General features: G+C 44.7%; 4 protein-coding genes and 1 long non-coding RNA gene across 13 annotated transcripts; 4 read left to right on the top strand and 1 right to left on the bottom strand.

Moving 5' to 3' along the window:
- Positions 1-10,976: 10,976 nt before the first annotated feature.
- On the top strand, positions 10,977-15,555 carry LOC144723530 (uncharacterized). The gene is made up of 2 exons (XR_013586210.1): positions 10,977-11,030; positions 15,193-15,555. It is a non-coding gene; the product is annotated as an uncharacterized LOC144723530 (long non-coding RNA).
- A 24,401-nt stretch (positions 15,556-39,956) lies between these two features.
- Positions 39,957-81,654, top strand: LOC144723529 (phosphofurin acidic cluster sorting protein 2-like). 4 transcript variants are annotated; one of them, XM_078602352.1, is made up of 25 exons: positions 39,958-40,511; positions 55,143-55,230; positions 56,962-57,042; positions 58,390-58,515; positions 59,265-59,427; positions 60,211-60,296; positions 60,797-60,871; positions 61,468-61,527; positions 62,112-62,260; positions 63,836-63,920; positions 64,738-64,812; positions 65,502-65,623; positions 66,420-66,494; positions 68,718-68,841; positions 71,139-71,243; positions 72,704-72,810; positions 74,053-74,207; positions 74,921-75,031; positions 75,471-75,573; positions 75,878-75,920; positions 76,072-76,114; positions 76,482-76,662; positions 77,257-77,516; positions 78,783-78,896; positions 79,610-81,654. In XM_078602352.1, exons 1-25 carry the CDS (start codon positions 40,393-40,395, stop codon positions 79,726-79,728), a joined length of 2,769 nt encoding a protein of 922 aa, XP_078458478.1. In that variant the 5' UTR covers positions 39,958-40,392; the 3' UTR covers positions 79,729-81,654. The 4 variants fall into 4 exon arrangements, with proteins under 4 accessions (XP_078458480.1, XP_078458478.1, XP_078458477.1 ...); XM_078602351.1 differs by having other exon boundaries at positions 63,836-63,929; XM_078602353.1 differs by lacking the exon at positions 66,420-66,494 and having other exon boundaries at positions 63,836-63,929.
- Positions 81,655-85,256: 3,602 nt separating this feature from the next.
- LOC144723526 (kinesin light chain 1-like) lies at positions 85,257-107,135 on the top strand. Of its 5 annotated transcripts, none has more exons than XM_078602346.1 (16): positions 85,257-85,477; positions 88,601-88,868; positions 91,328-91,558; positions 92,776-92,854; positions 95,242-95,470; positions 96,047-96,134; positions 96,701-96,802; positions 97,692-97,865; positions 98,416-98,515; positions 99,996-100,057; positions 100,160-100,227; positions 101,312-101,420; positions 102,013-102,168; positions 102,795-102,928; positions 104,305-104,371; positions 104,652-107,135. In XM_078602346.1, the coding sequence occupies exons 2-16, from the start codon at positions 88,620-88,622 to the stop codon at positions 104,730-104,732; spliced, it is 1,929 nt and encodes a 642-aa protein (XP_078458472.1). In that variant the 5' UTR covers positions 85,257-85,477; positions 88,601-88,619; the 3' UTR covers positions 104,733-107,135. The 5 variants fall into 5 exon arrangements, with proteins under 5 accessions (XP_078458472.1, XP_078458475.1, XP_078458471.1 ...); XM_078602349.1 differs by having other exon boundaries at positions 85,257-85,487; positions 100,008-100,057; XM_078602345.1 differs by having other exon boundaries at positions 85,257-85,487.
- Positions 107,136-107,428: 293 nt separating this feature from the next.
- On the bottom strand, positions 107,429-113,121 carry PDCD2 (programmed cell death 2). The gene is made up of 5 exons (XM_078602350.1): positions 112,891-113,121; positions 111,431-111,983; positions 110,793-110,896; positions 110,074-110,187; positions 107,429-108,069 (listed from the first exon to the last, which is right to left on the bottom strand). The coding sequence occupies exons 1-5, from the start codon at positions 113,086-113,088 to the stop codon at positions 107,878-107,880; spliced, it is 1,161 nt and encodes a 386-aa protein (XP_078458476.1). The 5' UTR covers positions 113,089-113,121; the 3' UTR covers positions 107,429-107,877.
- A 3,080-nt stretch (positions 113,122-116,201) lies between these two features.
- LOC144723525 (cdc42 homolog) lies at positions 116,202-126,911 on the top strand. Of its 2 annotated transcripts, none has more exons than XM_078602343.1 (4): positions 116,202-117,256; positions 120,233-120,291; positions 121,968-122,156; positions 124,487-126,911. In XM_078602343.1, exons 1-4 carry the CDS (start codon positions 116,863-116,865, stop codon positions 124,799-124,801), a joined length of 957 nt encoding a protein of 318 aa, XP_078458469.1. In that variant the 5' UTR covers positions 116,202-116,862; the 3' UTR covers positions 124,802-126,911. The 2 variants fall into 2 exon arrangements, with proteins under 2 accessions (XP_078458469.1, XP_078458470.1); XM_078602344.1 differs by having other exon boundaries at positions 116,203-117,238.
- Positions 126,912-134,463: the final 7,552 nt, after the last annotated feature.

The raw sequence follows: 134,463 nt of genomic DNA, 5'->3' as shown, positions 1-134,463 counted from the left end.
AGGAGGATTTCTCCACAAATCTGGCTGTCGCCTGATGATGCCGGTTGTAATTACTGGCGAAGCGCCGAACTCAGATTGCAAATGTTGTGGCTTGGCTCTCCAACACACCGGTGTGCTGTACTAGTAACGAATTGGCGTGTGCTGTTTACGTGACAAACCTTACTAATTGGCTGTGTCGGGTGGTGGCGAATTTAACGACACATTTATATATTTATGCGATTTAACAAAAAAAACTGTATTATGTATTGTGAGTGTGTGGGGGTTACGGTGTCGCTACAGGTGTCGCGAACAGGTGTCACGAACAGGTGTCGCGAACAGGTGTCGTTCCAGTCTAACTCGTTTCCCAACTCAGGTGCAGCCATCGCAACCCCACCCAGGCGACAACTTTCCGTGATTTTACCAACCATCGGGTGCGTGCGGTGTGTGTATGGTGGCTAAAAATTGTCACCCAATAGAAGCGGAAACAAATGGGCAAATGTGCAGTGGACATGCCTACGGGTTATCTGCCCGCGTGGATCGTGATGACGATGATGATGGTGAGAAGAGATTGGAGACCAGACACGGGAATTGTGTTGAGACCCACTGCTCGCGAAGGGTACTTAAGACATGTATGATATGAGCATGCGAATTGTCGGAGCGTCGTGTGTTGATTGTTGTCGTGAATGTGCCAAAATTTGACGGTGGCAACCACTCAAGCGTCAGACAATCGCCCCACGCACTGAAATCCTGGCCCCGAGAGATCCATTCATCTGCCTGTGACATCGCAACCATTCACTCGGGAAGCCGTTGAATTGATTGCCAACCTCAACATCAAACTAGAACCGCTTCCCCCAGCCATACGAAGAGAAGACGAAGCAGCAGCAGCTCCGCAATTAATTGCCCCATAGACCCCCCCCCCCCCCTTCTAAAAAAGAGTGATTCTGGCCAAATCTTTCATGCTGGTCAGACCAATCCGATACGCGAGCGATCATCAGTCCGATTAACGCGACTAATCTGAAGACAGAAAGTACGCGGGAAAAAAAAAATCTCACATCTGTTTCCACTTGTGCCGCTGGACGGCAGGTGATGGGCGGAGCTTGGTGACGTAATCGGTATAGGCAACGTCACGCTGGGCGTGGCTTGCAGGGGGTTTCTCGCCTTCGCGAGGGCGGGGGGGGCAGCCATCCCTTTTTCAAGCCCCCCCCCCGCGTAATTTATCAAATAAATCGGTTGTTTACGATTACTTTGTCAATTGTTTGACATAATTTGACTCATTGTACTGCCTGGAATTCTAAGTCGTGGGCTATAAACACTGAACACAAGGAGGGGGTGATTCGTATTTAAATTTAAACTATTCCCAAAAAGTCAGAGGTAGAACTCATGACACATTGAATTTCCCATTGTATTTGTTTATTTACTGAAGTAAGTGTAAGGACGCGTTAAATTATTTGACAAATAAAGGTTTAACAAACATTCTAATAAACGACCGGATAATGTTTAAGCGTCCTTATAGAAAAAATAAAAAAGCATTAAAATAATTACATATTATAATGAGGAAAATTAAAATCAGGGGAAATATTTTACTAAAGTATATTGAAGAATGTTGAAAATATTCCAATAAAAGACCAGATGTTTTACGTGTTCTTATAGAATGAAGAAAACATACATTCAAATCGTAACATTTAGAATGATGAAAATTAACATGAGGATAAATATTTTACTAAAATAAATGGAGCAATGTTGCTGTACTAGTACAGTACTGTAATGACTCACCAACACACCCGTTCAAACCTTCAATCAACATTGAACTGCATACCTTTAATTTTAACACTTGTGTTATTTATAAACTCTTGCTAATGACTGGATACAGAGGCTGAATGTTAGTGTGTGTACTGTATAGGAATAATTACTTACAGTGCTTGGTGAATCTTCTTTTGCGAGAAGACCTCATCGCACCATGTCAGTTTGTGGGGGTTGTTTGGCCATACTTCCCCACATTGGTCAGTGCGGGTTGGTTGAAGGCTGATTGGTTGGTTCACATATCCGAGAGGTTCACACATCGTTTGTGACGTTGTGGGTTTACCCTCCAACACACAACCGGTGTGCTGAACAATTAACTCATTGGCACGTTCTGTTTACCAATTATCTGTGTCGGCTGGTGGCGGGTTTAACGACGCATTTATCTTTACGCGATCTAACCTCCCAAAATAAACCTCGATGATGGTCGGGGAATCCAACATAGCAAAATGGGCTAATCACTGCACCATCCTCTCCCGAAAGTTTATGATAATTGAATCCAAATACAGGCATGTAAGTCAACTCTGAAACGCTCTTAATACATCTTAATCAAATTTCGATTTAAAGCTTTCGTGACTGCAGGGATTCATCTTCTTGGTTCTTTCGGTAAAGTCACGTAGAAGGGAAATAATAAAACAATAAAAAATAAAACATAATAAAATAATTCTCACGACGTTTCGGCCACAACGCAAGCAGCCGTCCTCAGGTGAAGACCAGGTCTGTCGGGGAGACAGCGTCTGACAGACCTGGTCTTCACCCGAGGACGGCCGCTTGCGTTGTGGCCGAAACGTCGTGAGAATTATTTTATTATGTTTTTTTTTATTGTTTTATTATTTCCCTTTTACGTGACTTTATCGAAAGAACCAAGAAGACATCTTAATCAGCTCAATCCTGTGAGCCACGTGACTGATATCTGCCCCCCCCCACTCCGCATCCCCCCCTCTTCCCACCCCCTGTGAGAACAGACGCTGCTCCGTGCAGCTCAATGTTGCCCTGGCGCAGCCGTCCTCTGCAGTCACTGCCAACATCGTCAATCGTGTGGCGTGGCACGGGTGAAAAGGTTTCATGCGCTGATAATTTCCTACACGCGCCTGCACTGTTCCGCGAACACGTGGGGCTGCAAGGGCAGGTGTGAGTGATGATGATTATACGCGTACCAACCGATCCAGTTTAATAGGCGGTGGCTTCTTTATCTTGACTTATGCTACACAAAGTAAAAACAAAATCACCCGTATAGCCTCAACAGACGGTTGGGACAAGTGCTGTTAGCGAGCCTTTGTATCCGTATTGGCGATGTGTACTCATGTGAGGCTGGATCGACATAGGCGAGGCCCATGGCAGATTCTGAACATCGTTACTGGTATTGGCTGTGAGCGGGAATTGATCTCGGGTCACCGGGTTCGTAGCACAGCGCGCTCCCCACGACACACACACACACGTGTATATATACATGAACAATTATGCGTGATGGGGAAAGCCGTGTCTCACAGTCACGTTAATCCAGACAAATCCAAATTAATCCGCGTTCGCTTTCATTTCATTCATCCAACACACTCGCAAGCGGGTATTGTAATACGCATGAACGGTCGTGAGTGGTTCGTGTAAATTATAATGTTGGGTTTATACGTGCTCGAAAGCTGATATTCGGCACATGTAGCCGGGCGTTTTCTTCGCTTATAATCCGCCCACTCACAAGGCAGACTCGGCCTAAACCTCTGCATTGCTAAGAATCTCGTGCTCAAAATTTAAACGAAATAAACGCGTCGTTGTGGAGTATGTAATTAACAAAATGAGATTACAAAAAAAACCTAAATATATCAACATGTCTCTTAAAAATACAGTTTACATTTATTCTATTTTATGTACAAATATACGATCGGCATAATCAGTAAATCGTTTCTCTTGGAGCGTATAAGCACAAACACAGTGAACAGTTGAACTTCCATCTATTCATCCAATATGCAGTCATTCACTATTGATCCGTTCATCATTATTTTGATTATGATCAGCCGTTGCTTGCGTAACCCGTGCGTGTGAAGCATTTGTGTAATCACACAAAGGGCCAACTTTGGCCAAATCCAATTTCGTGGCCACAGCCGGAAAAGTGGGGGCCCTCCCCCCAGTGAGATAGCGCCGCTCTATCAGGCCCTTGATGTTGCCACTCGGGCAGGAGTTTGGCATGCGTGCCACGTGGATTAATTAACAAACACAATGGAAATTACCATCGCCAATTACGCACGTGGAATACTCGCCGGTTATATCGTCGCGGAACAACAAAAAACCGCTCTGCACCGTCTCCCGAATGTTGGACGGAGTCACGGCGAAGGACACTCGCCTGCGGGTTTAATTTGGGAAATTCTGCATGGGGCCAGAATTTTGAAAGGTCGTAACAAAACCACCCACGGATAACAGCGGAGCGGTATGGACTCGGCGTCTTTATCTCGATGTCCTTTTATCAAGGGGCCTCGCACGCATGTCACAAGTGCTCGTTTGTGAAAAATCCGATCTCGATCTGACCGGACCTCGGCAAGAGCTGGATCGAGACGGGCCCAGCCCATACCAGGACGGATCAAAGCTGGCGCCAAGTCCTCAGCTCTCGAGTTCACCTGTGGGAGGGGTTCTCTGCGCCAGGTGTGTGTTTTGTGTATATCAGCACCGGGGATACGAAGGCGGCCGATGCGTGGTGTGCGTTAGAACGCGAGCCGCGTGGAGGGGTTACGCATTTTTCTGTCCTTGGGCTCGTATCTATTAGCACAACAAGATGAATATTTTTAAGAATGCGGAGAGGCTCCCTTGTTGTTGTTAGACTGGCGTGGCAGGTTGTAATAATTATGCGTAATGTTGAACGAATGAGCTGTGCGCTGGCTAATGCAGTCGTCGTAAGGCCTGAGCGTGATGAATAACCTTCCAGATTGTATGTAAATGTGTGGTGAATTCGGGGGTCGGAGATGTGGGTGGAGAGCTCTCGTATCTCCCAAGCGAACGGGCCTCGACACGCAGTGTGGCGAACTGACATTGCTTCCACACACCCCCTCGTGTGTAAACATTCTGTGGTGAGCGTGAGTTTTTTTTTTTACGTTTATGGCCCTCGCTCAATAAGTTGTCCTCCTGGATTTATAGAAATGGGGTTCAAACGACGTGGCAGCAAGCTCACTGTGGACTTGCAATCCAGAGGACGCTAGTTTGATATGACCCCGCTCCCCCTCCCCCACGTGCTCCGAGCATATTAAATCATCCTTCCCTCTCCAAGTATATTAAATTTCCCCCCCGCCCCCAACTTCCACACTCCCGTTTGAAGCTCTACACCGGGAGCAGTGTTTGTTGTTGGGTTTTCCGGAAATGATTAGCTTATCTCTGCAACACGCGGGCCGAGCAGCAAGTGTCACGCGCCGTGTGGTGATACTGGGGTAAAGTGCCTCCCTGATCAGCGTGAAAGAGTTGGCCAGAATCCCTTTTTAAAATCCTTTATATTAAGTTCACTTGCTTGCTTTCTTGCACGCTTACGACCGTGCAAATCTTTCGGTCGTTTTTTAACCCACTTCCCGTGATCCAATCGAGCTGACATTTTGCACACAGAACTCGTTGTGCGTGACAATTTATTTTCGTGAAAATTTTTTTCCAAAATGTTACACTTTTTAGGAAAAAATAAATTATATTTAATTACCAATTGCTTAATGGTGGCAGGCAATCATCTGACCCATAGGTGGCAGCCATCTCAAGCCAGAGGACGAGAGGACTCTAGCCGCCACGCATATAAAGGATTTATAGTGAAAAACTTTGTTTTTACGGGTTAATTTTTTAGAGAGCGAGAGAAGGGGGAGGGGTATCTATGGGGCAATTAATTGCGGAGCTGCTGCTGATTCTTCGTCTTCTCCTTCGTATGGTTGGGAGAAGCAGTTCTAGTTTGATGTTGAGGTTGCCAATCAATTTAACGGCTTCCCGAGTGAATGGTTGCGATGTCACAGACAGAGGAATGGATTTCTCGGGACCAGGACTTAAGTGCGTGGGGCGATTGTCTGACATTTGAGCGGTTGCCACCGTCACAATGTTGGCGAACATTCCCTGGCCTGTCCTCAAGCGGTCGAGGGGTTGTCCCAAAGTTTTCTGTAGCTGTTCCTTTTTTTACATACCAAGAAGGCGATCCCCAATGTAGCAGGTGTCAAAAAAAATCTCGACACGCTAAGGCGTTCCTTGATGTATAATTGGTTTACATAATGCAGAGATGGTTGGTAACTGTAAAAATATAATCCTAGAATGGATGACAACCTGAAAATTGACTAAATTCGCGTATATACTTTATTGCTAATTCTACACAGCCTGAAACATGTGGAACCTTTTATTATTATTGGGCCCTCACAAATCATGACCGAAATTGCGTCGGCAGTCCTTCAATCTGCCAGTGGATTGATCAAACAGCCGTGGTTTTTTTATGATTAAATAAGACCTTTTTTGAGTACTTTTTTTTTTACAAAACCTGTAGACACTGATGAATCTAGACTGTGCAAAGTATGCATCTTTTGTCAATCATTACTCGGCCACTCTGGTTAGAATGAGACTGGACACGACCCTATCAAGATCTTACATGCTTGGAAATTTCTTGTCTTGTCAAAAAGAGGAACCACCGAGGTGCATGCTTTACATAAGGTGCTGATGGTTCGCGATAAAAAAAAAGATTTTTACCGAGGATTATGCTGCACGGAATGTGGTTTTTGGGTCATGTCCCACCCACATGGCTCTCTGGCCCGTCAGCTCATGGTCAATCCAGTGCCGAATGGAAGTCCCTCTCCGTGCCATCGTCGCCACCGCTCTCGCACGCCAGAGATTTGTGGCAATCCACCAAGCGCCTGCACGCGAACGCGACTGCATCGCTCCATCCCCTTCGGGAGATTACCTCTCGAATCAATTCCGTTCCTTGGCTGTCACTCCTGCAGTTATACTTGACGGTTTTTGTCAATTTTAATCGGCGGTGTGAATGTTTCTTACATCTTTGTCTCTTTTATATTGTCTTTTTTTTGTTTGTTATTCAATCAATACCTCGATGTCTTGGGCCAATGTCGTTGATATGCTGCAATATCTCGCCATTACTTAACGTAATATTCTGCAGTTGTCTGGATTTAGGTGTTCACCTTCGTCACCAACCTCGAGTTGGCACACAAAATTGATGTAATTTGTGTTGCCTTGAATCGTTACATCTTAACCCGACATTGGTTTATCAGTAAAAATGGGATTTTAAAACATCTTCATACTTGTGCCCCATGCACATCTACACACAATTAACTTAAATTCAACCCAACCTTTTGTCTTACGCAAGAAACAGGTTCCTTTTGCATAGCGGTGTCCCTTAGCTGAAATAAACTCACTGTAGTTTACAGCTATAAAGTTCGCTAATTCATCGCTGGATGGTGTACATGGGACAGGAGCAGTGGCGCAGTAGGTAACGTACTAAACTATGAACCAGATGGGCCGAGTTCAATTCCCAGCTATGGCTAACAGTGCCGAGTCATATCAGATATGTGGTGTGGCCAACGCAACGCCCTGCCGCCTTTATCTCTCCCTCGTTCTGATGTCTACACACCACACCGGGTACTTCTTTTTAACGCCCAGTAAACCTCGGAGGGGGAAGGAGGCTTGGGAACCGGTTCGGGGACAATCATTGGATATATGATGTTGAACTTCTTTCGCATCGTACGTAGCCAACCGTGCTAATCGGAAGCGCTGTGACCTGGGACATTTACCGATGTTGGCCGTGGCCTGGAATGTAATTGAGGTTGCCGTGTTCATAGCGCAGTGCGCTAGCCCACCAGCGGGCGAGCGATATCATAACCAGTCCTGCGGCGTCGTCTTCTACGCCGACCCGGCATTACATTAGTACATGGCAAAGTGGTATAACAAACATCGGCATTGGACATTCGGAAAGGTGGCTGGTGGATGGAGGAGGAGGGGGAGATGGGGGGGGGGCGCTTTGTCTCTGCCGTGTGGGAGGAGGGGGAAACCCCTCCCTCGCCCCCCACACAAAAACGCCACGTATCCAAATTCCACGGCACGGGGCGAGACTTCGACTCGCCTCCACCCAGAGCTCGCACGGCGCAAACGCGCGCGTCATTGTTGCCGTGCGCGCGTCTCTGTGCGTGTCCTCGTCAGCGCGTTCACGTGTCCCTTCCATCCAGCCAGAGGCGCGCGCGCACACACACACACACGCGCGCGCGCGTGCACGCACGCAAATAACTCCTCCCGCGTACACTTACACAGACCGTGCTCTTGCAAGAGTAAAGGCGCAGTTGTGAAATTGGCGGAAGGGTTTCCTTGAAAGAGCTGGAGAGTTCCGTATTTAGATAGAGGCCTGTTTTGGCATACTCGTCCTACCCTGGGCAGACGTGTTTTATGAATAGGAGGAAGTAACCCACACTTTGCCACAGGCCGCCTTTGTATCCACGAAGATGTCCATATCACAGCACCCAAGCCTTATCAAGTTGACGGGGCCAGAGCCAAAATTGGTACTGCCGAAGGTAACAAAACCTTGGTCGCACCAATTTATTTTAGTGTGGCCCGGCTGGATATATACTAATCGGTGAATGAATCGGTTATGACATAATTCACTGTACCGTATTTGCCGCAGAAGGCAATTAGAACCGGTAACGTAACAATCTATGTCAGGTGGTACCGACAAGTGAAATATCTGGTCTTTTGCTCATGGACTCGAAGTTCATGTAAGGCTGAGTCGGACCTCGGAGAGAGCCCCCCAGGACAAGTTCTGATACTTGAACTCGGGCGGCTGGGTTCGAAGCGTGGTGTGCTAACCACTCTCGCCAACGCTTGCCCCACGTTGTGTGAAAAATGCATGCGGCTTTGAAAGAGGTGCGCTCGCATTGTTAAAGGAGGACCATGCATGCACATTATCATCCACTATACACAAACGTGTGTGTGTGTTGCATGTTAATTATACGAACGTACATACCGTGCAAATGTGTGCCCATTTCCAATGTATGTATCAGAATCGGAAGAAATCGGTATTAATACTGGAGAATTCCGATGAGCTTGTAAATACATTTTTCACAGATGTCCAGCAAATACTCTCATACAAACAGGAATATTTGTCAAGCTCATAATTGGATATAATCAATTTTCTCTTGTAGCAATGTTGTCCTGCCCAAGAGCACATTGCCTTTCTTTTAACAGTGGAATCAACACCGTGTTGAACCTGGCGTATGTTCTCTAATCCACGTGTTCCTCCTGTTACCCTTGAAATATATACACGGGCGAAATACCTACACGCGTTACATGAACACATGACAATACTACATGCTATATATATTCACACATACACACTGAATAATGTACGGGAAGTGTGAACTATTTAAAGAAGATGGGTTCTAAAGGGGGAAACGTTAAAATGTTTCAAGTAAACCTACTCAAAGGTAAAATCCCCCAGTTTATTTGTGTCGGGCTGGAATGAGTTTTTTTGTTTGTTAGCGAGCATCTATTATTCTGGCCAGTGTGTGCGTGCGACCAACGCCACAATCCACCTTTATCTCCCCAGCGCGCATGTTCTAAACACTGCAGCAACGAGGTTTACGCCTTTCTTTTGATGATCCAGTCCATTGAGGGGGGGGGGGGGGTCTCCCAAGGTCGGATTCAATTATCGCTCACGACTATTGGCCGTGACCCCGGAATCCAACTTGGGTTTGCTGGGTTCGTAGCGGCAGCGGCAAGTAGGGCTGTCGACCACGCATGCACATACAGCAAACGCGCACAGTGATCCAGCTTTAGAGTTTGGCGACTAGCTAATAATTTGAGGTCGACACGATGCACGAGAGGGTGATGTGGCCAGCACCGCACCCGGCCGCCTTTGTCTCCCCAGTGCTGAAGATGATATGCCGCACCCCCACAGCAGGGTCGAACAAATGCAAGGACTTGTATAATGGTTGAAAGTCAATAGTGTACCACCTTGGGGTACATCGTATGGTTAATTTTGCAATTAAAACCACAGCATGACGATGTGCCTGAGTGCCGAAGTTAAAATAATTTTGATTAATGTTGACTTTGATTAAAATTTTACAATGTTTGTACGGCACTTTAAAAAAAAATAGAACTGCAATAATCAAGCTATATTTTGATGGCGATGCAGTCGTTGATGTTTGACGGGAGTGTCCAATTTTAGCAGCATCGATTCAGTAAGACTCCTGGGACCGGTTTTGATCCACACCGTCTCATCAGCAGAGTCAGACTTGAAAACTATAACAGCCCTGGGCCTTAACCAATCCAACTGATTTCAAACCCTGCCTGCCAGGTCCTCGCATACGTACAAAGATAAAGATCCCCCGTGTAGTGCCTTTGACACTGGGACAAGTGCCGCTAGCGAGCACCGAATGAAGGCCGGCAAGGCACGCGAGAAGGGGTGGGTGGGTGGCTCGCACAACTCCCTTTGTCTTCCCCAAGTGCTGATGTTTACACACCGCACCAAGTACTTATTTTGAGGCCACCGGTGCGGGAGGCTTGGGACCGGTTCGGATATTCGTCACTGTTATTGGTCGTGACCGGGAATCGGTCTCGGGTGGTTGGCTTCGTCGCACAGTGCGCTCGCTAACCTCTTGCACGATCGCTCCACAAAGACAAAGTCCCCCCCCTCCCCCCGTGTAGCCTTAACAGACTGTTGGGGCAAGTGCTGTTAGCGAGCACCTAATGAAGGCAGGCACGGGGGTGTGAGGTGGCCAACACCACGCCCGGCCACCTTTGTCTCCCCAGTGGCAGATGTTTACACACCGCACTCGGTACTCATTTGAGGCCGAGTCGACCTAGGGGAGGCCCCGGGATCGGTTCTCAAATAATCGTCACTGGTGTTGGCCGTGAGCGGGAATCGAACTCGGGTGGTCTCGCAGTGCGCTAAACCTGTTGCGCTCCCCACCCACACACGGGCGCAGTACTCGAAGTCGCCCACTTCCACCCCAACCACCCGCTCTCGTTCCACCCTCCTCCCCACTCCTGCCCCGGGCGTCTTCCCAAGCCCGAAGCATCGCGGGACGCGCGCACGCACACGCACCTCCACTCCCATTGTAACCCCCCCCCCCCCTGAGCCCCCATCTCCACCATGACTCTTACATCATACACGACTGCCCCACGTGTTCACGCGAGAGGGGCTTGTTGCGTGAGATACCTGCATGTGTGTGCGCGCGTATAAATAGCCGTGTACTCAGGTAGAGTTTAAAGAGCGCCGGGCCGGATCGGCCAACAGGTGATCGGGTCGTGGCGGCAACGAGGTATTGATGCACTCTGTGTGTCACTGTGTCACTGTGTGTGTGTGCCAGTGTGTGTCACTCCCCACGTGTGTGTGTCACTGTGTGTGTCACTGTGCGTGTGTGTCACTGTCCACGTGTGTGTGCCAGTGTGCGCGTGTGTGTGCGCACATCGGTAGTGTGAGCGTTCTGCGCTACGAACCTGGTGACCCGAGTTCGATCCCCGCTCACGGCCAAACACCAGTGACGAATTATATCTGAACTGGTCCTGGGCCTCCCCGAGGTCGACTCGGACTCATGAGTACCTGGGGCGGTGTGTAAACCTCGCCACTGGGGAGGCAAAGGCGGCCGGGCGTGGTGTTGGCAAACCAACCCCCTCGTGTGCCGTGTCAGCCTTGAATAGGTGCTCGCTAACAGCACTTACCCCAACAGTCTGTTAACTCTATACGGGGGGGATCTTTGTGTTGTGGGTACCCGTGGTTGACTCTGCCTGACAAACGAGTAGTACCTGGCGCGGTGTGTAAACATCGCCACTGTGGAGACATGTGGCCGGGTCTGGTGCTGGACAGCCACCATCTCGTGTGCTGTGCGGGACATTCAGAGATGCTACTCCTAATCGCACTTAGGTCGGCGTGTGCTGGTGTGTGTCTGTGTGCATCCGTGCGTGTGCTGGTGTGTGTCTGTGTGTCTGCGTGATGCCGTTTTATACAACGGCCTGAGCTCAAGTTCAACTTGTTTAGGCAAACGGCCTTCGGTTTCAAACAGGGACATTTGGCATAAATATCACGTCCTAAAGTTTATTTTTCCTGTAATAGCACAACATTACTTGTTGTGTAAAGTTACTCAATGGCAGTGGCATTACACACGGTAACCTCGTATGCCTTAACTCTGCGTACTTCAGCTCTGCTGTGTGAATACTTGTCCATATTTTCACGCAAATTTGTACTCTTGTTTTTACTTATTCATTGTCCTGTGTGGCGTTTAAACCACCCCGTCTACCTGCTGAGTGTGTGTATCGTTCCTGTGTGCGCACAGGCGGCAGACGTGACTCAGAATCATTCCGATCCGATGAAGTATTACCATATTCCAAGACCGCGTGTGTGTGCGTGCAACCCATAGCTTCTGCATAGCATTTTAGTTCGTTGTTAAATAGTAAGCGTCTTCTTTAATTATCTGAGCAATAAGGCCAACGGTATAGAAGGGTCTTAACTGATTTATAAGCGGAGAATATATTCAGGAAAACCTCTTTCTCTCTAGATGGCGAGTCCCCGAAACGTTTATGCCTCCGGGTACTGACCATGTTGTAACTTGTCCGGTACGCTTTGAATCAGCCAAACTTTAGTGGCAGCGATGGGTTTTTAAAAAAATATATATTTTTTTCTACTTGGTTCATAACGTTTAATTCCGTGATGACCATTTTAAAATGACCGCCACGATCCATTTTTATCGATCGACTAAATAAATCCGAGCGTGAACGTTTTGTCACTTTTTATTTTGTATCGTGGCACGGTACGGATGATGTCCGCTCGCTGTGCCACGCACGTGGCTCTGCCTCCCCCCCCCGTAAACGCGCTCATGGTGACGGAGCGTTATCGGCCAAGTGCTCGCGCGTGCCACGGCTAAAGCGCGGGGCCTGTTGGCTTTCATTTTTAAATCCTTTATATTAAGTTCGCTTGCTTGCTTAGGACCGTGCAAATCTTTCAGTCGTTTTTTAACCCACTTCCCGTGATCCAATCGAGCTGACATTTTCCACACAGACTCGTTGTGCGTGACAATTAATGTTCGTGAAAAACATTTTCCAAAATTTTACACTTTTTAGGACAAAAATATTATATTTAATTACCAATTGCTTAATGGTGCAATGCAATCATCTGACCCATAGGTGTGGCAGCCATCTCAAGCCAAAGGACGAGAGGACTCTAGCCGCCACGCATATAAAGGATTTATAGTGAAAAACTTTGTTTTTACGGTTTATACTTATTAAATGACGAGAAACCAGGGCCAACAATGGGTTTTTTTCTTCTATAGCCCTTTAATGCCTTGGCCGTGAACCTGACAGCAATCGGGGAGCCGTGCGACAATTCGCCGAAATTGTCAGGAGGTCCCCCCTCAGGGCGCACACGACACGGCCATTGTTCTTAACTTTAATTTATTTTTATTTTTAACCCTCATGCCCCCCCCCACCTCCCCCAAGGCTTGACAGCGTGAGAGCGAGACGGGGAGAGCACTTTGCGAGAAGGTCACGGATTGGCCAATTATGACCGAACCCAAATTGGTGATGCATCTAAACGGGCGGTCAACTACATTTGCAGAAGGCGATTTTGTAAAAGTTGGACTCTGGCAAGACTGGTTCCACAGTCTTTTTTTGTGACGTGTTACCAACAGTAATCCAAACTACACGAGCAACGTTATCTAGCATAAATGGCCTATCCGCGCAGAAAGTAAATAATGCAGTAGCAATATTGTTTAACTTAATTGCCCAAGCCATTACTGGATGAAGGCAGCGTCTGTCATGGAGGGTTGTTAAGATCTTCCTTCACCGCGATGCTCGGTGTAGGTTGGTACGAAAGGAGGGCTAGTGCCAGTACTAAATACGGCTTGGGTGTTAAAGTTCCACTGTTAGCCCGTGCCCTGGGAATCAAACGTAGGTCTCATTCATAAGCGGAGTGTGTGAACCACAATGCCCACCACAGCGCATTACCTGCGCGAATTGCATAATGCTATTCCACCTCCACCGGTTGCTAAGACTTTGTCACATTTCGCGTTTGACATTTGTTGTTGTTATGCCGTGCGCATTGTTACTCCCCCGTGGTGTTTGCGCAGTCTCTGAGAGGTCGGCAACTGAATAGGGAAATTACTTTTCTGCACACACGAAGGAAGGTGCCCCCCCCCCCACCCCCCCCCCCCCAAAAAAGATGAAGCTTGAACTAATATTGGCACCGTGCAATGTATTGTCCGGCATGGTTTTTTGGTTAAGTCTAAACAATGCAGAGTGGTGCAGTTGAACCGATGTGGGATATATATTTTTTTCTGCAGAAGGTGAAACCTCATTCAATGGATATGCTTTCTTCATTTGTTTAAAAATTTTTTATAAATATCTTGACAACCCGTACTTACCGTACGTGTACACTTCTGTCAGGATTGTGGTTTGTCTGCGTACACGGTAATCTATATATATAAAGTGTGTGTGTGAGAGAGAGAGATATGGACGTTTGTAGAGCAACGATGACACCTGTTTTTTTCAAGCTCAAAAGGCTGGGCGGTGTTTGGTGATGAATTGCCTTTTCAAATATTTGTTTCTGTTTGCTCAGCAGTCTTTTTGTAGAAAGAGAAATATTTTCTCCAGCACCCCCCCCACACGCTGTCAGGCACACAAGGCACACCCTCGCGCCTTATTATAGGCACCCGAGTGATTTGCGCCGGGACTTTTTTTTTGTGAACACTCCCCCCCCCCCCCCAGGGGCACTGTAGCGAACAGACTCTCTCCTTGAAGATTGGGGGGCTACACTTAACTATAAATATATCCTCGCCCCTAGGTTGGGTGCGTCATCCCCACCACCCCCAGGTCTGAAATGGCGATGTTGGTGGTGACACGATGAAAGCAATCGCCGAAACAAATGCGAGGGTGAACGCTGTTCGAGTCATGTTGTTGTTGTACGCCACGTGGTTGAGTTTCTTTTTTTTCGAGCTTGACAGTGGCCGCGATACGACGATCATCGGCACAGCAATGTGGAATTTAAATTGCTGGCTCAGAAAATTACCACGAAATAAAATCATGTTGGCATTCTTTTAAAGCTCTGTATTAAGCAGTTGAATGTGTGTGTGTGCATAATTGTGGGGAGCGGTATTGTCGCGGTTAGCACGCTGCGCTACAAACCCGGCGATCCGATTTCGAATCCCACTCACGGCCAACACCAGTGACTATATTATCTGAACAGACCCAGGACCTGTTCAGATAACCTAATGCGATGTGTAAAATCATTGCCAATAGGGAGACAAAGGCGGCCGGGCCTGGTGCTGGCCACCCACACCCCTTCGTGTGCCGCTCCTGCATTCATAGGTGCTGCTCGCTAACAGCACTTGTCCCATCAGTCTATTAAGGCTACACGGATGATCTTTGTCCTTGTGCATAATTGCAGTCTCTAGCCGGTGTAAGTCACCCACTTAAATTGTTTTGCATTTCCAGGCTGGAACTGCCTTCATCCGAGGAGCAGCGGGAGACGACCGGATTTGCCATGGTTACCGAGTGCAGTGGTTCTAACCAGTTCAACAGTTCTCTACTGAAATTGTGAAATGTTTAGGACCACTTGACTCGATAGCTCCAGTTCTGCCCCCACCACCACCACCACCATCGCCTGCCCACCCACAAGCCGGAACATCCCAGCCCTCGGCTGTCGCGGGCTGCTGCCTCTCGTTCGCAACATCCACTCGGCTGCCCTGCCAGCCATTTTTTGTTGGGACCTTATTTAAAGTGTGCGGGGGGAGGGAGGTGGGTATGGTAGGTCAATGTTAAACAAACTTTAAATAAATGTGAAAACGCTAAAGAGAATGAGGTGGGTAACAATACGATCTGCTTTTCTGTCGTGCGTTCTGCTCCAGCGCCCTCCGTGTGTGTTGAAGGTTGGCCAATGAAAGACCGCCACCGTTAAATATTGTACCAGCATATTTTTGAGATCCCCTATGAAAATTTTTGAAGTGGAGGAGGAGATGGGGGGGGGGGCTCAGCCCCCCTCTAGCCCCGCCCGACGTTACAGGCGTGATGAGTGGCTCTGTTTAAGCGGATAGGCGTGTGACCAAATCTGGCCTCGTCACTTTTGTACATGAAGGGGTAAAAAAAAAATGTTTTGTTAATTTACACGCGGTGTGGGAGTGTCAATCCAGGTTTTAAATTAGTCGGACACGTGGCTTTTGGGTTGTGTGACCGCGTGTCGTTCGGCACGGTGGCAGTTTTTCTTCAGGGAATGAATGGAGCAGTCTGTTCGGAGGTCAAACTATTTATACAGGAGGAGGAATCCGATGGGCTATAAAGCTCTTTCACAGATGTTCAGGTTCACTTCTTGCCTACCTACCTCAATGTCATATGAACTATAATTTATTTATTTTTATAAGAGAAGGCCCACTGAACTACATTGCTCTCTTTTTTTTTTTCCCGGAAGTGACCCGGACACATGATAGCTCAATAAAGTGGCTTATGTGAAAATTGAGAATAGCAAAATAATATAAATAATATCGATGCATGTTTCTAAATTTGGAGGAAAAGCTACTTGAAGAAAGACATGCGAACTCCAAATATACAGCAGCAGGCGTCGGGGCCGAGATCGAAACCCCCACAACCTCCTGTACACCAGGCGAGATGGTTAACATCTCGCCACCATGGCGCGGCTATAAAGCTGATGGTCGCAGCTCATGTTCGGGGCAGGTCAGCAACGTTGGACGTTGCGCCGGACATCGTTACGGTCCGGCCTGCAAATTCATCGGAGAGCCGGGCAGCACGACCGCGAATCTACGACCGTAGTCTTAATCGTACTTAATATTGTCTTTGCTTTTTTATTAAACCTACGGTGGCAGCTATGGGACATTTATTGTGTGTACAATAGTTGTGGACAACAACGCTCAAGGCAATTTTGTTTTTATGAATTTGCTTTTGTGGTAAAGGTGCAGCCCTGCAATGTATTGCTCGTGCCACTGCTCATGGACGGACCTCCTGGAGGGAGCTGTAGAGAGCCCCCTCCCAGGGTATTTGTGACCCAATGTTAATTTCACTGGAAGCAAATCCAATGCAAACAAGATTAACTGTTTTAAATGATGTGCTTGGGTTAATTGAGGGAATGCACTCGTATGTTGAACAACAGGAGAATCCTACGTGGAAAAACCGCTTTTAGAAATAAATGAAGCCACATTACAAATTCGTTCTGCATGCCTTTTCATGTTGAGCTTACAAACATTTATGTACGTGAAATATGTGTACTATTGGAATGCCACATTTACAAATGTACACTTTACTGATGGGGGCTTTTTACGCAAGAGATTTCAACCACTCGCTTGGAGGCAGCCAAGTATACTAAGCATTACATCACTACATCGCCCCAGTTAGTCGCTGAATTTAATTTCGTTGTTATTGTGTTGCATTGGGAATTAAACCAAATAAAACTATGAAATGCGCGACACGAGCACATTTTTAAATTATGTTGACTTTGAACTCCGTGGGTTTCGGCAGGTGCAACGCATCAAATCGTGGGAGGGCTTCTACACAACCAAACAATGTGCTTGGTCAGGAGCAATAAACCCTGGGCCATCTCCTGAGATGTGACAATGCACCACAATGCTACTTAAGATTTGGCAATGCCAACACCAGACGCAGTGGCCTGTGCAGAATATTGGGAAAAGATCCGTGTAGAGGTTGGACGGGAGACACGACAAAGAAGACCACATGGCAAAATTCAAATAAAAAAGAATTCCTAATCTGGAGCTACGACCATATTTCCCACCATGTGGCTGACCATGTCATATGGCAAACCTAAGCAGGGCTTGATCCTGGATAATGCAGTACTTGGATGCGTGACCGGCATGCACAACAAATTGTTACAGGCTTGGGGGATGGCGGAGGAGGGCTGCTGCTGTGCGGGCAGTTGAGCAAAATCCATTGTTGTACTCTACTTCTGTGCTACCCATCTCCTTCAGCAACCCGCACCAACCCAGCGTTGGTAAAGTGTTGTTGAAATAACCCCTCGTGATCTGCACAGCATAGATCAGGCCCGCATGTCCTCGTCGGTGAAATGACTCAACAGCTGGACGTGGCACGGTGATTGCCATCGACTGAAGTGATAAAAAAGAACTCTTCTTGTGGGCAGATGCAGGTGTGCAAGAGTTCTTGAACTCCTGCCCCCAGAGGGGGATTTCTTCTTCTTGAAGGTCTTGACCAGGAACTCTCACTACTTAACCCGTCTATCATCCCCACCCCCTACCCACCCTCATCCACAACCCACCCAGCCGTTCCTCCCCCCCCAACCGCACCTCTCTCGCGCGCCAGCAACGGCGCGCGTGAAATGCTCCTCGCACATCGCCTTTGTATTTTTTTGGGAAACGCAAGCGACGGCGCAGATGGAACTTAGACGGAGATGCCACGTGACAGATTTCCAATAGGCATTGAGAAGTGCGACTCCTGCAAAGATGCAGAACCTTCAAACGCAGCCGTATTAATTATTTTCTCCGTATTAATAATTCTTTTCATCAAACGTGCAACGTGCGTGCAATTGCACTCGGCATTTCGATCTCTCGCAGCAGCGGTGGCTATGATGGTGCACGTCGTGCCCGTGTGCAGAAGATCGCTGCCCTGTCTGTCCGAGGCCTTTCCTCCGAACGTAGGTTTTTTAAATCCTTTATTAAGTTCACTTGCTTTCTTGCTTGCTTGCTTACGACCGTGCAAATCTTTCGGTCGTTTTTTAACCCACTTCCCTTGATCCAATCGAGCTGACATTTTGCACACAGACTCGTTGTGCGTGACAATGTATTTTCGTGAAAAATATTTTTCAAAATTTTACACCTTTTTAGGAAAATGTTTTTATATTTAATTACCAATTGCTTAATGGTGGCAGACAATCATCTTAACCCATAGGTGGCAGCCATCTCAAGCCAGAGGACGAGAGGACTCTAGCCGCCCGTTTCAAAGACCAATGTGGGCTGGGTTGTGGCCCATTGAACACGCATATAAAGGATTTATAGTGAAAAACTTTGTTTTTACGGGTTAATTTTTTTTCATTTAAATTGTCGGCTTAACCCCACGTTTTTGTTCATCTGTAATGTCATGGCACTGCTGACGCATGCTCTCTGTGTGTGTGTGTGGGTGAGGAGCGGTAGTGTAGCGGTTAGCGCGCTGCGCTATGAATCTGGCGACACGGGTTCGATTCCCGCTCACGGCCAACACCAGTGACGATTATCTGAACCGGTCCTGGGCCTCCCCTAGGTCGACTCAGCCTCAAATGAGTACCCGGTGCGGTGTGTAAACATCGCCACTAGGGAGACAAAGGCGGTCGGGCGTGGTGCTGGTCACCCACCCCCTCGTGTACCGTTCCGGCCTTCATAGGTGCTCGTTAATAGCACTTGCCCCTACAGTCTGTTAAGGCTATATGGGGGATCTTTGTTAACAACCTCTGCCTCTCTTCAAAAGCCTCCACAGTCAATCTATTCTCAATGGGCGGCTGCTCATTTTCTGCACCCCCCACTGGTCTGGTATCATTTTCTCTCGGCATCTGCACAGAACTAACCCCTGCCCATGCCCACGTCTCGGTCGAAGAGCCGCCGCGTCTTCGTGTCGGCGTGTAGATGATAGCCCAGCCCACATCTTGTTGTCTCCCATCCATAAAAAAGCCTAATTGTGGGCAAATAAAACACGTTACTGTACTCGTCAGGACAACGTATAATTTTGGCCAAAGCGTACCTATTTAAATTGTAAAGCGAAGCGCCTACATCGTGTGTACATATATTTTAAATAGGTTGAAGGACTCGAGCCCCCCCCCCCCCCCCCCCCATGATATTTGGCCTACTTCTCCACGCTGGCAGAGACGTCTTGTGGGAGTTGGGAGTACCCACACTTTAGCCCATCGCCTCCGATTAGCACGATTGGCTCCGTGCGGCGCGAAAAACGTTCAACATGCGGACTGCTGCTCGACTAACTGCGATGTGTGATGTTTAAACTGCCCATTGTTTTAACTGCCAAGCCGGGAGATCGAATCAAACCGACCACTACTAGATTTTCAGTCCAGTGCGCTCACCATTGCATAATGAATTACAATACCAATTTAATATCATTTTGCGTATTGCAAATACAACCCCCCATTATGCTTATAAATTAATGGCATGAGCGTGTTTGTCACCTGTGAGCCAGGTAGGATTTGTTGAACCTTGACATTCGCAGAGATATGAAAGGGACTTTCATTTTGCCAGCAATTCAAAGCCAATTTAAGATCTACAGGGGATGAACGTGTTCAAATAATACGTCGCACTGTGATACGTCTGCTAACGTGATTTGAGGGAAAGAGAATGACTTTGATAAAATAAAATAAAATTTGGTTTCTCTCTAGGGAGCTTCTATTAGATTAAACTAAACCCTACACAACTGTTCCTGACGATCAAAGCATTTCATTGCCGCAAATTGCTAAACAAACAATCGCTGCTGACGGGAAACTGCACAAGAAATGAAAAAATGAAGCACTCGAATAACAATTGGATGCAGTGAACATGAATACGTAAATATTCAACCGTTACATCCTGAATTATTGGTGAAATATAATGGGATGTGATAGGTCAAGGACTCCATAGTCGACCTGCATGTCGCATAAGGTGGGGTAGTGCTCAATCAAGACGTCTGGCCCAGCCTGGCAGAGGAGATCAAAATACCCTCGAAGATTATATCTCTTAAGCTTGTTCTTCTGGGGGGGAGCATTTCTTCTGCCAGCAGTGGCGTTAGCGAGCAATTGCAGGGCTGCACCTTTGACTCGCGTTTTTATAGCTCTAACAACCGCGTGTCGGGGCTTGCGCGCTGGTAATTGCACGCACGTGGCTGGGTTTGGAAGGTGCGCTATAAAACCAGGGCCTTTCTTCTCGTCCCTATATTTTTGTTTTACCGAGAGGCATTTTACGACTCCCATTTCCAGCCCGAGCCAGGTCTCGTAACAGATTTCGAGAAGGCTCGAACGCTCCTCTACATGGTTGCTATAACAAACCCCCCAAAAAAGCGGCACATGACAAGACTGCGAGCGTGTAAACAAAACAAAAAAAACCTAACCACTCGCAGCCAAAACAGAGCTTGTGATAAATATACTCGACTTGATGTCTGCAATAATGTTTAAACAGAAACGTGCTTTCTTTTACGATCTACAATGTACACTGTAGCGAGTTGTGCGGTAAATGTTTGCTAAACTCTTGCAATAAACCGTTTTCGGTTCCTTGGCGGTAAATACCACTTCTCCACTTTTACATTACTCCGACGTGGTAATACTTGTTAAACAATGCGCCGTGTGATGCAGTTACCTTATATCATCAACAGCATTCCCTGCTGGATGAAGGCCTTCCCACGCCGGTCCACATCCCACTTGGTTTTGCGACGCCACAATCTGTCGTGCTCCTACGCGTTAGTTTATTTAATTGTTAGTTTATTGAATTGCTAGTTTATTTAATTGCTAGTTTATTTAATTGTTAGTTTATTGAATTGCTAGTTTATTGAATTGCTAGTTTATTTAATTGTTAGTTTATTGAATTGCTAGTTTACTTAATTGCTAGTTTATTTAATTGCTAGTTTACTTAATTGCTAGTTTACTTAATTGCTAGTTTATTTACTGGCCCCGAATCCCTGCTGTGGTGGTCCTCTCGCGAGTGTCTCTTGCCCGACTTACATTCTGTTACCGGCCTCGTTCGTGAGCTTATCAACACTTCTCGCAAATGCTTTCCTGCCCGAGCCCACACTACTTTTATAAACTATAATAATAATCGCGAAGCGTCTAATTGGTGGTCGCGCATCCACGTGCCCATCTTCCCATCTGTCAGTGCGATCCCAGCACGCATCTCTCCGTGCTGCTTTGGACAACCTTTTTAAGCTTTTGTTTCCAATTTCCTTGTTGGTGTCCACATCCGATCCGATGCCAAAGATGGGAAAATGGCACACATTGGGGGGTGCGTATTTATGAATCGACGTCTTTCACTTGGGAAATCCCTTGAGATAGGACATTTTGCTCGCAAATGTGTCCAGTGTGTCAATTAACAATTGCTTTTCATTCATCGATCATCATCGTCGTCAGCCACGATCAATGGGTTGCTGGATGAAGACCCTCACCGAAGCCAGCGTCATCTCTCTCGATCCCTGGGATGCAAAAAGCTTTTTATGATAAAAAAACATTTTCATTTTTTCCACAAGCACCCCCTAACCTGCTCAGGCTCTCGGCTCTCCCACTCGAGCTCTTAACATTTAATAGGTTTGTGAGTTATAGATATTTTTACAGCCATTAAGACCAAAAGAGAATGCCTTCTAAGCATTTCATTTCTCGACGAGTTACTGTCACGCACCCACAGGCACGCTTGTAAGAAAAGAAAAACATCTCATTCGAAATTACTTGTGTTTTTTCCAATGTTTCCCTACCTGCATGCTTCACTGGCGATATGTATTTGCTTCATTCAAACACCCGCTGATAGGATTTTGAATGCGAAATTAAAAACATACAATCCCTTCAATTTCCTGTGCAAGGCTATGTTTAAGCCACTCATCCACTTCTGTGCACCCAGTCACCGGCACGCATACACAAAAAAAACCCCAGCAGTGGTGTCGAATTGCTATTTTACTCCTGGACAAATGTTACAAAGCAATGCTCGTACAAATACATAATTGTCTTCTCTCCCGTCGTTATCTTGGCTCGTATACCTACTATAATCACCCAGGAATGTCTGTCAACGCTCGTGACGTCACTCCACATCGACCAGCTTCCCTCATTAATATTCATGAGCAGGTGACGTCCACTAAATGAACACCCCCCCCACCCCTCATTAATAATCATGAGCGGGAGACGTCACTCCAGTAAATATTTTAGTTGTGGGATGCCAAAGATTCGCTTTGCGATTTTAATGTCGCAGTATGTGCCAGGCGCCCTGATCTGTTGTGTTTTAATGTACAATACTCCACCACCACGGGGAAATTGAAAAAGCCGGATATATCGCCCGTGCCTTTCCCTACCAATGTTGAGATGCATAAGCAGACCATAAAGTAATAGCATACATGTCGTATGTAGACCTCATTAGGCCGCTTCTCATTGTCTTTCTCTCAGAATCTATTTTTCTCTGGAGGTTGAATATATTTTGCTCTGGAAGACTACATCTGGTTTGAATGGGGAAAAAAAAGACAGCAGAAATTATCTTCTTGGTTCTTTCGGTAAAGTCACGTAGAAGGGAAGCAATAAAATAATAAAAATAAAACATAATAAAATAATTCTCACGACGTTTCGGCCACAACGCAAGCAGCCGTCCTCAGGTGGAGAACAGGTCCGTCAAGTAGACACGTCTGTCTACTGTCTGTCTACTTGACGGACCTGTTCTCCACCTGAGGACGGCTGCTTGCGTTGTGGCCGAAACGTCGTGAGAATTATTTTATTATGTTTTATTTTTATTATTGTATTACTTCCCTTCTACGTGACTTTACCGAAAGAACCAAGAAGATAAATCCCTGCAGTCACGAAAGCTTTAAATCGAAAAAGCAGAAATTATGTCCAGAATTTCTAAGTCGGTGCCCAATAGACATCGGAGCTTCCAGTTTACAGTAACTGGAATACACTATCGTCGATTCCACTCATCTCTGATTCTCGCAGATGAGTTCTGCGAGAACATCCTGAAATTCTCAAACAATAACGTAGGTTGTTTGATGTTAGTTTTTTTTGTGAGCATTTCGTCCAGTGGCGGCATTGGGCATCAGCAAACCAAGTAAATCACTCAATGAGAAACTATTGGTGCATCACACGCCAACTTAAATTTAAATCCCCCCAAAAAATGAGCTCGTTAACATAGACAATTCATATGTCATCGCGCTTTTTTTATCCTGTAGTTCCCTTATATATGTAATGTTGAACTTCGTTCACACCGTACGTCACACGACATCAGTATTTATTCTGTCATCTCCCACCAGGAGTGGAAAGAAAGGAGGTTCTAAAAATGTTTCTGCTTAGAGCTCCCCAATGAGCTAGGATAACCACTGATTTGTATCCTATTGATTTGAGCGAGGAGTTCACGTTTTTGTTTTTGCTCAAGATGCCTTCGTGAATGTTTTTAACAAACGGCGATGTGCATGGGAGAGAGCTGGGAGCACTGTGACTAAGCCAATCAGCCCAAGGGAACAAACAATGCGGACCTGTCGGCCTGAAGTCTTTTGGCTGAGTGCCAGCAACAAGCCAAGCCGTGCATCGCGAGCGATTCCGAACGCGAGTCCCGATGCCAGCAGCAGTGGTGGTGGGGGGCAGTATGCAGATGCTGTTTTCTTTTCTGGCAGCCCCCCTTTACATTTATATATATATTTTTTTTAAATATCACAAGCGAGACGACAAAAGGGATGAAGACAAGGGGACATAGATGCATGTATGTTGGACTTCTTTCGCACCGTACGTAGCCAACTGTGGTAATATAATCGGAGTTGCGGGGAAAGGATAAGAGACAAGCGGCGGTGCAGTGAGAAATGAATACAAACGCAGAAGTGTAGTAAGAATGAAAGACGCAGAGATGATAGAGATATGTATCTTATAAGCGATGTGAAAAAAGTAAAAAAACTATTTTTTTTTATTTAACCAGGTAAGGCCCACAGAGGTATTAACTTATTTTTTTTAGAAGCGACCTGGCCACAAACGACAGCTCAACAAAAGTGGCTTATCACTCGGAAAGGGGCCGTCCATAAATGACGTCACGCACCTGGGGGGGGGGCAGACATTTGTGACGATGTGTGACGAGGGGGGGGGGTGAGAAATGTGACGTCACATCAAAATGCGCAACTTTAAATAAATATAGACAACACGTTCTACTTAATTGAATAGACGTTTTAATAAATGTTTTCTCCTACAACATCAGAGTGCAGCGCAACATTAAATACGCACTACAATGACAATAGCTTAAAGCGATTTGAAGCATGTTTTCTTTTTTGGGGGGGGGGGGGCAGAGCTTTGTGACGTCATATTTGAGGGGGGGGGTCTGACTTTTTGTGACGCCGTGTGACGACGGCTCAAATCGTCCAAAATCGTGTGACGTCATTTATGGACGGCCCCAAATGTATAGCAACCAAATACCCTAAACGCGTGTTCTTGATTCTAAATTGTGGAGGGAAACCCGGAGGACTCGGAGAAAAATCCACGCGATGGGGATCGAACCCACGACGACCTCCTGCATACCAGGCGAGGTAGTTAACATCTCGCCATCGCGTTGCCCCTCTAGGGCTGCACATGTGACCTGTTACATGTGATGATGATGCCACCCCCTGTTGTTTTCCCATGAATCCGGGGCACCACCACTCACTCGGAGGCCCTAAGGTTGTTGCATGATTTGCTTATGCCGAGCTGACGCAAGTGATTTGTCATCTCCTTCGCTTTGCTTCCCACCCTGTCCCTCCCCTGGCGTTTGCGGGAGAAATTGTTTACACAGCTGCCCCCCCCCCACCCCGCTCTCCTCCCCCACGTGGTGCCGGTTAACATGCAAGAGGGAGAATTGTGGGTCGGCGCACTTAACGATCGTTTTGGTTAAGCTGATTGATGTTGCGGCTGCACTGCGGATTTCTGCGCGCCCGGGTCTTGGGGAAGCGTGCCCCCGTGGTCTCTTCTCACCTGCACCCTCTGCTCCCCACGTGTGAATAATGATTGCCCGTCGCACCAGCCAGCGAGGCGTCGCATTGAATTACTAAAATGTCACCGCCTCCCCCCCCTGTCTATCTCTCTCTGTGTGTGGTCGGTCTATCAATAGTTACAATGCGTGGGTCATCGCTGCGTTTACGCGCGGACACTCACAGACCCTGGTTGCCAGGCCCCGGTGAGTTGGTGAGCACCACCTGCCGGTTGGTGTTCGCGTGTTAGTGGGAGATCAGTGGCGTCGTCGTGGGTGGTGGCGTAGTCGTGGTTGGCAGCGTGCGCGCCTGGTGCAAAGGAATTGAATTATTGATGTGACCGCTTGTTGTTTACACAGCGAAAGCCTCACTCTGTCTCATTATTCTTTTTTTTACAAGGATTCTGCCAAGTGTTTATTTTTGGCCTGGGGGAGGATGGGTGGGGGGCACTGATTTCCTCTATTCCAGTGGAGTCATTCGCGGATAATTTTTCAAAATTGGCGAATTTGGGCCATGACGTCGGCCCACGATGGCGAATGACGTCATGCGATCTTTAATGTCCGTTGTGAGGCAGACGGGGCGAGTTGTTTGTTTATTTGGTTCCTGCACCTGCAGTATTAATCAGGGCGGCCGCTGGAATCGAACCGCGAATCTCTGCAACAAGTGGCGGACGCGCTTTCCGCTGGGCCACGTCACTGCCGACAACTGCCCCCCCCCACCCCCTGATCAATTTCTCACCCCCCCCCTCTCTTCTCGTCGCCCGAAAGTGGAGACCAAATGTCAAGTTGATCAATAATTTAGAACTCTGAACTGCTTTGTCTGCATTGTCCAAATTCAAGTCCAGACGTAAGACTGTTTTTTTCTCTCTACTTATGCCTGATCAGTTTCCCTCTGTCACGGTGCCTCTAGTTGCACCTTCACGGCACATACATGTTCTCCATCGCCCACACACACTGCTCTCCCTAACCTCCTAGTCCACGTTATATAAATACAAAACTTTACTTGAAATAAAATTCCTCTTTTTCCTGCATTGCATCATGAGATGTCAAATATTTCTTTCATCGTCGTCCTGGACAGCTGGGGGCTCGACTCACCGCTGGACGGAGGCCTGTGAAGCGGACGACGCAGGTCAATGCGATTATTTACAGTCGCGGCATTAACCGGGGTGGCCAATGGGCTCGAACCGCGAGCCTCTGCAACGAGCGGCAAAACTCGCTACCGCTGAGCCACGTGGTGATCATGACGACAGTGAGGGGTCAGGTCACATGACAACTCAGCGGCCCTCCGCAGCAACATCGCTCGCCCACCAGCAGTCGATGAAAGCCACGAGCATCTGGGACGTGATGTCAAACGATACATTCCCACCTGAGGTGGCTTTGTAACGCGTCATTTTTGTTGTTGTAACGTAATGGTTTTGTTCTGCTTTATTTGATCACGATAAAGGTTTAAAAACAAAAATGAAGAAGTTTGCCTCATGGGTTCTGTTCATTGATCTCGCAAATCTGCTATGTCGGCTTTTAATACCGTTTGTATTATCTCAGAAAAAAGTGTGCTTTTGTAAACACTCGGCCACAAATGTCATGAAACTAGTTACTTTGTTCTTCTGTTTGTCGATTTTTCTCTGAAACATCTCGCAGAGTTTTAATTAACCAGAATTCTGAGTTGGTCAGAAGATGGCAATCCAGCAAGGGGATTGAACCAATTAAACACAGTTTTCAAGTGTTCCGTATTAGAGGTTTTTTGGGGAGGTTAGATCACGTAAATATAAATGTGTCGTTAAACCCACCACCACCCGACACAAATTCGTTACTAGTACAGCACACCGGTGTGTCGGAGAGTAAACCCACAACATTTACAATTCGAGTACAACGTTTCGCCAGTAATTAGAACAGGCATCTTCAGTTTTAAGTGTTATCTCCTCGTATTAATGGGTTTTCTCTGGGAACTCTGGTCTCCTCAGTGACGCTTTGCTGGATGAACAAACGGCACTATAGTTATTTATTCGATATCCTAGCACTGTGTTATATGTCACATTGAATAAAACAATATTATTTTCGGTGAGAGATGTTTCCAGTTTCCTCCGTGATTGATATCGGTGTAAATCGAACAGCGAGCCATATGGGACAGTTAGGTAAACCTTATTACTCTAGACGTGTCCTAGCAATATACATTGATTATGCTAATAAACAACAAATCTTATTATCTGGTATCTATTTATTTCCTTCTCGTGGTCCGTTAGCTTATACAAGCGAACATCACTCACTTTGTGCTACCTGATTTCAGCTAAATTTTCTTACTAGCTTGACACAAATTTTACAATTGGTTATAAACAAGATAAGGCATCTTGTAGCAAATAGCAGCAATATTTCACGTGTAACATTTTTTACATTTGTATCGCTGTGTGTTCTCCATAATTGTCCTTTTGTTGGTGTTGTTAATTGCCCTCATTGCATCAGAGGGCGCTTAATGTCCCGGAGAAAGCTGCTGAAAGCTTGCATTGTTATTTTCATTTTCTTTCCTGCCAGGCCATCCCCGCTTTTTTCTTCAAGCTAATTTATGTTTTTTTGCCCACGAGAGAAATTACTCCCGGCATGTTTAGCTTTGTGTTGCACGTTGATTACAGATTTTTGTTGGAGACCTACGATGCTGTTTGGTTCTTTCGGTAAAGTCGCGTAGGTATAAAAATAAAATACAATAATTCACGACGTTTCGGGCGCAACACAAGCGTCCGCTTTCCCACCTGATGATGGACGTTTGTGTTGCGCCCGAAACGTCGTGATTTATTTTAATTTAATTTTTTCTACCTACGTGACTTTACCGAAAGAACCAAAGAGTTTGGATTCCTGCAGTCACGAAAGCTTCAAATCAAGACGTATGATAGAAATGGGTGCGCGCTCTCACCACGTGTCACAAGTGCGCCTTGATTGTGTTTTTAAGCACTCCAAATTCGCGGAGCAACATTTTGTAGCCACCACTTCCCTGACCTCTGACAACATCCCAAATTCATATGCGGTATGTCGTGCATGCCTTTGTCCCTCCCATGGGCCACGTCGGTGCAGGGTTATGTACAATTGGAAGAATAAATGAGCTGCGCTGATGTCAGGCAGGGCCAGAGGAATTGAATCGTGCATGTAAATTACGAATATTAAAAATGTAAAAATGGAACACTGGTAATACCAAATGGTAATGTTTTTAATGTCCCATAGCTTCGTGCCATTTTGCGTATTCCTGCCGAAACATCCCATTTTCATTAAGTAGACACTGGTAATGGCTGTTTTCCTATCTTCGGCCTTGTTCTTACATTTTCAAAAAAAAAATCTGCAAGTGCATTCATCATCATCAGTTGTAGCAACAGCAGCAACAGTGATCGCAGCAACATCAATTTATTTGTAACATTTGTTTCAGTGAAACATATTTAAAAGGGCGTTGTGAACATAAATATACATATTGAAAATGTGCTGTTTAAAGGAAAACATCAAACACATATTTTCCCTCTGACAATATACAACTGCAGTACTGCCTTGAAAATATTTATTTTCCGTAGATAATTAACAATACAAATATTAATTTCTGGGCATGATAATCAAATTCCACATCGAGGTGGCCAGGTGGCTCAGAGGTCAAAAGTCAGTGAGCTAATGGTCTCAGCCCAGTGGCTAATAACTGCACGCACCAAAAATTCCCATTACATTGAATTTGGGGTTACACTCGAATTTGCTACGTTCCTGCTCTATAATTAAAACAAATAAAAACATGCATTTGCGTTTGCCCCATAACGCGACAATCTATTTTCAGAATGCATGGTAAATTGCTACCCCTACTGCATTAGAATTAAAAAAAAGCACATTGATGGACTTTTCAGAAGTCTGGCGAACAATATTTCGTGCGGGCCATTCTGTGTGGCACGTGGGGCGAATGATTTATTGCACACATGGAATAAATAAGGGCAGGTGGAAATTCAAAACAGAGATTTTAAAAAATAGAATCGTGCACAAACCTGCTGATCTGGACGAGTAAGCGTGATATGAAGGCAATTATTTTGATTGTTTGAAAAAAAATCCTGTATTCATTTATTAAGGTGAGACTCCACTGATGTGATTTTTTTGCATTATAAATATTGAGTTTTAATTGCAGAGTAGGTAATTAATCACATTTCCAATTGTCTATCAAACACTTTTTGACAATAAATACAAAACTAAGTATCCATTAAAATTGGTCATACTTGTGCATGTTATATGCCCCTTTAACACGTGAATACCTAAAAGTATTGTTAACGAATTTTAACAAAAATCCACAATCGGTGTTTTCTCAACAAGTTTAGCAAGAAACAAGCATATGATGCGAAGTGCATGGGACTCTAGCGCCCTCTGGTGGAGACGCGTACGTAACCATCATCACATTTAACGACATCATCAGTATGATCTATCTACCGCTAGATTAACGGTTCCACAAGCCGAGCCCGTTCACTCCTTTAGCTGCCATTCCGTGGTCAGTCTCCATCACCAGCCACCATTAATTCTAACGTGTCCTGCTTCAAGCCCACTTCTTAATTTCATTTCATTTTCATTTCATTTATTAGGATTTACCCTGTGAGCCATTCGGCTCTTGACTTGGGTTCAACCGCAACAAACAATAAAATTCAAGATACACCTAAAATTCATTGCACACAAATATAAACATCACGTACGTAATAAACAATAACATCCTACAGAAAAAGCACAACCCGTCCATACTGCGTACACAAAGTGCAAAAAATTCCATTTCGATGTTTGATCCCAATAACAATCATAATACAATACAGATCGAAATTTTAAGTATAAATCTATACTAAATAAACTTAATAGTCAATACGATGTCTCAAGCTTGCACATCTTTGATCCACGTATTCATTTCAATGTCTCTCAGTGTCACACCAAGGATACACCTCTCCACGTTTGTCTGTGCGCTCGTCAGCATTTTCTGCAGTTTCTTTGTCAATGCTCATGTTTCTGATCCGTGTGTTATAATAAATGGCTTTATTATCGCGACGCGTTGGTATCTTTTTTAAATCTGATTTATCAAGTTTAGTTTTCAATAAGTAATATTTTTAAAACTTTTTTTTAAAAACACGCTTTAATGAAATGTACCGTACTAGTAATGCAAGAACTCCACGACTTCAGGAAGTGGGCCCGAAGCTTGCCATAACGTAAGGGACCTTGGTGATTTACAGCCAACGTGAGTTGAGCGTGGACCATTAGACCCAAGCCGAAACATAACATACACAAAATATGTTTTTAAATATGTTCTTTTTTATGATAGAATATAGTATTGTCATCAGTATGACATAAGTATACCAAGTTTGCAGTCGATACCACATTGGGAAGTGGGTTAAAATTGAGTTACAAGATTTGAGGATACAACAACAACGACAACAACAACAGAGTGGGTTAAACAAAAGCGTGTAAACAAAGAAAAAACGCACTCAAACCTGCGCTCGTTTGCCTCTTATCGTTCATATAATGTGGATCTCGGTCTGTCTGTCCTTCCATTGAAGGCGTAAACAGAAATTGAGAAAATATAACATTATTTACATACATAACACATTAAAATATCAATATTAACCATCTCAAAATTCATGACAGCCACTGTCATCTACAATAAATTACTTAAGAACTTAACTACTTTGCAAAATAAAGAAGGCTGCAAATGAATAACGCCGGGGTTAAATCCACGTTTTGTTTCACTTTGTGGTGAATAACGGCCCCTTGTGGCTGGCGTGGTCACGTGAACCCATGACGACCAACATTCGTTTAAAAAAATGCATTCATTCCTACGCAAGTGATTCGACGCATGTACTGTATCACAAACTTAATCATCAATACCAATCGATTAATAATTACACCACTAACAGTCATAACGTTCATCTTCTTGGTTCTTTCGGTAAAGTCACGTAGAAGGGAAATAATAAAATAATAAAAATAAAACATAATCAAATAATTCTCACGACGTTTCGGCCACAACGCAAGCAGCCGCCCTCAGGTGAAGAATAGGTCTGTCGAAACGTCGTGAGAATTGTATTTTATTATGTTTTATTTTTATTATTTCATTAATTCCCTTATACGTGACTTTACCGAAAGAACCAAGAAGATGAATCCCTGCAGTCACGAAAGCTTTAAATCGAAATTACACCACTAATAATGCAATGTTTTTGGGTTGGGAGCGTACTGTTTGCACTGTGTAAGCACGAATGGCTGATGATGATGATGTTGACTGATGATGGTGATCGTGATGCTGAGTGGTAAACAACATAACCCACAAAACAGGTTACGCACAGTGCAAAGTACGGTGACTTCATCACTAACTACCGCGGCAATAAAGGTTTGAGACGACGGCAAATACCACTTCATAGGTCACGCACTCGCTTCGCTCGAGTCATCACGTGCCTTGCCTTTACAATCGCCCCTCATTTGACACCCAGACACGACTCACCTTAGGCCACTTGTTCAATGGGCACTCAAACTCACCACTCACCGGATACTAATCTCCACAACAAACAAAACATGGCCAAGTTTTTAGGTTTGGCCATGCTTTGTTTGTTGTAGTATGGAGTTAGACTGATGGCTTTAATCTAAGTTGTCTTGTGGTTGTTGTTGTTGTTGTTGTTTGACTTGCACCCCACTGGATTTTTGCACAGCGTTGGTGTACGGTGCTTTTTTCTGGAAGACTTTGCAGTTTTTTCCTGGATTTTTCTGTTTGCGCGTAGTCACTTTAAGATGTTTTCTTGTTCATATGTTTTGTTTGTTGCGGTTGCACCCGATTCAAGAGCCGAATGGCTCACAGAGCTATACCTAATAAACTGAACTGAACACTCACCAGACACTGACATTGGCCAGGCACTCACCAGACCGTGCACCACACACTCGGTGGTGATGGGTCGATGCCGGGCAGCATCGAATCAAACATTTCACACTCGGAGTTGTTCGGCCTTCACGTGGATAGGTTCAAAGAAAATAACAAAAAATATAGTTAAAAAAACTACGACGTTTCGATCGCAACACAAGCGTTCGTCATCAGGAGAAAAAAAAGAGGGGGACAGCTGCTGAGGCAGACTGTTTACTTGTTAATGTTATTTCCTCTCACGTGGGCTCATCGGCCGCAAATGCATGGAATCCCCGTTTAATGGCAGCATTTTGGATACATTCGTAACCATGTACTACTTAATGCCACGTTCAGCCTCCGTCTACTTATCAGAGCGATTCGTCCTGATTAAAACAAAGTGTTTGTTTTCAATCTTGTTGTATCTCCTCGGTGAGGACCGCACGAGGCACGGCTAAATGTACTGATAATGAAAATAATTTGTTATCTGCTGTTGGCCGGTGTCAATTTTGCCTAATTGCCATTCGCGTGACCTTCAGCCAGGCTAATGTGAACGTCAAACTCGACACTGTCCTCCTGCCTTTCCGTGGGTTTGCTCGTCGGTACAGACATTTACACAAAAATAAATAAACTCAACACATTCGTCAACAACACTGTGGTTCATAATAGAGGTTTTTTTGGGTTAGATCGCATAAATATATAAATGTATTCATATTCTTAGGTTTTTTTCGGTAAAGTCACGTAGGTAAAAATTTTAAATTTAAATTAATAAAAGTAAAATAAAATAAAAAGTACTTGATACAGCTGTCGGGCTGTGACGGTTCCACCTGAAGACGGAAGCTTGTGTTGCCTCCGAAACGTCGTGAATTTTATTTATATTTTTATTTTACTTTTATTAATTTTAATTTTTTACCTACGTGACTTTACCGAAAAAACCTAAGAATATGAATCCTTGCAGTCACGAAAGCTTCAAATCTAGAATATATAAATGTGTCGTTAAAACCCGCCACCACCCGACACAGCCAACTAGTAAGGGTTGTCATGGAAACAGAACATGCGGGTTTTAACGACACATTTATATATTTACGCTATCTAACCCAAAAACCTCTTATGGATTATATTGGTCGCGAAAGCCTACGTGTTAAACACTTTGGTTTGAAAATAAACAGGCAACGTTTCAGGCAACGACCCTTCATATCGCACGTAAAAGAGTGCCACGAATATGGGCCATTGACATCTTCCTGCATACGCGTTCTTTAGGGATGTGTTGAGGGTTTCTGTTGTTGTCGTGACTGTACACACCACTGCCAACGCAGTGTGAGAGAATAACTCGCCGAGTACAGAGATTCAAATAGCCGACGGCAAGAAGTGAGTACATGACTGGAATTGCACAACGCTAAAGAGGCCAACGAGTTCACAGGACACTTGAACACAACGCTGCACATCATTCACCACCCGAATTCACCGATGGGATATGGGGGAGGGAGTCTTCACGTGAGAATCGTAATGGTTGCATCTCAATGTTTATTTCCCAGAGGGGCATTAGAAATGCCACGTCACTGCTTGCACGCCCGAGACCCGATGGGATAGAAACGACGATGTGAGACGCAAACTTTTGAATTGCAAGCGCAGTCAATGTATCAATTCTTTGTGGCGTCTTGCTGTTCACGGTTCGAACAAATCAGTAATGTGAGGAGCGCCAGACACTTCAGACGCACAATGAGGTTTGTGTCTTGCCGGCAGCTGCCCTGTTTTTTTTTTGGCAGAGGCAGGGCCATGGAAGGAAAAGAACAGGTGGCATTTTAAAATAATATTTATATAAAAAAAAATTAAATCCAATACTTGTACTATATACAAGTTGCGTGGTGAGCAGCAGAGGGCAGTCCTGCAAAATATATTGTTCTTGAGTATGCCGATGCTTTTGCGTATTTTCCCTTTCTCTCTGCATTCGCAAACTTGGCTGGCCAGAGCGCTCATGTACTGGACTGTGTGGGGAAATCATCCACATACGTGGTGGGTAGCCGGGCTCTTAACCAGCAGTGGATTAACAAAGAGCCCTCCACGTACACACGCCGTGTACTTTTCAACAGACAGTACATAAATAAAGTAACGTAATGCGTGTACCAACCCGACTGGGTACGATCAGAAACGACTGTGTGAGGATGATGTTACCTTGGAGAACTTGAGTTTCCCCAACAGTCAACAACAACTAAACGTCGTGAGAATTATTTTATTATGTTTTATTTTTATTATTTTATTACTTCCCTTCTACGTGACTTTACCGAAAGAACCAAGAAGATGAATCCCTGCAGTCACGAAAGCTTTAAATCGAAACTAAATATATATTCCGCGTTTTGTTTGTACGCTGCCCTTCCTGGAATAACCTTCACGGGCAATTAAAATTCTTGGAAGGTAATTATGCTTAGTTTTGAGAGTCAGCTCACAAAACCTTTTTTTTCTTAATGAAGGAAGGAACATGTAATGGCTTGCAATAATCATGCGTCATGTGCCAAACATGAGCAGCACGGAGTGCCTGCTTGCCATTTCACCGCACCTTTCTCGACAATGCGTTGTAATGCGTGCTGTTAATCTGATCAATAGTTGTCATATGATCCTACGATTGAACGAGGGGATGGCGCTCTTACGTTTTTCCAGCTCTTGCCAAAGGGATAGAACATTTAAACCGTTAATTGACCCTTCATAAACAAGGTTAATTATATGTCGCATTAAAGCTGCGGTTCGTGTTTGTTGGGAGACGGGGAGTGTTCAGCTCGCTGTGCTATAAACTCAGGATCCGAGTTCAAATCAAGTTTATTTGTTTGTATGTTGAACTTCTTTCGCATCGTACGTAGCCACCCGTGCAAATCGGAGGTTTCGGGGGAAAGGCAAGAAACTAAACACAAAAAGGAGTTCTGTAGAATTTTAAATCTAGAACACATTCCTGCGTAGGGAGCTGGTAGGAACGTTTGGTTGCTCGGTCAATGGCCAGGGTCAACGGCGGCGTGGTGTATTCCGCAAATATGCCCGACTGTGAGGGCGGGCACAAGCCGGCGTGAGTAGGTTAAACGTTGAGTTTTATAAGGGCACCACGGGGTGACCAGCCCCTCCCCACCCAGCCCCACCCAGCCCCACCCTCCCCACCCAGCCCCACCCTCCCCGCCCAGCCCCTCCCCACCCTCCCCTCCCCATCCAGCCCCTCCCCACCCAGCCCCTCCCTGCACGACGGACGGACACAATAATCACCTGTGGGCTGGTGTAACCAGGAGGTTCCTACCAGTATTATTATTTTTTAAACCCATGCAGTGAACTGGGTCACCAACATGACAACAGCACGATAAAATGAAGTTACTGTACTCTACAGCGATGAAGTAAATGGAATTCATAAGCAACACAAAAAACAACCGTCGCATGAGAATTAAAAGACAATTAATCATTTTGCGTACAGTTCGATTTCAGGAAATTGCTAACAGCAGTTGTGAGTGAGATCAAGCACTTGGCCCCAAGGCAACCGCACCGACTTCACCAACCTGTTTTGCCCATGGTGAAGTATGGCCAGACAGCCTCGATGTCCCACATGGCATGAAGAGGCCCGTCACCCAGCTGTGGATTGACGAAGGGCTGTAAATGATCAATGAATGATATTATATTTCTTCATAAATTGGGTAGACAATATGCGAACAACTGTAATTTTCTGGGAAATTGATCGCGAGGTAAGGCGATCTTAATAATTGCAAGTCAAGTGCTCAAGACACGGAAATGGAGGGATTCATTTCCCACTGAATATTTTTCGGGTCGGAGGTGGTGGCACGTGTCCTCAGCCATCGCGAGAGGTCGACTGGATGGGGTCTACCGGGCACTGATATATTTTTCCGTATCGCCAACCCGAAAAGGCCCGGCGAAGATGAAACCCTGCATTCATATCCATCATCGGTTTTAATGGATTCGTCTTGATTTCTTAAGGGAATAGGATGCCATACACTCGTACAGGGTAACACGCTACCCTGGTAGGCAGTTGCACTGCAAATGTGGAATTTGATCTCTAGGTGGAGTCACAAACCACATCTCTCGAACACTGTCTCCTGCGACTATGCAACCGCATTAGAATTTCAAATTCAACACGAAAGAGCTGATCATCATCATCAGTCGTGATCAATTTGCTGCTGGATGAAGGCTTCCCTAAGCCGCCATCGTCATCTCTCACGGTCTTGTGACACCGTTATCGTCTCGTGAGCAGATTGCATCGCTCCATCTCTATTGTGGACGTTGTTCTCTCGGGAAGTGTTCACTCTTTTGGCTGCCACTCTGACGTGAGCCTTGACTGCCGACGGCCTTAAACAGATTGGCCAGGGTACGTACAACTGCTTACCTTATTGTGAGTGCCATTGGCCTCTGAGAGGCTCATCTGCCTTAAGGGTATAGTTAGTAATACATCAGAGATCCCCTTAGCCATCACTTTCAGAAGACCTGCTCATTATGTTTTCCATCTCCCACGATGATAACAGGGGGTTGGAATTTGGGAGACGTATTAAGTGTATTTAATACTCCTTATAGACCACCTAAATTATCTTGATCTGTGTCTTCATTCAGACTAATTTATTTTATTTCTTCATTAGCCGTACGTTGGTCTTTTGTCGGTAGGCATCATCACGTCCGATGATTTTCATCCGCTCGCAGTCATCATCAAGTCTGATGATTTTCATCCGCTCACAGTCATCATCAAGTCTGATGATTTTCATCCACTCGTAGTCATCATCAACGAATGCATTAAACACTTTGTGGACGAATATTTTCATTCAGGAAAATTAGCACTAGTCTGATGTTGACAAATTGTTTAAGTTTGCACCAATTTCTCTTTAATATTCGTGACATAAGTATTTTGGGGTTTTTTTTGTCTAAAAAAGTGGCTTGGCTGGCACCACATCTCGAAAGCTTACATTTTCGTATTGTCATATCTATAACTCACTTGGAAATTGTTAAACTTTTCACAAAATATTTTTTGATTTAAACGAAATAAAGTACGTTTGCGTTAAGGTTTTGTGATTCTGTCACATGTTCATACCCCACTTCTCCTTAATCGCTCTCATCTCTCTCTATCATAAACGATGTTGCTGTTTTTCAGATGTAGGGAGTTTTACTCTTTTCTTCTCGACAAATGCAGTCCAACTTTGTCCCAATTTATTTCTCTGAATTCTGTCTCCAGTTTGATAAAGTTAGCATTTTCACATTGGATCCACATTTTGTATTTAATATTGGTCAAATTAAGGCGACTTTATTCCCAGTAATGCTTAATACCCATACTCTTTCAGCTATAGTACAGGTGTCATATTTCATGACTGTGTAAACATTTACACAGTAATGACATTTTGTCAATTATAAAATTATGCCTCAAATATTCTGCTGTTAAAAATCGAGATACAACTTTCAAAATTACAGACCCATTAGCCTTTTGTCATACACATGTGATGGTTCTAGAAAACAAATGGACCTTAACATAGAATTAAATATCAGAGAACATTGATTTTGTAGCTATTATTGGTCCATGTTCAGTATAGAGAACGAGCCAGAGAAGAATATTCCAGTTGGGTTTGTACCAAATGTATGCTTCGTCTATTGCAGGGAGATCACTATAGATGCTGAAAATCTGAAAATCAGGCATCGCCCTATCAACAGAATTTTGACGCAAGAGAGCACTGAACTGAAGGACAACCACATCTTGAAAGTGTGTGGGAATAATGCATCATGGGCAACGTTTAAAAGATGTATTGCAGCACCTTATAATTCCAGAAAGTATCCTGGGGTTGAACCCAGGTCAGGGTGGTGTGCGATTGTGGCGGATGAGGACAACATCAAGGTTGTGCAAGACATGTTTTTCAAAGGCCACCACGTTACTATTGCACAGTTAGCCGACACCTTGGGAATTCGTGTAGGGGCAGTGGAAACAATCTTGCATGGCCGTCTGGGAATAAACACGGTGTGTGATCATCATATTGGCTCCCCAAAATGCTGACATTCGACACATAGAGGGAGCTTGTGATAATGTTTCCTGGCAATCTTGGACAGATGAGACCTGGATTCATCACTGCGACCCCAAGCCCAAACGCCAGTCAGTTAATGCCGCGAAAATATCCAACATTTCCAAAACGCAAACAAATTAAAGTCAGAGTACTCACCAGGAAATTTTATATTCACTAATTGTTGGGACGCTAAAGGTATGTTGCATATTGACTTCGTGCCATGCAAGATGGCCAAATGTCAATATTACGCAGACTTGCTCCATCAACAACAAAGTTAATCACGGTGACTTAAAATGTTTTCAATGTAAATTGGATTGGAGAAATAACGGCATCAACATTAATTCAACGATGTACATTCGCAGAATGTCTGATGACCCAGTCATTACACACCAAATGAAAATACATCTTTAAAAAAGATACAGTACTGAATAAGTGCTTATGGAATGTCAGTGCAAAAATAAATCGTGTTTCAAACAACACAATAAAGTGTAAAAGCACTCAGCGTGAACTTGATCTCATTTCATTATGCGAAATCAAAACAATAAGCGGTTCTGAACAAGTGCATTGTGGTCCCATTGCCTTCGGTCGCCATCAAAATTGATTTGAGCAAACGTGAGCGACAGCAGCGAGACATAGATAACTGTGGACCGGTTTGATCCTTATTAGGACTCATCAGCACAGAAGTCACCAATGCCCACAGCTGTCAAGGCTGCCTCTGGGAAATCATTATACGGTATGTAGAGTTTTTACTTCCTTACTGTGGGGCCCATTAGTTTGGCTAATGCCAACACGTATCAAATCTGTAAATGCGAAAAAAACAATACTAGAAAAACCGTGAAGGCCGGAAAAGTTTTACAATCAGATGCAAAAAATGTGTTTAAAATCACACAGCAATTGTGCATTATGCAAAAAGAATGAGCATTTCCTGAAGATCTGCATTGTGTTCGTCTGGCCAGAGGCCACAAATATTTGTGTTGTTTTTAACCCTTTGGTTTTCCGGCCAGCACGAGTATTGTGTTATAATGCGGGGACAGGAGGGGTCTCGTCATTGACAGATCTCATTGTCATTGAATTTCAGTGCGACAGGTGGGAGGCTGTGTGAGCCAGTTGTGTCGGGAGTAGCAGGAGCATAAAGGGGACCGCCCTTCCTGCAGCAGGGGAGTGACCCCTCCCCCGTCCCTCCTGCAACAGGGTGGCCTGGCCTCACTCCTGCAGCAGTGGGGGGGGGGGGGGGGCTGGCCTCCCTCTTGCAGCAGGGGAGTGACCCCTCCCCCGTCCCTCCTCCAACAGGGTGGCCTGGCCTCACTCCTGCAGCAGTGGGGGGGAGGGGGGGCTGGCCTCCCTCCTGCAGCAGGTGGGGGGGGGGGCAGCCCCCCTCCCACTGCTGCAGGAGTGAGGTCAGGCCACCCTGTTGCAGGAGGGACGGGGGAGGGTTCACTCCCCTGCTGCAAGAGGGAGGCCAGCCCCCCCTACTGCTGCAAGAGGGAGGCCAGCCCCCCCCCTGCTGCAAGAGGGAGGCCAGCCCCCCCCCTGCTGCAAGAGGGAGGCCAGCCCCCCCCCCTGCTGCAGGAGTGAGGCCAGCCCCCCCCTACTGCTGCAAGAGGGAGGCCAACCCCCCTACTGCTGCAAGAGTGAGGCCAGCCGCTCCAGCATGGGAGGCCTCATGCCCCTGCTGCAAGCCGCACCCCCACGCCCACACCTCGCGCGCGCAACTTCCGTCCGCGAGTCTCCGTCATTTCCGGTGGGCGTGGTCCAACTCTCGCGGGGGAGGGGCGGGGCTGTGTGCACGAGGCTCCCCCGCGCAGTGACCTCCTCCTCCACCACCACCACCAGCAACAACCACCTCGTCCGCCTCATCACTTGCTGCTGCCGCTGCTGTTGTTGTTGTTGCTGTGCGCGGGAGAGCAGAAGAGAGGGCGGCAGAGAGATACGAGCAAGCAAGCAGCCGCACGCGCTCTGTTGTACTGTGCTCCTAGGAGCCCCGCGGCGCACACACGCGCGCGCACGCTCGGCCACCTCGGGGATTGGGGCGGTGTGGCGGCGTTGGTGGTGGGGGCGGTGGCGGTGGTGGTCAATTCAGGTCAGGGCTAGGTCAGGGCTGGGGTCAGGTGTAAGGGGGTGGTAGGTAAAGCGAGCCAGGCTGGAGGAGGTGAGGGCGACGGCCACGACGGCGGCGGCGGCGGCGATGATGATGATGGCGGACAAGACGCGAAGTGTCACCGCGGGCCCCGGCGCCAAACCCGTGCCCATGAACCTCTACGCGGCGTGGGAGGTGGACCGCGCCTCGCCCAGCTGCGTGCCCCGGTGAGCCTGGGGGTGGTGGGTACAGGGGCGAGGGGTAAGGGAGAGCAGGGGGGTGAATGGAGAGTATCGAGAAATTCGGATGAGTGACCATTGGAACCTCATTTGCCAGCAGCAAAATGTGATAATTGGGTTTTTACCGTTTAATCTGGCAACAAAACTGACACCTTTTTAACAAGGAGTCATGTTTGCATTGACCGCAATACCTGCGGTTGGAATGCAAACAAAACACACAACTCTGATAATAATATGCACTGTCAAAATAAGTTAAAAATAATATAAATAAATGAATTGCTATTATTTTATTATTATTAATTTTACCTACGTGACTTTACCAAAAAAAACTAAGAGTATGAATCCTTGCAGTCACGAAAGCTTCAAATCTAGAATATGCACTGTCCTTGAAATTGATTGGTCCACACCCGAGACAGCTTTCTTTAGAGCCCAGTCTCACATGGTGTTGGACCAGATGACGCCAAAAGGCGCAGTTTTGTTGCCAGATAAAAGGGTAAAAACCCAATTATCATATGTTATTAGGATGAGTGGTTAACGAGAGGGATAACGGGATGAGGAGGATAGGATCAGGGGGTATTCTGTATGGCGAGAGGGGGACGAGGGGATTACGAGAGGGGTGTGAACGATATGAGGAATTGGTGGACAAGGGATGACGTAGACTGTGGAGGGATGAGAGGAACGGTAAAGGGGTTATGATGGGACAGGTGGGAAATTGGAGCGGCGGCACGGTTGGCTACGTACGGCGCGAAAGAAGTTCTACAGACGTCAAGGGATAACGGAGGGACACGGGGACATAAAGGGGAATAGGGGTAAACATGGACAGGGGAGGGGAGTACTTTAGAGGGTTCCTATCGTACCAAAGGGGAATGGTGTGGACAGGAAGATGGAGGAGTGAAGTCCCTGGGATGGACGGACAGGGCATGTAAGCAGAGTAAAGCGATTTGGACATGGATATGACAGGTGTAAGTTGATGGTGCGGGGACAGGTGGGAATAGGGAGATGTGTGGGGATCTCGGGTAGACCTGAGGTTAATTACAATTGTGATTGTGTCGTTCGTAATGAATTTCAAGCACAAATTATAAATGTAAACAAAAGTGCTGCTCTATTTGTCATTATTCTTGACCCCAGTTCTGATATGGGGAAAGAAATTGGGATTCGGGAAATAAGGAACCCTTGGGCTGAGGTTAAGGGATTCTAGGATAAAAGTGAGACGGAGCTCGGGACATAGACCTGGGAAAACTTGTACTCGTGGACGAACACAGAGATACAAGAACGAGGAGATAAAACGGTGGGCCAAGGGGCAGACGTAGATGTGAGAATCTGAGGGGCGAGAGAGAGTTGAGGATTCTGGAAATAATGTTCTCTGGGAAGAATTCGTGGTTGGGTACCCTTGGTGAGTGACATGGAGGGACCCCGGGTACAGAGAGAAGAGGGACAAAGGGGGCCCTGTGGGGCCGAGGCATTCGGTCAGGGGCTCCACAAATCGAGGACTCGTTAAGTTATTGCGCGGCCACTTAATTGATATAGTAAAATGGCTTTTAAAAACATCTGCAAAATTATTATGATGGGCAATGCCTAACCGTTTACACGAACTCACAATTTTTTTACGTGGATTTTAGTGTATTTCCTCTTGACGGGTTATACTGTGCTCATGCAATTGTTCCCTATGTTCTTATTGTGGATGCAGTGTATAGTGTATCTGCATGCCCTCATTGTGTGCATTGTCCTGCCATGGGCAGCGTCTAGAGCTTATATCTTTTGTGTGCTGAATATGAATCAAAAGTGTGCAATGATGCATTGCATGAGGATGGGCCCCATCAATCCATGACTTGTGCTCTTGTTGCAAGGATGAATATCTCGGTGAGCAAGGAGATGAATTTTTATGGATTTTTTGATGTGTTCTTTTGAGATTTTTGTCTTTCAATCGTCAACCTACTGTCGTTTATGCCCGAAGTAAAGTGTGCAGCTTGTTGGTGTGGTCATTGACATTTGGAATGGTTATTAATGTGGTGATGGTGCTTACCTTCGACGGGTATTGCCGGCTTTCGGGGCCACGACTGTGAGCAGAAAGGGGCCCATGCAGGAAATGTTGTACTGTACTTGTATGTTCCCATGTCTGCGGTTCCCTTGTCTTCACCAACCTGCACGCAAGGCGTTGGGGAGAACCTCCTCTTGTAGTGGATTGACAAAAAGGCTGTCAATATACACGATGGTCAGTTTAGCACGGAGGCTTTTGCGACCAATATCATCCATAAATAAGATAGATTTTTGGGGTTAGGTCACGTAAATAGCGAAAATATAAATGCGTCATCACATCTATCCCTCTATTTAAGGAACGAAACAGGAGGATGTCTTCGCAAATCTGGCTGTCGCCTGATGAAGCTGGTTGTAATTATTGGCGAAACGTCGTACTCAGATTGTAAATGTTGTGGATTTGCCCTCCAACACACCGGTGTGCTGTACTAGTAACGAATTGGCATGTTCTGTTTATGTGACAAACCTTACTAATTGGCTGTGTGGGGTGGTGGCGGGTTTAACGACACATGTATATTCATGCGATCCAACCAAAAAAACTATTATGGATACACGATGGTGATAGTGACGTTACGTGGTTGGATTTGGACTTTTTACGGTGAAATAATTGCGGTCTGATTATTTTAATCCAGCAATATAGGGAGTTCCATTATTTTGGGTGTATTCGGTATGAGTCACCTTTGATAAAAAAAAAATTACATTACTATTCCGTATTGGTACGGACATGCTTACTGCGTTTAAGGACATTGTTGACAGCTATCTTGCAAAATAGTATACGTTTAATTTATGTACGTATGCATTCATTTGAATCTTCATTTGTTTTGTACGTGCTGTTAATGTATTAATTTAATAAGTACATTTGACAGTAATGTACCATTACTTCGTGGACATTAGGAATTTGTAATTAGATGTTCTGCTTGCCTACGTTCATTATTTAAAATTTCTACTCGCTGTATATACTTCACGATGTGGCTTGCATATCTAGTACAGCAATGTGGTGTGTGTGTGGGCCCTTTTGTTTTTTTAATATATTTCACATAGGCCCTGCCTTTAACTTGTGACCATACACTTTAAGTACCGTAATTCTGAGAGTGTATTCAAGTGGATACGATTAATAAATTGTGCAATATGTGTGGCTATGCCTCGTGCTTTGTAGTGCATTAGATGGACAGTAACAATGTGATTGCACCCTGGAGCTTGTAATTGCCACATTTCAGAATTTTTCTCTTTGCAGTACTCCGATTTTTTTGTCTGATTACAGTGCTTTATGTAGGCGCATCTATGCCCATCATTGCACGTGGCTCAAGCACATGTAACAGCCCTTGTTATTTTTGATCGATCCCCTTTATTACACGCTTTAATTTAACTCAATCTGTCTGTTGTTGTTGTCGTTGTTGTATCCTCAAATCTTGTAACTAAATTTTAACCCACTCCCCAATGTGGTATCGACTGCAAAATTGGTATACTTATGTCATACTGATGACAATACTATATTATATCATGAAAAAAATATTTTTAAACATTCTTTTTTTTTAAATAAAATTCTGGGAATTGAGGGTATTTGTTCCATGGCGTTCGGGTCATGCGCTTTATCTTACTTCCCTTCACCTGTTCAGCGCAGGTTGGTGAATGCAGGGCACAGAGACGTTGCAACGCTTCAGTTTGACACGTAGGCTTTCGCGACCAATATTGTTAATAATAAATGTGTTGTTTTGGGTGAGATCACGTGAGTGTAAAATGTGTCGCGAACCCACCACCACCCGACACGCCCAATGATGCTGGATGTAATTACCAATGAAACGTCACAGTACAGAGATTGTGTAAACGTTGTGGATGGAGTTTTACTCTCCCAGCACACGGTAACTAATCCGGCACGTTTTGTTGGCTGTGTTGGCGGGTTAACCGACACATTAAATACGCGGAGATCTAAACACCCCCCCCCCCAAAAAAAAAACCTTTGTTATGGATTGAAACGCTTGTTCATTGCGTGTTGTTGAAGGTGTGGAGCACTAGTACAGTAACAACAGTGGATGTTGTAGCACAGCCTCCTGCTTGCAACATCGCCCTCCTCCCTCCTCCTCCCCGCAAGAGGCTGTTTCACGCATGGCCATTACTAATCTGAAGCCTCTCCAACCTCAATCTTGCTACGTTACGTGACATCTGATGAGACAGAGGCTTGGGGAGAGGCGCATTCCATGCGATATGTTTTTTTGCGGTGAGCAGGGTGTGTGATGCTGCAGAGATTGCTGTGCGTGTCATCTTTGAGCACAAACCCACAGAAAATGTTGGAGGTCACGCACCAACGACGTTGTTGTCGTTGCAAACTTTATAGTGCCCCAGTATTGTTAATAAGCTCTGCTTCACGGGAGCTTGTTGAAACTATAAATGGGAACATTTTTAAAACTGGTGTTTGAGATTAAGTAATTTATTAAATAACTTCACGGAAACTTTACTTCCCTAAACATGCAATGTATAATGCAAATGTGTTTTAGTTGTACATACTGGTAAACACTAAATGTAAGACAGGAAATGTTGTGTAATGTATAATACAGCATTGTCGAGCACTTCTTGCTAACGCAGCTAAGTTAATGCACATCTTTATATTCTCAGTATTTATTCTTTACCCAAAATACCATTAAACGCATCCATAACCACATTCCATTCCTAAAAAATAAAAACATTTCTCGGCTCAACACTGACCAAGGGGTGGCATTGAATGCACTTCTCTGGAGGGATGTTTGTTTGTTTTTCAGAATCATAACATTATTTTTTTACTCGGAATCCGATGAGCTATGAAGCTCTTCTTACACAGATGTCCAGTTGGGGTGGGTTTTAAGCGATGGTTACTGGCTGGATATTCCGAGAAATGGTTTGGCTTCTTCCGAGAGAGAGAGAGAGCGAGCGCCAAGGAGTGTGGCGCAGCTAAAACGCACATTTTTTTTTACAAACCAGGGCCAGCGCATGCACGCACAACCGCGCACGTGCGCGCGACACGTTTGCTCTTCTTAATGTCGCGGATGCGTAACGGCGGGTCGGGGAGAGGGGTCTCTGTGAGGATCGCTGGGCTTTCCGCACGGCCGCTGCTGTTGCACGCCCGCCTGTCTCCGACAGAGTGAGACCGAATGAGAGAGCGATAGAGAGAGGGAAAGAAAAAATCCAGATGCTGGCCCACTTGGCTGATCATCATGCTCAGCTTGCATTTTTGAGAGAGACACACAAAGCTTGAAAGAGAATGCTGTTGTTGCTGCCTTTTCTCTGCGGTGATTTTTTTTTTACGTTCAAATGATGAGGTCCAAATTAGTTGCGTGAAATTTGGTTTCATTTCCTTTATTTGTTGAACGCGCGTTTTCGTTTTTTTTCAAAGGGTGTCTCTTAAAATATTCGGTCCTTCTGCTTGGATTACTGTTGTTGTGGTCATTCTCAGCTGTGCATATGGGGCTGTATGGTTGTATCTATTTGATTGCCTGAAGCACAGACTATAGATAAAACCAGAACAGACCAGTTCCTTTGTGCGGCTGTTCGTACATTTTCATTGGCCAGGTGTCTCGGATGGTTTTTAGCACTCAAGTCCGTATCCGATACAAACTCGGCGACCCGCGTTAGATTCCCTTACGGCCAACACCAGTGACGAGTATATCAACCAGTCCTGGGCGGTGTGTAATCAACGTCGCCACTGGAAAGACAAAAGCGGCCGGGCGTGGTGTTGTCCACCCACCCCCTCGTGTGCCGTGCCAGCCTTCATAGGTGTTCGCTAACAGCACTTGCCCCTACAGTCTGTTCAGGCTTTACGGGGGATCTTTGTCTTTGTGTATCCGATGAGCTGCAGTCCATGTTCATGTTATTACCGCATCTATTATTGATCATTTAATCCCATTGTTCTATATTGAGTCAAAGTGTGTGACATTGAAATGTGATTAGGGTTCATGAGCACCAATTAATGGGCAACATTAATTCTTAAAATAAAATTTAGTGTTGTACGAAATATTTGCAGGTTAAGTTATTTCTGGCACCATGTAAAGGCCATTTATACTAATTACAGTTGTATTTAGGTCACAATATGGTACTGATTAATGTATAGATTAAGTTACTGTTATATTTTTGTATTTCGCACCTCTGATTAGTCTACGTACGGTGCAAACGAGGTTCAATATATATACATTTGTTTTCCAAGCAGCAGATTGATTAGAAATGCAAACCTTTATCTTTCTGATGTGCTGCATTTAACGTGCTGTAGCTTTCACAAGGACTATTTAAGAGTGATTTGCTCGTATTAAATTGTTTACAAGCGCATTACGTGAGTATAGATCTGTTACACGCGATTCAGTACTGCAATTCGTCGAGATCCCACAATCACATTGAGAGAATGAGGGGCCACTTGGATTGGGAACAAAAACTGGAGGAATCGTATTGTCTTCAGAAAAGCAACCAGGTTTGAGCAGGACACATTGCAGGGAAGGGATGATGACAGATGGACAATACGAGTGATGGAGCGACAGCCGACGAAACGATTTCACCTGTAAGGATGACCGTAGCAGTGATGGCGGCTATGAGATTAGCCCAATGCGAAAGTGAGATGGATCGTATCATTGCAGGATCGTCAGGAATGGTGACGGCTTGGGGAGGCATTCATCAAGCGTTGGATAGACGCCGGTAGATGGTGGTGATTGTGGTGATTACGTGGCATTTGTATGCATAGTTATACTCAAATGGCGTTTTTCAGCAGAAAACAAATGTAGATTTGAGTGGTTAAGTGTTCTTGTTATTATTTGTTTCTCATACTGTACCAATATATTTTTGTTACGTAATGTATTCCTTAAAAAAAGTCCCGTAGCATTTCAATTTGTGTGCATGAATATACCTGTGCTGTTCATTGCTGTTTTCTTTTCTTGATGTTTGTTGTTTTACATATTTTCTTAGAACTCGTCAGGTGTGCATGTTCATAGAATGTAATACACATCACTGCATGTGTCTTATTTTTATTGCTTTTGTTATAATACGCTATTTTTGGTCACCGAAATTTAATTCAATGGCCTTGGGTTTAGAATATTGTATATTGGGAAATGAAAAATATGTATATGTGTGCACTATGTCTACAATAAATTATTTACCATTGTTGTAGAGGGAGCATTTTTCAGCTGCGTGCTCTTATTTAAATTACATGAGAAATTCTGAAATAACAGGCTTATCCTGTAAATGCCAGATGCCATGTTTGAATTCCAATACATAGTCATTCCAGTGGTGCAGATTTAATGGAGGCTTTATATCGGAGAGATCCAGTGATTTTCTTACGTGGTCGAGTATAATTGAATGCGTTGCTTCAGGGTTGAATCTTGTTGTGATTTATATTCTCTGTAAAAATGAAAAATGTTGGCACTAAAAGAGGTGGTGCGGAGTGTGGCTTCCCATTAACGTAACTTCTCTCTACCTCTAACAAAGGACGCACTGCTACCCTTTGACAGTATGACCTGCAAATTAATTCTCGTTACACGGAGGGACACTGCAGAACTGTCCTTAAAGATTTGATGCATATAATTGGCCGCATGATTCGTTAAAAAGTGTTTGCCGTGAGATTTTTGTTGGCTTTGCATAAACTAACACGAGAATTACAGTAATTTTCAGCCCATTGCCATTCCACTGCTGCATGAAGGCCTCCCTATGGCCTCGTTTGCCATTGGGATTCTTGGCGCATACTTCACCTCCCTGGTCGGGGCGGGTTGGACTGTTTGGACATCATAACCCTGACTCAAACTCAGGTCACTGGGTGCATAACGCAGCACATTACCACGACGGCATGGTCCCCCCCTACACAAGAACACTGATATAAATAATAAACATGACCAATCAATTGATGAAATCCTCATCGTGTAATTGGAGGAGAGACTTGCGGTCATTAATTTCTGATATCGGCCAACGCTGGTTAATATTTTTTTTTATTAACGTAATTGGAAAAGATAATTACTGTGGTTGGTCACCTCGTGTGTATATTAAATATCTTAATTTGCATACTATGAAATAGTGCGTTGTGCAAGCCTCTGCAATTTTGTAATTGAATGTGAAGACGAGACGTGAGTTTAGAGACTGGGTAATATTACAGAGACAATTAGTTCCAGCGCACCAACAGACCCACATGTTCCAGCCTCGTAACATTGTATAGGTAAGCAACAAAACAAGATGGCACTGGGCCAATGCTTCATTCCGAGAACAGTTGCTTCATTTTAATGCATGTGTTGGTTATTAGGAGATCACGGTGGCCGTGCTGTCGGTCTGAGCACCTTGTGCATTTTTAAAGAGGCGTAGTCAACTGGAGCTGTTTGCTAAATGAGTTTGGCTTGTCCTCAATGAAATCCGTTCGAATACAAATCAGACTGGGCTTTGATGTGATGACGGTAATAGTGTTGTTTTTGATATGTTTGACAGCTGGTTGTGAATTCGTATCAATTTTTTTTACGCCACCCATGCTTTCTTAATTTAGCATTTTCTAAATTTATTTTGCACATTATTTTTGTTGCGTAAGATTGTGGTGCTGTATGCCTGATTTGCAAACATGTTGATACGTTTAATAGCCAACTGTATGTGCAATTCATTACCAGTTGTTTTGAAACTGCAGTCTTGTTATATAATGACATTTGGTAATCTGGTGCAGTCTCACTCATGCTGGCCAGTGTGTCATTTATTTATTCCGATTAAGCAATCGTTACATCTCCAATTGGCTAAATTAAAGCCTTTCATACGTTGAAAGTAATTTCATTGATTTTGACCAACTTAACAGAACTACATTGATGTCACTGTTTTATCTTAATTTAATATCTTGTTAGACGCCTGAGACGATTTGAAAACACAAAACGCAGTGCATTGTGATTAGATGACCTTGCGCATTTTCTTCGAGAAGGGATATATCTGCATGGTTTATTTTTTTTGGCAAAATCTAGTTTTAATACGGAGAGAAATCTCTTTCCTGAGTTGCACGAGGCTTTTTATAAGCGGTACTGTGTCCAAAACAGGGCGGAGAACGGGAGATGATGTATTGTTCCCACCAGACTGCTCAAGGCCGTGTTTCATGACCCGTGGCAAAGTGGGAAGCACGAAATGCATTTTCTCTCAGCTGAAACACCCTATTCAAAAGTGTCCCGTTACGTCGTAATGCACACTTGTGACTTTTGTTTCTGGTGGCGTTGACGTCAGTCGGTAGCCGTTAGTGTGAATGGAAAGGGACTGGTCCTTCGAAAATATATTTTGAGCTTTTTTTAAAAGGACATTCAAGGCACATGTCGTTCAATATGGAATCTGTTTCCAGAGATATAATAAGATTACTTTTGACGTGTTTTTGTTCATCATTGACGTATAGAATTCAAAACGTGCTGGTTTTGTCAAACATGTTGTGAATGCCTTACTGTTACGAGGCAGTTTATGGCCCAATGCAAAGCATTCAAGTGTGTGTTTTTTTAGCAACTGAGTAAATCGTGCCAAATATCATGGAGCGGTTGTGGTTTCTCTATTTCACATCATTAAAATCCATTCCATTCATTAAATCAACTATATGCTTCACTGGGCAAAACATTATCTTAAGAGCAATTTTTTGTTATCATAGGGTAATTTGTAATGACTGGATATATGTTTTATGTGGAATGCAAACAGGACAATAAATATATAGCTTTTCACGTACTGCTTTGAAATTGATAATACATTATATTCTTGGTTCTTTCGGTAAAGTCACGTAGAAGGGAAATAATAAAATAATATAAATATAAAACAAGATATTTATAATATATTTATATTACTTTATTATTTCCTTCTACGTGACTTTATCGAAAGAACCAAGAATATGAATCCCTGCAGTCACAAAAGCTTTAAATGATGATACATTGTTTATATGACTGCGTAAATTTATATTTAGCATTGAGAATTGCATTAAAATCCATTGATGTCGGAGTGTTATTCGGTAGTGTTTCTGCCACAGCTACCGTTTGTGTATAAAATGTGTTGTAGAGCCTTAAATGTCTGCCAGCAATGGACATCGAAGCTATCAGGTTGGTACATAATGAAAAGCACTACCTACCAGTCTGCCGCAAAGGTCGAAATTGGATTTTGAACCACAAAACCTTGGGTGTTGTGGTAACTGATCACTTTGCGTCTGCATTTATCCTGCCGCGCACAGCTGTCCTATATTTCATTTCAGAAGCACCACTCAAATATGCTGTTTCTGCCAAAGGCACCTCTGAGAACACAATCGCCACGGGCAGCTAAATTGTGAATTTTTTTTGTTTCTAACAGGCTATTCATTTTTTAAAAAGACGTTAATATCTGCAATTCGTCAATTTTGTTCGGGTTAACGTAGTGTAAAGGGATATGAGATGTGATGAAGAGAGCAAAATAAAAAAATTGAGAAACTCTGTGCTTGTTGGGTATGCCCATGGCACATTGGCGGTCAATTTGATGGCCTCAGTTTTACCCCATATTTTGGGCTACCAAACCAGTACGTATTGCATTCAGCGGTACATTATATGATATATCCAAATCACTGCGCTCTATGCAACCCGCCTTTAATTCCCGCGGGCAATTTGTAATGGTATACCCGCAGGCTTACCCCGAGCTGAACTGCATGTGTCCGCAGCTAACCGTCGCAGAAATATTGTCAGGTTGTTTAGGTGGTGGGCACAGCTGAAGAGCTTTTTTCGAGGTGGAACTCGTGACTATATCTGCGGAGCAATATATTGCCTAGGGCGTCAAATCGTAGGTCGATTGGAGCTCTGGTGGGCAGTGGGTCTTCCTGCAGGGAGGGGGGAACCCATCACACTAAATGAACTCTGGCAGCCACATCCCTGCGCGATTCCATGAACGTCTGGGGAAAAAAACCACTCATGGCTGTAGAGGAATATGGCTGTGGGACATCGGGGGTCAGTGGGGAGTCACAATCCATCGTGGGGAATGGTATTGCAGGTCATAGTTCAAGAGCAGACATTGTGCTCCATTAAGAATGTATGTATACATGACAAATTGTACTGCACAAGTCCTTAAAATTGGATTTTTTAAAATAAACAAACCAAATATTAGACGTTTCATTGTTTTCCTGTCATCTGGTAATGTTGGTGTTGGAGTTTTTTCACAATATAAAAACACTAAGCTTTAAATCCTTGAAATGTCTTTTGCTAAATAATTACACTTTCTAGTATGTATATTATGTTTGTAATTTCATAACCCAAAGCAGGGCTTTCTTATAAGATTGTGAATTCTGCCCAACAAGACTGTTGTTGTTTTTACAGTAATCTAATCTTAAATGCATTATTTTTTAATGGATTTCCTTTGCGTATATATATTTTTATAGCTGTGCTGTTCCTTTGGAGTGCTGTTAACACAGTTGCCGATATAAATGCCATTGTTTTTCTGTCATTATAATCAAATGATCTGCATTCATTTTGAAAATGTTATTATTTGGTTCTTTCGGTTAAGTCACGTCTAAAGACAAAATAATAAATTAAATTAAATAATAGAATACGACGTTTCGATTGCAACACAAGCAATCATCATCAGGTATAATGAAATAGCGACATAAAATCTAACCAGAAAACTATAGACAGACATATTAGCAGACAGATATCACCAAGATACATAGCGGGAGCAACACAGGTAACAGAGAGGGGTGATCGTCTCTGTGGCGTGGCCTTAAATAGACAGGTGGGGGCGGAGGCAGAGAGAAGGAAGGGGGGTTAGAGAAAAAAATTAGCATATCAATGAGTGGTCAACAGACGTGGTGCTGCACGGCAAGTAAGCCTGAAAATCAGGAGGACACACTAAAATTAAATAACCTAGTAAAATATCGAAATGTAATGTAATACAACACAGAGGGTCGGTCAACACACAATTAACGCATAGCCTGGTTGATTACGTATTTCAAAGATTGCTAAGTTAGAATTTAGGTGTGAACTTCTACGGGGAAGTTTTAAGCTTATCCTTTTTTCTCTCTCTCTGGCGACTTGTTTTCTCTGCCTGTGTCCTCTTTAGAATGTTCACACCTAAATTCTAACTTAGCAATCTTTGAAATACGTAATCAACCAGGCTATGCGTTAATTGTGTGTTGACCGACCCTCTGTGTTGTATTACATTACATTTCGATATTTTACTAGGTTATTTAATTTTAGTGTGTCCTCCTGATTTTCAGGCTTACTTGCCGTGCAGCACCACGTCTGTTGACCACTCATTGATATGCTAATTTTTTCTCTAACCCCCCTTCCTTCTCTCTGCCTTAGCCCCCCCCTCTGTCTATTTAAGGCCACCCCACAGAGACGATCACCCCTCTCTGTTACCTGTGTTGCTCCCGCTATGTATCTTGGTGATATCTGTCTGCTAATATGTCTGTCTATAGTTTTCTGGTTAGATTTTATGTCGCTATTTCATCATACCTGATGATGATTGCTTGTGTTGCAATCGAAACGTCGTATTCTATTATTTAATTTAATTTATTATTTTATCTTTAGACGTGACTTAACCGAAAGAACCAAATAATAATTCCTGCAGTCACGAAAGTTCTAAAATTAATTTTGAAAATGTTGTTTTCTATCCGTATGTTAAAAATAATTATTTGCAACAAGCCTTGATAAATGATGGTATTCGTCACGCTGGTGAAGAGGATTCGTTTTACTGGAGCCATTCATTATTTTTCGTAACAATGGCCGTGAAACATTGCATTTAAATAGAATATGCAGTGTGCATTCGCATTCTACTGGCGGTGTGTCCTCTCGCACGCTCGGTGACAATAATAATAATTATAAAAATTCCACAGTATGGGTATTAATTTATTTTGCTGAATGAGTTGTGAGATAAGTGTGGTGGCTGGGGCTTGCACATCTGAGCCTGTCTAAGCTCGGCACGTGTGATGGCTGCAGACTGCCTTATCGCCTCCGGCCACAGACTTCCTTCTGGCATCCCGAAGCTGCGCTGTAAATGAGTGCAGAGCATTGCCCCTGGAACGCCCGTTGAAATTGTGTTTGTGAGAGTGCCCCGATAGTGCAGTAAATACTTTGTTTTCTTCAAGAGAAAACGTGGAAATGGGGCAAAGCATGCGACTGCTGTTTGTGCACTAATGCCAGTAAATGAAACGTGCTGTTGTCTGCATTCCTGCTTGGTGACAACTGACACTCATTCTCAGCTGCTGGCTAAATCCTGCTAGTAGAATCTGTTTGTTTTGGAGGGGGGGGGCTTGGCAGTAACCGTGGCTACTTAGGTTGGGGGGGGGGAACCAGACTGTTAAAGCGTGTGCCACATTATTTTGTAACGCGTTACATTGAATCGCCTGGCTTGACACGGTAATTGCCAGCGCGAGAGACCAATGCTTATACAGCACTTGTTTTAATGTTGTCGGCAAACACAATGACGATTGTCTTTGATATATATACACTTGTATAGTGTGTACCGTGTACATGTACAGCCCTTTATCAGTCCACTTCTGGAAGAGGGGGCCTCCTCACACTGTGGGGTTGTGGGGGTTATTTGACCATACTTTGCTCACGGTTCTATACCATATTGGAGGTATTGTGTAATTTAATGCATCTATTTAATGTGACAGGGTGGCTCAACAGCGAAATGCCCGCAAGTACGCTTGATGCGTGCATGGAATATTTCGAGTCGCGTTCCCCTTGGTCGGGTCTTTGCTTGGTGGGGAGGGGTGGGGGGCGGATATTGTTTTTTGGGATGGACACTGTATTGTGATCCACTTCTATAATCCAGTAATTTCTGTTGGATTTGCCATCGCGGTAATGGGCTTTGGTCACATTGTGCCGGATGTACGTTTTGTCAATCCAATGTCACGACATTCAAGCGCGCCGAGGGTACGTGCCGTCAATGCCTTTGGCGGCTGGCGGCGTGTTAGTGGTGGCAATGGAGCGAGGACGGGCTTCTCTTTGGAAATAAAGAGCGGGACAATCAACTAAAAATGCTCTCGCAATTTACCACAGCGAGACAGGAGGAGGCAGCCCGGCCTGCTTTGCATTCACAAAACACGATGCGGCAGACTCGGCGGTGATCGTTCAGAGAGCTATCGAACACGGTTTGCCACGTTGTTTCAGTGGCCAAAGAAAGTGACTGCCCAAAGGCATTATTGATTGTAAAAAAAATGTTAGCTGTCTGTTCAAGTGAGATAATTAGAGAATTATTTACGAACTGAACTTGTTTAGTTGGAACACCATTGTAGATTCGGACGGAAAATCTTAAGGTCCGCTTTTATCAAAGCGACTGTTTTGTTCAAATTAAAGGTTCTGAACGACACAAATACATTGCGTAATTGTAGGCCGAGAGACAAAACACTGTTTTGGGAATAAAAAAGGGCCTGTTATAAATTTCAATTCTATGCAGCGATTTAATATATCTTTCTGCGTAACAATTCCCTTGTTTGCATGTTGGTAATTTGAAGTTATTGCACTTAATTTGTAGAGAGCAAAATATTGCACGCGTAAAGCATATGCTTGTTTTACAAATCAAGAATATCTCCTTCATTTATCTACTGTGATTAATTTCTACATTTTGAAAGCTGTGTTGGTATACCAGTGCACTTTGCTAATCTGATGTCTTTCCCATGTGTGGTCAACATGTCAGGCTGTGCAGCCTCACGCTGAAAAAGCTCATCGTCCTGAAAGAACTGGACAAAGACCTCAACTCCGTCGTCATAGCTGTCAAAATGCAGGTTTGTAGCACCTGAGCGACGGCCAATAGATTGTGTAAAGTCGTCTGAGGCAGTGGTTCTCAACCTTTTTTAGGCTCCTGTATCTCCCCCCCCCCCCCTTGTTGAATTTCGTTTCAACCACGTACCACCTTGCCTGACCCGACATGGTTCTAAAACATAAATGTGTGAATAATGAACATCAATATTTTAACACAATTGTCAATTTTGTGAGGTATCCCGGTTAGCTAGTAACAGCAAGCATAAATAAAATAAAAATCAACGGACGCACTGCATGCATGACGCAATTTGTTCGCGCTCGCTGGTTACTCTTGAAGACCACGTTGTTTACGATCAACGAATTTAGAAAGGTATACTATGTCGGTCTAGGTTACCATATGGAGTAAATTTTTATCGTAGTTATTTTATCTTGCCAGATTCATATACGAGTATTCACCAATGACTCTCATGTATGATATCATTTCACACATTTATGAATCGCCTTTCCGTACCCCCTGGGACATTGCCACGTACCTCCAGGGGCCCGCGTACCCCCAGTAGAGAACCACTGCTCTAATGGATCGAACAACAACTAAATCATCTTTGCAAATGATGAATGACACCTGCCATGCCAATTTCCATGTCATTTGTATAGAGGATTGACCTTTTTAACATTTTTGCCAACGATGTTTATTCTAAATGCTCATGACATTCCCAGAAAATATATTTAGCAAATTGTTTTTCCAGCAGTGACGAGAGTTTTCTGTACATACGTGTGGTTTTGTTTTTACTGGCCTGCAGGACACTATATATTCCACAATGTGATCGTAACATGTATTACAATACCATTTGGCTTCCTATTTAAATAAAAACGACCAAACAGTGGGTTTAATTATTTTCCAGAGATAAAGAGGCAGTCCGTCATAGGCACAGGAAGAAAAGGAAGATATTTAGTATGAACTTGAACCGGAGCAGGGTTTTGCCAGCGTTAATGGCGAGTTGAAGGGAGTTCCAGACAATGGGGGTGATGAAGAGAGGATGCGACCGCCCACTGAGCCAAGATTGACTGGGGTCTTCAACAAAAAAGCTTTTGTGGCTGGAGTGGAGAGTGCGGGCAAGAATAGACTGAGATGAGGGGGAGAGGTATGCAGAGGCGAGTGCACGGAGGTTCTTGAAAAAGGTGAGATCCTGAGTGATGGACATGGTGTTTGAGATGATGAGGTTGATAGCTTGACCGTTGTTAGTGAGTAGTATACGGTATTAATTTAGAGCGGTCCGTGGATTCCATGAGCGGCTTGAAGGTGTTTGAGGTGGAATGAGATGGCTCGTCAACATTGACATTGCAATCATCAGTAATGATGAATGGAGACGTTTGACTTTGGTAGACAACAAGGAGCTTGGGGATTGGAATCAAGTGGGAGGTGAAGGGATGCGTGCTTAAAAAGAGTTGACATTTTAGAAATTATACAGTCTGGTTTAGAGCCGACACCAATTTTCGCCACCCCCCGCCAGCCAGAGGAACGAGCGCACTCACTGACGTGCAGCCGTGGGGGACAAGCTTGAGAGTGAGTCAAGCTCGGAGGGTGTGCCAAGGCTTAGGTGAGACAGAGAATGTCAACATGTGCCCCTTCTGCAGGAGATTGTCAACGTTGTGGCTTTGGATATGCGGCCCTGGTTTTGTTTTGGTTGTGGCACTGTCTGCTTTGTACAACAGATCAGAAATGCTTTGATTGTGTTATTAATGTTTCCCAACAGGGTTCCAAGCGTGTATTGCGATCAAATGAAATTCCACTGCCACCAAATGAGACTGATCTGCAGCTGTCTTTCTCACTTCAGGTATGCGCTGTTCTTCTGTAACTGTGCACAGCAAGCGTGTGTGCTATTTAAATAAGCTGCAAATGTTTGGAACTAAAGTGTTTTTTGTACGTGCTTATGTGTGTGTCTTAGAAACCACCGTTTCACTGGATTTTTGGTTATAGCACGTAAATTTGTCCTTGTGGACATGACAGACCACAGATAGGATGGAAATTGTAGGTGGCGAGTGTAGTGTCCTCGACGCATGCGTTTGTGCAGCCACTTGTAATCCAAGTACAATTAATGCCGGTGTAAAAAAGGAATGAAACAGGAGGATGTCCACAAATTTGGCTGCCGCCTGATGATGGTGGTTGTAATTACTGGCGAAACGTTGTACTCTGATTGTAAATGTTGTTTGTGGATTTACTCTCCAACCCACTGGTGTGCTGTACGAGTAATGGATTGGCATGCTCTGTTTACTTGACAAACCTTACTAATTGTCTCTGTAGGGTGGTGGTGGATTTAACGACACATTTATATTTACGCGATCTAACCAAAAAAAAACCTGTATTGTGGACGGTTAATACCGTGTGGGCTGTGTTATTGAGTATTTCCTCTCTCAAGCTTTTGCCATGCACTGCTACGGGTGTCTCGAGGAGTAGCCGGATGCGGTGGTATGTGCATCGGTAATCCAGATGGTTGGACGTGTATGTTGCGGACTCGCGAAGATGCGCTCGTAGTGGCAGCGCGGCGAAAGCATTAGAGAAGAAATGCTCACCGTGCAGCCCAACCCAGAAAACTGCACTCGGATGAACTGTGGTTTTCAGTTAATATAATTAACATTACGGCTATGTATTTTACTAAGTGGTATTACTTAAAGGGTAGAGTTATTACACTTGTACACTTGTTTTGCAGCTCTGTATTGTGAAATCCTTTTTGTTTTTTGCTGTTGTTGCATTGCTCTGTTAAGATATTTTTCTAATAACCCAACTGGTAATGGATATCCATTGTAATTTATATGACGACATTAACCTGCCCCCACGCCCCCCCCCCTTCTCTGATTGGCCCATAAGTGACGATATCACATTTATCCCTTTATTTAAAACTGAAACATGAGGATGATTTCTCCACAACTCTGGCTGTCACCTGATAATGCTGGTTGTTGTAATTACCGGTGAAACGTCTTACTCGAAATGTAAATGTTGTGGGTTTACTCTCCCATCACACCGTTGTGCTGTACTAGTAACGAATTAGCACGTTCTGTTCACGTGACAAACCTTTCTAATTGGCTGTGTCGGGTGTGTGGTGGCGGGTTTAACGACACATTAATATTTACGCGATCTAACCCAAAAACCTCGTTTAATTACGTGTTGTATATTTTTTTTACAGTACCCCCACTTTTTAAAGCGCGAGGGGAACAAACTGCAAGTTATGTTGCAGAGGCGGAAACGATACAAAAACCGAACTATTCTTGGATACAAGACGCTTGCAGTCGGGGTCATTAACATGTCAGAGGTAAAGTGCTGTGATGAATTATGAAGCTTTTTGTATTAATAATGCAGAGGTCTTATCGTGTAGTATTTATGTGCAGGAGATATGCCAAAGAATCTGGGAATGAATAGATAAAACAGCTAAATTAGTTTAACACGTAATTAGATTAAAATGTTATTTACATTTATAACAATTACAAAAAACGTATTATAAATTAATGGGCAGTAGCAGCAATATTGAGACGAGTGGGATTTGTTTTATGTAGCCTAAATTCTTCATGCTGTGTGGATTCATAATGAACGTTTCATGGCCATGCCAGGATTTTTAAAGTGAAGGCACAAAAGGGGTGAGTGGCTCTAATGTGCCGCAATCATTCTTAGCATTGTGTTTGGTCATCCCGTGCTGTAGATTCTTTCCTGTCTTCAGCATTACATTAAGTCAAATTGAAGGTGCTTGTCTCTTGTACAATGGTCTATGGAGCTTTCGTTAATGGCCTCCATGTGCTCCATCACTTGGACATAGAAGAAATCTACATTGCCAATAATGTGCTTCAACAAAAGACAATTGATCACTTTCGAAAACATCGTGCCAGCTTTAATTCTAGTAAGCGAAAGAGCGAGCGAGTGGGGGCTCCTTTGTTACGGTTTAAAAAAAAAATCTTCTCACGTAAATAATTGTAAACGACAGACTAAAAGCCAAAGTATGAAAAATGGTATAAACCGTTCCCGCCCGTAGTGGATTTCCCATTAACGCTGTTTGTGGCTTGTGAGCAGGTAATGCAGTGCCCCACGGATGGAAGGCAGATGCTGAGTCTGCACAGCAGCCTGAAAGAACAGACAGCGCGCGTGGCCGAGATTGCAATCTTCTCGCTGTCCAGCCAGCCCATCGACCACGAGGACGGTGGGCTGCAGGCGGCACCCAAACGCAAGTCCCTTGGTGAGAGGCCCTCGGTGTTGTTGAGTCAGAGTTGTCACTCTGATTGCGAAATTTTTACATTTAAACGATAGTTCGGATTTTTAACAAATGTTGTCTCATGAAGCTCGCCAAAGGTAAATCACCTTGATAATACCATACAATTCCATGACAAATCCACCATGAAGTGGTATTGTTTGTATATATATAGAGAGATTTTATTGTCATGAAAAAACCCAGAATACAAAGTGGATTTCAAAAAGGGGCCAAAAAATTGCAGATAACATGTGTAACAAACTCGACGTAATACACCCTCAAAATTCGGGATCGATCGAGGGCGTCCGGGCTCGCTGCCCTATCACGGTAATGGTAATGATGGGGAGCAGTGAATTTAAGGGGTAGGGGAAGAACATTTAATAAAGGGGATGGGGGGGGGGATAATGTAGTGGTTATTGTTAAAATATGCATTTGTAAATGTAATGCTACATTGAAGAAAAATTATTCAGCCATTTGTCAATCTACTTCTGGATGATGGCCTCTTCATGCCACGTCGTTTGACCATAATTCACCAAGCTGGTCAGCGAATAGTTCATAGCGCTGTGCAATATCCACCGTGCCACCACAACATTGACTATAAATCAAGAGAATATTAATCATCTTGGCAGGATTAAGCAAATAATTTTGATCGTTAAAGGTATTTATTTTTTACATGTCTCTATAATTATTTTGTCACGCAATTGTAGGACCGCTATGAATTAACGAAAACTTGCATAACATTGTGCTTGCTTTTAATGTGTGTTTGTGCAGAGCGCTCGCCAGACATGTACAACTTCTCGGAGGATGAGTATGAAAGCTTCTCTTCGGAGCAAGAGGGCAGCGATGAGCATGCGCCGGTGAGATCCTTTTGATGACGCATTTATTATACAGCATTCTCTTGGTACGCTTCACTGGCTGAGTCAAGAATGCATTAAAAAGTGGTAGAGTAGTGCGTAACACTGTCTTCAGTAGGGGGGGGCATACAGTAGCCTCGCTAGTTGAGAGGGATTTTTGTTTTATATCACATGCAAGATTAACATTCCTTAAGCTGGACGCTTATGCTTTGTAATGCTGAGTTTTTTTCCCACCTGAGCTCGTCTTGAGTTGTTAATCCGTGAACTGTAGCCTCGACGGTGTGCACAAGACCTTTAAGACCACCACCATCGCTTGTTCACGAGTTTAACATTGCGGTTACTTTCATGTGACACTTACAATTGCTGTCACATTAACTGGTAATGCTGCTGGCTTAGCGAACCCCCGTTGCGTTTAATAATATTTTTGTTTGCGGCACGATTTGTGAATTATTTATTGCCTCGGGGGAATAATCCCTCTGTGTAATCCTTTGTTCATTCTGTAGGATTTGTACGATGAGGATGATGATATCCGAAAGCCTAAGCCGAGACGGAAAAACCAACCCACGTCAATGGCACGGGTATGGGTGTTTGATGACGCATGCACTCGCAGAACAAACATACTTGCCATTCGGTCAAGCATCTGTAGCATAATGAAAGCAAAAGATACTTTAAAATAATTGATAACTGTGAACGATGACTCAATTCTCTTTCACGTTGTCTCCTTGCTGCGTGTTGGCTGGATGTTTTGTGGAGAACACGTGTGTTTCAGTGCGCAAACATAATAAGCGTGTCGGCTTTGAGAGGCACTTTAAATTGCGAGAGAAATTTGAAGGTCAAAATGAATCGTACCCACTTTTTTTTTTGATGCCACATTGTACGCACTGCTGTATGGAAGTACCTTTGTACTGGCTTGACTCGGCCGTAATTGCTAGTTGTCTTGAAAAAAAAGCTTTGCTATTTGGTTTCCAAATGTATCTTTTCTAAAAAAAAGAATCAATTATTTTCTTCCGAGGTTTAAAATGTAATCTATACGCTTCATGAATACTTTGCGTTTGTTAACACAGCAAGACGCATTGTAACAAAATGTTTGCACCGCAATACAGATTTCCTTTGAGATCATCTTTGTGCTTCTGTTTTGACCCTAGTATAATGCGGTCTTTTGAATTTTTTTCAGCAACAAAACTTCAAACAGAAGTTCACAGCTTTACTCAGGCGATTTAAGGTCACCGACGAGGTAAGAGCAGACAGCATTTACACGTTTTTATGTGTTGCTCATGTTTGGATTATTAGAATGAAATAACTTGAAAATGCCTATTATTATTTATGATGGCATATTGGATTTCTCGTGACCTCCAGGCATCCTTCTTTTGAAGTATCTAGAATTTTATTTTCTGGAATGAATGAAAAAGATAAACCATGAACTTTCCACATTGGTGTTTCTGATGCGAGTGAAGCTTTTTCATTGTTAACTTTAAGCCTCCTTATTCATCATAACCCTAGTCCCGCGATACACTCTAGGTTTTTTTAAGTAAACAACCAAAATTTATGATATATCCACCCCAACGCAGGTTGCTTTCACATTACGTTGCATTTGAAAATAGTGTGGTGACCCAGTGGTTGGTGTGTTTGCCTATGGGCACCAAGGCCCTGCCAGTTTAAATATATGCGTACACCCACCAAGAAAGTGCATTGGGGATCAATATTAAAAGGAGACCTAAAATTATTGAGTTCTCAACAGTAACCTTTCCCAATCGATGTGAAATGCAACAATGGTTATTTTTTTTCTCTCCGCGTCTTGCACTGCTCGCTCTACACCAGGTCCTGGACTCGGAGCCTGACCCACATCCTCAAGAGGTGGAAGACCTGGACTTCCTGTACAAGAGTCTGGACGTGTACAACCCCAGCGACAGTGGGCCTGAGATGGAGGAGGATGAGAGCCTTATGAGCACACCAAAGCCTAAGCTCAAGTAATGTGGGGGCCATGCGTCGTGGACACTGAATGAACGTCGAAATCGACACCCATTGGATGCAAAAAATATTCACTGCACCATGCACTTAACAAGCATGCCATGTATCGTGTAGTGCTCTGCACACAGCATTCGTTGGAGGCTATACATGGTTATCTATTGTATCAGTACCCCTACTTGATTTCTAATGACACTACTTGCTTGTCTACAAGCCATTTAGTATTGTGAAACCGATGACTCCATATCTCCATATCTTGGAGAAGTGCTTCGAATCTAGATTGTTAAAATATGTTAAGAGGATATTAAGATTGGCGGAAGACATGTGTAGAGGTTTGAATAAAATGTGTTGGCTTCGGTAATGTATCTGTTACTTTAGTGGAGTGTCTATAAACGGATCACCTCGTATTACATATGCAAACATCAAAGTTCCTATTTTTGACTTGTAGCTGTAGCTCCAAATGCTGTTCGCAAGCACTTAAGGCAGAACCAGCACATGAGGGTGGTGTGGACAGTTACTATACTTGGCCATCTTGTGTCTCCCCAATGCTGATGTTTATGTATGTGTGTGTTTTGAACTTTTTTCGCACTGTACGTAGCAAACCGTGCTAGTCGGATGTGTGAGGGAAGGACAACAAACTAAACACAAAAAGAAATTCTAAAGAAATGAGCTTTCAATTTAGATTTAAAAGTGCATCGCTCCAGTGACTTTCTAATATTGGAAGGAAGAATGTTCTAGATGGCCGCTGAAGCGCATCTTTAAGCACGCGATGCCTTACCAGGTGCTCCTATGAGGCTGAGTAGACCTGGGAAAGGGGGACCAATTACTGGTTCAGATGGTTTAAGAAGTAGCAGGCTTTCGCGACCAATATTATTCATAATAAACGTTTTTGGGTTGGATCGCGTTATTTATAAATGTGTCGTAACCCTCCACCACCCGACACGGCCAATCGGCAAAAAAGTGTCACGTTGACAAAAGACAAATAGTTCAGATACTTCTTGCATCTGATGTTATCCATGCGTGGCAATTAAAACTAGGTCGTTGGGATTATAACGCAGTACACTAGCCAAGCAATAATGCGTACGTACTAATGCACGTGTACTCCACACTCACATACTATAAACTCGCCCTCTTGCAAAAAGCTGTAACTATGTGTCACTTTTAATGAAGTGTTTGTTTCTACCCAATTTAGACTTACATTTAAAATGGCAATTAGAATCCCTCTGATATCGATCATATTTTGTACAAAAGAAGTATTAACAAGTACAATGTAACATGTTGTACAGTTTATAGTTACGAGCATATACTTTAGGGTCTTTTTGCAGCTTACTTATAGAACGCTCGCCACTCACACACCGTTACATGCCACATTCCACACCCTGCCGTGCATGCGCCATGCTTATTAAACCATTCTCTACTTTGAACGTTGCTAAACAAACCGAGCAGTAAAAAATACATTTAGTTTTCCTCTTCGTAAGGCTTTATTACTTTTGACTAAACGGCTTTCATGGTTTTGTCTTCCAAGTCACCAAAGTTAAAGCATTTTACGTACACTTTTTTTTCCTCATGTCTTGCAGACCCTTTTTCGAAGGCATGTCTCACTCGAGCTCGCAGACAGAGCTGGGCAGCGTACAAAGCCTGCGCAGCCAGACACGCGAGTCTGTGAGTCCAGTGAGTGTTGGGTTGCCCTACACACACACACAGAGGCAAAGGTCTTGCCCGTACAGCCTCTGTATACTGTCAGGGCAAGAGCTGTTTGTGAACACCTCGACTGAAGGTCAAATCGGCTCACAAGCGGGAGCGCGTGTGTAGCCAGCATTGTGTGTGTGTATATGTATGTTGAACTTGTGCTCGCTAACAGCACTTGCCCCTACAGTCTGTTAAGGCTATATGGGGGATCTTTATCTTTGTCTTTTGTTGAACTTCTTTCGCACCCTATGTCGCCAATCATGCCAATCATGCTAATCGGAGTGTATCGTAGGGTAGTGTATAGTATGTTTGTATGTATGTTGAACTTCTTTTGCGCCGTACATAGCCAGGCCATGTTAATCGGAGTTGCGCTCGGCCCAACCTATTGTCTCCCCCAGTGCTGTGCACACCGCACCTAATGTTGAATTTCACATGAAATCAAAAGTACATTCGATGTTCAAGCAATTGTTATAGCATAAGGCTGTTTATGGCTGAATCGACCGAGGGGAGGTCAAGGATAGGTTCAGATATAACGCCACTGGTGTTAGCCGTGGCCAGATTCGAGTGAAGTCTGCTAACCACTACACAACCGCTTCCCAAACAAAGACTGCCATGCAAAGACACACACGTGTGTGCGCGTGTGTACGTTCGTGCATTTTTGGCACCTCTTGTTTTGTAATTTAAGCTCGTGGGAGCTTTGTGCTCATCGATATGTACACTTGAGGATGACTTGCCATAGTTAATTTGAAAGAGGTGTTTCATTATTGCGTGCTGTTTCCCCAATTACCAGGTAGATGGAGAGAGACCTAAGCCTTCCATTAGCAGGCATCAGTTGGGAGAAACCATCACAGAAAGCATTTCCATGGTAAACGCCGGCTTGTTTTGCATGCATGCTTGACGCACATTGTATTTTTATAGCTTTTAGTATTCACATTGAGATATTGGCAAAATGTATTGCAATTGCACAAAATGTGAATGGTTGCATTCCAATGACAATGATGAAATGTTTGGGAACGTAATGGTAGCTGTATGCATTGACTCTGCAAGTCACATGCTGGGTGCACACACACACACACACCTGCCCTATTGCTGCTGTGTTTGTGCACTGCACAGCTTGCCGTTGTATTCAGAAAACACCTAATTTCATAACAGGAAACTATGCAAAGTTCCCCATTGTATTTTGGCTTGAGCCCCTGTACTTAAATGTGTTTTAATCATTTATTGTGATTAAATGTTTACAAAAAATTTTGCATTTGGTTGAAAAGTGACAGAGGCCATCTGGGAAGCGTTTTACTCCAGCAGAAAGTACATTTTCTCAGATTGGCCTCCATTTAGATAACCAATTACCCCATAAAAAATAAAAAATAAAATTATTAAAAGCCTCTGACAGTTTTCTGCAACAGCTGAGCACTTTCATGCCATCGTTTGACATGTTAATGGTCACTTAGCACCGATGTGAAATGTCAGACCGTACAAAGCTAAATTCATTTTCCTGAGTAATTGCTGGGCCAGTAATTGTGAGTTTATTGATTGTTTTTTTTCTTTCCCGATCAGGAGGGCGAGGAGAGGGAAGGCAGTGTGTTTGAAATGAGCCTTCGGGAAGTTGGAATAGACCGTCTTCCCCCTTCTGCTAAAATCAGCAAAACCGAGTCGCTCATCATCTCATCATCCCCAAGGTAACGCTTCCTCAAACGTCCACGTAATTTCCTCCCCCCCCCACCACCACCACCTCTTGCCGTAGTCATGGCAACATAATTATTTAGCCTCCACTGTCAGAATACCACCTACTCCTTGTTTGCTGAAAGGTGAGTTAGGCTTCTAAAAGGTCATATAAATAGCAGAATCCGTGTCCCTAAGGCTAAGTCATTAATGGTTGCATATATCTATGCATTTCATTCCTGCTGAATTGGTCACATGGCATTTTCTTTATCTGTTTGCAATTCATTTGCCTTTTTTTACTTTGCTGCTGCAGAAATAGGTTTAGTTTCATTATCTGAATTGCAGCACAGCGGTTAAATATTATGAAATGAAGCTCTGAAATGAAATACAAAAATAAGCTTTTTTCATGATATTATTGTAAATAAGCCTATATGCTTGTGTCTATATACACATTCCTTATTCATTCTCAAATATCACGACCTTTATTTCACTTAGAAAAATACAGATGAAAGTGCGGTAGCTTAATACACACAATTGTGCTTTTAAAGTACTCGTGCCCTGAAGGTAGCACACCCATTCATTGTAATTGGACTCTATAATTGTAAAGAGCAGCTCTATGATGTGCTTGTGGGTTGTACCGGGAGCGGTGCGGTGTGTAAACATCGCCACTGGGGAGACAAAGGCGACCGGACGTGTTGCTGGCCAACCCACCCCCTCGTGTACCGTGCTGCCATTCACAGGTGCTCGCTAACAGCACTTGCCCCAACAGTCTGTGTTGGCTATACGGGGGATCTTTGTCTTTGTTTTGCTCAGCATGAGGTCCAACGTTCCTGAAGATGCTCCCAGTGCATGGGGTGAAACATCAGACATCGTGCCAAACAACACACGGTACAGCTCGGAATCACATCGGAGAGCTACACATCGCATGCACAAAAACCTACTCGCTGACACTGTGAAGACTGCATGTGCTGTGGTGATGTCAACGTTATGTTTGTTTTCCGACTTCTCGTTGAAACCTCCGTGTGCCAAGGCCCTTAAAGATTGTTTCCACTTCAGTGTTCTTTCGGTAATTTGTGCCCAGAGGTAATCTGTAGCATCTTTAGTTAGAATGATGGCACTTGAGTCTTTGCAAACAACGCTCAAAGTGGAATATGCTTATCTTTTTGTTTGTTTTTCCCCTTGATTGAATGGAACCTGCAAACAGCCGACCGAGTGTGTAGAAGCATAAGATGATGTTGCATATTAAACCTATACGAATTGAATATGCATGCTGATGTTAGCATGCTGTATATATTTAAATGGTCACTTTTGCTCATTGTAATTCCATTAAAAAAGCATTCTATAATCGTCCACTGTTATTTATGTAAATTATAGCAGGAGGGTATGGGAAAGGAAAAGCATTGGAACTGTGTTTATCGTTGTTTACGCAGACCACAGTTTCCTGTGGCTGACGTTGTATTTCCACGTGAATGGCACGGTGGCTCAAACTTTTGTTTACAGCTTTTTATAAAGCTTGGTGGGAGCCGAGCGGGGTGGCATGCACAGCCAAATGCCAGAGCACGTGTCGGAGCACAAAGGGCACATGCCTGGCCAGAAAGGGCATGTGTGCCAGGCACAACAACAAGGGGCTCCAGCCCAGGCGAGATCACATTCCCTCCCCTGAGCTCTTATTTCTGCCTCACCCTGTGAACAAAACGCTTTTGTCCATAATGGAGGTTTTTGGGTGAGATCGCGTAAATATAAATGTGTCGTTGAACCCGCCACCACCCGACAGCCAATTGGTAAGGTTTGTCACGTAAACAAAACGTGCCAATGTGTTACTAGTTCAGCACACCGGTGTGTTGGAGAGTAAACCCACAACATTCACAAAAAAATACTCTTTTATGGTTATCCAACAAAACAAACTGGCGAACACTGCAGCTAGGTGATTTGTCTCCATTCCTAGCCTGTAATCGCAACTCAATTCCTATGATCGATTATGACTGCCAATGGGAACGGCGGAATCGTGGGGGGGGGGGGTCGGGGGGGAGCAGATTACATGGAGCCTGCCCTGAAGTTCGGGAAGGCCCGTAAACCAGACCAACCTGGTGGAATCCCTCTTGAAACATTTCATGGGCAAAAAATAGCGTGATGTGCGGTGTGTAACATGAGTGGCGTGTTGTCTTTATTTCCATCGTCTTCTTTACTGTATTCAGCACCATCGTGGTAGGTTTGCCATTCCCAGTAGTCCAAGTAGTGGGCCGAAAAGCTTGAGTAGTAGTCTCTGTGTTTCTGAATTGGAAATCTGGTGGACCAAATATGAGTCCTGTTGGACTGGTAGGCCAATTCGTAGTCCCAGTGGGCCTAATTATAGTCCCTTGGTCGCAGTATATATGATTGGCAAACCCGGTGGTGTCCGTGGTGCTCCAGGTGATCTGAATTGGTATTCAACATAGATCCTTCTGGTCTGCGAGTTGCAGTCTAATGTGTAGCCCACACATTGCCAATACATTTCAATGGCAAGTGTGACAGCTAGATTTGTCCACAATCGCTATTGAAATATTTAGCCGATGCGACAGATATGCTTTCCGTTGGCGCTAGGCTGTCTGGAATCTGCCAAACCCGCTATTCTGGCTGGCTGCGATCAGCTATGCTCTGCTAAGCTAAGCATAGCCAAAGCTCTGTTAAGCCAGATTCACCGCCATAGGATCACAATAGAATCCTACTATATTGCATTCATATTTCCTGGCAGAATCCATGTTTGAATCACCTTCAAACGAAAAGGAGATTGTTAACATGGGAATTTCCTTTCGAATAATTGTGATTCTTGCAAGAAAACTAAACTATGTTTTATTTTACCAGGTAAGCCCCACTGAGCCTCTCTTTTTACAAAAGCTACCTGGTCATAAATGTCAGCTCATCGAAGTGGCTTATCACGTGAAAATTTATATCGGCCAAATTCTCTTGAACGCATGTTGAGTCGAAATGTAGAGGGCAAAAACTGTAGGACCCGGATAAAAGTCCACTCGACCACGGGGGAGAACACGCAAATTCCGAATATACCGGCGATTGCGGGGCTACACCTTGAATGTTTTGGCTGAATGCCTCTTGCCGTGCTGTCGTTTTTTGCAGTAAGGTGGAATTGAAGCAACAAAGGCGAGCGCGCAGCACGTCCTTGCGGGAGCGTCCGTCGGAGCGCGGTTTGCCAGAGAGGGGTGACTCGGAGAGGTCCCCCGAGTCCCTGCACGCCTCGCAGGTTTGTGCCGAGTGCAGTTGCATACCTGTCAAACCACACGGTTTACCCGTATTCTAGCACAGAGAAATTGAGTTTTCAGGTCCATACGGCATACAGCCTTTTCAATACGGGCGTATTCTTTTTGGTATATTTGTGTTTCTCCCTTGTGATGGTACTTTGTAGGATGAACGTTGAGATTTATAAGGGCACGGGGTGACCTATAAGGTCTGAATTGGTCTGTAATAAGGTAGGCACTGATAAGTGGTTGACAGGTATGCGGTTGCGCCACCCAGTTTTAATGTAAAAAACGCTGTCAACCAGTGTGACCACGCTTGCCGTGCACGGTGAGAAACTCGTCAGACGAGGGGGGAGAGCGTTTAAGCTGGAAAATTAACGGGAGAAAATGTCTCTGTTCTGGTAATTGCCCCAATTTCGTGATATATGCATTTATTAACATTTGTCAGAAATTACTGAACAGATCAAACGTATGTCGGTAGTTAACCAAGCGCAAAAATGGACTATTAAAATTACAAATATATTTTTAGGTGGAGTGCATGTTGTACGATCAAACACCCAAAGGCAGCTGCTCTCCTTACGTGGTTACAAGCTGCTTTGTGGTGATTTGTGAATCATTTAATGATAGGATCAAGAAACCAATGTAATCATTCTTTGCGCAGTTTAGAATGCTGGTATACACTTAGATTTTTAAAATAGCCCTGCATAATCGCGCACATGCACACACGGTGTATTATTTTGTTAATAAGCTAGAGTAAAATTGTGGACCACAGATTTGCGGTTCTTTTATATCTATTTTTTATGTTAAACAAGTTAACACCATGGGTGTACAATATATTCCGTTTTCTTTCACTCCACAATTTTAATCATCGGCCCATTTAATTAGAACGAGTTTAATATTTATTAAGGAATGTCATGAATTTATGTAGGGAAATAATACAACTGTTTCACACGTAACCATGCTACAATTGAAATGGTGTCAACGTGATTAAACTGGCGGGCGTGCTTGGCTTGGGTGAGAGCCAGAAGCTGCTGCTACTTCCCAACTGAAAAAATAAGGTCCTGGAGATGTTTCATTAGCTCCTCATGGTGGATTCTCTCAGAATTGCACCTTCACGAGGATCTTTATCTTGAGTACATTTAAATGTTCTTAGGTTTTTTTGGTAAAGTCACGTAGGTAAAAAAATTAAAATTAATAAAAATAAAATAAAAATCACGACGTTTCGGAGGCAACACAAGCTTCCGTCTTCAGGTGGAACCGTCACAGCCCGATAGCTGTATCAGCTAGCTGTATCAGCTAGCTGTATCAGCTAGCTGTATCAGCTAGCTGTATCAGCTAGCTGTATCAGCTAGCTGTATCAGCTAGCTGTATCAGCTAGCTGTATCAGCTAGCTGTATCAGCTAGCTGTATCAGCTATCGGGCTGTGACGGTTCCACCTGAAGACGGAAGCTTGTGTTGCCTCCGAAACGTCGTGATTTTTATTTTATTTTACTTTTATTAATTTTATTTTTTTTACCTACGTGACTTTACCGAAAAAACCTAAGAATATGAATCCTTGCAGTCACGAAAGCTTCAAATCTACATTTAAATGCTCTTGGCAGGTTTGTTAACAAGCAGTTGTATAAGGTACTGCCATCAAATATTCACGCGATGGAACGTTAAGTATAGATTGTGACGAATTATGTTTCAAACCAAGTCCTCGCATTTAGACTGCAGTGTTCTGGTTTGGCCGGAATGCAGCTGAACCTCATCAGATCTCAGAAGCTCAGCGGGATTTTTAGCCTGGATATTTTACGGACGAATCGCCGCCATACACAAATAGGGTTACGGAATTTATATATCGTGGGCAGCAGAGGGCAGTGCAGCACAATCCATTGTTGCACTACACCTCAATGCCCCCCACACTTCCCTCCAACGATTCGCACCGGCTAGTGCGGTGAAGTTTCGTCAAGTAAACTCCCGTGACCCGCACAATGTGTGTAGGCCCGAATCTCGCAGTGTATTTTAGAAAGGGCTGTGGATCTATAATCAACCGCGATGGATTATTCGCATAACGGAATAAGAAATTACAGGTGAAGTGATTTCTGTATGTTTTTAGCTGAGAAACCAAACGTTTCATTAGACTAATTAGACTCTTGTTATCTGGGAATGGACCAATGACTCTGCACCTGGTTCTGCGTTAGTAGCGGCAGAAATTACACTTGATTTTCCACTTTAAAATCTTTCTGATAAAACAATGCATGCAAACCGCAAACGAATAAGAGACTTGGAACTGATTTTTTTCTAAAACCCCCCTTTTCAGACGCCCAGAAAAACTGTGTACGATCAACTCAATCAGATCTTGAGTTCCGAGGATCAACTTCCAGAGAGCATCATCCTGGTCAGCACGTCTGACTGGCAGGGACAGGTACGGGAAAGAGAACTTATTAACATTATAGTTTCTTTATCTTTGGGACCTTTTTGCCGGTATCAAAATGATGAACGACAATGCATATATTATCAGAGCATGTTTGTTTGCATGTTTTGCCTCAAGTACGTGTAGTTAATGCAGACTTGATGCCTTGCAATAGGTATCTATTTGTTGTTTGAACTTCTTAACACCTGCTTTATTGCCAGAAAGGGTAAAGCCTATTCTTATAGTTTCCTTGGTTTTTTTACTGTTAAACGTTGTAAAGATGCAGCCCGACAATTGCTTGCTCACGCCATTCCTGACGGAAAGGCCTCCACTAGAGGAAGCTGTCGCAAGACCCTCTAGAAAAGGGTGTTTTTGACCTACTCGTCCGCAATGGACAGACATCTTGAAAAGTGGTGGCATGTACTCGCCACGCTTTACCCCACAATATGCGACCTATGAATGGGCCTTACAGTGGCTCTTGAGATCGAATCAAACTGGCGACCTCTGACTAACAAGACCAGTATGCTAAATATTACACCTCGGCTCGGCAGCAGCAGCTGTATCTATCTGTAATCTAGAAAGCCTCTGCAATTTCATGGCACAGTAAAATTATAAATGCAGTACACAGTCATAATTGAGTGCATTTAGCATCTGCTTCTGTTGAGCTCCTCTTGTACGGCATGCACTTAAGCATCCTAAATATGCTAATCGTCCCAACTCGATTTGCTCAATTTTCCAAGCTATCTGAAAAAATAAAACGTGACAGTAATAAACATGTGACTTATCAAGTGAAATTTGCTTAGGAGAAAATAAATACCCTGTAAATGTGTAGGTGGATTGTCCACATTGCTACGAACCTGGCCTCAACTAAAATCAGTGGCTCGTGATGTCTAAGCCATTTCTGAACCCACCCAACCCATTCACATATCAGCACTGATTAGTGTGGTAAAGTGTGGTCAGACAACTCCCATGATTATCGTGGTAAATCAGCATCAGCATTAGGGAGACAAAGGCGTGTGGACATGGCGCTTCCACAACGTTTGGATGGTTTGCTTTTATAATACTACTAACGAGTAAAAAAAACCTTCGCTAACAGTGCATGTCCAACCTCTGGTGAGCAATAAACATTATTGGAGGTGTCTGGCATGCCTGTGTGTGTGTGAGAGAGCTGCGATTGTGTAGCGGTTAGCGTGCTGCGCTACAAACCCGGTGACCCGGCTTAGATTCCCACGCGTGGTCAACAATAGTGACGATTATCTGAACCGGTCCTGGGCCTCGTCCATAAATGAGTACCTGGTGCGGTGTGTAAACATCGCCATTCGGGAGACATAGGCGGGCCCGGGCGTGGTGCTGGCCACCCCACCCCCACGTGTGCCGTCCCAACCTTCATAGGTGCTCGCTAACAGCGCTTGCCCCAACAGTCAACTGAAGGCTATACGGGGGATCTTTGTCTTCGTTTTGTGTGAGAGCAGTATGTGGCAGAGTGCCTGCAGGAGAGGGGGCAGCCTGTGGTCTGCACCTGCTCCTCTGCTGATGTGCAAGCCGCCTTCAGCAACATCGTCTCTCGCGTGCAGCGCTTGTAAGCAACTTCATTCAATTTCTTTAACGTGTCCACTTATCCGTGTGTCTCTTTGTATATTCATCAAACGGTTATCATGAATCCAAGGATTAACTCAAGGATAAACATCACGCTCAGTGGCTCTCCGCTGTGACTGCTTGTGTATTTGGACTTGAGTATTAATGAGTGTTATTTTATGCGTGCCCTCGAGGAGTCCTGGTGGTATTAAAAAAAACGTGAATGTTTGCTTCACATGTCTATCGGTTGCTGCCAAAAAATATATTTGGCAACGTTAAGCGAAAAAACATTTGTGAAGTACGGCTACTTGCATCATGCAAGGCATATCTCGAAGTATTTGTGGACCATATATGAGGCATTTAATTTAAGATATTAAGCATTTTATTTTTATTTTGGCAGGTAAGGCCCACTGAGCTATATAGCTTTTTTCAGAAACGACCTGACCACAAATGTGAGCACGACGATGTGGCTTATCACGTGGAAATTTCTAGCAGCCAAATACTCTTAAGCGCATGCTTCTGCTGTGCACCCATAGATATATACTGTCTGCATGCATTAAAGGGAGGAAGGTGGGTTGGAAAATAAATGTTTTCAAATGAATATTAACTTTCTCTTTGCCAACCCGAATTTGTGCTTGCTTTGGCATAGTTGGTATCCTCATTCCAAGAGGCATTTTCATTTGATGTATGAGAAGCAGATTGTTTTATGTTAGTGCTTTGAGTTTCATTTTGTCTTTGATGTACCCATAACAAAGAAATGCAGTGTTTATAAAAAAAAAATAGTGTTATTTAATCTCAGGCGGACAATCTATATATATCTGTTAGTTGTTGCAGGCGTGTTATTTGCAGGACCAGGAATTGATTTTGGTTTAAATAGTTTTATATCCAGATTGTATTTCCTTGCACAGGAGCAGAAGTCAATTGTTGCATGCAAAACAAGGGTGCTTGCAAGGCAATTCATCGTCTTTTAAAATGTGTTAAGTGCAGGAAACAAAATCTTACGTTCATGTGATTCCCAACGGTTAAAATAATCGCATTCAAAAGAGAAAAACACCTTTATGAAAGCGGTTTAAGCTGATCCCCGACCACCGTCCTATCACTCTGAGGGATTTATCGCTTCGCCAAACCACCATGTTTTAATAAATACGGTGTATTTATAAAACGTATATAAAATTTCAAGGTAACAAAAAAAAACACATTTGAAACTTGTGTTGTGTTTGTGTCTCTCCGTTCATCTCCATGACAGTTGTAACACGAACGCACAGACGCCTCACCCGATCCGACTGGCAGTGGCGGGCGGGCAGAGCTACCTGAGTTATGTGTTACGGCACTTTGTGGAACAGCTGTCAAACAAGACGCCCGACTGGCTCGGCTACCTCCGCTTCCTGCTCATCCCGCTCGGTCTGTCGCTAAGCCAGCTTGGAAACAACCATTGTGCCCAAACATATAGAGTATCCTGGAATAGATATCCATTACCTTTCCTACGACCAAATTACCCAGAATGCTCCCAGATCTCAGAAGCCGATCACATTTGAGCGTGCGTAGTACTTTGAACGGTTGACCACCGCGCACAAACGGTTTGTCATCGGGCCTCCTCGGCTATGTGGTGGGCAGAAGCAGAGGGCAAGTACACCAAAATGCATTGTTGTACTGTACACCTGCCTTCGCCAACCCACACTGACTGGTATGGAGAAGTACCGTCAAGTGGCCTTAATGATCCACAGATGTGGGGAGGGCCTCATCCAGCAGTGGATGGGCAACAGTGATCAACATGTCAACCTTAAGTTAAAATACAAAGGCTCTGGCTATTATTGCTCAAGCTGTCTGCCCATGGCCTTTAGTTGTGATGTTTTTGTCAGCGAGTTGAAGTTGGTAACCTACCTAGATCCTCTACCAACTTTTATATTTGTATCTATGTATGTTGAATTTCTTTCGCACCGTACATGGCCAACCGCAAATAAATGTTTCAATACATATTTATCACAAATGTGTCTTTGCTGTATTAGATCTATTTCATCATGTTATTTTGTATTGCATAAAATTAATCGATTTCTTTTTAATGCAAAGCATGCATTCTTTGCCCAACCGCCTGAAACATGCCTGTCCACCAACAGCTCCCCACCCACTTGCGAAGTACCTGGCCACCATTGATGGCAAATACGGCAACGCTTTCATGGACGCGGCGTGGAGGGAATTGTTCAGTCGCGCCGAGGCTCCCGTCACAGGTATTCGTTCATATCGCACTGGCCCATATTTTACATTGCATCAGTGGAAAGATTTTCTTTTTCCAAAGGCCCCTTCTTAGGTTGGGGTTCTTAAGTACAAGTTTTCACGCCTACTCCTTTGATGATATCTTTATTGGTCCTGAGCCCCCCCCCTTTCACTCACCCGCTTTAAAGAATTGTCAAACAATCCTCGTGACTGGCACGGCGTACGGAGGCCTTCATTTGGCAGTGGATTGATAAGGGCTATATATTATTATTATTACCATCTTGTACTTTGCACGTGCTAAATAAATGTAAAAAAAATCGTCACCAGGTTTGGACTTTACGTTCGCCCTCGACGTACAGAAATGAAGCTGCTGGTACATGAACGAAGCTGCGCTCCTCTGTGTTGTTTGTGCTGTAAAAAAAAAAAAGGTAAAATCCTCGTATGTCCTTTCAGAGCCGCTGGACGTGGCGTCGCGCGTCCTGCAGTTTGTAAGTGGAGCTGTGGTCACGCACCAGCTGCCAATTGCCGAGGCCATGCTCACGTACAAGCAAAAGAGGTGTGTAACGGCCGCACGCACTCGCCTCTCCGTACGCTGGCACGTTATCAAGCAAGCTCGTCGCCTGCATTATTTAGATTACGTGTGTCGCTCATGCGTAGCAAATACGTATTGCTGCCATGCTTTGGTTTGGTTCTACGGGGTGCAGTCTCGGAGCTGCACTTGATCCAATTCCACGATGTGAATTTTTTTTGTCTCAGATTGAAATTGCTGAGATTGTACTAGACAGGACATGTTTGATTTTGTTTCTATCTTCCTTCAAAAAATGTGTGCATAATATATTGGGTTTTTTTTTTCCCAACAGCCCAGATGAAGATTCTTGCCAGAAGTTTATTCCCTTTGTCAGTGTAAGTGAAATTCACCTATTACTTATTTTGCATGCATATTTTTCTTAAATAATGAGCATTTATCAAGATCAAAGGTCAGTATTTGTATGATGCTGTGCCATATGTTAAGTCAACAAGAAACAGAAATCTTATCTAACGTATTCGTTTACAGGTTGTGGTTGTCGGAATAGTGGAACACTCTTTGCCCGGATCAGGTAAATACCTTTGTTCAACTCACAAAGCAAACCTTAAGTAACGCTTCAGTGCTTGAGATAAGAGGCCACTGTCCTCCAGCCCACCCCTCCCATGCCCTTTTCTTCCTCCCTGAGTGAGTGAGTTCCCACTTGCTCCGCCAAGGCCTCTTCCCCTCACTCGGCATAAAAACAAGCCACCACTTCATCCCACTCAACACTCGACTCCCTCTCTCTCAACTTAACTTAACAGTCGATTTCCCACCCCCTTCACCACCCCCCACCTACCCCCCTTCCATCTTCCCATCTTAACACCACAATTAGCAAAGCTTTTATGCCCCCTGTACACCACCGGGCTGTCGCATTTACATCCTTGGCCATGTTATTTCAGGCGATTCGGACGATGGGATGCTCGCCACTCCAAGTTCCACGGCCCTCACCTGTACTCCTCCCTCCACGGGCTCTGCGGGCAGTGGGCCCACGCTCGGCCCAAGCCAGGGAGTGCCAGCGCGAGAGGTGGTCGCTACTCCGCCCTCGTCCCCGTCCGTCACCAGTGGACTGACTGCCTCGGGGTACGATGCTCGCGCGACGATACGGCCGCACTTCTGCTGCGCTCGTGTAGACTTGCATCAGTTGCCCCCCTCGACATTTAATCCCAGTGTGCTCAATGGAAGAAAATTGTTGACGTCTCTCTGCCTCCAATCATATACATGCGCCCAATAAAAATTCCCTTTCTTTATGCTTTATTTTATATTTTGTATGCTTATCTTTCAGTTCCTCATTTTATCTCAGAGTTCTAATAAAAACATAAAATATATTTTCGACGTGAAAACAGGCTCATCGATTGAAAAATCGATGTTTATGTTCACAATATACGTATGGAATTGTGCATATAACAATCAGTTATGCAGATTTTATGTACATGTAAATTTGAGGCTAATTGAGCCAACAAACCCTTTACAAGTGAGACCAAAAAAAGCCCAATAAACATGACCAACACGTTGGTAAAAACAAGACAGAAATGTAAATTATTTAATCTAATGGCCCCCAAATTGTACCAATTCGTCAAATACCTAATAATGTCGGCAGACAAATCCTTGCACACGCGCAAATCCTTGGGCTGACGGACCGCTTAACCATCGCTCTCCTTATTTCCCTGAACTCAGCGCATCCGGTGGCAGTGGACCGCATACATCCAGCCCCGGCACGGAGCTCATGGGGCTGCAAGTGGACTACTGGGCGACTCCTGCCGGCTGGCCTGCCGAGCGCAAGGCCGGTGGGGAGAAGCGCGAAGGGCCGGCCGCCAAGAATACGCTCAAGAGCAACTTCCGCTCGCTCGTCGTGAGCCGCTTGCCGTCCAGCGGAGACAGCCTGCCCACCGCCACCATGTCCATGACAGTCGTCACTCAGGAGAAGAACAAGAAGGGTAAGGCAGGCGACGGAGTTGTGGAGACGTCGAAGCTGTCCGCCGTTCTTGGTTGTCGCTCCGCAGCGAGGTGCAGCGGCCAGCACCGTTTAAATTGGTGGTTCTTAACCTTCACTGCAGCCTTGCACCCCTTTGGTTCGCAATCAATCGTAAAATAATGTTAATAAATACATAGGGTTTGATGGAACAAAGTAGTTGTACTTACGTGCCCGTGGTTAATTTGTGTTTCGATTATTTGCCTTCTAAAAAAATACGGCATGTCTCGCGCCCCCAGAAAGGGCATCTCGCACCCCCAAGGCGGTGCGTGCCCCCCAAGTTAAGAACCACTGGTTTAAGTACCGGCGTAGGTTGTCGCGTTTGTGTGCTGCGTGGTTCTCCCGAGTTTTGTTTTTGGCGAGTTGTGCAGAACGCGGAACAATTTGCAATTCAACCTGATAACATCGGAGAGCTGACCAACACCGTTGCCTGAACTGATTGCCGGTGCATTGTTAACACCACAGTTTTGTTTCCTTACCACGTCCAGGATTTGAGTTCCGCCTCGCCTTGCATTGTGAAGGCATTTCCGCTCTCCATTCCTGTGGAGCCCCACTGAGCTTTAACTCTTCCCTTGAGTGCCGAAGTGTGTTATATTCTTGAAGGGGATTACACTTGTTTTTTATATATGTGGTACATTTTTTTGTTATCAGCAGAGGGCAGTGCAGTCAACATGTATTGTTGTGCTGTATTATCCTCCCAGCGTCCTTTTCCATGGCTTTACAAGCATGGTAATAGATGTTACAATAACACTCATGATCCATGGCAAGAGAACGCTCTCAGCATGCAATGGTTTGACAAAAGTGCTTCTTCCTATGGCTGATGTAGATGTTGAGCAACAACTAATTTTACCTTCAGATGGTGGAGCCAGTGTAATTGCATCAGGAGTGTAGCCCAGTGTATCGCTGTGATACCTCCTTCGTATTTGTGAATTGTGCATTGAGCTGTTAAAAGTTCCATGGTCTGTTCTTGGTGACCACACTCGAACACTGGAAAGTTTTAAATGTTCCATTTGTGTGTCAATAACCACATCTGCCATGGTGTGTGCGGATGCGGTTTTGGGTTGCCCCATAAGCTTCGCAGAAGAGAAATATCTGTTCTATGCACAACTGGATTTATTGACAATGATGCGGTACAAAAAATTGCCTGCGGTCCATCTGTTTTGTCCATGTGACCACTTGTAAATGCGTGTTATTTATCACCACCCCTCCCGCCGCGCACGTGCCTGTCCAGTGATGTTTCTCACCAAAAAGCCCAAGGACAAAGAATCTGAGCCCAAGAGTCAGGTCATGGAAGGGATCAACCGCCTCATTTGCACAGCCAAGCACCAACAGACCATGCTTAGAGGTTTGTTAATTCTTAACGTTCAGAAATGTCATCGTGATGTTTTTTTTTTTCAGGCTTAAGGACACGAATGAATCAAATACAAGGGTTATTTAAGTCTGCGCATTAAATGTGTTTTCTTCGATGTGAGTGATATAGTTGGGTTATTTGATTTTAATCGTAAATTATCCAAGCCACAGTGCTAATCATGAGATGAATAAGGGAATGCGTTTCATGAAAACACACCCAATGTTTAAAAAATCATGGTCTTATTCTGATTTGAGTAGTTAAGCATCGTTACATTGGCAATAGAAAATATAAACGGTGGACAGGGTTATATTCTATTCTTCCGTATGGTATTTTGCCATGTGCAAGGGTTTTATTACAGCAGTGCTATTTAAAAAAAAACAGAGGAAGCATTGTCATGGTTAGATATGTTATTTTACTGTTTGTAAGATTGTATTTGCACAAGTTTTTGCAGGTGTCCAATATATCTTTCCAATGTGCATTGGGCCTATATCTACCGCGTATTGTTCGGCACGATATCTTTCATTTATTGCCACATGCTGGGAGGTTTTCAGAAACTCGGTTTGGCTCCTGCAGAAGCTCGCAGCACGTGGAGCAAAGAACGTCAGACATAAATACCAAACAACACGCGGTGCAACCTAAAAACATGTCGGAGAACTGCTACGGGTGCATTTGACGGAGGATTTTCACACGATTCTTTTCATCCACAGTGACCATTGACGGAGTGGAGTGGAACGATGTGAAGTTTTTCCAGCTGGCAGCTCAGTGGTCCACGCACGTCAAGCACTTTCCTGTGGGCGTCTTCGGCTACTCCAAACCCACCTGCTAAAGAGGGGCACTGCTCCCCACGGAGGCTGCCCGAGTCAGATTCGGTGTTCACCAGAACCGAAGGGACCCGGTTCAGCGTAGTCGCGGAGGTATGAGAGAGCCTAGCGACATAAAGCTGCCTATTTGACGAAAGTGGCATAGTTAGCCCAAACTCGAAGGCATCATCGTGGAACATCGTCGTGGAATGTTGTCTTCGCATGCAAACACCTACTGCAAAAATAACCTACTAATTTGAGGGTGGACCATTATAAGCTAAATGAGTGGCTAGTGGTTGCTTTCAAGGTTTTTTTGTGTCAAAATAAACTCTTTTGAAATGTACCTCCATCAGCTTCACTCACATCAAAGTGTCTTGGCCAAGTTATTTCAAGGGCAGAGTGCGGGCTAGCGTGTAATGTGTTTAGGTGTATGGCACTATAGTCTTAAGGGTTATTTTTGTTAACACGGGGATATGTTGTCCCTTTGCCTTAGCAGTGTTCAATATGTATTAAGCGTAATGTTCGTTTTTTCCAGTTTTTTTTAAGTTTGGCCAGAGCACAACTGCACCATGTTTGTAATAAGAAAAAAAGGTCAATTTTGTGTTCATGGTTTGCTTTTCTGAGCCAAACACATGTAAGGTGTCGGTGCGTGTGTATATGGGCACACATTTGTGCAAATTGTTACTGTTACTGAAATATCATTTGCCCTAGCTGTTTAACTGTCAGTTTGTTGCTTTGCACAGCATTGTTTTATTTTGTGTTGGATATACATTCTTGCCTCTGGTTTTTATTAATCAGAAAACAAAATAAGTATTGCACATTTTTGTTATTTACTTGAGCCTAATTTGGTTTATTTTTTTCAAACGATGCACACATCTGAAATACTGCTGTTTTCAGCTGAACCAAATGCCGATTGCTTAACCCCACACTGGCCTTTTAAGAAGAAAAAAAATTGTTGTGCCGTTAAGTTGAGATGGGGCAGTGTTGCAGTTTGGACAAGAGGTGGCATCGTTTGCAGTTGTTTCCCAGCTCTAGAATTCAAAACCCAATTCGCTTGCCTTTTTGGCTCCTGTAACTTTTCACGAAAGCACAACATTACTTTTTACTTTTTTTAGATGTTTATTTTGTGCACTGTAAATTACACTCCTTGTGTATATATATATAAACTGTCATTTGTTAAAATGTGATGTGTATTACTTTATGCGTACGTTTGTGAAAGCACTGATTTTGCTAATTTGTGTTCACAAAAGGGCTTTTTTGCTACATATAAATGTATGCTCACTAGGTTTTACACTGCATAAATATATTGTTGGCTTTATTTTGACATCTGGACAATGTTGAGAAATGCGACCACAGGTGAAATTATATGTACATTGATCAGTTAATTGCCCATTTGCCGGAACCTGAAATTTGTAACAAAAATAATCTTGTTTTTTGTATTGTGTTGTGTTGAAAGCTGTGAATGTTCAAATATATGGAACTCTTAAAAGGAAAAAAAGGATGTGATTGGGCTTATCAACATTGTATTTTGGAAGAGCCAATCTTAAGCATTTGGGGCCTTGTGCAAAGTGTATTTTGGAACTCCTAGTTCTGGCATTAAGGATTGGGAGATCTTGCACATAAAGTTACTGTACATCTCTTAATATGTGGGTTGGTCATGGCTTATATGCTCACAATTTCATTAAATAGCCATTTCAAGCCTTGTTGGGGGCCTGGTGCTTTTACACACATTGCATGCCCCTTAATTCCGGCTCTTGTTCACATGTACAATTTTTATAGCTTGAAATGACGCATATCGCTCAACCGTTGCAATATATGCTGTTAGCTGCTGTTTTACTCAAAAAAATGTTGGTGGATTTTTTTTTTCTCATTTTATGAGTGGGTTGTGTGGATTTAGTGTTGGACAAAATGTACCGAATAAGTCTTAAAATAAAATGGATTCGATTAATGCTGTTAAATCTCTCGGTTTAATTTTTTCTTCCTTTTATGTCCGAATTACCAATTTATTTTGTTTGGTGTTAATATTTAAATAAAATACATATCTATTTCATCATTACACCTATAACATTTGTTGACTTGTCAACAATACTTAAAGTCCGTTTTAATTCAAGATATTGCTGCAAAAACTTTGGGTCACCAATTTATGTCACCATCATGAACATTACAAAAATACCATTGTCCTGTCATTCCACTGCTCAATGAAGGCATCTCCACATGTTCTACCAACTTGACCACTGCTCCCCACAATAATGACCTGAATGAATTAAATTAGTGGAAATATCGCTCAATATTATTAAATCTTTTATGTTTGCTTCAGTGTGCAAGAGCTTTGATAACCGTATCAATGTTTTCTGTCATGCCTTTTTATCGTGTTCTTTGATACTCATTAAGTCTTTCAAAATCCGATTGATATGTGGCTAACAGCAGAGAAGCGTTTCCGAAACAAGGTCATTTTAGTCAAGTGGGATTTGGGGTTAGGACACGTTGCAAGAGAGGATGTTGCCCGGTGGTCGAGGCTGACGATGGGATGGACAGCCAAAGAAGGGGAACAACTTAAGGGAACTTCCGCCACAGAAGGGCGCAATGAAATTGGCACGTGGTAACCGGCTAGATCGTTGCATACCGAGACCATGAGAAATGACGATGGCTTGTGCAGGCATTCACTCAGCAATGGTAGATCATGGCTGATTTATGATCGCTTGATAACTCTTGAGGTGGATAATGATACGGATATAAACTGGTGTGACTGTCAATGGGCCTCATTACCACGTGTATCAGGTGTACAGTGCACTGGCCACCAAAGCACCGGGTCTTGTCATGTTGCATTATTGATGGATTCATATCACTCGTAAAATATTCAACAGGGTATGTATGGATTTGCTCTAAACAAACACTTGCATGTTGACAGGGCACTATAGCACAATGCCCATGTCTTGTGCGACGCAGAAGAGTTTGCACATGCTTATGCATTTTGTTTCAGGTCTTTTTTTTCTTTCTTTGGATGTTAAAACATTTTCAGGGCCTTCCTGGAAACGAATTTTGAAAACTCAGGCTTTCTTGCGTAGAGTATTTCATTATTAATGCGTTTGTGTGTGTGATTTCAGGGCAGTTTCCATTATTATGGGATTGGGAGGTAGCTTGGAACCGAAGTACTTGGAGGCCAAGTTTTGTGGAAAGGCGGAGGAGTTGTTAGACCCACATCCACGGCACCGGGGTGACATCTGTCAGAAGCAGTACAGCCAAGTAGTTACAGGCATATCTTAGGGCGGATTTTGAGTTCCTGTATGCATTATTCTCCGATTACTCTTTCTACCGTATGAAACAAAAAATTGGCATAACATTGCAATCAGAAATTATTTAGACTAAGTGGGGCATTCATGGGTAAGTGATCTATTTCAGAATTTATGCATCTATCGATCCACCCTCGACTAATTGGGCAGATTGTCATGGTTTAAGAAAGCATTATTTTTGCCGTCGTTTGACGAACGATGCAGTGACAAAGATTACCGCTGCTGCAGATGTGGAACCATGAAATAATTTTTTTTATGGCTGGGAATTGATCAATTTACAATGCAATATCAATTTCTAAGGGAGTTATGCTCATGTCGGGGTGGGTGGATGAGCCAGTGGATATATTCTGGAGTCTGATTAATATATTTATCCTGCTTGTAATGGTCAGTAAGGAGGGGGAGGGTGGGAGGGTCGTGACGTCACCACGCACGAACCCGGACCGACGCACTGGGATGCGGGTGACGTCATCACGCAAATGTACGCGGTGACGTCACCACTGCCCACGTCCCTACCCGCACGCCAGCCAGCCAGCCAACCAGGAAGGCAGCCAGAGATATTTTTATTTATTGTTTATAATACAGTGTGGACGAACGTGTTCGGTTTTTGTTTGTGCCACCACTGCTAATACAGGAATTTAAATATAAAATAAGATTAGCAGCATCACCACCACCAACAACAACTTGGGTGGTATTTTCCGATTCTCAATCTGGGTGTGATGATGTGAGAAGCCACGTGACGTAACTGCTGGTGCCGCGTGCTCAGGGTGACGTCACGTTCGGGCAAATAATTCACAATGTAACACGATTTTTATTCCTGGGTACTAAGTGTTATTTTTTAATTGCTTATGCCTCAAAAGTATAGAAAATGGCTGTTATTCCCCACAAACTTTGCTTTTGTGACCAGGACTTTACGTGAAGGAATGACACAAATGCACACGTTTTCTCATTGAAAATAGGTAAATTTCAAAATATCACTACCCAGCAGGGGCGGTTTCTTCATTAGGGCGATTGGGCGACGCACCACCAATGTCATTCAGCCACAGAGTCACGCTAGCCGTCACTGTGCCTCTGGATATAGTCCAATCAGCGTCATGCTACGTTCTGTGGAGTACCGCCTCTTTTTGGGCGATTTCCCTCCGGCTGAGAATCGCCCCGAGTGGCCCCATAGACTTACATTCAAAGATGTTTTTTTTCGAACGGGGGGCGCTGCAATGCATTCTCTATGGCTTCCGGGAGGGCTCGCCCTAACGTGCTTACGTCATCATACGTAAGCACGTTTCATCCAACAATATTACTTGTCGCCACCTAGTGGAATCTTTAATAAAATAAACTTGAGTGGTTTGTTTTAATAGTGAGTATAGAAACAAACAAGATGTATTGTAAGAGTCACTTTATTTTTCATTAATATTAAAGAAGTGAAGTTGCCTTTACATGCTTAAGCTGTTAATTTATCCATTGCATGGGTGGACCTTATCCTTATCAATCATCCAGACATTTGCCCCCCCTGAGAGATTTTGCAGGAGCCGCCACTGCTACCCAGGAAGAAAAAAATATTTGTTACAGTGTAATGAATCGTTTCTTCACACTCAAGTGAGTCAGAGCAGGCGACACGCCGCGGTTGTGTACATTATTTCAGAAATACATTATTTAAAAAAACATATATAGGAGAAAGATGGTAAGGGCTACAACACATTGCGAAAGGGGGGTCAGATAGTGCCGTTCTAAATAATAAAGTGCAAACATCAACGGGTGTAGCCACAATCAAGAAATTGAGATTGATCATCAAAATAAAGCATACGAACTATAAAGTGCTGTGTTTAAAAAAAGAAGTTACACAGAAATGACGCTCGCGCCTGCAACAAGAACACAAAATGACGTCACGCGCCTGCAACAATAACGCACACACAAAATGACGTCACGCGCCCACAACAATAACACACAAAAACTACGTCACGCGCCTGCAACAATAACACACACAAAAAGTATGTCACGCGCCTGCAACAATAACACACACAAAAAATTGACGTCACGCGCCTGCAACAATAACGCACACACACAAAAAATGACGTCACGCGCCCACAACAATAACACACAAAAAAACGACGTCACGCGCCTGCAACAATAACGCACACACACAAAAAAACGACGTCACGCGCCCGCAAACAAAGGACACACACAAACAACAATAGATGACGTCACGGCGCGCCTGTGAAATGACGTCACGGAGCCGGGTTCCGCGGCGTCGCGCGCGCGCGCAGGGCGGCCCCCCCCCCTCATCCCCCGCCATGTTGACAGAATCGCGGCCGCGAGCGGAGGAGCGGCTCCTCCTGCAGAATTAACTCCACGAGCCTCGTCGAATAACCAAAAAAATAACACGACAACAAATAAAATACAAAGATTAAAAGCCATTTGGAATTTGCAAGGGGAATTAAACGAGCGGCAACAGCGGCAGCAGCGGCGGCGGCGGCGGGACGACGAAGCTTGCGTGAGTGTCGGTAATGATTCACCCGCGATTAATAATTTACTTAATGACACGACGACGATTACGACATCCTTGCCCCCCACTAACCTCACCCGTCTTGTGTTCTAAGTGATGTGTTTTTATCGGTTTTTAGTCGACCGGGGACGATCGTGATATTTCTCTCCTCACGCCCGGTTTATTGTGATCATTAAATGTGACTAATAATTTTTATATTTTATCTTTACATTCCACACGGAGTAGGTTTGGTTGTTGTGTGATTAAATTAAACTGTGCCTTAATATACAGTATTTGTGTTTTAATGTTTGAATCGCTCCATCACCCCCGTCTAACGGGTAACCCACTGGGGGGAGGGGGGGGCAGCACTTCATCCTACTTGCTGCACTTCCCCCCCCCACAAAGACAAAGATCCCCCGTGTAGCCTTAACAGACTGTAGGGGCAAGTGCTGTCAGCGAGCACCTATGAAGGCCGGTACGGCACACGAGGCGGTGGGTGGCCAGCACCACGCCCGACCGCCTTTGTCTCCCCTGTGGCGATGTTTACAACACGGCACCGGGTATTAATTTGAGGCCGAGTCGACCTAGCGGAGGCCCAGGACCGGTTCAAATAATCGTCAACTGGTTGTTGGCCGTGAGCGGGAATCGAACTCGGGTCGCCGGGTTTGTTGCGCAGCGTAGCGCTAACCGCTGCACCACCGCTCCCTCTCTGATTACCCCCCCAAAAAAAATTAAGCCAACATGTCATACACTCCCACAGGACTTCAAATAACTATGCCACATAGAATGCGCCCCCCACTGCCATCTTTGCTGTCGAGGTCCCCCACTCTGGACACGTGTTCCCTCTTTAACTCAAGAGGTCATGTACTACTGCTGCAGCCCCCCCACCCACCCACCCACATATTTTTTCCACGAGACTTTTGCCCTCTTGTTTTAAGCGCGTAAACATATCGTATGTCCTTTAGCCTCTCATTGCACCATCCCGCAATGCTTGTGCTGCCCCCCTTAAAGCCAACAAGCCACGTGCTTCCGATCTTCCCATACCATTGCCTAGCCTTTAAGCCAGCAGGTCATACATATATCCTGCAAGCCCCTATCCCCTTCTTTACTTATCCCATTGGACCCAACACCCCCTATTTATTAATTCTACAGGACTCTCGCTCTGACCAATTGGAAACATCCCCTCCCACATCCCCTGACCTCTCCTGATGACATCTCCCTAACTGGATGGGTGACCTTAACTCACCCAGCTCCTCCCTCCCGGCCATTCTCACACACCAGATGGATGCACCCCCCCCCCCCCACACATAAACTCAATTTTTAGAATCTGAATCTTTATTTTAGACGAGAGGAATCCGATGAGCTATGAAGCTTGTTTTTACAGAAGTCCCTGTGTACATCACAACCCCCTACCAACCCCCAACTGGAGCATACTTTTCACCAACATAAATGCCACCCCCCAAAATATCTTATCTCCTGAATTACCTCTCCTACGTACAGTATTTATTTGACCCATGCAATGTCCCTTCCCTCGCCTGCGCCCACACACTGGACATTGTTTCTTAACTCCCGGACCTAACACGTGCCTCTTGCCCCCCATCATCTACAGTATTTTCACTTTGGGGATAATTTACACCCCCACCCCACTGCTGTACACTGTGTCCTATCCCTGATCACTGGCGTACTTGAATTGGCACTATAGACCTGTTCTTTTCGAATATGTGCAATAGCAGCGCGCAATAACCCCCTTGAATTTAAGTGCTGCTGACAGTGGATATTTGCCACTCGGAGCAGGGACATTGCAGTTTTGACTCAGCAGCAACACCGTCTGCCGATTCCACTTGTGAGTGAGTCAACAAAGCATTTATTTGTCGAGTTTACGTCGTGTCTCTTTACAAAGGTCATTGTGTTAAACTGAACCACTCGTCCGGTTTGTCGGCTGCTTCTGCCTCCCTTGTTTGTTTGAATATTTCCAGGCTGAGAACATGATGCCTTCTTGCTATCAAATACAATGTCAAATATCCTGCAGTAACGTATGTGCAGTCGTATGTAAGGTGAATTTTTTCTGCTCAACTTGATATAATGAGAGATCAAGAAATGCGCATTTCATGCATTGCCTGCAGTATTCCATGTTCAGAGCAATGTAAAGTGCATGGGCAGGATCATATCTTCCACAAATCCACGTAAAAAGAATATGAATATACTAAATACATAAGCGCTACCCTGAAAGAAAATAGTACGATGTAATGTCTGTAAATATATTTTAAGAGGCCATAGTTGCAGTAAAAATGTTGTTTACGTTTGTGTACACTATTTTCATGTCTTCATTAGTAACATGCCATTTTTGTGCCTTGATGTTAATTAGATGCTTTGGGGTTGCTAATTTGTGTCCAATAATTGCTAGGCTGTTGTCTGTGCCGATTTACGAACGTGTCATTATGCTCGTGCGCTGTACAACTGCATGACCGTCTGCCCTTCACAGGCCTCAAGCCTCTGATGTGGCTCGCTGGCCATGGCTTACTAAGAGCATGCTTCATTGACTTTTCCAGTGTCTTCAAGCATGTCAATTATGATTCTGAGAGGTGCACAAAAAATAGGTCATTGATCTGAATCTGTATTGAAGGTCACCGCACGAGTGGTTCTTACTGTAACAAGAAATAGTGCTCGGACACCCACAGACTTGCATTGCTCTATGGGCATCACAGCTTTATACGCGCCTTTTACTTGATAAGTTCGTTGTTTTTTTTCATGGTAAACACAGATGTAATGCATTTTCACACGAGTCTAAGATGAATGTTAAAATTTCATACATTCGACCACTACATTTTGTTGTGACAGACAGAGTAATTTTCTCAGAAGCTTTGTTTTTTATATTTTACATTCATCCCCTTTTAATCCTCATTGTGCTATAGGCATGACATGAGACAATAATTTCATTCGAATCTCTCAGAGCAGTGCGATCCTTCGTGTTCGAGAACAGCCCATAGAAGCAGATGCCACAGAACTATCGCTTGAGATGTCCAGGAAGCTGTGCTGTTTTGTTCTTTCTGTAATCAACACAAACGCGATGGAAAGCACGTGCTATCTATTTTGTGACATGCGACATTCCCCTCTCCCGTGCTTGTTCACCAGGTGCGGCTAGCGGGTGGCCATGTCTTCCATGGCGTGCCCCAAGTCGGATGCCCCAGAGCGGCTGTCGCAGGAGGAGATCCTGTCGAACACGCGCGTCGTGATGCAGGGGCTGGAGGCACTGCGCAATGAGCACCACTCAATCCTGGAGTCGCTCATCACCACGCTCAGCTGCCTCAACCGCGCCGACGAGGGCAGCCTGGTCAGCGAGAAGACCGGCATCATTCAGCACTCGCTCGACTCCATAGAGCTGGGCCTCAGCGAAGCTCAGGTGAGTCTCAGAACGGGACCGGGGAGGTGGTTACATTTGCCTAGCTGAAGCTGGCACGGATAAGATGCAGAATTACCGGCATGATGTGCGTTTTTTTTAGTAGCTGAGATCGATGCGGTTACAGTTTTCCAGTGTGAGGGCAAGTGGATAGTGTTTTCGTAAAAGAACCACACTGGCATGTTTTCTCTCCAGACAGAAATACAATTCTGTTTTACAATAGAGATCATAAAATAAATAATGGTCTTTTTTATACTCTTAGGTTTTTTCGGTAAAGTCACGTAAATACAGTAAATCTAGCTGTGACGGTCCCACCTGATGATGGAGACTTGTGTTGCCTCCGAAACGTCGTGATTTATTATTTTATTTCTATTATTACTTTTATTAATTTTAGTTTTTTACCTACGTGACTTTACCGAAAAAACCTAAGAGTATGAATCCTTGCAGTCACGAATGCTTCAAATCTGGTCTTTTTTATGTTTCAAGATAGTTCCAGGTTTGCATGGCATTACTTTTGTTGTGGCTGTGATGGCAGTGCGCACAGTTGCCTTCTCTTGAATGATGTCATAGGATCTTTAATGTCCCTGTTGGAGTAGACCGTTCACTTTGGTAACGCCCTTAAGCATCGTTGGATAGGAGTGGAAATTGCCAATGACGAGAAAAAAAACGACTTGGCATCGGTGTTGGGGGCATGAATCATGACCAGACGAACCATTTCCATCGCCTTCTGTATAATCGCTCTTGACATTGCCACATGTCAAGGTGGTTATGTTTTCACCGATGTCTGACAGCCTTGCTGTCATTGTCAAAAGATATCCCACCTTTTAATCAGTGGGATAATGACCCATCATCATGCAATTTCTGTGTAGATGTAAAAAAATAAGGCAATAAAAACTCCTGTTTGAATATTGGTTAAATTTTTCTGCAAATTTGTCTTGGCACCATTTTTGTCATTCTTCTGCTCCTAGTTGTTTGGGTATAATTCTATTGTTTGTATAAATGCATTGTGCATCTTTGATGTGCATGTATCTGGTTTTGCTTCTGCATTTAAATAGCCATGCCAAAGAGCCTTGCTTAAGCTTTTGTTTGCATGGATACAGAGGGAGTGTGTTGCTAGGTGTGAGATCACCATAGTGATAACTGACTAGGCTGCAGTACAGTAAAGCCCTATCTCGAAAAGAAATTGCTCACAACGACATTTTCTTTTCACTGCCATTCTTGTTTAGATGCTGCACATGCATTTATCGTTTGAATGAATAAACCATCCACCAAGTTGGTATAGCTATGATTTTTATAATAAAAAATTATATTTATGGATATTATACATAAGCATTGGTTTTCTAATCTAATGTTATAAAAAAAAATTGTATCATTGTACAATTGTAGGGAGCCTAATGTATGATTTTTACAAGTATTTAGGTATGACCACACCGTGGTAGCACGAGACGTTTTCATGAAAAGTCTGGTTTTCCTTTTAATGCAGACAATTACAATTTATCTCAGTAAGTTTAAACTTCAAAGAAATTGCCACATGCTTGAGATGAAGACTAGTTGAACAAGAATTATGATGCGTATCCCTGGCAACGTGATTGAAAGCTTTAATTATTTACATAATATGTTCCCGATTTTCAGATTCAGAAAAAAAATTCGGGCCTAGATAAATTTCGGATGCTCCCGAAATGGTTTTCTTTTGACTGATTCAGGAAGTAAATTTTGTTTTTATTAATTCACAGGAGATAATATTTTCCATGTATTTAACAGGAATTGATGTGAGGTACACCCTTTTCTTGCCACAAGTGATGGCACTTGGCATTGGATTACATTACTTTGTAATGTAAATGCTCCGGAAATCCTGAAAAACATCTGACAATTTCCTTAAGCCAGAAAATATGAAAGTGTTGAAATATTAAACCCCATCCCTCATTAAAATTATGTATCACTCACATTTGCATCTTTACAGTGGAGTAAGTTTGAAAGTGCAAAGAAAGTGGTTCTAAAACAATTTTCCCTAATCCCTAAGGGAGAAAAAATGGATGGAATGCCTGCCCTACTTTAGACGGACATCCAACCGCAAACACTTTGACAGGCTTGCTGTCAAATCCGATTATGTTTTCACTTGTGAATCATTTTATTCTTCAGCTTCACTGCCGTATGAAGGTTCTGGATTTGCAAATTTTGCTTCATAAGTGGCCCCCTCTCAGAACACAATGCATGCCTTGTTGTCGCCATTAACATCTCCTTGAACTGGTCACAACTCCCGGCCGCATGACTTCCAACATGCAGCGCTTACGTCAGCAGGGACTCATGACACACAAAAGATGATTGCCCTTGTTTAAATTAAAATGTTTAGGTCTGAAAAAGCCCACGGAGTATGTTGGCAATTCCGGAATGCGTCTGCCCATACCATGTCCCCCCTCTGTACCCGCCGGCTGGCTCTCACCCCCTTGCGTGGCGTGGCGCAGGTGATAGTGGCGCTGGCGTCGCACCTGGGATCAGTGGAGGCGGAGAAGCAGAAGCTGCGCGCTCAGGTGCGGCGACTGTGCCAGGAGAACGCGTGGCTGCGCGAGGAGCTGGCAACGGCACAGCAGCGGCTGCAGCGCAGTGAGCAGAGCGTGGCGCAGCTTGAGGAGGAGAACCGGCACCTGCAGTTCATGGGGCAACTGCGCAAGTACGACGACGAGGCCTCGCCCCCCGTGAGTTTCCTTCCGCTGCAGTGTTTTATTTCGTCAGATTTTCTTTTTGCATTTAAGTCATCGTTATAGTTCATTCCGTTTTGCCAAATTAGCCCAATTGTAATATTAGCATATCAATGAATTAAATCATAGTTCTCGCACTCGTAAAAATCGATTTTCATCGGTACGTTGTTACGAGACTGCCGTTTAACTTGGGCTCGTAGAAAACAACCATAACAAAAGCACCATAATCTATGGCACTGTTGTGTGAATTTTTTTTGTTCTGAAACATACCGCTACCGCTAATTGGAATTGGTTTTATGGCTCATAAGCACAGTAATGCGAAATCTAATTGACACGGCACAACCGTGTCTGGGAGAAAAGTGGAAAGATAGATTTGGGTGGGCGGCGAGGGTGAGGGCTACCTCTTTGTTTTAGCGCAATTTTTCAGAGCAGCAGTATTTAGCACTTTCGTACCATTTTTTTTGTATAACCTTTTATATAGGCATGTTTAATACATCGATATTGAACAACAACTTTGGTAGTGCCAAAGGCAATCTCAGAGGCAAAGGCTGCATTGATTGTGTTTAATTTGGCAGTAAGACATGGGAGGTCACAAGTTGGCACTGCATTGTTGTTGCCTAGGTGCGTAGTGTTAATTGCTATTTTTTTGTTGGGCCTGAGGGTTAACTTTTGTACAAGTCTCTAAATGTGGTGATATCAAAGCTCTGTTTGAAGACATTCTATGTTGTTACTAGATTCAAAGCTTTCGTGACTGCAGGAATTACTCTTTGGTTCTTTTGGTAAAGTCACGTATAAATAAATTAAATAATAATAGAATACGACGTTTCGATTGCAACACAAGCAATCGTCATCAAGTACGAATGAATGAGAAAACAAACCTAGTAAACTTAGAAATATGATGCAATACAACACAGAGAGCCGGCTAACATAAGTCAACACCCTGCCCGGTTGATTCCGTTCTTCCAGGTTGGGTGTTGACATTTTAATTGCCCGTGTTGCTCGTTACGATGTTTCAGATCAATTTAAACGCAAAACATGCACGCTTAAATACACCTGAAGTCTAATTTTGTATTTTTTAAATTTCTCCTATCTGAACTGTTTGATGTGACTGCTCCTCTTTGAAAATGGATTACCAGCGAGTGAATTGTATAATTGGAGTGTGTGGGTATACAGTTTAGGTGCCACGGGGGTTCACAGCTGATTGATCTTTACAGGAGGAGAAGGATGGAGAGTCCTCCAAGGAGCCCCTTGATGACCTGTTCCCAAACGACGAGGATGAGCAAAGCTCCAGCAGTGAGTGTTGGCGCGTCCTTGCAAACACAGGATGCTCTCAACCGCAGCCGGTCAAAGTCTCTCATCTTGCCTTTTTAAGCTCTCATTTATTTTAGAAATATCAGACAGATCTTTTGGTTGTTTGAAGTTGGTTTGTTGTGTGAACATTTTTTTATTATTGAAAATGTGTCTTCCTAAAATTGGCTTCCATGTTAATGATCTGCTTTCAAGGCTTCTCTTTGCTATCTCCCTTTGTAGTTTATATAATGACTACACGGTACAGTGTATGATGTGGAAGTCACAGCAAGTGGAAGCCTTCTGCCTTCTCGGAATTGTAAATAACTCGTATCACACTACAGTCTTTCTTGCAGTGCAAGTAGCCTTTTAGGTTAAGTGCTTTGTGCTGCAACTTTTATACTATTATTTGGGCATTGCTGACCACGGAAAAAATGTGCAAATAACAAGCTCTTATTGTGGCTTATACGCCACGTTTCTTTTAAAATTATCCCAGTGTTCTAACATTCCAGCTTCACATGCTTACATTTTTGTTAAGATCTCTCTTGGCAGTTTTAACTGTTCACAGACGTAACCGTTTACAGCCGGTAACAGCTATGCTAGGCAGCGGCCTTGGAATGTGCCAAGTGTAACACGTGAATCTAAAGTGTCACATTGTGTTTATCACGCTCTTTTGTTTCCCTTCTGTTGTTGAGCGTGAGACTCGCGAGGGCTCTGCTCCTCTTCCTTACGGGGTGTACAATAAATCACCCAATGCCGCCGAGGGATTGCAGTCTCTCCCATTCCAGACAACTTCTCCATTATTTGTGCTGCCCACAATTGTAGGCAGCATAAAATCGCTATTGTATGTGTGCACCTGATGTGTGAGCATTTGTGCTGTTGCCACTTGTCGTTTGAACTGTGTGGCCAGGTGTGTGTGTGTCTCTATGCTCCATTGTTATCAGTGGTATTGGGTTTTGTTTCTTAGTCTATATTGTATACTTGTTTAGTTTCATATTTGTATGGTAGTTCTTCGTGTTATATTGCAGTATTTTGTGTGTTTTATATCACGTTACATTTGGCTGTTTTGTACAGAGACAGGTAATGTTTTGCCAGACTAGGATCCCAGGGAAAAACGTTTGAAGGGATGCCTTGAGCTCTACTACTTAGGAATAGGTAGGCTCTCCTGGTAGGGATATCAATGTTATATCAATCAAATTAAGTGAAGACCCAGCAGCTTATGGTCAGCACATGTATTGCTTCACCAATGGTACTACGGGATGTCCAAGTGAAAATAGCATAGGTTTCTATCTAAAATCTTACTTGGTCGTCTGCAATGTGTGCATTAAATAATGTCCGAAGCAAAGCTGAATAGCTTGGCAATGAATAAGTAATAAGGTTGAACAATTGCATGCAACCGGAATGCCAATGTATTTAGTATGTTAAGTCGATGCAAGACCTTTTTCGTATTTCCTTAAAATCACCTTTTTGGATATTTTATTTGCTCCATAGCCATTTCAGAAGGCGTTAATTTAAATGCATGTTTCCATTTTCCCCACAGTACTTTGAATCATTATTTGATGCACAGTTTCCTAAAATGTAAAATGGCTTGCCAAACAGCTAAAATGGTTCATTCCAATTATACATTCATCCATTGTATCTTGACAATTTACTCACCCGCCAGCAAATAGCCAATATAAATAGCACATTTATTCAACTAGATTTTATATATATTTCCCGCATTTGTCTTCCCGCAGAAGTGATCCTCACATCATGAAGATGTAGAGCCTTTAATTTGGCACATTCCATTAAAGCAAGGGTGGGGAAAATACAACTGATCGGCCTTGTGTGACCTGCGACTTCATTTCATTCAGCATGCCACTTCAATTCAGCTTCCAATCAGGATTTATCTTATCCAATGCAAGCATCTGAGCTACACCATTCGGGTACGAGAGGGGGGATATTTTCTACCTAGCAACAGTGCTTCTAATTTTAGCGCACTTAGCTACTTTTGTCAATACAAGGGCCTCTTGCCGTGACAGAAGTGACTATTGTGTGTTTTATTGTTGTTTTTATCCTGCAGTATTCCACTGCTGGGCAAAGATCTCCATGTTTTCCATCCTTTTCTTAGTTGTTCTGGAGTATCTAGCAGTGACCTCCAAACTCCTTTATGGTTTCATCTCGCCATCAATGCATCCGTCTTCCCCCATGCCTTCTATTGGTATCTGTCGTAAATTTTGTCCAGCTGTCTGTTTTGTTACGTGACCTGCGACATGCAAATTCCATCTCTCTGTAAAGGCAAAGCTTCCACCACCCCAAAATGAAAGGGTGACAGAAAGAGGCAAAAAAGCAATCCATCCGGCACTGCCCACCAGTGACACGTGCATCCCCCGGTTTCTGTGCTTCCACCACAGTGACCCAGTCTCGAGGCATATCGGGCGCGGCGGCGGCGCAGCAGGGCGGCTACGAGATCCCCGCGCGGCTGCGCACGCTGCACAACCTGGTGATCCAGTACGCGTCGCAGGGCCGCTACGAGGTGGCCGTGCCGCTCTGCAAGCAAGCGCTCGAGGACCTGGAGAAGACGAGCGGCCACGACCACCCGGACGTGGCCACCATGCTCAACATCCTGGCGCTCGTCTACAGGTGGCTGTGCTGTGTCCTCGGCACTTGTTTTAATAATAATAATAATGCAATTTATAACGCGCGCAAATTTGCGGACGTAACGGCCGCAACTCAGAGGCGCGGAGCCAAGCTCATTTAATTTTCTTATTTTCCGTGCGGCGTGGCTTAGATGCTCGATCATGTGCAGTGCTTGCCATATTCATACTTTAAAATAGATTTTTCTGGGTTTTTCCAGTAACATTGAGCACAAAGTCAGTATGCACAGATAAGCACTCGGCAACACATTTAAAATGTGTTTTGACAACGCAAAATATGCACGGGTTAGACTTAAAGTTAACTAACGTGTGGATTCAGGGTGAATAGCGTGGCTAGTGATCATGAAAAATTATTGATAGCTGTGGAATATAATGGATCCGAGTAGATTTCAAGTGAAGATTTGGAGCAAAGAAATCTACAACCCTGCAGGTGCATTATTACATTTCAGGATTATGAGCGATGGCTTGAGGTATTCTTCTAGCAATGGATTGCCCATGGCTAATGATTGTGATGACGATGAGTTTATCTTTTTTTTTGTCAATTGTGTGTCCATTTGTATAGGGATCAGAACAAGTATAAGGAGGCAGGGAACCTCCTCAACGATGCCCTGGCCATCCGAGAGAAAACCCTGGGCAGAGATCATCCAGCCGTGAGTTGCTTCATGCTACAACAGTCACTCGATTACTCGAGGGGCATGCACAACACGGAGCAAGATCACAGCTAAAGAATCTTATCTACCCTCTTAAAAAAAGTCAAGACATTGCTTGATAAGAAAGGTGTTTAATTGAGGGGCATGGTAATTGAATTGGTATTTTTTATTCAACAATATTTTACATGATGTCTGACCAGCTGGCGGCAGTGGTCAGAGCCCCCGTGTCTCACCGATCAAAGGGCAGAGTTCAAAATCTGGTACGGGCCTTTTGTGCCTCCTGAGCCTCGGTAAAATGAGCACCACTTCGATACGCATCAAGAGTGGTTGTCCTGTGGATAGTGACCCCCGTCGTGGAAATTTTGAATTACCACCACTGTATCAGGGCTGTTAAATGGAGATCAGAATCAGAATATGTATTTTCCTGGTGGAATCCGATGAGCTATCAAGCTCTTGTTCACAGATGTCCAGTAGAGATGAACGCAATGCCATGCTTGGGGTGGAACTTATTTTTTTAATGAAAATGCATGAAATGCATGCATTCTCTTGTATTTGTTTTGCTTCAGGTGGCAGCCACACTCAACAACTTGGCAGTGCTGTATGGCAAGCGTGGCAAGTACAAGGAGGCGGAGCCCTTGTGCAAGCGTGCGTTGGAGATTCGCGAGAAGGTAAAGGCACTGGTGCATGGCCCACCTACTAGTCTGCCCCGTGGAATCGCTGCCATGCCTTGCGGGAGTTAGCAGACGCTCTTGATAAGAGAGCATTGTAAAGGATGCCATTCACACGGTTGTGAAAATATGTAGTGTTAAACAGATTAATGCAAAGCAGTAAGCTGAGCATTCAAGGGCAAATACTGTGTTTGTGAACTGTTATTGGTTTTAAAAATATTTTTATATATGCGGAGTACATTGGTAAATATACAAAGCTCTACTTTTAAATGTCTGTTATCCCCCTGAAGGTAAATATTTCTGATTGAGGCAAAGAGTCCCACAGTAATATAACAGATTCATGAAAAACATTTCCTGAATGGCAGTCAGCCAAAATGATGACGTCTTCGTTGTCTCAGTTACAGCACAAAAAAAATACTTGTTATTTATATCAACCTAAATTTCGATTTAAAGCTTTCGTGACTGCAGGGATTCATCTTCTTGGTTCTTTCGGTAAAGTCACGTAGAAGGGAAGTAATAAAATAATAAAAATAAAACATAATAAAATAAAATAATTCTCACGAATTTTATTTTATTATATATCAACCTATTTACGTATAATTTTGCTGAAGCACCAACTTCATGTCATCTGTTATACGGGTTGATATCCTAGATACATTTATTAAAAGCCCCAAATGGATTCCTAATGGTCAGCATAATGATGTATAATCACTACAGCATTCGTTAAACCGGTTAATATGACTCCATTCCAGACAGTTATAAACCGATTCATTTTTGAGCCGTCAACCACACACTGGTACCCGCATATATTATTTCATAAATAAACGGTTTACATTTGAAATTGTGCCCGACATTGGCTCTGTTTGTGATGGACTTGCTGCCGTGACAGGTGCTGGGAAAGGACCACCCAGACGTTGCCAAGCAGCTAAACAACCTGGCACTGCTGTGCCAGAACCAGGGCAAGTACGAGGAGGTGGAGACCTACTACCGGCGGGCTCTCGACATATACCTGCTGCAGCTCGGCACCGATGATCCCAACGTCGCCAAGACCAAGAACAATCTGGTCTCAAGCCGCCCACATGCTCATTAGCACTCTCCCGTGTGTGTTTTGATTGTGCCCCATGTGGTTGTTGGTTGTGCCGCGTGTTGTTGTTTGTGTCGCGTGTTGATGGTTGTGCCGCATTTTGGTGATTGTGACGTATGTTGTTAGTTGTGCCACGTGTTCTTGCTCCATATACTGGGAACTTGTGCAGGAGATGAATTGAGGTGCTCACTTTTTCCCTTGATTTTAGTGTTGCCCTCTAATGCTATATAATTATAATTAATGCTACATGATTATATAGCACTAACGGTTAGTACCCGGCACGAGCGACAGAGGGAGAGGGAGTGAACAGCTCATTTAATTTCTTGTAGAAGCTTCCAGACCTTGGGACAAAACATCGGGCATCATGACGAACAACACACAGTATCTACCTTAAAAATGCCACTCCATATGTATTATTAGGATGATTTACCATTTTTGAACTGAGGTTGGCTCGTCGGTAGAAACCTCCCTCTTGTGTGATGATGTTGCCAGTGTCCTTTAGTGCATTGTCCATTGTTTGTGTTACCAGGCGTCGTGCTACCTGAAGCAGGGAAAGTACAAGGATGCCGAGGCCCTGTACAAAGAAATCCTCACGCGGGCACATGAGCGGGAGTTCGGCTCTGTCGATGGTAATTTCCTTTTACCGAGTGCTTCAACGTACCATTGGAACCTCATTTGGCAGTAAAAAATATGATAATTGGTTTTTTACCCTTCTATCTGGCAACAAAACTGACACCTTTTTTACAAGGAGGCATGTTTGCATAGACCACAATACCTGCAGTCATAATGCAAACAAAAAATATAACTCTGATAATGTGCACTGTCCTTGAAGTTGATTGGTCCACACCTGAGACAGCTTTCCTTAGAGCCTAGTCTCACATGGTGTTGGACCAACCCATGTGAGACTAGGCCAACCCATGTGAGACTAGGCTCTAAGGAAAGCTGTCTTGGGTGTGGACCAATCAACTTCAAGGACAGTGCACATTATCAGTTATATTTTTTGTTTGCATTATGACTGCAGGTTTTGTGGTCTATGCAAACATGACTCCTTGTAAAAAGGTGTCAGTTGTGTTGCCAGATAGAAGGGTAAAAAAACAATTATCATGCTTCAACGTAGTAATGTCCCACAACGTTGTTTATATATCGGTAATAATACTGCTTTTAAAATGTTGTTGTTTCTATCGTTAAAACCATCCTGAAAAGATGTATGCAGTTTTATGGCCATTCCTCGAGGTGTTAACTTTATAGATTCTGTCTTGAATATTTTTTTTACTTAGGTATTCCCAGTGTAACTGCTATGATACATCTTATTTGATTCACCAGCCGTTTTGCGTCGACTTGTTTTTGTGGAATCATTTGTAATGCTATTAAAGTCAACGATTGTTTTTTTACTCTCTTGTAAGTCACATCATGGTAAGATAGACTGTACTTTTACTCACGTGCTTTTAGAAGTTCCACACCGAGACCTATCAGGAGTAAAAAAAACCCACGGTATACTTCACCACACTGATCGGTGCGGCTTGGTGAAGAGGTTAAGGCAGAACCAGTTCTGATATCACTTGCCACTGATGTTGGCCGTGGCCTTCAATCGTACTTGGCTTTCTCGTTCATATCTTAATTTTAGAACTTTCGTGACTGCAGGAATTATTATTTGGTTCTTTCGGTTAAGTCACGTCTAAAGATAAAATAATAAATTAAATTAAATAATAGAATACGACGTTTCGATTGCAACACAAGCAATCATCATCACGTATAATGAAATAGCGACATAAAATCTAACCAGAAAACTATAAACAGACATATTAGCAGACAGATATCTTGGTGATATCTGTCTGCTAATATGTCTGTTTATATGTCTGTTTATAGTTTTCTGGTTAGATTTTATGTCGCTATTTCATTATACCTGATGATGATTGCTTGTGTTGCAATCGAAACGTCGTATTCTATTATTTAATTTAATTTATTATTTTATCTTTAGACGTGACTTAACCGAAAGAAACAAATAATAATTTCTCGTTCATAGTGAAGTAAGATATGCATTACGCTTTTAGTTACGCGTTATATAAACGGATGATTGATGTTGATTGTTTTTTTTTACGTAATATTAAGCTTGTGTTGCAGGTGAAAACAAACCTATATGGGTCCACGCTGAGGAACGTGAACAGAGCAAGGTGAGCTTAGCCTTCATATACATAATGCAACGTTTGGTAGTCGTGGCATTGTTAAGGAAGCGTGATCCTACATCATTCACGAGTGATGTATTTCGTCGGCAGGGCAAACAGAAGGAGGCACTCCCTTGTGGGGAGTACGGTGGCTGGTACAAGTCTGGAAAGATAGACAGGTAAATCTCTAATTGCCTTTATCCGTCATGCATTAAATGTGCGCTCACGGCTGAGTTCTCAACACATTGCCAAATGTGATGGAACGGCAGTTGAGCATTTTTCAATTTAGACCTAACCTAATTGTTTTTCTTTTATTTAAAAAATTACTTTTCTCAAGGTATCACTTTTTGTGCATTCATTAAATTTCCCTCTGAATTTCTTAAAGAGTATAAATGAGTATGAGGAACTACTAATGAGTATGAGTAGACATTAAAAACACTGATGTAAAGTAAAACTAAAGTTTTTTTTGATGATGACTCATTGGTAACGGGTTGTTAACACAATTGCTCTTAAACGAGACTCAGGAGGACTCAAAAGTTTTTGGAAATTGCAGGCGAGATTATGGTCCGTGACATCTTTAAGTTTTCACAGCTGATCATAATCCAAATGCGGTTTTATGGGTTGGGTCTACGCGTCATCTCTTCTCTCAAGCTATCGCCACCCGCTGCTACGGGCACCTTCAGGAGTTCAATCGCTGAAGTGTGGGAAACCACACTTGGGATGTGCGACACGTGCGTGTGTGTGTGCATGTGTGTAGTGTAGCAGTTAGCGCATTGCGCAACAAAAGTGACAACCCAGGTTCGATTCCCGCTCACGGCTAACACCAGTGACGATTATTTGAACCGGCCCTGGGCCTCCCCGAGGTTGACTCAGCTTGAAATGAGTACCTGGTGCGATGTATTAACATCGCTACTGGGGAGACAAAGGCGGCCGGGCGTGGTGCTGGCCACCCACCCCCTCGCATGACCTGCTTGCCTTCATAGGTGCTTGCTAACGGCACTTGCCGCAACAGTCTATAACAGGCTATACGGGGGGGGGGGGGGGTCTTTGTCTTTGGCATGTGTCATCATGCTAACAAAACCCAACGTAACTGGTATTGGTGAAAATCTCAATGCTGAAATAAATTACCATTGGGATTACACACAACAGCAACATCGCCACCCTGTTGCGAAAACTTGGCAGGACCCTCCTCTAAAAGAGTCTGGAGAACCCAGCAAGGCCTTCTTGAGTAAAACGGTGCTCGCAATAATGTCTCGGTTGCAGCTACACAGTGACCAACACTCTGAAGAACCTCAGCGCTCTTTACCGGCGGCAGGGCAAGTTCGAAGCGGCAGAGACGCTTGAGGAATGTGCCTCGCGTTCCCGCAAAAAGGTAAGAGTGGGACAGCTTTAAGGTCGCCAAACACTGTTTAAAGTGAACCAGAGGGAGATCACCTGTTAAGGGGGTATCCCATTTGTAGTGTGGTGCTTTGTGCTGTATTAGTTAAGAGTCTGCACAAGCAATATATCATTTACATGATGGGAGGGGTGGAAGTAATAGCATTTAGGTTAGAACAATGTTTCCTGTAATGATCAATTATTGGTTTACTAATTTAAAACTTAAATTGGGTGACAAAACTCATACGAAGAGGTATATGCCACAATGCTATTTTATATTTCTAAAAAGCCAACATGGCAATGGTAATTTTTGTAAAAAAAAAAAATGCAGTACAATGGCGCATGTCCGAATTACTGGGTGACTGAGGAAAAGGCAGATATGTGAATAGCTCACATATGAGTTAACTTCTGCAGAAAATTACGGTTACACCACACACAAATACTGCACTTGGGTGGAGGAAGTTAATTGACAAGGGCGGCGGCTATGTGACCGTTGGATATGCGGTGGTGCTGCATTGTCAATGGCGGTTAATAAACGTGCACAAGCTCGCTCGACCATCTGCTGGCATGGTCCCTCTGCCATGCAGGGTGTGCACCAGCCCAGGGTGTCGGACGTGCTCTACGACAACGAGGTGTATGAAAAGCGCCGTGGCCAGAATGGCACGAGCTTCAGTGAGTCGGGGAAGGTGGACGGAGACGCAGAGGCCAAGCGGGACCCAGGAAAAGTCCCGGAGTGCAACGGGGTATGTATGTACATGTATGTTGAATGTCTTGTTCGCAACGTACGTAGCCAACCGTGCTAATCGGAGGTGCGGGGGAAGAACTAAACACAAAAATAAGTTAAGAAACTAGTTTTCAATATAGATTTAAAAGTCCATAGCTCCAGTGGCTTCCTAATACCGGAAGGAAGAGCGTTCCAGACGGCCACAGAAGCGCATCTGAAAAACGCGTGATGCGGTGACCATCTTTCTTCAATGGCTTTCCAAAAAAAAAAGTGCATGAACACCAATTGGGAAGCTTCTGTCATGCTTAGATATAGCCTGGGGCCATTGTGTATAGAGACACGAATTCAATTAAAATGTCGTGTGATAAGGTTTCTATTCGTTCAGATTGTGGCTCTGGTATATTTAGATATATTAACATGTGTAATGAAATCCTAATTGAACTCGTGGAGTCTTTCCCCCCCCCCCCCCCCAATAACCTTTAAGGTTCTTAGTTCCCAGACTCAACACTTCAGGCGATGCAAACTCGCAGCCGTTAAGAGCTGGAGCCATTAAATTTTAATTCGGAAATGTTAACCTGACGAAAGTATAGAGACAATAAATATACAAACTGCAATACGTTTAAAATACGTGAACGTCGTGTACAGGAGGGAGGCGGTGGGCTCAAGAGGAGTGGCTCCTTCAGCCGTCTCCGTGCCTCCATTCGGCGCAGCAGCGAGAAGCTGGTCATGAAGCTCAAGGGCAGCAGCAGCAACAAGGAAGCCGACAGCAAGAACCCTGGGTTGGACATCGCATCCACCAACTCGCCAATGTTATATATTAGTTAACTTTCAAGAATTAAGGAGTGTTCTGAAAACGTTATAAGCTGCAGAATCTCATATTCTTAGGTTTTTTCGGTAAAGTCACGTAGGTAAAAAATTTTAATTAATAAAAATAAAATAAAAATCACGACGTTTCGGAGGCAAACGTCGTGATTTTTTATTTTATTTTACTTTTATTAATTTAATTTTTTTACCTACGTGACTTTACCGAAAAAAACCTAAGAATATGAATCCTTGCAGTCACGAAAGCTTCAAATATAGAACTGCAGAATCTCCTTGTATGTATGGGGCGCTGCTGTGGCAAGATGTTAACTACCTTGCCCGGTATATACAGGCCGTGGGCTCGATCCCGACACCCGACGCCTGTATATATGGAGTTTGCATGTCTCTCTCCCCGTGGTTGCGTGGATTTTCCTCCGAGTCCTCCTGCTTTACCCTCCACGTTTAGAAACGTGCGTTTTAGAGTATTTGGCTGCTATAAATTTCCACGTGATAAGCCACTTCGTTGAGCTTTCATTTGTGACCAGGTTGCTTCTGAAAAAGCTATATAGCTCAGTGGGCTTTACCTCGTAAAATAAAACAAATAGTTGAATAGTTTTAGTTTAGTATGTATGTTGAAATTCTTTCACACCATACACAGTAGGAGGATCAATCTTCTGCAATTCACATATTCAAATGGGGGCAATAAACTGATTTAAAGAACTACAAACCCATTAGCCTCTTGGCTTACATTCATAGTTTTTTGGAGATCAGTGGGAAAACATTTAGATCACTGCCAAGCAACCATGGAAGGCTTGGAGAAATGCTTCTCAACCATTGGTAGCAAATGCTACTGAACAGGTTGTGTAAAAGACTAAATTAATTTCAATCACCATTGTGCCCAGCGTTTGCTTACATGGATTGTAAAGTCTTCCAATGAGCTAGCGTGTATTATCTTTAAATGGTTGATGTTTTTATAAGACATGCACGTAACTTCTCCTTTTACTGGGGGGAAGGGTACATTTGTACAGCCCCCTGCCAATCCCCTGCTGGTTGTATGTTTTAACTTGTTTCTCACTGTACGTAGCCAACCCCGCTAATCAGAGGTGTGTGGTAGAAGGCCTCTGTCATGTCAGCAATTATGTGGGATATTGACCCTAGTTTACCACGCAGGTCAATGTGGATTGGCCAAAGAGGTGTGCGGGAAACCCAGGACTGATTCAGATCAGTGACCATTATTATCCGTAGCCAGGAATAATACTCAGGTTGTCGGGTCCACAGTTGCGTGAGCCACCGAGCCATTGCTGTACCCCCGTGTTTTAATACCATGTCCACGTGGGGTTTTTTTTTATTGCAGCATGAAACGTGCCAGTTCTCTGAGCACGCTCAACGTTGGTCCCAAAGCCGAGGATGACGCCTACCAAGTAAGGCCAGCCCTGTCTCTTCTCTCTTAAGACACCCTTTTTTGTAGCCATCTGTTCTGGACACCCTTGCCCCTTACCTAATCTTCCGTAGTCCTTCGTGACCCTAATCAGTCTTGCACACCACTTGCTTTTGTGAAGCCTTATGTCGACATTTGTCACTTGCCTAAAAATACTGTGGAGTTTAAAATAGTCTGGTTTGAGGTCGGTGTTAAGAAGTGATTCTTGTGTTGTGATCCTTGTCCCCCCCCACACCTCTCACCCTCTTCCTGGTGCTCTGCAGAAGTCACTGAACAAAACCCAGGGTCTGAGCGCAAGCCACTCGGACTTGGCCCGGCGGGGTTCCATTGAGAGCACCAGCTAGGAATGTCAGAGCAAACATTAATGTACACACCAACCATTCTCCTCTTTACGATAGATCCATTCACACATCTACACAGCCTTCCATGCCTGTGCCAATTTCATTTGTCCTATATGTTCTACCCATATATTGATATAATCACCCATTGCCTGTGTTCCGTGATTTGATGGTTGACTGCCTGTAGAACAAACTTGGAAGCACAGTTTTGTTGGTGGAATTTTGAATTTGAAGTAACGGCAATCTACACAGTTACTTCATCAGCTTATTAGTTGGTTGCAATTTAGAGGTACAATATCAGCATTAAATGAAGGAGTAATGTGCGTCTACAAGCCCTTGAGCCTGATCGTTAAGATTGCTCATTTTCATTGAATCGTTCATTTAAAAATGTTGTCTTAATTTTTTTTTTACAATCCCTGTGTAGCGAGAAAACCCACACTCTATACTCAGGATTCAGAGAAAAGTACAAATATATTTGAGATATATCCTGATATAAATGTATATGTCTCATAAAAATAAGTTTATGGTTGCCAATTCGCAAATGGTCACCTTTTGCAAGACGAGACAGAACCATGTTGGGCTCACTATAAATGAGCAAACAGTGGTCATGCACAATTGAGATCGCAGAACAAAAGTGTGTGATATCTGTCGGGAGTCGGACACAGCTGGAATTTGCAGCCGAGTATGTAACACCTAGGAGAGCTGTTGAAGTGGAACAGAATCAAAACGATGAAATAGAGGCAGACTTGGACGACGTGTGGAGTGCTTTCTGAAAACTGAACTTGATCATGAAAAGCAACGTACCGATGTGCCTAAAGTCGAATGTTTTATGCAGTGTGATATTACCTGCTAAGACGTGTATCAGAAACATGGACATTAACAAAGAAAATGGAACCAACTGAAAAGTGTGCACAGCATGTCGAGGTGCTTGCTTGTAATTACATTGAGAAACACACGGAATATGTATCGGTTAAAGATAACATGCCGACTGTTACGAAAAAAAGTGGGCTTGATAAGGACGTCGCTAGGAGGGATGATGGCCAAGAATGTTTATGGAGGGGCAGTCAAGGGATGGAAAAAGTCTTAGAGAACATCCATCGCGTAAATGGAGCAATAACATTGTCTCGTGCGCTGGGTGGATTATTACATCACAGAATAGTGAGAGAAAGCGATGACTTGGTGAGGACCTCGTCCAGCAGTGGATTGATCATGGTTATTGCTGACATTTGGCTTTGCTCCATATAGAAGTGATTTGTAAACGGATCTGAAGGACTTGGCACAAAGAAGATTCATCTTTTTGTTTCGAAGGCCTTTAACCGGAAACACTTGACTAACAATCCCAGCTTCTCATAAATTATCATATCTTAGTCAATTGCAATGTAATAATTACATATAGAGGACCTACTAAGATCATATGAAAGGCAACTTGTGGTAGAATATAAAACGTGTATTGCTGTATATTTACTAGTACTGTACTTTGTAAGGCAAGCATTAGAGCATGCTAGAGTATGCATCATCTTTTCCCTCATTTTCTCAAAGAGAAGTGCTATGATTTTCTAGACTGTTTACAGTTTACCATTGTAAATAGAACGTACATGTTTAAATTATTGAATTTTGTAGATAGTTTAAAAAAAGTCGGGAGGCATATGAATAAAGAAATACAATTTGTTTAGCTTATTACAAGTAGGGCTCTTATTATTTACATTTCAAGTGGCTTTTTGCCAAAGTGAAAAATCACCGGAGGCAGGATTACATTTGCCAACCGATAGGTTTCGAGCCTTTGTCTCAACCCCAAATCCAACCCACCGAAGCTGTGTGATTGGATTGGCTTAAGTGCCTGCCAGTGGCCCAAGCTAAAGGTGCTGCCCCCTGGCTGCTGTCTGTGTGGACGAGGGCACGTTGCCCCCGCCCCCTCCCCTTGTGTTTGTCCCGCGTTCTTTGTCCCGTGTTTCAACGCTGAACATCCATCCAAGTGCGTTCTAGAATGTATCCGCTTTAAGACATGCAATGCAACATTTAAAAAAAAACCTGAAATCATTTTATCCTCAGCAGATATGAATGCGATTTCAGATTGTCTGTGGTTGAGCAATGCTTGCACTAAATATGTAAAAGGAAACCATTAGTTTCATTTATGAAGTACTTAAAAAGTCTGTATTTTGTCACCTATGACCTTAAGATTTTAGCCATTTGTTCCTTGTCTTTTGGATGCTATATAGGCGCATGTTATCTTGTGGTGCCAGCCAAGTTCTCTGTCTTGAACGTACCAGTTCCATTGTGTAAACTGATGTAGGTTTGTAGTTTTGAAAGCTTTGAGAGTTATATCGCTAGAACGTGGACCAGACATTTCCTTTGGTTACATTGAAGCAGTTGAGTTTAGATGGCGATATACAATTAAACGTTTCAAAAACATGTGTCCCTGTTTTTGCAAGTTATTTACACAAGTACTGTTATACATTTAAGTAAATAGCTTCAAGTTGGGAGCTTCTTAAGGAACTGAAGTGTACGAAGAAGCATCCAGCACATGGATCAAAACGTCAGACATGGTTAGCTGCAGATGTCCTGCCAAAAGTATAAAATAAGTTCTCAAGAAGAGTACACTGGTTGCTAGTGGACTTCCAAATACGTTTTTACGGACATTTATAACACTTCCACTATTCAAAGATCTTCTCATATGGGTGTGTGATGCGAATAACATTTTAAAATTATTTCAAGAATGTTTTTATTACTGTACAAAATAATTTACAGCAGACAATGCTCTATCATGGAGGAGCAATTTATAATTCATCGCGCCGGTTAGCTACAAACCCCACGACCCGAAATAGCTTCCCGCTCACGACCAATACAAGTGACTTATATGAACTGCTCCAGGGCCTCCCCTAGCTCGACTCGGCCTTAAATGAGTACCTGGGGTCGTCTATAAACATCGGCACTGGGGGATGACAAAGGTGGCTATACGTGGCATCACCCACCCTCTTAATGTGCCGAGCCGCCCTTCGTAGGCGTTAATCGCCAACAGCACTTTCCCGAACAGTCTTCAGGCTATGCGGGAGACATTTGTTTTTGTGACATCGCAGGACCGTGAGAGATGGCGACAGTTCGGGGGAAGAGTTCTTCACCCAGCAGTGGATTTACTGCACGTTTTAAACACTTGTCATTGGCGCTGCTGGCGTAGTCCCCCGGCGCTGTGCACAAAATCCTGCTTCCAGACGAACTCGGAAACGTACGCGTGGGGTCCGTCGCGCGGCGTGCAACTCCGTGAGCACGTGTACACCACCAAGGTGCCCCAGTCGATGCTCGCGCTTAGGCTGTCCACTTGCAGCTCGCTCAACAGCTGTGGCATCACCTGCAGGTGTGGTAGCAGCACGCACCCGATTTGGTAAACCGTACCACCAGGTGGAGCCCCACGCAGAAGAAAGAAAAACTGTCAACATTTGTGCCGTGCAGCTCTGGCGCATTTCGGTTTGTGCCGCGTGTTGGAAGCTCCCAGGACATCATACCGAACAACAAGCGGTACACCAAAATGGCAAAATCTGCTCGGAAGCGAGCACAGTGGTGTGTGAGATGCCGGTGCTTTCCCTCAAATTCGTGGATTTCCCCAAGATGTTCCAATTTCCCCACATATACAACACTTATTAATGCAATTGAACATCCCAAAGCCGGACCCTGATAGAGTCTTGAGACTTGGTGAATAGTTCCTCAATAAGAGCATTATTATTGATAACCATTACAGTATTCCCTTGTTATTCGCAAGCGATATGTTCCGGAGATGCTCGTGAATAGGAACTTTTGCAGGTAATCATATTGGTCTACGAATATCGCACGGGAAACATCTACAGTCGAGAAGTTCTATCTCATCACGTAATTTAACCTCTTTAATCTCATCATCATGCGAGGACTACAGACTGATAAGCTTGATGAGCCACGTGCTGAAAGTCTTCCTGAAGGTGATCCAACAGCGCATACGCTCCACATGCGAAAATGCATTGAAGAACACACAGTTTGGCTTCTGCAAAGGACTAGGCACAAGAGAAGCAATCTTCTGTCTACAGATACTACTACAGCGATGCTACGAACATCAGAAAGCAGTGTACATCTGCTTCATAGATTACGAGAAAGCCTTTGACTCAGTCGACCACGACCGACTAGCAGCTCTATTAAAACAACTGGGACTAGATAAAAACGACATCAACTTCATCATTGCTCTTTATTGGAAGCAAACAGCCCAACTCCGATATGACAACGAATTGACAGACCCAACACCAATACAAAAAGGTGTACGACAAGGCTGCCCACTTTCACCCAGTCTTTTCAACATCTACTCGGAGCAGATTTTTGATCGAACACTAGCAGATAAAAACATTGGTATTAAAGTCAATGGACAATACATCAACAACATCAGGTATGCCGACGACACTGCACTGCTGGCCGATTCGGAACAAGACCTACAACAAATATTGGACGAGGTTGCCACAGAGAGTCAAATATGGGGCTTACGAATTAATAAAAAGAAAACAAAGGTTATGAAGGTCAGCCGAACTACAAGCGAAATAACAATCAAGCTTGGTAGCGAAAAATTGGAACAAGTACACCGATTTAAATACCTTGGTGTAATCATTGACGATCAGTTGAACCATGAAGTCGAAATCAAGAGCAGAATTGAACAAGCAAGGCAAGCATTTATTAAATGGAAAACACTCCTTGCAGACCGCAACTTGAGTACATCACTGAAACTGCGCACACTGAAATGCTACATCTGGTCAATTTTGCTGTACGGAGTTGAGACGTGGACACTGACAATAACAGCAACAAAAAGGCTCGAAGCTTTCGAGATGTGGCTGTATCGAAGAATGCTGAAAATCCCATGGACAGCCAAAACCACCAATACACAAGTTCTGCAAGATATGGGCACTGACAGGCAACTGCTGAAGACCATCATTAGCAGGAAGTGTTACTACCTAGGCCACATTGCCCGAAACGACCACAAATACCAGCTATTAAAGCTAATCCTGGAAGGAAAAATCGAAGGGAAAAAACGACCAGGACGGCCAAAAACGACATGGCTCAGTAACATCAAAACATGGCTACAATTAACAACAGCACAAACTCTACACGCCGTGCTAGACCGGGACCAATATCATCGTGAAGTCGCACACGCCGTTAGGCAGCACTAAAGAAGAAGAATCTCATCACTTTCGCGATGCAGTTGTGTAGAGTTCCTGACGCTAATCGCGCATAGCCAAAATCGTGGATAGCAAGTTCGTGAATAACGAGGGAATACCGTTTTTGATGAGTTGTAAAAGAATTTGCTGAGAAGTCGGGCTTCGCGAGTGTCACGATCGTTTTCTACCTGGAACTCGAAAGAGCGGGGACTTCCACAGGAGCAGGCTGGGATGTCAGAGGCTGTGGCCACGTGTTCACTTGACACCCACAGGGGCTGTCCTTCCCGGCTGTACCGCAGCACCTGTTTGCACAAATGTCAGTCAGATCTTCACATTGGACCATTAACGTGCGGGTCAAAGCGTCCCTGCAAGGGTTGTTAAACCTTTCCCGTTCTGATGACGTAGGTGTAGGTCGGGAGTTTTCCTTCCGTACACGCATGTCATCGGAATGGAACCGGAAGAAAATAACTTTGTCGGTAACGAAGCTCCTACAGGGCCATGCGGGAGGGCGTGTGGTACAGTTTGGCACCAGCTATCAGTGCGGCCATGTCGCTAGTTCTTTGCGGTGAGTACAAGAGACCCATCTGGTAAATGAGTAATGAGGTTGAAAATTAAAATAGATCGTTACGAAGCACGCTCATCATGTAACTGCTTATATTGAAGCCGCGTCAACTTTAACTCGGTGGATGTTCATTCTCCACTTCGGCCCTCATAGTTTAGAACTCCCTTCCCCCACAGTCGATCAACAGATCGTGTGTGTTGGGGTAAAAGTGTGGGCGTGCTCCCACCCCTTCCAAGATGCATCCCAGAAACGTCTCGCTCACGTAACTTTTTCCTTTTACTACAGAAGATGTTTTTTTTTCTGGGGCTGGTGCCAACAGTGAATTGGTGAGAGGGGCGAGCTGACCTGCTTGGGGTCGCGAGCAATCTTCTCCTTAAAGAGGCGGAAGGCGCGGTCGTCCGCGCTTTCCCTGCGCGCCACGGCCTCCAGCTGCTGCTCATCCAACTCGCCTGCATCACGTGCAGCAGGGATAGAACCCTCATAGGTCAACGTGGAAACACCACAGCAATGTACTTCATGTATCATGCTCAATCCTGCTTAGCTGCAGCCATCATAGATTCTACATTCACCGTGGCAAAAAACATGATTGTTGGATGGAATCGCGATAATTCATCTGTTTGCAACGGAGGGAAATTGTGAAATGCCTACGTCATTGTGACATTGGACCTTTAACATGGAGCCCGCATCTTGTAGATTTTTTTGTAATATCACCACCACCTGTGGCTGTAAATATTTATTTCACTAAACTTAAAACGTGCAAAGGACAACCAGGTCCAAGCACAGATTAAGTATGCAGCTTCAAAACAATAGCTATGTTTTTGTGTGCAGTCTTCCTTCTTTTAATCAGGTGTAGTATTATCAACAACTGGAAAGTCTCGCACAGTAAAAAAAAGACTTGCCAACGAGATTATTCAACGGGGCCAATTCAAAAGCATTTAATCGATTAAAGTCGATGTGTCTAACAAAAACCAGCAGGGACGCACTTTCCGTGGCCGCCTTCAACGCGCCTTGGCCTGCTGCGTCCGATGTAGCTTCCTCTTCCTTCTGCTCATCCTCCACCTCGTCGTCGTCATCATCATCCTCGGCCTCGGTTAAGATCTCCAACTCGGGAAAGAGGAAGCCGTGGTCGCGTTTGGGCGGCGTCTGCGGAGGCTCGGCCGCGTGGCCGCACTCGTGCTTGTGTCCGGCCTTCCAGTCCATTGCCTGGTGCCGCTTCCCGCAGTAGGCCGCTGTGTGGCACCGTGAGCAGGCCTTGGGGCCCGGGCCCCCGCACACGAGGCACAAACGATGGCTCCATGCTTCCCCCGCCTCCTCGGACTCTGCTGCTGCTGCTGCCTCCGCCGCTGTCGTGCCCGAGGAAGGATCGTCCGGGGGTGGATCAAAGGAGTAGAATGGGTTCCTGCGAGGCAGCTGGCAGCGCACCACCCGCAGGCAGCGCGGGTCGTGCAACTCGGCGTAGCACGTGGGGTCCCGGCAGCAGAACAGCAGCAGCGAGCGGTGGAAGCAGTCGTCGCGGTTAGGAAGAGGAGCGTACACCTGTGTGGGGGGGCAGGGGGGGGTCCCGAGATGGTGAGGGTTAGCGACGATACCTTGCCCGTAATATGGCCGTCACACTCTCTCACCGGCGCTGTCAATACAGCACCTGGTGCTGCTATCACTTAACATAAAGATGGATATGCACAGACCGCCCATTGGGACATCTCATGATGTGACACAGGTCACCATCATAGCATTCATATCAATGAACACCATGATAATTACACCTCGTGACATTACACACTGACCACTATCATGACGCTTCGTGATATCACACTGGCCACCACCACGATGTCCCGTGTCATTCATTGCACTGATCACCAAAATGGCACCGACATCACGCATGGACCACCACCATGGCGACTGTCACTCACTGACCGCCGTCATGGCGCATTAATGACGTCACATAGCGATCACCACCATGGCGCATCATGACGTCATGCAGCGAGCACCACCATGACACAATGTAGTGACCACAATGGCGCATCATGACGTAACGCCGTGACCACCACGGCTCATCATGACGTCACGCAGCGGCCACTACCATGGCACATCACGCCAAACTGACGACCGACATGGCACGTAATGACGTCACTCCGCGACGACCAACATGGCGCATCATGACGTCACTCCCCGACCACCAACATGGCGCATCATGACGTCACTCCGTGACCACCAACATGGCGCATCATGACGCCACTCTGCGACCACCAACATGGCACATCACGAGTTCACGACGCAATGCAAACGACCACCACCATAGCAGGCACGCCGTGCCCACCGCCATGGCGCTGCCGCACGTGTTCTGGCGCTGCCGCCGCCCACTCCCAACAGCACCCCCCCCCCCCATACAAGCACCCCCACCACAAGCACCCCCCCCCCCCACCACGCTCATCCCCGCCCGCACCTGCAGCAGGAAGGCGCACGTGTTGGCGCACCGGCCGCACGCGAGCTGCTCGGCGAGGCCCGGCAGCGGGTCGCGGCCGAGCCACGCGGGGCGGCCTCCCACTTTGCTGGGGAAGTTGGCGGCGCGGAGACGCCACGAGGAGGACGGCGGCAGCGCGGCGAAGCCGAGTTCCACGGGGGCGCCGCGGGTAGCCGACATGGCGCGGGCTGCAGTCGGGGAGGAGGAGGGGGTGGGGGGGAGGGGCGGGGGTGGGGGGGAATCGAGGGTCCGCGGTGAAGTGTCTCGGTGTTTTATCAGAAGCAGAGGAATTCCCCCCTGAAGCTTGTCAAGCTACGAGGTCCGACTCAGCGATTCTTTGTCCAGGAGGGAATTTTTAGTTTTCAGGTCAACTCCGGCGCGTACAGACGTTTCAATGCGGGCACACAAACACTGCCTGCTTGTTTGTTTGTCTGCGATGTGACTTTGTGGGATGAGAGTTGAGATGTATTAGGGGCACGGGGTGACCTATAAGGTCTGAATTGGTCCGTAATAAGGTAGGGCACTGATTAGGGGGTTGACAGATATGCATGTTGACCAATAGGATCCAATATAGACCAATCGGGTCCCATGTACAAAGCTGTCAACCCATCCGGTTTATATTCTTTGGGTATTTCGGTAAAGTCACGTAGATAGGCTAATCAACTTCAAGGACAGTGCATATTATTATCCTTATCAGAGTTGCTTCTTTTTGTTTGCTTTATTGACTACTTGTGTTGTGGTCATTGCAAACATGATGCCTTGAATAAAGGTGTCAGTTTTGTACCAGTTAAAAGGGTAAAAACCTACCATTAGGTTCAAATTAATAAAAATAAAAACTACGTTTCGATGGAAACGTAGTTTCTTATTCATTTTTTATTAATTTCGGTAAAGTCACGGAGATAGGTTCAAATTAATAAAAATAAAAACTACGTTTCGATGGAAACGTAGTTTCTTATTCATTTTATTTTTTATTAATTTCGGTAAAGTCACGGAGATAGGTTCAAATTAATAAAAAATAAAAACTACGTTTCGATGGAAACGTAGTTTCTTATTCATTTTATTAATTTGAACCTATCTCCGTGACTTTACCGAAATACCCAAATAATATTAATTCCCGCAGTCACGAAAGCTTTAAGTCAAGGGCGGGGTCAAAACGTTGCAACAATACAAAATACACACGATAATAGTGCAAAGTATAACGAAGGTAAATAAACCACTTTTAAAAATATACAACATCTTTCCAGTCAAGCCCACTAATCGTCACTTCGTGTTGACTGTGAGCGGGAAAAGCGATAACCCCTCCCCGCTCGCGTGCGTACGAGAATATTCAGAAGCAAGTCCACAAGTTTCTGGGTTTTTTCTCTCAAATTCTGCGCCGTTTGGAAGTTCCCCGACCACGTGCGCCGAGTGACGGAGAGGGGAGTTCCAAGGGACCGCGGTGAAGCGTCACGGCGCCGCCGTGTGTGTTCATTATACAGTATTATTAGACGATTATAAGATTCTAGATTTGAAGCTTTCGTGACTGCAAGAATTCATACCCTTAGGTTTTTTCGGTAAAGGCACGTAGGGGAAAAATAAATCAGGGAAAAAAATTAATAATAGAACATTTTTTTCTCTATTATTTTTCCCATTATTTTATTATTTTTTATTTTTTACCTACGTGACTTTACCGAATAAAACCTAAGATTATAAGACGACGATTAGGCGATTATAAGACGACTAGCCTTTTGCTCGTCCAAGGACGGGTGTATTGCAGTCATACTGAAACTTGCACGCGAAAAGCAGACCGCCACGTGATATTCATTGCGTTAATGCGTGTGCAGTTTGTAAGGACGCGGTGACACAGACCGATTTCATTTAAATGTAATAATCCCTTGTTCATCATGAAGCACAGGTGGTGCATCATCCAGTCATCTCAGTCAGTCGACCTGTGGCACCTGGGTCTGCCCCGTGACCTCCTGCCAGCGGGCGTTCGACACTTCACGTGGCCTCAAGGTGCACATGGCCTGGCACAAGCGTCGTGGTGACGTCACCGCCACTTAGTGGCGAATGGCGGTTGTTGTTGTGTATGTGTGTGTGTCTCATGCATACCCGTCAACCCATACGGATTTATAACCCCGTGTTGTACAGGGAAATTTGAGTTTTTCAGGTCCATACGGCTTGCAGCCTTTTCAATACGGGCATTAAAAACATTAAATAATGTGTTTTGTGTGTTTGTGTTTCTCTCCTTGTGATGGGGCTTTGTAGGATGAACGTTGACATTTATAACGGGCGCGGGGTGACCAATAAGCTCTGAATTGGTCTGTAATAAGGTAGGGCACTGACAAAGGGGTTGACATGTTTGCGATTATCTGTGCAACCAGATTTGTATACCTTGGACGTTCAAATCCGACACGTTTTCAGACCAACCCCCCCCGCGTGAATTTGTGTTGTGGCAGAATCGGTGTCACATTGAATTTCAAGCCGTTGGTATCCAACCACCATCTCGTGTACAGCCAATGTCGTCAAATCCACTGCTGGGTGAGTACTGCCTCGCCAAGCCGTTTGGTTGTTTTGTGGGGTAATTCTAGATTTGAAGCTTTCGTGACTGCAAGGATTCATACTCTAAGGTTTTTTCGGTAAAGTCACGTAGGTAAAAAATAGAATTAAATAAAAAAAATTACAAAAATAATACAAATAATTAAATTAATAGAAATAATAATAGAAATTAAATCATTTTATTTCTATTATAATAAATAGTAATAGAAATAAAATAATAATAAAAATGAAATGCTTTAATTTCTATTATAATAAATAATAGAAATAAAATAATTTTATTTCAATTATTATTTCTATTTTTTTTATTTTTTACCTACGTGGCTTTACCGAAAAAACCTAAGAGTATGTTTTGTGGGGGTTTGAGCATACTTGTGAGGGACAGATAAAAATATATGAACGGGAATTTTAAAAACATAGGACAGTTATGGGGTCGTGAACGGCGATAATTGTATTAAAATAGGCGACTTTGGTGATAACGGGACGGGATTAGTTCATTGCAGAGAATGGGGGATCCAACGGCAAGTGCGGAGTTATGTAAAATATGCAGGGCGGGGTTATGTTAATCGTACGGGGCGTGTTTATGTTAATTATTGGAGGCGTGTTTATGTTAATTAATGGAGGCGTGGTTATGTTAATCTAGAGCAAGTCTGGTTTGCGTCAATATATACGAGGCGGGTTTATGTTAATTAGGGGGTGTGTTATGCAAATTTATTTTGGGCGTGGTCACCACGCGCCAGAGTGACCCCCCCCCACTACCCGCTCCGCTCAGTGAGACGCGAAGTGGCCCATGCCGGGTCGGTCAGTCGCTCTGCGCGCACGATCCTCGCAACGTCAGCCGGCAAATCTCTCAACTACCCCCCAGCAAACTCCGCTGCTGTCAACGCAGGCGACGGACAATCCCACGTTGCTAATTTTTTGGGGGGGGCCGTGGAAGAAGTTCCCAGCGGCATGTGCGCCGTCGAGTTTGCGTGGTCAGTGTTTAACGCGCCGTCGTCGGCTGCGGTTCGAGTCGCGTCGTCCGGACGATCATGAAGGAGGAGGGGGGTGAAGGGAATATCTGAAGGGTTCGGCTCAGTGAGAGGAACCAAGTCTGGGTTCTGTCACCAAACCTGGCCACGATCTCCGCGTTCCAATCAGGGGCTGGCGCGTTACCGTCACTTAGACTTTTATAATTAAAAAAAAAAATCGTCATCAATTCATCCTCATTAATTCAGCAGCAGCAGTGCAACTTATCGGCGTTAGTTTGAATAAACACCCGAGTTTTGACGTCAAACAACGAAGGCATCATCAGAAGGCATCAATCGACCAACAACTGCATCAGCTCCTGAAGCAAGGTCAGGAGGTGCAGCAGTGCCATTGTTTATCAGCAGCAAGGGAAGCTTTTAGAGACGTCACTGGTCTCTGGCAAAGACACCCATGCCACCTTACTCCGACTACAAGCTTCTGACCGAAACAGAAGCACCCCCCGTGCCGCCACGGCGGAGTCGTGGGTCAGCCTCACGGTCTGGTGGTGGTGGTGGTGCTGGTGGTGGTGCTGGTGGTGGTGGTGGGGGTGGTGCAGTGACAGGACCAGCAGCAGGGCTTCAGCATGGTGGAGCAGGAGTTGGTGGTGGTGCAGGACACCAGGGCATCACGGTGGCATCAGCCTCGACAAGTCCTGGCGGAGGAGAGAGGCGAGTTAAGTGCGTCCTGGTTGGAGACGGGGCCGTCGGAAAGACCAGCCTGGTCATCAGCTACACCACGAACGGGTATCCAACCGACTACGTGCCCACCGCCTTCGACAACTTCTCCGGTAACAGCAGCAGCGTGTGTGGGTAAACACAATCACGGTCGTTTATTTAGAGTGGAGGAATCCGATGAGCCGTGAAGCTCTTCTTTTTTTTCGCAGATGTCCCGGACCGAGCTGGAGCCCGCTACAGCGGTGGTTGTTTTTTGCTATTGTGGTGCAAGAATGGAAAATTCAGCAGACAATGATAACTGCTATAATTGTAGTTGTTATTCACCCCATGGGAATGTTTGGGTGGGTCCGAGTTGAGAGTTGGCGTCATGGCATGTTTTTTTTATAACGAATAATCGGGTGTAAAATTTATTCGCTGTAAAAATTGCCGTACGGTGTTCCAATTTTCGCCGGTGTTTTTTGTTTTCTTGCCAAGAATTGGCAAGGAGAAAGTGTGGCTTTTGCATCAGATCAGTGCTCTTTCTGGTTGTGTGTTTGTGCGTCCCCCAAACCCAGGGAAAAAATCAAGGACTCCCGGACAGGGTAAAAAAACGTGCCAAAAATGGTTGGTCTTCTTGGTTCTTTCGGTAAAGTCACGTAGAAGGGAAATAATAAAATAATAAAAATAAAACATAATAAAATATCAATAAAAGTAAAAATGGTTGGATCACACTTTTTAGAAAATGTGTTATTTTTTCTTTAAAGTGTGCTTGCCAATGTTACTGTATTTCAGTGACATATGACCCACATTTTAGTGACATGTGTTAGAAGAGAGGATGCCTTCGTTACTCACCCTGTGAGTAAGTGTCATCTCGTGAGTAATTGTCACTCGCCCACTCCCCGCTGACCATTCCAGTCATTCAAGTTGGTGAGATCCTGAGTGGGTACCCTTTTACGGACCATCTACCATCTCCCGTGGGATGGTGATGGCCATCAGTCGCAGAAAACGCCTCGGTGATTTAATAGGGTGTCTGGGGAACTAGAGTGGTGTTGATGCCTCTCTGCTCTGGTTACTGCGTAGGTGGTTGTGCTGTACGACTCTCCAATGTCTCTTCGGGTTGCACTGCGTGGCATTCGACAACGTGTTCAATGTTTCCCTCCGCGCGCCGAAGAATCTCCCAGCATCGTGGGGCGAAACGTCGGACATCGTGCCGAACGACCCGCGCGCGCGACACAACCCAGAAACGCATCACTGAGCTGACCTCTGAGGGTTTTTTTAACTGTCGCGTGTTGTCGCCCGAAAAGCTGGGCAGCTATCGTAGCATATCGATGTCCGCCGGTGTGATGGGTGTTTTTTGCGATGCCTCATATCAGATGTGCAGCAACAAGGGTCAGCGTTTGGTTTCCAAACTTGTGACCCTTGTACTCGAGATGGCGGGGCGGGCGGGGGGGACGGAAAGCAGTCCCACTGAGCTGACCTGCCAACGGGTCATAACTCCCATTGGCGATCGCGTAGAGTGTTGAATTCAAAGTTTGACACACGAGCCGCTGTCCTGTTATTATTGGCTTGCGAGCGACTTGCCGTCTGTCTAAACTGGCACGACCTCGTGCGTTCAGTCACCCCCCCCCAACCAGAGACTGGGAGAGGGAGGGGGGGCAAGGAGAAAAGAACAACTTTGGAAGACATTGGGTCATAATTCTCATCCTCCAGATACAAAGTACATTGGCTCGATTGTCTCTCTGCTGTATAAGTATTTTTTGTGCCTGCGCTATTTCCACGTATCAAGTTGCACTCTGTTTTTTCCATTTGGTTCACTTGCTAATTTTTCTCCGTCCTGATACCCTTGGCTAGGGCATTCTCCCCTATTGCTCAGTCATGAACAGTTAAGCACATGACGCAGGAAACCATGCCGACGCATCGTGGTTTGCTGCTAATAAGGCAATGAATGGGTGATTGTAGTGTGGCAGTTTCCAGCTCTTGCTTGCTGAGTCTCCACGCTTGATTGGATTACAGTAATACACCAAACTGGTCACACGGCGCATTCACTCACAGGGTATTCGATGGCGACCTGCTTACGGCTCTCCGACAGCGCTGTCGCAAATTCAATAGATTTCTAACTTGATGTATAGCTGACTTTTAACTCTGGGTTAAGCAGTGGCGTTTATAGAAGCAGAATTGTGGTGGGAGGGGGGCGGTAGGGTTTAGGTGAGAGGGCAGAACGATGTATTATATGGTACACTATTACGTAGAACCGAAAGAAAATTGTGTGATATTGCCATTCGCTTTTATTGGCTACACGTGGTGTTGGGAATTTGCCAAAAACACATGGCACATCACTTAGCTCAGCACCCCTGGGTTATAACAATTTCCATCGCTTGACTTTTTTCTTTTTCAAAAGCAGTCTTAATGTAATGGAAGTGGGAGAAAATTAACACGTGAATCATGCCAAGTCTCATGCAAATGTAACGCAAGGACGTTCCATGCGCAGGTGGGGGGAAAAGCAGCGGTTGGGTTTACGTGTGCGTTGGTGGTTTGGTTGGAAAAATCCATTATGGAAGCATTGCGTATCGTGATTTCCACAACTCGCACACCGCACGCACTTGTAACATTAAATATTTGTTTTGTATTTTACCAGGTAAGGCCCACTGAGCTATGTAGCTCTTTTTCAGAAGCGACCTGGCTATCATAAATCTAAATTCCAAATATACAGCTAGGCGTCGGAATCGGGATCGAACCCACGACTTCCTGTATACCAGGCGAGGGAGATAATACCTCGCCACCGTGACACCCGAAAACATAAACACATACTGGTGTAATGGTAACGGCACAAGGAGCCATGGAGAAGTCAGGGCCATACCGTGTGCGGCCTGCTGATTATATTACAAATAAGCGGCAGTGCCACGCGAGTTCACGAAAAGTGGCCCATGCCCTCCCGACGCCACTTGCGTGACTTCATCTCTCCCTGTGCGCGAGTGAGTGACGCGTGACAGAGTAGGCTCCTTCACGCGCGTCGATGTCAAGAAGGGGTCGTCCCGGGAGCCGTGTCGTGCCGCCCTTGCCACGATCCGTTCGGGTGATTTAAATTTCGGTGTTTGTGTTCCTGCCTCTGCCCCCACTTGCCCGTGCAGCTGTCGTAGCCGTGGACGGGAAGCCAGTGAGACTTCAGCTGTGCGACACTGCAGGCCAGGTGAGCGGTGGGACACTTTGCCCGTGCCTTGCCTCATCTCGGCAACAAAGTTTACAATTAAACGGCACATATCACGGGACCTTTTTTTGTTGTTGCCAGTATCAAAGTACAGTAGAACCACTCTTAATAGTCTTAGGTTTTTTCGGTAAAGTCACGTAGGAAAAGAAAGTAAAACTAAATAAATAATAAAGAAATAAAATATTTTTTTATTTCTATTCTTTTTTCTATTATTTTTTTAATAAGTAAATAAAAATTGCAAAAAAACTACAAGTAAAATACATTTGTATTTCTAAAATAATTTTTATTTCTATTATGTTTTCTATTATTGTTTATTTTATTTATTTTTCCTACGTGACTTTACCGAAAAAAGCTAAGAGTATGAATTCTTGCAGTCACGAAAGCTTCAAATCTAGAATCACTCTTAATAGGTTTGACCCTTTCTGGGAATAACACAGTAGGTGTTAAGATGTCCACACACCAAATAAATACCTTTTGCAAGGCATCAAGTTTGCATTAACCACACGTACTTGTGGTGAACATGCAAACAAACATGCTCTGATAATATATGTGCATTGTCTTTAAAACTGATTGGCCTACACCAAAGACAGCTTTCATTATGGCCTTGCCTCACCAGTGTCAGACCAGAGAATGCCAAAATACAAACGGTGCAAAGGCATTGCACGTATCAAAGCAATTATAGCTTGGGTTGAACAGCTATATCATGGGACCTTTGATAATAAGAATAAGAATCGGGGCTAAATTTCCACCTAGTTTTCCCGCGGTCAGCTACCAGGCACATATTTTGTGGTATCTCGGTGGCTCAGCGGTGTCCGTGGAGGCCACTTGTCTACAACACAAGGGAAACAAACCATTTGTCTGGCACACACTGCTGATGATTCCGGAGAAGTCAAAACCGGTCCAGAGCATTAGATGACAGACTAACATGGATTTATTTGTATCTATATATACACGTACATTTTTCCTTTAAATAACTATTTTCCACGCCTATTGGAGTGAAGTGTCGCACGATGTGCATTGTGCTCCACGGTGTTTGTGGATGTTTCTTCAACGGAATACGAAGAACAGCAGCGCCGTTGATCAAACACACACCACAGGCTGCCCGAGTAAGGAGCGGCCACACTTCAGGAAAGTTGCGGGTCTCCTCCAAGCGAATTGATTCCTGGTGGTTCATTTGTTAGGTGATGAATAGAATCCCAGAAGTTAATTTCCCACTTCCTCACCGATAAGGAGGCGTTCCACTGTGAAGCACGATAATTGCATTAAAGCCTGCGCAACTGGCGGCTAACAACTCTGCACTGAGCCTGCTGTTTGTTCATTACAGAATATTTCAGGGGTCGGCAAGCGTAATAACAAGAAGAGCCGTTCTTTTTTCCGAATTCGGTTAAAAAAACTCAACGTTGCAAGAGCCGCAATGCAATGTGAATATTTTAAATGTCTGCCATTAGTGTAACAAACAGCATTTATGTCACGTTACTGAAGGGAGAAAACGTAGAATTCAAAAAAACACCATAACCATTGTCCAGCGTGGTGTGGGTATCTCTTCGCTATATTTAAATGCCAGGGGGGAGGGGGGCGGGTTATTTGGTGGGGGGAGGCTGCCGGCCAGCTGCGACGAGCCTGACCTTGTGACCTCGTGTCGTGGCGCCCGTGGACAGGACGAGTTCGACCGCTTGAGGCCGCTCTGCTACCCGCACACGGACGTCTTCCTCCTCTGCTTCAGCGTCGTCTGCCCGGCGTCCTTTGCCAACGCGGCCGAGGTGTGGGTGCCTGAGATCCGGCGGCACGCGCCTCGTGCCCCCATCCTGCTCGTGGGGACCCAGTGCGACCTCCGTGACCGCGTTCAGGTTGGCAACCGCATGAGGAGGGGGGGGGGGAGGCGGAGAGAGGGAGGTCGCTTCTTTTCTTATGCTGCTCCCACGGCCAAAAGTCTGGAATAGCCCTTCGTTTTGCATCTGTAGTCTTTTTGTTTAGACTCTCATTATAAAAGGCGTGCTGCAGTGGCGCCGTGCTTATCACACTGGACTTGCAATGCGGAGGTCGCCAGTTCAAGCCGCCGGCGTAGTTTGTTGAAAGGATGGTGCAAGTTTCTTAAATCCTCCCACCGCTGTCCGCCCAGCACTATAAATGGGTACAGCACAGTTAGTGGATCGGCATGCCACTTGTGATGGTGTAAAGTGTGGGTGTCCTCACCTCTTCGAAGATGTCTGGCCAGCCTTAAGTTGGCCAAAATAGCCAATAGAGCAAGGCCCACGGGCCACTGGGGGCCCCTGGTGGCCTTTAGTGCGGCCCCTGACGTGCGGCCCCTGACAGTACACAACAACACGTGACAACAACCCCCTTGCAGGCGGGGTGTGGTGACCCCTCACACTGCTGATGTCTCATCAGTGAAAGTGGCCCCCCTCTGAAAAGGAGTGAAGCACACTGCTGTAGAGGAACCTCTAGTGGAAGCTCTTCCACCAGCAGTGGCATGAGCAAGCAATTGCCCGGCTGCACCTTTACCACTATTTCAAGCTGTAATACAACCCCCACGTTCCTTTATGTAATTGATCTGATATGCTTACATTTTCGCGTGCTGTGTATTTTATTTGTGTTCGCCGTGTTATTGTTTCGTGCGGTGGGGAATTGATCGGCGATGTTTATGTGTGGCTGCCTCGACCGGCGAGCCGCTGGACGGCTTCAAGAGCCGTTCTGGTGAATGTCCGAACTTCGAGCAGCGAGCGATTGAAGCAGACAGCGCTGCAGTCGTAGTTTATTATTCCGAAACCCAGCCTCACAATGCGGAGCTGCCCCGACTCCGCAGACCGTGGGGGCTTTCTTTATCCGCCATGGCTAGTGCACTGAAAGACAAACCCGGTGACATGAGTTTCATTCCTAGCCGTGGCTAACATCGGTGGCGGAGTGATATCTGAACCGGTCCTGGATCTCCACTTCCCCCGTCACCAACACTCTTTGGACATTGTGATGAAGTGTGGATGGTCAGACAACCGTTAATGTGGGAGGCCTTCATGCAGGAGTGGATTGACAAAGGGCTGTATAGTCGTCATCGTACTTAAATATAAACATCGTGCTTATATATATGCATTGCCGGACTTTACATTACATACTGTATTCAATAATACAGTACTGGCGAAAGTAGTCATAATAATAAAGACATCTTTTTGGTTCTTTCGATAAAGTCACGTTGAAGGGAAGTAATAAAATAATAAAAATAAAACATAATAAAATAATTCTCACGACGTTTCGGCCACAACGCAAGCAGCCGTCCTCAGACTCTGTCTTATCGACAGACCTGGTCTTCACCTGAGGACGGCTGCTTGCGTTGTGGCCGAAACGTCGTGAGAATTATTTTATTATGTTTTATTTTTATTATTTTATTACTTCCCTTCTACGTGACTTTACCGAAAGAACCAAGAAGATGAATCCCTGCAGTCACGAAAGCTTTAAATCGAAAAATAATAAAGACATTAAGCAACATAATAGCACGAATATATGTGTAAGTCGTTACCATAAAAGTCAACTGCAAACTACTTCACGAGAAAAAACAAAACCACTCCAGTGAACGGCGCTCCCATCGAATAATTTGACCCGGTTTTTTTGCTCAGAGCTGGGTAAATAATTGACTTCCAACACACATTACCGAAAGAGCTTTGGAAAGAAAAACAATCCGCCTGTAATAGGCAACTTGGTTGGGGGTGGCACCTCACTGCTGCCCAACACAATCCCTTGCTTACCGTACCGGAGAAAAACGCAGCTGGCCCAACGAGTAGCGCGTTGTAACAGGTTTGTGGTTCGATCACAGCAGCCACCCTGGTTAATACTGAGGGTTGAAATATCCGTAAAAAAGCTATGCACCGTGGGCTTCGCAGCGAAAGTATATTTATGTATGTTGAACGTCCTTCGCCACCATACGTAACCAAGCATGGTAGTCAGAGGTGCGTTAAACAACCCACTGCCGTTATCCGAAGAAAGAGTAGGCCACATTACTTAATCGGGAAGCCGCATAACAACATCGCCCCTCTACTGGCAGACTCATGCCCAGCCTGCGTTCACCTTGTGCATCGCAGGGGTCCCCCTGCCGCGTGGCTCCACGGGGTACTGCCACGGGAGGCGAGGCTACGACGGTGACGGTGACGAACCCCCCGCTCCTGAGCTCACTTTGCTTTCACCGTTCCAGGTGCTCATCGGGCTGGCGAAACGCGGCGAGAGACCCGTGACGGAAGCGGAGGCGCGGCGGCTGGCGGAGCAGACGGGCGCGCGGGCCTACCTGGAGTGCTCAGCGCTCACGCAGAAGAATCTGAAGGAGGTGTTCGACGCCGCGATCCTCTCCGCGCTGGGACGCGCGCCCGACGCCGGCGGCAGGAGGCCCAGGCTGCAGTGGCGAGGAGACCCGGGGAGCGACAGCCGCCGCAAGAGGGCGAGGACGCTGGCGCCCGCTTGCCTGCGCAGCCTCTCCAAGGCTTGGTGGAAGAAGTACTCCTGCTTCGGATGACGACGACGATGATGATGATGGAGGGCCGGGTGCTGCTGCAGCGACGTCGCGAAGGTTCGGAGGAAAGTTCGAGCGCAAAACAAAGGAAAGAAACTCTCATCGAAATGCCTTTTCGCCTCTTTTTTTACAACACGTTCTTATTGCACAAGAATTGAATTCGGTCTAAGGTGACGTGATGGTGAGGCGACGCGCGTTTAATTTAAGTGTTCCGGTTTTATAATTGCGTTGAAGCAAGCGCTAAAACGTATGGAAGGGTATTGTACAAAAAAATGTTTAATTGCTGTTTTAGTGTTGAGAGGCTTTTTACCTGTCAAGGGTCATCACTGGTTGGTGGCCAAACGGTGAGGTTAAAGAAGTGATCTTCTTTCCACAGTATAAAAAGCCTTATGAAGACAATGAATATATGTGTATATACAGTATATTGTATATGGACTGTCGGTGTTCAATCGCCTGACTTGTACTGACTTCACTAACTGACTCGACGAGAGAGAACAGACTTGCGTGTATCTGTAACCCTCTTCATTAAGCTCGTTTAACTTTAGCAAATGGGAAACTAAACGTACAACTTCCACGAAATACTTAATCCCGACTCGTTGTTTTTTTTTCTGTTTAAACTGCAATATTACCTGAAATAATATTCAAAACACCGCTTGCTTTTGCAGGCGAAACATATTTAACTTTAATTTGTCGCTAACACACGGGCGCACGTGATGCGCGTGTATTTGAAAATGCTTTATCAGTAGTTTACACGCGATAGCGAGACTCGCGTGAAGAAAGCTAATGCAAGTCGACTAAAATTGCGACCTGTGTCTTGTGCTAAGACACGCACCTATGTTATCATTATGCCTCATTGTACCTGCCACTTACTCCTACAGTGTTACGACTTTCTGTACGTCCTTGCGCATGTGCCTGTTTTTTTATGATTTCCCCCCTCCCGTTGCTGATTTCTGGATGTGGGAACAAACCTTTCGACGGACTGTGAAATCTCTGCACTTTCATTTCTCGGGGCGGTGGGGGTATGGAGGAGGAGGTGTTCATCCCCTTTTCGCTAATTTAGCTTTTGATTTTGACGTCGCCTCCAAGTTGCCGCTTCTTTTAATGAAGCCGGACACGAAACGGTAACACCACCGTGCACACACACACACTACACCGCGCACACACTACACCGTGAACACACACACACTACACCGTGCACACACACTACACCGTGAACACACACACACACTGCACCGTACACACACACTACACCGCGCACACACACTACACCGTGAACACACACACACTACACCGCGCACACACACTACACCGTGAACACACACACACACACTGCACCGTGCACACACACACACTGCACCGCGCACACACACACACTACACCGTGCACCCACACTACACCGTGAACACACACACACACACTGCACCGTGCACACACACACTGCACCGTACACACACACTACACCGTGCACACACACACTACACCGTGCACACACACTACACCGTGAACACACACACACACACTGCACCGTGCACACACACACACACTGCACCGTACACACACACTACACCGTGCACACACACACACTACACCGTGCACACACACACGCACCGTGCACACACACACACTGCACCGTGCACACACACACACTGCACCGTGCACACACACACTACACCGTTGACACACACACACTGCACCGCGCACACACACACACTACACCGTGCACACACACACACTACACCGTGAACACACACACACTGCACCGTGCACACACACACACACACTGGACCGTACACACACACTACACTGTGCGGACACACACTACACCGTGCACACACACACTATATCGTGCACACACACACGCACCGTGCACACACACACTACACCGTGCACACACACACACTGCACCGTGCACACACACACATTGATCCACTCTTCACCCACGTGCCCCCTGACCCCGCCGTGTGCATGGTTCTATTAACCTGCGTCATTTCAGAGTGTGGGGGGGGGCGGATTTTAACATATTGCTCAACATTGCCGATGTTCATACGTACGTTGATTATCATTGAATACATCTGTAAAAGAATTTAACTTTATTAAAAACTTCCAAATGAAATGCTGCTCTCTTTCGTGTTTTAAAATTGTCACGAACCGAAACAATAACGGGCGCTTTCATTCAACGGGGAGCGAGTGTGGCTGCCGCCTGATGATGCCGGTTGTAATTACTGGCGAAACGTCGTACTCGGATTGTAAAATGTCGTGGATTTGCTCGCCAACACACCCGGTGTGGTGTTCTGGTAACGAATTGGCACGTTCTGTTTACGTGACAAACCTTACTCATTGGCTGTGTCGGGTGGTGGCGGGCGTAACGACGCAAACTAACCCAAAAGTAAAAGTCTGTAAAATGGATATTGGTCGCGAAAGCCTCCGAGTTAAGCAGAGAGAGAGTGAGAGAAATACAGTCGCTGCTAAATTCCAAGTTCACGGAGAGACATGATAATTTCTCTTCCTCGTCGTTCCACGGGCCTCTTGTTATTTGTTCGCCAGATGCCCCTTCGCCTCCACCACCACCACCACCCCCTGTCTCCACTGCAGCAATGGAAGTCGCTGCAGTTTTCTCGCATCTCCCAGATATTTCCATTGTGACTCAATTTTTCACGCCTGTCGCATCGCGTACTTTACCGTCTGGAATTGACGGTGGGGGAATGGGGCAATGAGTTGTGGCAGAGTTTGTGTGTTCGCTGTGCGTGTGTGTTCGCTGTGTGTGTGCGAGTTGTGTGTGTGTGTTCGCTGTGTGTGTACGCTGTGTGTGTGTGTTCGTTGTGTGTGTGTGCACGCTGTGTGTGTGTGTTTGCTGTGTGTGTGTGTTTGCTGTGTGTGTGTTCGTTGTGTGTGTGTTCGCTGTGTGTGTGTGTGTTCGCTGTGTGTGTGTGTTCGCTGTGTGTGTGTACACGCTGTGTGTGTGTGTGTTCGTTGTGTGTGTGTTCGTTGTGTGTGTGTTTGCTGTGTGTGTGTGTGTTCGCTGTGTGTGTGTGTTCGCTGTGTGTGTGTTCGCTGTGTGTGTGTACACGCTGTGTGTGTGTGTGTTCGCTGTGTGTGTGTTCGCTGTGTGTGTTCGCTGTGTGTGTGTGTGTTCGCTGTGTGTGTGTGTGTGTGTTCGCTGTGTGTGTGTGTGTTCGCTGTGTGTGTGTGTTCGCTGTGTGTGTGTGTTCGCTGTGTGTGTGTGTTCGCTGTGTGTGTGTACACGCTGTGTGTGTGTGTGTTCGCTGTGTGTGTGTTCGCTGTGTGTGTTCGCTGTGTGTGTGTGTGTTCGCTGTGTGTGTGTGTGTGTGTTCGCTGTGTGTGTGTGTTCGCTGTGTGTGTGTGTTCGCTGTGTGTGTGTGTTCGCTGTGTGTGTGTTCGCTGTGTGTGTGTGTGTGTTCGCTGTGTGTGTGTGTGTGTTCGCTGTGTGTGTGTGTTCGCTGTGTGTGTGTGTGTTCGCTGTGTGTGTGTGTTCGCTGTGTGTGTGTGTTCGCTGTGTGTGTGTGTTCGCTGTGTGTGTGTGTGTTCGCTGTGTGTGTGTGTTCGCTGTGTGTGTGTGTGTGTTCGCTGTGTGTGTGTGTGTTCGCTGTGTGTGTGTGTTCGCTGTGTGTGTGTGTGTGTTCGCTGTGTGTGTGTGTGTTCGCTGTGTGTGTGTGTTCGCTGTGTGTGTGTGTTCGCTGTGTGTGTGTGTTCGCTGTGTGTGTGTGTGTACGCTGTGTGTGTGTGTACGCTGTGTGTGTGTGTTCGCTGTGTGTGTGTGTTCGCTGTGTGTGTGTGTTCGCTGTGTGTGTGTGTGTTCGCTGTGTGTGTGTGTGTGTACGCTGTGTGTGTGTTCGCTGTGTGTGTGTGTGTGTTCGCTGTGTGTGTGTGTGTTCGCTGTGTGTGTGTGTGTTCGCTGTGTGTGTGTGTTCGCTGTGTGTGTGTGTTCGCTGTGTGTGTGTGTGTTCGCTGTGTGTGTGTGTGTTCGCTGTGTGTGTGTGTGTGTTCGCTGTGTGTGTGTGTGTTCGCTGTGTGTGTGTTCGCTGCACACACCCTGCCGATATAGCCACAGTGCGTCCGTTTGCGACTTTTAACACAATGCATCATCATTTCGTTCGAGTCGGGTGCTCCCGCAAGTGCAAGCCGTCTTAAAGGAAATGAAATCGCTCTGGTTTATGCCACACTCGAGGGCTCTTTCTCTCTCTCTCTCAATCTGGAGGTTTCGTATTGCTGAGATGTTTTTTTGTGAGTGTGTGGAGAAAGGCAGAGGGAGGTTTTTTTTTGCCTCGGGAGCTTTCATTTCCACAAGGTTTTTTTTCACTTAAGCGGCCTGAACTTTATGACCCATGATGATGTCATGGGAATAGAATTCGGATAAATGCTGATTGATTCACAGGGGGTCCTTTCCTCAGCTGCTGCTCATTCAGTGGCTAATGCATGGGTGTCCTTTTGAGTTGCCTGCTTGCTCAGTACTTATTTTCCATATTTCTTGTGTCGATTTTTTGCTTTCGTTAAAATGATATTCCAAGTATTGGGCACCAATTCTTAGTTTGGCAGAAGCTTTCCGTACAGTAGTTACGGTATGTGGCCCTGATTCAAACCAATTAAAATCTACTTTTAAGTAAACAGCCCCGCTGCAAGTTCAGCTTCTTGCAGGTGTGACAAATTGGATGAATGATTTTGGGATATTGCAATCCATTGGCGGTGCAGCGCTTGGGATTGGCTCATTTGCTGCACGTTTGTGTCTGCTGGCTCATTCTGTCGGCTCAGCAGGAAGCTGCCACTAGAAGAAAAAAAACCACCCTAGTGCTGGCTTCTTGACTCAACGCTCACACACACACGCACTACACAAACAGCACAACGTCCCTTACGAGATGCGCAGCAGCATGCAGCAAGCACTCCTCCGCAGATTACCACGCCCGTGGGCCCAACAGCAGCGGCAACAGCGGAGAGCAGGAACCAGGGCCAGGTTAATGATCTCCCTCTGCGGGTTCGCTGCCTGCCTGCTTTGTTCCGAAGGATGAGCGGGCTGGGAGGAGGAGGAGGATGCGTATGGAAAGGAGGTGGGTGGGTGTTGTTTTGGAAGGAAAAGTGGAACAGTTACAGAGCTTCTTTGCCGCCAGCTGCATTTGGCCGATACTCAACACAAATCACTCCCAAGCTCATTTTTTTTCCCCTCTCCCTCTTTCTCCCCAAAATAAAAAAAAATCCCCACTCTCCTTATCTCTCCTCTGTTCTTTTTCGTGCAATTTCCATTCTCTCAACTTTCTGTTTGAACTGTGTTTCCCATTCTCTCTCAGTTCTAATCTGTTTGACAGGGGGCAGGAGGAGGGAGGGTGGCGGACAAAGTTAGCGGTGGCGTTCTGGTTATCAGTTATCGCACTTGATCGTGCCGTGTTGCTCAAACAAAATGACTTTGCGCGAGATCTTTCAGAGTCATTCTCCCTCTCTCTCTCTCATCCTGCTTTGCCTCTGTTTCGGAGATCAAGGCGTTTTAGCCGGAGATCAGTGGCATAAGATTGCCGTTTCTCTATAGTTCGTTAGTGCACGCGAACACACACGCACACAACAAAAACACAGTGGCCCCTATTGTGCTGTGCGGTACGGGTTTCGTTGGGAAAATGCTTACCTCACAGTGAATCCAGCAGCTATTAACATCTAAAAACCCAGGGAGGGGGGGGGGCTGGCTTTCTGAAAATAAGGGGGGCTCAGAAGTTTTAATGAAGCTGTTGAAAAGGCTATAAGGGAAGCGATCCGTTTCTGTTGTGTATTCGTGCGGTGTCTGTGCCCAATGCTCTTGGTGATTCACAAATACTGTACTGTCATGATTGAAGTGCTCTACTGTGATGGGGGGGGGGACCCAAACATGGGAAGATCCGAAACCTCACGTAATCGCCCTCTGAAGCTAAAAATAAGCACAGTCCATCTGAATCATCCACTGTGCAGGCTGGCCGTGTAGAAAAACACACACACGCGCGAGGTTTGTTTATGATACGTTGCTAATGAGTTTACTGGTAATCATTCAAACTTCCCCTTCCAGCAGCCGTTACTTTTGTTGTTTTTCCTGTGTGGTCCAACTTCTCAAACAGAACTAACTATGGGCTCTTTCACTTTGACCAGACTTGTGTACAATGTGGCAAACTTTACATTCAACGTTCTCACTTTTTTTTAGGAAAAGGATGGGGGAATGTGTTTATTTTATTTTAAAAGGATCGTGAGCCATGTGCGTTGACCGTGAGAATACATCCGTGTCAATCAGTGCCCTACCTTATTACAGACCAATTCAGACCTTATTGGTCACCCCGTGCCCTTATACATCTCAATGTTCATCCTACAAAGTCCCATCACAAGAGAGAAACACAAACAAATAGACAAAAAAATATTTTTTTACTCAATTTCTTTGTGCAAGAATACGGGTAAACCATATGGGTTGACTAACCCTATATCTGCCTTTGTCATCAATATGCTAAATTCCTCTGTTGATATGTAAACTCCTTTGTCAACGCTATCTCCTCATCCCACCTAGCTTAAAATACGCTGCCAAGCTTAGCAGTGTTAATTAAGACGCTGTCTTTCCGACAGCTCTGTTTCTTCACCTGAGGACGGCTGCTTGCGTTGTGGCCGAAACGTTGTGAGAATTTTATTATATAATGTTTTTATTTTATTTTCCTTCTACGTGACTTTACCGAAAGAACCAAAAATATAGTATGAAAATGTGTTAATTTCGCTCACGGCCAAGACTTTGTTGTGACTTTGAGCGAGCGTGAAATTCCATCAGTCGACAATGTATAGCGTGCTCGCGTGTACACAAATCTCGTTGGCACGGATTCGTTTTTTGTTTGTTTATAACGGCGAGAAGCAGCCGACCGACCTCGTGCTAGTTGAGTCATCTGCAAGTGCTTCTGCGTCCTTCCAGCCTCGCTCCCAGCCCCATGCAGTATGTGCCCTGTTCTACTCAGCCAGGTCAGCGGTAGAGCGAGCAAGTGTACTGCAGACACGTAGGAAGGTTGTGAGTTCAAATCCCGTTTGGGGGTTGTTGACTCAGCCCATCATCTTTAGGAGGGTCGATACAATTTAGACTAGATTGTGCAGGGAAGTCAACTGGTTGTCCCTCGGACTCAATGCTCACTTTGAGCAGGTTATCACTTCGAACTTTGCGTCACATTACTCAACTTTGCGTCATTAACCGCTCACGACTATGAGCGTATGTCTGTTACTTTTGATTTTACCATCTTCAATGCGTTCGTCATTCCCATGACAACAACGGGAGAGGCAAAAATAGCACAACGATGAGCAATGCGTCTACGAAACAAAATTCCCCTTCATAAAATTCAAATTAGTTTTTATAGAAGGCGTGCCCTGACTTGGGGGACAACCCGAAACGTTCCATGCTTTGTCGGTGAGCTTTTCTGTCTCAGACACTTTATGACAGATGGCCGAATTTGAATTTTTTTGTTCGTCAAAATCATACTTGTACTTATTTATCTGAAAGACATTCATTTTCATCGTCGTCATCATCTTCATCATCAAACTATTACTGATGTATTTTGAAAAAAGTGACGTGCCAATCATTCCACTTTCAACTCAAGAAACCATAACTAGCATGAGACAAAAGGCACCACCACCATCAAAGTTTGTTGATGCATCGTTACGTGAGCCTGCAAATGCCGCAAATGTATCACGAAACGCATCATTTATCACCATCATCATTGCTTTAAACGACTAATGCCACACGTATCTATTATTCCAGGAAAATCCCCACGCTGAGCGCGTGTCTTTTTTTGAGCACAGTGTAAGTTGTCGTTGGTCCATTCTCAATAGAAATGTACAATAATAATCATCATACGGCCGGTGAACATATTAACTCATCCCCCTTCTCTCAGCACCAGTGATTCAATAAATTGTTGTCATTCAGGGTCACAATTTCGATTTGATAATCAATACTTTTTTTTCGGTAACACTTCAGCGGCTGCAGGTTTCACCCTATGACGATTAGACGATGATGAAAACATCAACTATGGATTGAACGAGTGATTCAATGCGTGTATCGTGAGTTTAAGATTCAATCGATGTCGCGAATGACGAACAGATGCGGAGTATCTGCCACGAGCAAATAGAACGCTGCAGGAAGTCATCCCTCTATGCATCGAATAACAGTGCCATTAAAATGCTTCATTTAAAATCAGGTGATAAAACCCTTGGGCCACGTTGAGGGCAGGAGATTCAACAGAGGGCATTGCCGCATTATCCACCGTTGTGCTGTACTTTGCCCGCGCATCTATGTACCCTGCATTTAGCAAGCAGGCCGTGGTGAAGTATGGTCTAGCAACCCCCGGTGTGGGGAGGCCTCCATCTCGCAGTGCAATGACAAAGGGGCTGTACGCACGCGTACACACGTGGAGCTCCGTTGATACACTGCCCGTCTGCCTCTTGCATGTGAGAGCTGGCAAGGCAACCCCTGTAATGCGCGGGTGGAATACTAATGAGAAGAGGTGCGAGTGTGCAGTGAGATAAAAGAGAGAGCATCGTGATACACAATACGGACTGCACCGTGCAAACAGCACGCACAATTATCAAACAAAAAAACTAAAACATCGACTTGTAATTACGCTGACTTCATAATAACATGGGCATATTAAAAAGCATACTGTGACAAATAAATTACTGAATTCATTTCATGGAATAGTAAATAATACTGGGGTGGGTGGATGGCGGGGTGGTGGTGGTGCAGCGGTGAGCGCACTGTGATCTGAACCTCGCAAAGCTGAGTTTGATCCCCGACCATGACTGATTACATTAGTTCCGAGTGATTATATTAGTGGTGCTGACCCATTTTCCTTCACCAGCCAACACTAACCAGAATGGTGAAGTATGGTCAAACAACCCCAGCAGTGGATTATGGACTTGAACAAAAATCATAATATTTTTTATTTGTAATGTGTTTGTTTTCTGTAAAAGTATTATATTACTATGCGTGGCGAGATGTTAACTACCTCGCCTAATATGCAGGAGGTCGTGGGTTCCATCTCGACCCTGAGGTCTGTATATTTGGAGTTTGCATGTTCTCCCCGTGATCGCGTGGATTTTTATCCGGGTCCTCCGGTTTTCCCCTCCACACTTAGAATCAACATCACGCGTTTAGAGAAGAGTTATCATTTGTGGCCAGGTCGCTTCTGAAAAAGCCCTGTATAGCTCAGTGGGCCTTATCTGGTAAATTCCAAGAAAAATGTTTCGTTTAAGTCTTAGTTATGAATCCACTGTCAGACAACAGGGATGGACTGTAGCAATCACTCTCACAGTGATACTTTAAGGCATGGGTGGGGAACGTCCGGCCCGCGGGCCGTATAAGGCCCGCGAAATCATTTGGGTCTGGCCCTGCCAAGGCAACCGCAGGCGGGACTCGAAATTCAATGAATTTAGGAGCAAACCTGGAAAAGCAGTTGCGAGTAGCAACATCATCAATACCAGCTAACATCACACGCCTCGCCAAAGAGAAGCAGTTCCAGCCATCACAATAGGGGTGAGTTAATTAAATGTTTGACCAAATATAACAGGCTAATTTAGAAGTTGATAACTTTGTATGGCCCGCGAATGATGTTGTAAATATCCAAATGTTCCTTGGCAAAAAAGGTTCCCTGCCGCTGTTTTAAGGTTTGTTATGGTGAAGT

Source organism: Lampetra planeri, chromosome 18 (genome assembly GCF_965212315.1).
Source record: "Lampetra planeri chromosome 18, kcLamPlan1.2.h2, whole genome shotgun sequence".
NCBI lineage: Eukaryota > Metazoa > Chordata > Hyperoartia > Petromyzontiformes > Petromyzontidae > Lampetra > Lampetra planeri.
This window is presented reverse-complemented; position numbering and strand designations above follow the sequence as displayed.

Excerpts from the sequence above, each read along its gene's own strand:
- LOC144723529 (XM_078602351.1), top strand. The coding sequence starts at position 40,393 with ATGATGATGATGGCGGACAAGACGCGAAGTGTCACCGCGGGCCCCGGC. Across the intron at positions 55,231-56,961 it reads TCATAGCTGTCAAAATGCAG|GGTTCCAAGCGTGTATTGCG; the intron begins GTTTGTAGCACC and ends GTTTCCCAACAG. Across the intron at positions 77,517-78,782 it reads TCAGGAGAAGAACAAGAAGG|TGATGTTTCTCACCAAAAAG; the intron begins GTAAGGCAGGCG and ends GTGCCTGTCCAG.
- LOC144723525 (XM_078602343.1), top strand. The coding sequence starts at position 116,863 with ATGCCACCTTACTCCGACTACAAGCTTCTGACCGAAACAGAAGCACCC. Across the intron at positions 117,257-120,232 it reads CGGTAACAGCAGCAGCGTGT|CTGTCGTAGCCGTGGACGGG; the intron begins GTGGGTAAACAC and ends TTGCCCGTGCAG. Across the intron at positions 122,157-124,486 it reads ACCTCCGTGACCGCGTTCAG|GTGCTCATCGGGCTGGCGAA; the intron begins GTTGGCAACCGC and ends TCACCGTTCCAG.
- LOC144723526 (XM_078602346.1), top strand. The coding sequence starts at position 88,620 with ATGTCTTCCATGGCGTGCCCCAAGTCGGATGCCCCAGAGCGGCTGTCG. Across the intron at positions 95,471-96,046 it reads ATCCTGGCGCTCGTCTACAG|GGATCAGAACAAGTATAAGG; the intron begins GTGGCTGTGCTG and ends CCATTTGTATAG. Across the intron at positions 100,058-100,159 it reads AGGAACGTGAACAGAGCAAG|GGCAAACAGAAGGAGGCACT; the intron begins GTGAGCTTAGCC and ends TTTCGTCGGCAG.
- PDCD2 (XM_078602350.1), bottom strand. The coding sequence starts at position 113,088 with ATGTCGGCTACCCGCGGCGCCCCCGTGGAACTCGGCTTCGCCGCGCTG. Across the intron at positions 111,984-112,890 it reads CGTGCGCCTTCCTGCTGCAG|GTGTACGCTCCTCTTCCTAA; the intron begins GTGCGGGCGGGG and ends CCCCCCACACAG. Across the intron at positions 110,188-110,792 it reads TTGCTCGCGACCCCAAGCAG|GTGCTGCGGTACAGCCGGGA; the intron begins GTCAGCTCGCCC and ends TTGTGCAAACAG.